Raw genomic sequence first — 144,179 nt, forward strand, 5'->3', positions numbered from 1 at the left:
AAAAATACGGCATAAATGAGTCGAAGGGCTGCCACTTCAGACGCGAAATTTCAGCCATACTTCCAAACCTATAATCCCTCATAATCACCTTTACAAAGCAAAGATTAAAAACGATTCTAGCGGCCGGCGCGCCCGCCGCTCGCCCCCGCGAATTGCCGCTTTTATATGCGAGACGGCGAAAAGTAAGATTAAATCATTATTTTTCTTAAGCTCCTCTCGTTTTTTCTCCGCTCTAGTGGAAGTTTTTTGCTTGGACTTTTGATGCGGACGATCAAAGACTTGTGTTCAAATTTACATAACATTCTTAAATAAATTGCGGGGTGGTTGGGGTGTGCCAATTGAGCGCGAATCGCCGTGCGCACGGCGCTCGCTGTACAAACTTATTAATGCGAATTCTCGGATTGACGCTTAATGTACTATTAATTTATTCCGTAGATTAGTCTAGTGCTAACGCATAATTTATCAACAGAAGTGTTTGTGTATGCTGTGAATATAAATTTACTTTAGTTCCGTCGGTATTTATAAGTTCTGTTAACGATTTCGGAACAAATATTCGTTTTGATTTGAAGTTCCTGACATGAAATCGCAGTAGTAGGAATGAAAATGTACCAAGAAAAGTTCAAGGGGGATTATATTTGTAGATACCAATTCAATTTGCGAAACCATGAATATTAAACCATATGGGAAAATCAATGAATTTCCAAGCAATCATTCAATCCACTTTGGAAGACACAAATATTTAAAAATATTCAGCGATTGAGAACTTAATATGTCTTCATAGCCCAACCCACTCAATATAAAGAAACATTTCAAGAAGTATGTGTAAAGATCAAATATAATAGACAAAACTAAGATTCTTCATTCGGAATCATTAAAAAAGGCCCACAGAGACACGTGGAAGTTGAAATACAACAGCAGATAAATACATTCTTGTTAATATTTAACAAATTAATATCGATACCTTAATTAAAATGTTAAAGTTAGTTCTACTGACGCTTCCGCGAATCACTTTGTGCTGACGTCGCTTGTTGTAATTAAGGAGTCTAATTAGCAAATTTTATGATTTCCATGTTTTTGACAGCATTGCTAAATACCTAAGACACGTTTGTATTATTTGGATAATTGTATTTGATTTTGTTTCACGTAGTGTCACGAATTCCATAGTTATTAACCGTAGGTTTTAATATTTGGTGGCTTAACATAAGTTTTTTAAAACTCTTGTTGCTTTAATGACTACTCATTAGAGGAATACCTAGGCGTGACGAGAAAAATTACCAAAATAAGTAAATAAATATAAAAAGTTTTGTAAATAACCGTCACACTGCTCTTTGGGGAGCGTACTTTGCTTGTAGGAAAAAGTTGTGCTATCTATATTCCTACAGTATTGCAAAATTATCTCGTTATTTCAAATAAGTACGTAATTAACATTATCTTGGAGCTGTTAGGTGATGATAACATAATTCTACATATTGCTAATCCGGATATTGTGAAGCCGAAAAACCTTTTGCAGGTGGTAAAATATATTTTATATCCGTCCGATAGAGACCGTACACAAGATATTAAAACCCGGCATAGTGGTTCTCGTAAGTGAGTCGCGTTCCGGGATTATTGCCCGGCCGGCCGGTTGGCCGGCATAATTGTGTCGACTGTCGAGGGGTAATCATCTCTCGTCAGTCTACATTATATTTGACCTCAGTCCACTTACCATCACGTGTAGTTAGGTTAGCTTGTCGGGTGTCTTTAAAAAAGCCAATTGAATCGCTTTTGCATTGCCAGTGACAATTTTATGAATTACTAAATCAATTAAATAAATATAACGTATGGAATTACATGTAGACACTCGTGTGTGCGTGCGAACGTATCCCCAACTTATCTTACTTAAGCCGAAGTGGGTATTTAGTTAAAGCTAAGCGGCAGCGCTTGTAGTTGTTTGTGTTCGTTGTTTGATTGTTTTAGGCGCAGGTAGCGTTGAGCCCGCATGAAATATGTGTCTACTTAGTGTTGGTAAGCCAAGTTTACATGGCCGCGGGCTTAAGTTTTACAACTTAGCGACGGCGCTACGTGTGTTCTACTTACTAATAGATTCAAGTTGCGCTGCGTTGAGAATTTTAAGATGATGTACATCGGTATTATAAAATAATAATAATAGCTCAGCAGTGGGGCAGTGTATTATATTGTCACACTGCTCCTCTACTACTGAGAGGGATTCGCCCTTAGTCCACCACGCTGGCCTAGTTCGGATTGGCAGACTTCACACGCCTTCCAAATTCCTATAGAGAACTTCTTGGGTAGGTATGCAGGTTTCCTTACGACGTTTTAATATTGGTATTAGATTAATATTGTTATTTTCTCTATGCTTTTATAACTCTCTAATATTGTACATTCGTAAAGCAATTTTTTGCTTGAAGTCAATCCCTGGTGTTTAATTACGCACAAATCTTATTTATAACTCTCTTGACCTTGGATTCAAACGCGGCACCTCTGTTGACATCCATCGCTATCAAGAAACCAAAGAGGCGACGTTCACGTCCTTTAAGGGACAATTTAGCCTGGATAAGTTATGCAAGGCATCGCTGGGTCGGTAGAACTTTGATCTCTTTGATACCAGTACCACCGGCGTCATTAATGTAATTAATGTAGTTTTATAACCGACGACAACTTATCCATAATCAGGTGCTTCTTTCCGTTATTGTTTCTAATTAAAGGCATCAAAGTAAGCGCGGAAAGGATCGGCGTCGAGTTTCGGTGCCGCTAAATAGTTGACAAAGGTCCACATGTATTATTTACAACAAGAAGGGATTGGAGTTTGTTACCTTAACAATATATAATACCTTAAAATAAAATATGTCAAGCCGCCGAATTTACATCTGCCAAAGATATCCATTGCTTCTGTTTTTATAAAAATATTATAAAGACATTAGGCCAATTAGAATCGCTAAACTCATGCCGCCAGTATTGATTTACCGCGCGCCGTTGAAATAATAAAACGCCGATGTCGCGCCGCATAAAACTTGGTCCCCATATTAGTCCCTGCTGTGTTTTAATTTATGAAGTTACGTACCACGTCGATTGGCAATAAGTAAACACTGTAGCAAAGTCGGAGTGTTTTAACTTAATTTTTGTACTTCCAGCAGGGTTAATTGAGAGAGGCGCGCGGGGATGTCGTCACAAAAGAACCACTTAAACGAACAACGGCACTCGACGGCTCAAAATAAACTTATCTGTCGGGCAAGGGTTAAAATGTGGAAGTAGCCAGGTATCGCGCTGATTCAATAACGCCTACGTTAATGTTAAATTTAGATGTGGTACGCTTTGTTTCAATTGAGCTGAGCGGTTAGTCTTCGTTGAAATTGGCGATAACCTCAAAATTATTAGGATGGAATTCTTGTTCGTAGTGGAACTGCTGGCATATTTAATAAATAAATGTACGGAAACCATTTGCCGGCATCAACTCGAATAAGTGCTTGTTCAAACGTACGTAGGATTTTGTTCAAACATGCAGGTGTATGGTTGGTTTTAGTTAAGCGCTTTTTGGTTAAACGTTAATTCGTATCATTTTAATGATTCGTTAGTTAATTTGCAAATGTGTTTTATTTAGACGCTGTGCTACTTCCTTGCGCAAAATATATTTTAATTTCATAAATTAATTGATTAGTTTCTACTACACACACACAAACACACATTGACGCCTTTTATCCCCGAAGGGGTAGGTAGAGACGTAACTACTACATCCAATTTCCGCAGAATATATTCCGTCCCAAGATGTGATAGGGGGTGAGCCTATCGCCATATCGTGCACAAATTCTAGATTCCGCGCTGATATTAAGTAGAAAATCCTAATATCACTTTACCCGGACCCAGATATCGAACCCGAGACGTCAGCACTGCAGCCGTACTGTAATATAACTACGCCACCGAGTCGAGGAAGCTTCTATTTTCATTGAAATCAATATTTTGCGGCTTTATTATAATGACGTTTATATAGTATATATTTACGCTTAAAATTATCAATTTACCCATAAATTATAGGAATTAACTTAATAATGGGTACACAACACCTATATCTATTATTTCGCTTTACCTCGGCTCTAGTCCCGTCTCACTTTCTAGTTTCTCCAACAAAGCTTGTCGTCCGAAGTGTATCGACATTTATCGACAGATAGCACGACACTATTGTCGGTGGTCGATATTGTAGTCGCGCTGTGGATTGGCACTGGCGATATTCGACCTTTCACATCTCTATTGATGTGGGGTTGATATGTTAGATATATAAATATTTTAGAGTTTCTTTTGGATTGATTTTAAACTGAATTGGCTGTATAATACATTTAATTTTGAATCTATACTATTATATAAAGCTGAAGAGTTTGTTTGTTTGTTTGTTTGTTTGTTTGTACGCGCTAATCTCAGGAACTACCGGTCCAAACTGAAAAATTCTTTTTACGTTGGATAGCCCTTTGTTCGTGGAGTGCTATAGGCTATATATCATCACGCTATGGCCAATAGGAGCGGAGCAGTAATGGCTAATCTCAGGAACTACCGGTTCAAACTGGAAAATTCTTTTTGTGTTGGATAGCTCTTTATTCGTGTAGTGCTATAGGCTATATATCATCACGCTATGACCAATAGCAGCGGAGCAGTAATGGCTAATCTCAGGAACTACCGGTTCAAACTGAAAAATTATTTTTGTGTTGGATAGCTCTTTATTCGTGTAGTGCTATAGGCTATATATCATCATGCTATGACCAATAGGAGCGGAGCAGTAATGGCTAATCTCAGGAACTACCGGTTCAAACTGAAAAATTCTTTTTGTGTTGGATAGCTCTTTATTCGTGTAGTGCTATAGGCTATATATCATCACGCTATGACCAATAGGAGCGGAGCAGTAATGGCTAATCTCAGGAACTACCGGTTCAAACTGAAAAATTATTTTTGTGTTGGATAGCTCTTTCTTCGTGGAGTGCTATGAGCTATATATCATCACGCTATGACCAAAAGGAGCGAAGCAGTAATGATACATGTTGCAAAAACGGGGAAATTTTATTAGTTTTGAGAGCTTCCGTTGCGTGCGCTGCGTAAACAGTTAAAGTTATGCAACAATGATGTATGACGGGATTGTTCCTCTTAAAAAGTTCTACAAAAATATATTATAAAACAAAGTCCCAAGATGAAATTTGGTATGGAGACAATTTGAGACCCTGGGAAGAACATAGGCTCCCGGGAAAATATATAGCGTGACTTTTATAACGGAACACTTTAGCCAGAAAAACTTTGTAACGTGGGCGGAGCCGCGGGCAAAAGCTAGTTAGATCTAAAAGTCTATTTGGTGCACAAATGTAAATATTAGTAATATTATTTTTAACAATGGACCTACTCTTGAAATAAGCATAATTTTAATTCTAAGACACATTGACGTACTTATAAGAATATAATCTATAGAAACAGACACGAACGTCCGTATAAATTATTGGTTCAAAATGTGAACTAAAATGGCAGCCAAAACGTCACTGTTATAACCGAGAAATAATTTTACTTATTTGACTAATATTTTTTATTCACATCCAGGTTTTAACTTAGACTCGAGTTCTTATATTAAGAGCGCCACTCCGTACATAACTACTCACTGACAATGTTGAAATCATACTAAAGTCAGGTGTACGGATTACAGTACAGTTGAGTCGGACACAATGAGTGTACGGATCGCCAGATCTAGTATGTAGTACATATATATCGTTGCTAAATCATTAGTCTAGAGTCTATTATTAACTAACACATAAAAATTCTGGTACAAACCACATGTAAACTTATAGTAAAATACTCTTTATTTATAAGAGCAATAAAGTTAATATTCAAATTCGATTTTCATTAAGCAAATACAATAAAGAGCAATGAATATATGCTATTATGTACGTGAACCATATTTATTTAAATAGTCTAACCGTTAGCTGCCAAATATTAGGATGACGTAAAAGGCGATCCAACTGTAAATGTTGATGAAATTGTAACACAATGAGCTATACAATGGCACTGTGTGCCGACAGACTTTATTAGTAAACTAGGCTTCGCTCGCGGCTTCGTCCGTGTAAAATAAATTGTATTTAGTTTATATAAGCGACTTTATCTAAATAATAATTAAATATTCTCATGTACCTTGACTTATCATACGTACAACTATGTTCGCCTACGTGATGAATAAAGCATTTTATTTATTTATTTTTTTGTATTTAGTCTTTCCCGTTACAAAAGGCATTACAACACTGTCGAGATTCATAGCTATCTGTATGATGCCAGCGCCATCTATTTTAAAAAAGAAATAAAAAAACTTTTTTATCTATGGGAGCCAATTACCGAAACACAAAGTGGCCTATGTATTAATTTACGATATGCTCTATCCCTGTACCAAATTTCACCGAAATCCATTTAGTAGTTGCTGCGTTTACTTTTAACAAACATTTTTACAAACTCTTACATTTATAATATTAGTAAAATTATTAATATACTATTAGTAGCATTATTTACGTAGATGAAGAAATTAGAGATATTTTTGATGATTAAAAATTAAAAAAGATGGAGGCAGCTTAGGACAGATTGTGACAAAGGTAAAAAAAAATGTTGGATAATTAAAATAAGTTAATATTTTCCTCTCATACACAATTAATTATCCTAGTATTTCTGCATACTCTTGATTATATTTACATTATACAAAACCTGTTTAAATTGAAAAAAAAAAAAATGTTTGTAGGAATTGTTCCATAATTTTGGCCTTTCCTTCATAGTTTGATTTAAGTACTGGTTTAATTAAAATTAGTTAAATGAAATTTTTACAATAACTATAAAAAAAACACAAATTTCAACCCCGGCTCACCAGTTTCCTCTGCACACACGTCTGTCAAAAACCCCAATAAAGTTCGTTACGTAATAGTAACTAGGTCCATGAAGCGATTTCTTATGATCCTTATGTTTCGCATAACCAAGGTTTTGATAATTTTTGGAAGCAGGTGTGGCAAAAACGCAATTTTCTGGCGGCACCTACCACAGCTTATATAACCGTACGGCATTCGTTTTTATAGTACCAATTACTTCTTTATTGAGTTAAAATAATGCAAAGAAAACGTCAAAGGTGACGATCTCCATTGTATGTACTTGATTTACAGTTGGCGAATAAATTGATGCTGCATTTAGACTATCGGCGAAAAATTTGGCGAATAATTCGTGTACGAATATAAAGCTATAAATTAGGGTAACAATTATACCCGAATAAGCTGTTTTCATACTCGTGTTCGTGACTATTCGTGTATATTCGGTAAGTGTCAACAGGGGTAAGAATTGGATTATCGCAAAAATGTTATTAAATTAGAAGGCAGTTAGACTATATTGTGAGTGTTAATTATTGATACAAGAACGAGTTGTATCATGTAAATGCTACTGGAAACAATTTATTTTAGCTACTTCACAATATAGTATTTCATATACTTTTTTGTCAGTAATATTTTCTGCATCTTGGCGTATGAAAACACAGAAATAACTCCAAGTCAATCAAAACTCATAAACGAATTGTTACCGAATACAATAAAAGAGATGAATGTATGTGAAAAACTTGTCATATCTGGGCTTCATTAGGTTTTTTGGCGATGTTGAATTAACATAATAAATCTGCGCCACCATCAATCAACCGAGCCAGATGACTTCTTTCAAAAGGCTTCTTAAGCCCTCACTTTCATCTGGACTTTTCGTCTTGCGGCCACAATGATAATTATATTCAAATAGTCTTGAAAATTATGACTGGACTTTGAAATTGTATGTTTAATAACATTAAGTACCTACTTATAAAATTAATGTATTTTCGTATTACGTATCCAAGTATAGTTTTGAGTAAAGATTTCTAATGCTTCATTTACGTATTTAAAAATATTGATCAATTGTGACGATTTAATTAGAAATAAGAAAATTATCATTCCCAGCCGAAAACATTAAGGGATATAGCTATTTTTATACCGGACATCGGAACCAAATTCGTGCTCTAAATCTTATTGGCAATTGGTTATTACCAACGACTTATTAGTCATTGTCTTATTGGATATATTTGTATGACAAGAAGTCACAGCGTTCTTAGATATTTAACCAAATATATTTAGAGAAAATATGCTAATATGTGCATGAAATATATGAAGTATTTACCTTGGTGTTTTGCTATTTTACGGTTGATTTAATAACCATCGTATGAGTGCAAAATTTTTATACGACGATCTTCCCAATGTCCGCTCTACATAATCTTTTGCCTAGTAAAGCTAAATAAAACGTTAGTAAAGTCGGTATAAAATTCATGCCATTTTCATTCAAGTACAAACGTCACTGGTATACGAAATAGATACCATTTTAGCGGGTTGCCTTAAAATTTTCCATTTGGAATGGTAGCGGCCGCTCATTTATGTAGTTTTAATTCCGCCATTCCTTAGCTCGGAGCCGGGATCTTATTTCATTAGCCGGCCGCGAGCTGAGTGCGCCAGCCATTTAGCTCGCAAGCTACACAGCCATAACGGCTTCTCGCTCAGAAACGACACCAAAGCGTTTTGTTAAAAAAAAATTATCTTGCTAGTACGGCCTTTTTTTATTCGGATACAGGAAAGTAACCTTACACCTGATGGTAAGTGGAGTGGGGTTCAATGGAATATCGACTGACAAGAGATGTTTACAGTCGATACAATTATGCCGGCCTGTTGGAACCAGATATACACAGGCTGATCACGGAAAGTGATATACTTACGTGGCCCGCTGAGGCGGGTTTAAGCTTGTATACGGTAGTCGCTATCTGGGAGGATATAAAATATGTCCTACCACCAGCAATCGGCTTCGGCCTTGATTAATGCGAGAATCTTTGCAGATTTTTGTGAGGAATCTTACACGATTACCGAACTACCGAATCAGTTTTTATCATCTTTATAATATTTTTATTGTTAAATCAAAATGTCTTAATTTGTTATGTTACTAGTTGGAGTCTTATGGGATGTAGAGAGGGTTCAAATAATGTTATTGTGCTATAAGATTATATTATATCTTACTTGGATTATATTGAACGAAGTACGTAGAAAAAAGCGGCGATAGCCTAGTTGGGTGTGGAACGGACTGCTGAGACGAATGTCCGCAGGTTCAAATCCCAAGGGCATACACCTCTGACTTTTCTAAAAAAAACATGTGTGTATTCTTTGTGAATTTATCGTTCGCTTTAACGGTGAAGGAAAACATCGTGAGGAAACCTGCACATCTGAGAAGTTCTCTATAGGAATTTCGAAGGTGAGTGAAGTCTACCAATCCGCACTAGGCCAGCGTGGTGGACTTAAGGCCTAATCCCTCTCAAAAGTAGAGGAGGCCCGTGCTCAGCAGTGGGCAAGTATTATAATACAGGGCTGATATTATTATTGTTATTATTATGTAGAACCTCCACCAAAATTTTATCTAATACTAAATCAACCAATATGTTATTTTTATGTTCTAGGTACTTCAACCGTATTATCTATAACTTAAAGTATAAATTAAAATGTATTTACAAAACGGTCTTCAAAACCGCTTCCGCTTTACTAAATGCGAACCCTTATATCACTTGTGCTTCTGTAAATACGAAGGAATTGTGCAGCTCATGGCAGACACTTGATCTGTTTATGTTTAAGTTGCCTTCTGTGTTGCTTCTTATAATTAAAACTAGCGAAATACGTTGCGAGAAATAATTGGAACAATAATTTAATATTTTAATAAACAATTCTTTTCTATTAGTGTAAAAAACAAAAACATAATATAAATCGTGTTTTTTGAAAAAAAAAATGAATTAATGTGCAAAAAACAATATCAATTTATTAAATTTACATAACTTTTTTTACTATTCTATAAGTTTTTCTCTGACATAGGCCTCGCGAAATTCCTTAGTATAAGAGTTGTCACCCAGCTTATGGAAGTCTAAAGAGGTAGATTGGTCAATGATCAAAACTCCGTAGTTAGGTTTTTCTTACAAAATCTTTACTTATGAACAATATTTGCTGGTATTATTATAATAATAATATCAGCCCTGTATAAAACACTGTCCCACGGCTGGGCCTCCTCTACTACTGAGAGAGATCAAGCCTTATTCCACCACGCTGGCCTAGTGCGTATTGGTAGATATCAAACACTGAAAAATCTTGTGGAGAACTTCTCAGGTATGTGGGTTTCTTACGATGTTTTTCTTCACCGTGAATGCAAGCGATAAGTCATAAAGAATACATACATAATTTCAGAACAATCAGGGGTGTGTGTACTTGGGTTTTGAACCTGCGAACATTCGTCTCGGCAGTCCGTTCCACGCCCAAATAGGCTATCACTGCTTATACATGTAGTATTATTGTATGATAATAACATCATAATCTTATAAAGGCTTTTTAATTTTTAAGCATGGCTGTCTTTTATTCAATTATCTATCTAATCAATTTATGTTTCATAATCCGTGCTATTCAAGAAACGCGGGTATTTTTACAAAGGTTTAGAAGCTGCAATGCGAGGCTTAAGAAGCCATTGTGACGGCAATCCCACTTCATACCCTGATTGATGGTATTTTTAATTAGATTTTTTAATGTCAATCCTCATCTACTTTATTCACAGTACGATTCTTTATTATGTGAAGGTGCTATGAATGATGGTTTTTAATGGTAATTTTGTAAATGTTTTTGGAAATATGAAAAATGAACTTGCATCGAATTACTTTTCAATACATTTTCGCGATGAACCAAGGAAAATTATTGTAATATTTTTAATAGTTGGACAGAACCTGAAATACGGGAGTATTCTTTTATTAAGAACGACTTTAAGTAGACTTTATAAGATTCGAATTATTACAGTACGAAAAGCAAAATATCGTATGATTAACACTTTCAATAACTGGTCACAGGAATAATAAAATAGCGCAGCACGCTTATTAAAATACGAATTAAAAAGTGTCCATTAATGACTCCGGAGCCAACAACTCAAGGAAGCACTCACAAAATTTACGATTGTAAATAGGACGTTCCGTTTGTTTACTTATGACCGAGTAATTCGCTGAATCCGTATAATTACCGGCATTAAGATGATTCCCTTTCCGTACAAAACGAAGCGCCCTAAGTAATGTTAAAACATTCAAATGTCCGCGGCCGCGACGCCTTGGTACAAACTTGCGGTTATAAATTCTCAAACTGCCACCGAGATTACAATTGTGCGAAGTAAATAGATTGTTTGAGAGTTATTCTAGCATTAAATATTCTTTAATATGGTTGAAAAACACATGTTTAAATTTGAAAAAAAAAGACCTGTAGTTGATAGTAATAATTTGTTGTTAGTTAAGACGTTATGGCTTAAACCTGTTAATTTAATGTCTTGTGGGTTTCCAGGTCGTTATTGTCAGTTAAGTATAAAAAAGGGCTCGTCCGGGATTTGAACCCGGGACCTCTCACACCCAAAGCGAGAATCATACCACTAGACCAACGAGCCATGTGGAATTAATTCTAAATACTACCACGACATTAGCCCTACAACTCTATAAACACTTGCACAAACATTAATAGTGCATTAAAAACTAGCTAGTACTAGAAAATAGTTATAGCAGTCAACCGGCTCGTTGGTCTAGTGGTATGATTCTCGCTTTGGGTGTGAGAGGTCCCGGGTTCAAATCCCGGACGAGCCCTCTTTTGTATCCGTCATGGGTACAAACTTGCAGAAGCTCAAATTGCGATAGTGCATATTTCGCAAGAATATGTGTCTTTGAATGATATTTTTATATTTTTCATGACCTAACAGATCTTAAACTCTTGAAGGACAAACGAAGCTTAGGTTTTTCTAAGAAAATTACCAGTTTTTAATTTAAATGCGAAAACCTTCGCAATAGCCACAAACGCTTCTTCAAAATAAATGTCAAAACACTCATACCAGTAAATAAAATTTAAATTACACGTGTAATACACACAACACAAATATTTTCTATTTGCAATACATTTCTCCTAATACACTTTATTACGCCTCATTCGTCGTATCTCACATACGAATTGCGTTTAAACGAAACTTTATTATTTTCCAAAGCGGAACGGCGCGGGCCGCAGATGTTGAGGCTCGTATAATTTCAAGATACGATGTTATGAACCGATACTCTTGAAATAAGAAATACACCGTGTTTTACTTACTTGCAGAGAGATGGGTAGCACGCGACAGACCGATTCGCATTTATACCTCACGACTTTGTAATTAAAATAGAATATTAATTCTTGAGTGTTTAAAATAAAACATAAAGGTGTAACGTTAACACGAAATAACTATAAGATGTATATTTTATGATGTATTGGAATTTGGTCGGCATTTTAAATGTATAAGACTGTGATCTGTGGAAGTAAAGATAATTAGAATAATTTTGGAGATTTAACGATCATGGTCGCATTCGCACACAATACTTTTCCTTGATGTGAACTGCTACCTTTAGAACCTTATGGTGCACGCTGCAAGGAAACATAGACAACTTTAAACTGGAAACAAATCATTAAAGATATGCTGCTTAGTTTTCTTTAAACTAAACACCAAGTGATCTTCATCCAAGACATGACGATTGCATAATTTGATAAAATTTTTATGATACAGTAATTATGTATGCATGAATATTATACATTGAAATAAAACTATTTTGCGGAGAAAACTATAATATAAAATCTGCAAAATAGTTTTATTTCAATACAGTAATTATGAACATATACGATTATTTTTGTCTGTACTAAAATCGTATCGGAAGGTATAAGTTATCGCCATACCAGGTATTTTTATTCATAAAGGAATTGAATTACTTTGGCTCCGTTTAGGTGCAAGCGCTGGTACGACGTAATATTTAGATTGCTTGGATAATTCTACCAATAACATATTTTATCAATAATTACATTTCTAAACAATTTTTTTATTTAATTTTATTAAGGATACCTGGAAAATACGTTAGCAGTCAAAGACATTAAGCAATATAGTTACTTATAGACTGGACATTAGGATCATATTTGTTATTCAAAAGTTATTACCAATTGGTAAAAAGTCGCTGTCTTATTTGAAATGTCCGTGTGACAAAATGTTACAGCGTCCTTGATATTGATACAAAAATAACATATTTACAGAAAATATGCTAATATATATATTAAAAACAAATCACGATATGGAAACAATATGAAGTATTCTAAATTTTGTGTTTTGTTATTTCACGCTAGATTGAATAACCATCACATGAGCGCAATTTTTTTGTATGACAATCTTTATAATATCCACTCTATATAATCTAAGAATTCTTTGTTAGCAGTCAACTCTACCACACACTTGTATGGTTTCAGGACAAATCTTTAAACTATTCTTAATTATAAAAGGTTTAAGAATATTCTCCACTTGATATTTTACAGTGACTTGTCTTTCCTCCTAGTCAACAGTGACGAAGTATACAAATTACCCCAATCTTGCGGGCGTCCATTTTTGGAAAATTCATGTAAAATCTAATCACCATTAAACGATTTTAAGACAACATTTATATATATTCATCATCATCATCATCATTATCAATTGCAGGATGTCCAATGGTGAACACAGGCCTCTCCAAAAGATTTCCAGATCGCCCTATTGAAAGTGGCCCGCATGCTGCGACCTCGTGCGACTGTTATGACTTATGAGGTCATTTATCTACTTCGTGAGTGGACGTCAGACGCTGCGCTATATGCGTATTAGTACCTATAAATAGTGTCGGGTTCCTTTTCGAAAAATTTCACCTTTTACCTCTGCTAGTCTACCTAAAATCCTTAAACGATAGGAGTGTACAATTAGGCAGTCCGCTAGCGCGTGAGCTTACGAAAATAGTAAAATCTTGCGATAAAAACAGGGCTCGTCCGGGATTTGAACCCGGGACCTCTCACACCCAAAGCGAGAATCATACCACTAGACCAACGAGCCGATGTCTGATATGTATGTTGCCGTGAAATAACTAACCAACAATTATAAATGTTATTTTATGATACTTAAAACATTATAGTTTAATACTTTCAACTTAGAACAATAAAATAGTAAGTAATATCAACTGGCTCGTTGGTCTAGTGGTATGATTCTCGCTTTGGGTGCGAGAGGTCCCGGGTTCAAATCCCGGACGAGCTCTTTATTTTGCTCATGAACAGCATAAAATATTCTAATTTGTTCTGTTAAAGAATTCTTCGTATAAAGAAAAATCAGCTATGTTACTGCACAGTTTGAGTTCATAATCGTGGGATTATGTCAAGTATACTCAAGATAGCAGATTAATCTACTTATTGTGACGTCACTCCCGCCCAATATTTGGATATGGACAAGATGACACTAATAATATAATATCTAAAAAAACTGCTTAAAATATATCTAAAAATAACTTCCTCCGACTGCCGACTGCCCCGTTGGCATAGTTGTATCACGATACAACTGCAGTGCTAAGGTCTCAGGTTTGATCTCTAAGTAGGGTAAAGTTATGTTGGGTTTTTCTACTCAGTATCACCTGGGAGTCTAGAATTGTTACCCTGGTGATAGTATCGCTATCGACATTATGGGATGGAATATGTATGGCGGAAAGTGGGTGTACCAGTTGAGCTTCTGTCTACCCTTTCGAGCATAAAAGGCATAAGTGTGAGTATATCTAAAAATAGTAACTCCAAAATATATTTGAAACCTATTACTTATTTAGCAACGTTTTCGAAAAGTAGCTCATATATTTTGTTCTAAATAGCTGACTGCAGAATTAAAAACAAATTATCCACCCTAATATTCCGAGTCGGTAAATCTGGATGGCATTAGTTCTCCACCGTTGAGTGACGCAATGTGTCTAATAATTATAGTCGACATAAGTATATTGTTTAGGCTCAATTAGTTGAAGAAAACTTATTAACTTGGACATCACATCCGATAAAACAAACAGTAAAAAACTGTTAATCTTCCTAAATCTTATTTAAGTTGCGTGCATTCTTGATTTTTTACACGTATTGCAGATTGAATTGGTTTATAGTTTTTACGTCAAGCTTGACTGACGTCAATTCCTCTACAGATCCAACAAATCTCATAACTTTTTGCACCCCAGTAGCTTTTGCCTGCGGGTTTACCTGCGGGTACTTTAACGTTTAATGAATTCCATTGTGCTTTATAATCCTATATTAATTGTCTTGTTTATTTTAGTAGAAAAAAATGTGATTAAGAAAGTACTTTAGACTATCGTTTTTGAACACATCGGGACCATTGTAAGACGCTGGCTTGAATCTATACCGGAATACATAAGAGCCAAAGGTTTCACTAAGGAGAATATGAAGGTCAAGCGAATAGAAGCAGGATAGTATACGCTGGTTCTAGGTCAGGATGCTAAGTATTTTCGGTTATATTATTATCGGTTCTGGAGTGGAGACCATAAACTGGCAAGCGCGTCGTCGGACGTCCCACGAGGTGGACAGATGATCTCATAAAAGTCGCAAGAGGTCGTTGAATGCGGGCCGCTTCCAATAGGTCGATCAGGAAATCTTTGGGGGGGTTCTTGTTGAGCAGTGGACATCCTGCGGCTGATGATGATGATGATGATCGGTCCATTGGCCAGGATAAAATAAATAGAAAGAAGAAAAAAGTTCCATAGATCACCCCACTAAACACGAACACACGAATACCAAGAAATGAATTAAAATAAAGATATCGTTTAATAAACTCAAAGACGTCTCGTAGAGATGGGGCATCGATTGATCGAAGAGGAGCCCTCAAAGGAAATAATCTGTACCTAGGGTGTATTAAATATAAATATCGTCGTTAGCAAATCATTAGCCGGTACATTTTCTTCACAAGGATCGCTCCGTTTGCCATCAATTGAGCGGACGGGAGTGATAAGGGAGCGCTGTTTGACGAACTGTGCTAGGGAATACGTTTTTATTCGTTTTATTATGGTTTTATTTTAGTATTAATTTATTAAGCCATGTGTGGTTTCTTATGTTTAACCGAATGATAACTATCAAAATAAAACAATTATTCGAATTTAATCGCGGTTTTTATGATTGTCTCCCCATGTTTCGAAGATTTTGAAAGCTATCAAGGTCGAAAATAGTTTTATTTCCATGTGTAATTATTTGAAAATAACGTGTTTTTATTATAATTGCCAGGATTGCTACCAGTATCATAACAGTCCGGTCATACTTTACACAAAGTTATCATTAACGCGATTCTACCACTCAAGTGTAATATTGAATATTAATCAGAATTGTGTGTTGAAAAATACATGCATAGTAATTGTGAAAAAAGAAATGAAATTAAACATTTTAGAGTTCTATAAAAGTTCACGACGATCAAGTTGCCGCAGGGTTGCTCCTACATTATCTTATGTGAAACCTAATTTCAATTAAAATTAATGTATAAAAGAATTCTGTTTTACTTTTATAAAAAAATAAACAATAATAAATTTGTTTTTTTTTGTCACTGTTTTGTCCCGGTTTGAAGGACGTTATAACTACTGGACAAAGAAATTCATAGAAACATTAAGACAGTTGTTTTTAATATTTCAAAGATTTTTCTACTTAAGGTAATATCAATATCGAACCCAGTATAAATGATACAGGTTGACATCCCTAACAATTTGCTCATTTTATCTGCAAGTAGCGAGGCAGTAATATCGCGATTAATATCGTGAGATACTCAGGGGCTCGCAAATTATTTGGCTTCATTAGGTCAAAGTAAATTATATTAAAATAGTCAATATTTAACATTATTGAAACAGTTTTATGTGCTTGACAGTAAAATGAAAGCAATGCACCGAAATAAAGTGGTAAAGTTTGTATATTGCGCTCTCGAACATAAAAAAAAGAAGTTAAAACATACAAATTTTTGAATTTTATCACAATTTCTTTTTATTTTAATTTTCTCCCGAAGTTTCGAAGACTGCAATGTAGGTACATATTGTAACTTTAACTTTTCAGACGATCAACATCTCGGACCGCCCCGTATCCACGAAGACTGCTGTCAATAAAACGCCGCGTAGATAAATAAAATACAAAAAATCTCAAAAATCCGAAAACAAACGATGTCTAAAATTCGAAACATAAGAAATCATAATTACAATGTCTTCAAGGTTACTTAATCTGAACACAAATGGATTGACTTGATGGTAGAAAATGTGGTAGGCTTCTTACCATAGCAACCTGGACAGTCTATAATAGGCTTCTTAATCGTGTTACATGTAGCAAAAGAGGGCTCGTCCGGGATTTGAACCCGGGACCTCTCACACCCAAAGCGAGAATCATACCACTAGACCAACGAGCCATTTGACTGCTACATCTATTTTCTAGTACTAACTAGTTTTTAATGCACTATTAATGTTTACACAAGTGTTTATAGAGTTGTAGAGCTAATATGTTAGTATTTAGGGTTAAAACCACATGGCTCGTTGGTCTAGTGGTATGATTCTCGCTTTGGGTGTGAGAGGTCCCGGGTTCAAATCCCGGACGAGCCCTCTTTTATAATTATTAGATACAAGTAGCCTTATAAGTTTCACATAGTTTTATATACTATGAATCTCATCGCAGCATTTATATCATCGGGTCAGTTAATGTAGGCATTCTTTTTGTATGAGTTAGCCTTACTTACGAACTAACACTAAATGTACTATTATTTTAGACTTCTAATTACCTACATATTATTTCAATTATGTTCCACATATAGTATTGGCGATTAGTAAAAAATCTTAAAACGAAGTCGTCACTTCTTTATTTATGTAATTAGTAACTATTTCTTTTTCCACAGTTAAGAAACATCACAGCACCCGATGGCAAAAGGAGTGGGGTCCAGATAGTATGTTGATTTAAGAGTTTGCAAGGGTAACCCTGTGGTGAATGTATTCATCATTAAGGTAGATAAAACTTGGTTTTGCTCCATATCTATAGATATAAAAATGAATCCCTATTTCCCTTGGTCACGCCATCACGCGTGAACGGCTGGACCGATTTCACAATATTTTTGGTGTTGTATTTGGTATTGTCAGGAGATGGATCTTATGAAAGAAAAAATTAAGGAAGTTGAGCGGAACGTTAGAAAATTTAAGAAAAGTTAATTTCAGCGATTGACAGAATGCGCGCTGCAAATTTATATTTAAGACGGGACAACGTCTGTCGGGTCAACTAGTTTATTTATATTTACGCTTCGCCAATGATGTACTGTTGATTTCGGAATTTCTACCAGTCAATATGACAGGTTATATTTATTATCTTACACTAAGTCCGCCTGTGACCATGAAGGATGAAGTCTTCAAAACGTCGGGAGAAACTCATAATGTAAACCTCGATAAAATCCTCAAAAATATTTTTATTTCTAGAATATATTTATTTCTTCGAACCTATTATAAGAGAGAAATTATTTTTGTTTCTAATAACTAATTCCGTGTAGATGTAATATTGTGTTATATTCGCATTACTAGTTATTTGTTTAAGGGTGGGGAGAGAAGGGTCAACAATAACAGAACGACCGCTGGACAAATAGCAAGTCACATATCGATATAGAGTTAAAGCCGCGTAGATATGACAAATATGTGATAAAATATAGTTGCTGAATAAATTTTACTTACTTATTTTAATATTAATTACTATTTATTGTAATTCTAATTTTAATTTGAATGGCAGTGTGTGAAGATCCTTGGATGTTTGTTAGTATACTTTGTAAAATTTAAAATGAGTTCTGTGACAGCTGTCATTGAAATTGCGCTTGTTAAATTTAAATTTTCAATGTACGCGAAAATATATCATATTTTACTGGTGTACTGACCGATCATACTTTATTATTATATCATTACAAAATAAATTGAATGGAAATAAATATTTTAATCGAATAAAAATTGGATTCTCTGTAATATTATTAAGTATTGTTAATTAATAACACAAATATATTTATAATCGATTGAAATTATAATTATAATCGAAACTCATTATCTATTTTAAACATGCTACCAACTTCAGGCACGTTCTTTTTAGCTGCCACAGTGCTCATCCTAAATTTTACAAATTATAGCAAACGTTGAACTAATTTGGGTGAAATTTTTCACACAGATAGGCTATATCCTAATTTGCGAGACTACTTTTTAACCTGGAAAAGTATACAGGGAGTTTTATTTTGAACACGGTCATGGTAAGTGATTATCAACGTCTATTGGCAAAAACCAGACCATCCATTGAATACCTCAAACAACTGCTCGAATTGCTGGCGGGTTCCCAACACGGAAATTATAAAGAAAATACGAATCGGGAATGAGGGAAGGATTTATTGGGCCTTGTATAATTATACGAACCGTACGAAATACAGCAGCAAGACTATTAATTTTGAAAGAGTGGTATCAATTCTGTAGCTCACTTTATCAGTTACCATATTTTTTTACAGATTATGTTTAATTAAATTTTTGATAACTAACATAGCAAATTAAATAAATTGAACAAAAAACATAATAAACTAAATAAAAAATGTCCTGTCTGAATATTTATTGTACAAAATCTTACCTGTAAAGGCAGGTATTCACGCGGGGCGAATTTACCGGAATCCAGCGATGATCCGGCGCATTCAGCCTCCGCTATTGCGTTCCTACGCACAATAATACTTGTAAATTAAAACCTTATTCATTTACATATACGGTAACAAATGGAATGATGTTGTTTTGGTATATACGATGTTTTATTATTAAATTACGCCATAGTTGCCTCGATAAGATTGATCGAGTGGGGTAAGGCGACCAGATAATCTTGGCTAGAGATAAAAAATCGGTGACTTGTCAAATTCGTCGCATTCTAAGCGGAGTTTTTGGATTGAACGTCGATCTTCGTGATTGGTTTCGGTCGTTCCATTTTATGAGGTTAAAAATTGTTCTTTACAATGCCGTACGGTCTAATCGAAACTACTTTCTGGAACTGTTCGGTACTTTCTAAACATTAGTGCTTTTTATTTTTATATTTACGTCACATTGCAGAGTCCCGCGAGGTATCTTACCGAATGAGAACCGTTTATATTTTTATTTCCTATTTGTAGAATTAGCTTTTAAATATGTTTGTTATTGTACTATGTTCAGCAGTGGAAATCCTGCGGCTGATTTGTTGATGATTATTGTACCAAGAAAAGAAAAAAAATCTGGTATAGGTAAAATCTATGGCAAGCGAGATTCTGCAACACTATCGATTTTGTAACCATAGACTTAGCAATCATGTTAGTCCCCTTTGCTAAGTTGAGAAGATAGTTTTTGGGTTTCATTAATCGCCTCTAATATTTATTTATTTTAATAGCACAGTTACAGAACACAAATCAATGCATACACAACTAGAGTGATAGAAATAGGTGTAACTTTGCATCCTTACTACAACTAGGTAGTCTAAAGGTCAATAGAACCCGATTCCTGTCGGCTTCCTCTTCGTAATTTATGTAAAATATAATTATTATTAGAACGATTGCAGTCCGCATTTTTGCATATTATAAGTCCGCGTATGTTGTGTCAGGTTCTCCTTTGGAAGATTTTACCTTTCGCCGCAACTAGGCATAGCAATTGTTAGAAGAAAAATTTATTAGAGAAATATGATCTTGAAATAATTTTAGCCATTGATTTCATTTCCATAACGTGGGGTTGTGTAGGTATATAATCTGAACTTCTATCAAGAGAATATTTTCGCGCAAAATTTTATGTGGTCGTGTTTTGTCGTTAGCCTTCCTTGAGTCTAAAGAAAACTGGCTTTTAGATACAATTTAACATTCAATTCTAATGTTACCGGATCTCTATTAAAATACAGTAAAGTAGTGACAGATAGAATTTAATAAAAAAAAATGTTGTAGCATAAGCCAATGTATCTTTATTATCGTCATATGATACTTAAACTCTAAAATGAAATCAGTAATAACCACAATGAAGGTATAGTAGACTTAGTTGTTTTTTATATTTTAATTTCCTCTCGGCGTTTCGAAGACTTTGCTGCCTTCATGGTCACGGGGCGGACCCGTGACAACCACAATAAAATTCGAAAAGTATTTTAATATCGACGTCTAACAAATCGCGTAAACATAAATCATTACGTAATAAACATACCACAATAAAACATATTTATGAGGTTTATATTTTATGGTATAGGTGCAAACGAGCTTACACTTCACCTGATGGTGATCACCGCCGGCCATGAACATCTCCAATACCAGGAGATATACAGACGCGTTGCCAGCCTTTTAGGTGTAATTTAACACTTAATTCCAGTATAGTGCCGGATCTCTACTGAACGTATTCAAATACAGTTTCATCAAAGATACAGTGACAGACAGAATCCAAACAAATTGCCTTATCAACAAATAAGGAGCAACACAATGGGTCCCGTATTGGTTTTTTACGTTCAGACGTGACTCTGTTACACAGATAATATATTTTATGAGCTAATAAAAATTGTATTTCACACACTTGTGCACGGATCAGGACTTGGGCCAGGTAAGAAAGTCAAAACTTGTGTGACATTTCATTAATTATAATCCCAAAATCTGTTTATTTTTTCACATAACATTTTACTTTTATTCGCAGCGGGTTGCAATAACTTGGGCGATATTTTGTTGTGGAAATTTGAACTTTATTGTTATGTTGATTTGTTCGAATATTGTACGAACGGATATGTTGATGGATTCCGTTTTGTATTGTAAAACTGAGATAGAAATCCATTTTTTTGTATGACTTTTTGTGTGACTTAAGGATTATTGATGATTATGCGATTATTTGAAGTTAAGCGTAGAGTTGTAGCGTCGGCCGCCGCATCTTAATTGCTATTTAGTTTAGTTTTTAATTGGGTTAATAATGACATCTATATCTAAGTAAAATATTTTGACAGACATGGCAATTTTATTCGTAAACAGTTTTAAAGTTTTTTTTACACCTCACGACAAATTGACGCCACTGCATCCGATGGTAAGTAGAATAGAGTCCAATAGAATGTCGACTGACGATAGATGATTACCTCTCGACAGTCGACACAATTATGCAGGCACATTGATAAAAATAATACAATTTATCCTTTCTTCTCTTAAAAATTCCTCAATTCTAGATTAAGATTATAATTGTAATGGTCATCCGTGGATATTGACTATGACTATGACGAATCTTTGCAAAGAAACAGTCCATATTCTCGATTCTCATACAGGCCTCTTTTCATACCAAAAGTAAATTTTAAGAAGCAAAATGTTAAACTTTTCCTTTCCCAAAAAGGCGAAACCTGGTTGGGCGTGGAACGGACTGCCAAGACGAATGTCCGCAGGTTCAAATCCCAAGGGCACACACCTCTGACTTTTCTAAAATCATGTGTGTATTCTTTGTGAATTTATCGTTTGCTATAACGGAGAAGGAAAACATCGTGAGGTAACCTGCACATCTGAGAAGTTCTCTATAGGAATTTCGAAGGTGTGTGAAGTCTACCAACCCGCATTAAGTCAGCGTGGTGGACTAACGCCTAATCCCTCAGTAGTAGAGGAGGCTCGTGCTCAGCAGTGGGCAAGTATATAGTACAGGGCTGATATTATTATTATTATTTCCCAAAAAGCCCTTTTACACAGACATAGTCGGGAGAAATATCTAATTCATACGATCTCGTCACAAATCGATGATCGACCCATTGAACGTCCTTCAAGTAATTTACATGTTGCTAAGTTTAATCTAGTCGACGTGATAAATTCTCAGGTAGGTGGGAGGATTCCACCCACCGCCCATTAGCCGCGCACCTAGCCGTATAAATTAAGATTTAAAGCGCCAGTTGGTTTTATGTAACGCTATTTTTGTATTTAATTATTTTGCTTTGTTAAGTTGAATGGGGAGTGATGTAATGTGGACGAGAGAGGAAGAAGGAAATATAATTAAATTAATTTAAGCTCATGTGATATCGAAGCGATTAACATTATAATTAGAGAACATGAATGTAATGATGAGAAAGAAAAAAAGGTATGATTTTTTTTATTACCGGGTTGGGAATCAAACCAAGAACACCAGTATTTACAAGCCAGTACGATACTACTAGATGTCTGCCCATAGGGAGTTGTTTTTAACATCAGTTGAGTGACTTATTCGTCTCGACGCTTAATGGTATTAAAACGCTTTTGGATGTCACCTCATGCAATAATCATGTAAACAAGTTGTAAAGGAAATGCATACTTATTGCATATTGAATATAATAAACCTATCATCGCACTAGGTAGTTGTCATCCGGGTTGTAATGGTCATCTTCCACTTACTCATTTCTTTGAGAAATGTCACTGGCATTTAACTTTGCCAATTACTTGATGTTTTCCAATGCAAACCCAGTACAAATATTTGTATTATTACTAATAGATGCTCATACATTTGCGTTCACATTTTCAAGGTCACAGGCTACATTGTACGTTTGTAGAGCAGTTATAGAGTTCATAATCGCGTAACATTTGTGTCTCATAATAAATGCGTGATTGTTTTCCGCAGGCGCCTAATAAAGTCGTCAGCCAGTTTCCATCTTCGGAATTCAGTGTAATTTAACAAATAATCGTGTCTAGAAATTATTTAAATTTCATTGACGAGTGTGAAATTGGAATTTTGTGGTCAGTGTGTATGCAGCGGTCGATGGAACGACAATAATGCGTTTTGATAGAGATGGTATGAGGAAAATTCGAGACGGTGTTTACCTATGAACCGTTTGAATGAGTTTTAAACTATTGTGATTTCCAAGCATAATGAAATTGTTGGCACAAAGCTTTATACAATACCAAGAGGGTAATGTCGAGTAACCCACTTTGTATACAGCTAAATTTACTCGTAATTGAATTAAATTATCACAGAGATTGCTTTTAGACTTGTATTATATTGATATATTTTATTTAACAAAAATACATTGATAGGCTCGCTCCCTATCACATCATGGGACGGAATACGCATGGCGAAACGTGGCCGCACTAGTTGCGCCTCTGCCTACCCCTTTGAGGATAAAATGTGTGTGTAAAATTGCCATATATTTATATTTCCCTTCATAACGTACACGTGGCTATAAATTGATAGCATAATAAGTTCTATTATCACATCTAAAAACTTATAAAACGAATCAAATTAAATAAACAATTTTAATAGATAAACCGAATTATCCTTATCAACCACAAATAGGTCGAACCAAAGCTACAACCAGCCGAAAGCACGGACAATAGCGTGACGTCACCTGCCTTACCGCTTATCTATGACAAGCGGATGAGCGTGCACCGTCTCGGATAGATAACGGGACAATGAGCGGAGTGAGCTGTGGGCCGCATCGACCGGTGGGCGTGGCCGAACCCCGCCCCAGACAGAGAGCGCCTAATCTACGGATAACGGATCAATGTAAACCTTGGGGGACGATTGGGGAACGTTCACGCCTAGCGAACGCCATTGGTATCTCGGATATAGGCGGATTAGGATATGTTCTATCTTATGTAAGGTTCTGCGCAAACTCTTAAGCTTATGTGCTGAGGAAGTTTCTTCGGGCTTTAGGTAAGTGTCTCAAGGTTATTATATTGCATGTTTTGAGGGATATAGTAACTATAAATTTACACTGGAACATAATTGTTACCGCTGTGAAGAATGACGTCATATATTTAAAGTTGTTTTATTACCTGAAACGTATCTTTCCCACGCTCGATGTGTGAATGTATAAGAAACGTGAATGAATCCGTGTTCTTTAACAAGCTGTATTGTAAATTTGAATTTAGTTAATTGAGTTGGAGTTTACTAGGAATTATATTATGCGGTAGTCTATTTTGCTAGTACAGTTTACTTTTTAGTTAGTAAATCTAATATTTAAAATATACAATAGACTATAACGAATAAGATAAATATAGCTTAAAACTAATCATAAGTGATAATACGTCTGGCCTATTTCAACGTCTTTATTATAATCATTGTTAACAAGTTATTGACTTATACGTGGGCTGTTAAATGTGAGGATATGGGTTCAATTCTATTGTTTTTGTATTGACTTTTAGGCTTGAAAACGTCGATTCTTAGTAATAGGATTTCTCAAGATGTTTGACCTCGTAAAGAGACTATTCCTAGTGAGCCCAAATCTTAAAGACCTCCAATTAAACAGTAGTAAGAATTAGTAAAGGACTATGTTTTAAGTTCTATTATGTAGGCGACTAAGGTCATTTTATTATTTTGGGAAGTGATTTTTTTTCTGTCCGTACCGACATCCGCTGTAGCCGACGCTTTGTTCTGAAACTTGTTAGTTTACGAATTATAACGTTTCGTTCCACTATAAATATCTGAAGCGGTGGAAAGTGCCAAGTACTTGCGCATACAAACTTCTTTTAAACACTCCTTACACCATGGAAAAGCACTTATCGTGTGTTACCAATAGCTAATAATATTTAACCATATGTAAGGTTTGCAGAGACCTTTACCACCACAGTACATAAATATCCTAATGATTTTGAAATTGAACTAATTTTCGGATTTTATCGTGGTTTTTTGTATTTTATTTTTCTCATTTTAAAATCCTCCCCTGTGACCATGAAGGCTGCAAAGTCTTCGAAACGTCGGGAGAAAAATAAAATACAAAAAACCGCGATAGAATCCGAAAATTAGTTTAATTTCAATGTCTAACATTCGCGTAAACATAAGAAATCATTATACTAATGATTTATTAAGTAAGTCGGGTTTTGGAATTGACAAATAATTTTTATAGATGATTGTATAGTATAGTAGTATTTAATTTGTTTGGTTTTAATCTTACTATTTTGTAAAGTTTAAGTAATTTTGACAATACAGGATATTTAGTTATGCCATGCGATGCCAACTGGGTTATTTGTTCGGTTTTATCCGTAGTCTTCTAATCAGTAAAGGAGATGTTTGTGTCATGAAGGTCATATTTTAATATTATGTATGATAAAATATTGATAGTTAATTTCATATTATTTGATATGACTATTGCTTTTTAAGTGTAACCTGGCAAGATAAACATATTCGGAAACAAGACAATACTTGGAATAGTAACTATTCAAAATGTTAACCTATTCTCCCCAATATTAACATACATATCTATATATAAGTGGCAAAGTATCCATATTTGATTCTTGCCGACTTCCCTTTCGTAATTTCTGTTTAATATATTTTTTATTAGAACGATTGCAGACTGCATTTATGCATATTAGTAAGTACTTAGCTATAATATGTTGTATTTGGTTCTCTTTCGCAAAGTTTATACTTATAAGACAAATAACATAAGGTGTTCAATAGTTTATGACAAAGATTCATTACTATATTTCAGAGCCTTTTTTTGTAGTAAAATTTTCGAGTAAAATACTGTATTCTAGTGATTAACATCGATCATTTTCAAGCCTTCAATGTCATGAGAAATTCTTCCTATTACAGACCTAACGTCATCGATTGTACTTAAAAATATTACTGCTTAAGCCGAATTATATTAAAGAGCAGTAATCCAGCTTCAATATAGTTAAAATAATTCCACTCTCAACCAAATTACCGTGAAGAAGTTAAAAAGTTTTCTAAATAGGAATCTTAGCAAAAATTTACTCTTACGTAAGTATGAAATGCTTGGGCAAATGTAATTTTAGGGGTTAAAACTAAGGTGTGGTATACCCCACGCGTGTAATCATAAAATAAATATTATCTAATTTTATCTGACAGATTCAGTGCGATGTGCCAACAATAAATGTCATAAAATCGTTCCATTAAACATACGAGATTTAATTGAACGTCATACAGTCAATATCACGCCACTGAGATTAGGGTGACTTTGATAACAGATAAACATGTTTGTTTGATATTTGTTTTAAATTGTTTCTCTTAATTCTTACGGATTAAATTAATGGTTTGTTTCAAATAAATATTAATAAGAAGTTATTATAATTTTACACCCTAATGCCACTCCTACTATAATATAATAATAATATAAGCACTGTATTATATACTTGCCCACTGCTGAGCACGGGCCTCCTCTACTACTGAGAGGGATACTATATATATACACTCCTACTATTCTAAGAGAATTTGTCGCAGCAGCAACATCACACTTTCACTCAGAAATACACTCACGTATACGACATATTCACACTAAACTACAAAATGACATAAAAATCAGAAAAGTCAAACCGAGATATTTGATGCGAACATTCATGGATTTTTCACATAATGTTAGCAAAGGTAAAGACGAGTATGTGCTTTCATTTATTAACGCAATGTCAAAATGACCCTGTATAATTGTCGTCTCGTCATTCAATGCAACAAAAAAAAAAACATAAAGATATCTTAACTTAAGTTATTATCTAAATAATAAATTTAAATTGTGTCATGAACATGAGATGGGTTTCATTAAATAGTAGTTGTGGTAGGAAAAAACGAATCTTTACTACGATAAATGTAAACACATGCTACTATTAACTAAAACCTATTGAAGAAATGTAATGAAATAACACATTTATATTATAGTAATTCATTAAATTGCTAGAATGCCAGCGACGCATTTGTTACTGAAATTGCAACACAAGAAATACATAAATCTAAGGACATTAATTTTAATGTTCCACTGTACACATGATAATGAAATCGTGCGATTAATATTATCACCGTGTGCGCGGAACCTTAACAATATTATCTATACTTTTTGTCATCTATACGTCAGATACAACAACTTTGGAAATTTCATGTTATTTTTAACACACGAATTCAAGAAGGACCATTTAAGGTCAAACATAAAACATCAGATCTATTAGCCGTAAACACCAAACCCTATACGTCTAATATCAAATCTGTAGGCATAAGACTTCTAAACGACAAACTTATCTCGCTTCCCTAGAATAATAACTACAAACCTTATTGCCTAAACAATAGATGTAAATTTTCGGTATTTATAAATTATCGATGTGTTCAAATAAGGTGGCACGTTGTAACTGGAAACTAGAACCTGCTAAAAAGATAAAACACTTCGACACATGTGTTGATTGAGTACGGGTTATTGTCGTTTGTACAGATAGATATGTGGTGTGTGCGTTTACAATTTGAATGGCATTTCGAGACATCGGAATGTGTGACATTGGTAGGTTAAAAAAAAAGCTATTGAAGAAATATCCTCCAATATAACTGGGCCCTTATTCTGTATGACAGTGTTAACGCGTAACGCGGCCGTGTCATGTTATCTTCGAGAAATGTGCGTGGAATGGTATTCTGTAAGCCAAATTTCTATAGTCCTAAACATGATGTGTTGTGTTACGTGCTTGTTACACACTGTCAAAATAACGTGCGGGATAGAGAATAAGGGTCCTGCGGATTGGATTAGATTTATACCGAAAGAAAATTAAAATTAGAACAATTTAAAACAAAAGAACATTAAACTTACCGACAACAATAAAGCCGCCATCTTACTAAATCGTATTAAGGTTATCCTCACAAACAAATTCAACATCTTAAAAATGTTAATCAGCTTATTTCGATTACAATTAACGTAATAATAAATCAGATCTATAACAATTTGCGGGACGGTGCTTAGCAGCGGTATTTAAACTCGGCACCATTGTTTTATCCACTGAAGGCACAAAGAACACCGGTCGATACAAAACATCCTCCAAACGCTACCTACATTGCCCTACTTTATTCCGATATTGTGTTCCATTCAACAGCCTTCGTATTTAACGGTGCTTCTTGTATGCCATTATGTACAGATTATCTGATAAGGAAAAATGTTTATTCCTTTTTAATGTTACATGTCTCGACTTTTACGTCACTGGAACGATTCGTGAAGTTATTTGAAAATAGAACACACTTTTTAAAAGATTTGTGGTTTGATTTCATTAGAGATATTATTGGAGCTAATCTTTGTATTTTATAACGTTATTTCTAGGGGATGCACAGAAACGACGTGGAAATAAGGCGGTAATTTTAAATAATAATACTTACTCATAGACACATTGACGTCAAAATATAACAAGGAACGAGATAAGAAAAATAAAAGAGCTTGAACGAAGCCTCAGATCAAAGTTAGGAAAAATGGAAGCTCGGAAGACTTCAAAGTTTAATTCTATGCAGGTCGGAGTAACCGACGCTGAGGGCTTAGTGTCAAACGGAAAAGAAAGGATTTTACTAATTATTTTCACTCAGATTACTTTGTCTTTCTTGCGATTTATAATTAATTTGGAATTAAACGGCATACCAAGTGCTATATATACATTCTCATATTACATAGTTAAAAATCTTGAATACTCACGATACCATATCCAGTATTTATAAAATTTAAACAATGTAAATTGCTTTTGAAATAAATAATCTAATTTAAATAAACGATAAATCTAGTCCACGGGGCATTTTCACGAAATTATACAGACGTTTTGAATGCTTCGGAAATTAAGAAAAATTAACCTTCCGCAAGGTAATAATGTTTAAACGGCCACGTACAAAATTATGGCAAGCCGTGACAATTTTTTCTACATCCCGGTGGAGCGCGGAGCCCGTCTGATTTATATAATGAATAAAAATGCTTCCTAGGACCGTCCGCCATTTTGCACTGATGATGCAATTAGCCAATTTGATGGCTTTTACAAATTGTGAAATTATTATAATTATCGAATAATTTAACGTCATTCTGGTTATCGTGTATCACTAATTTATTATTTTAATTGATGGTATTATTTATAAGGATCAATACCATAAACATGTCTTAAAGAATGTATTTTATTTAATTCACAAGCAATGTAGAGCTAAATTATTGCCGCTTAAATACTCTCAAGTATTAAAAAAAGCCCATTAATCACTAGACAAGAACATAAACTATGATTGCATAAAGAATCGCCCGCTATTCATCTGTTCTTACGCTATTGGACAACAAACAGCGGCTCTATTATCCAATCCAAACCCGCTCGGTTCATTAGTAGTATCAGTAGGACATTAGACATCACAGCATCGATTAACTCAGCACAGAGGAAAACAAAACGGCGCATTCAAACGAGAACGCGAACGCATTTCAATAACGGCCAATCTAATCGAGATAACACCCTCAACACAACAAATTAACCGTCGCACCGTAGCAATCTGTGAATTACAAGTGTAAATAATCCAGAGGACGCCCAACCACCACCGTGGGCCGGGCTTGGCTAAAAAAAAGAAACTCGTTAAAATAGCGGCTTAAAAAAGAAAAGCGCTGAAACGGGAAGGCTCGGGTGGTATCGGTTTTTCTCGACGCGGGCGGTTCGCTGGGCGGGGCCCGAGCGGCAGTAGCGCGCCGCCGGCCGGCCAGAACGCACGTGTTGTCGACTCCTCGTCCGTCACTCCCGTACCGTGCACATGTTGAGTGAATTTTCGGCATGTTGATGTAGTCGTGATTTGTATCAAGATGGACTTTCAGAGTGCTATGGAGACGTTCGCTGAGGCATGGGCAGCGGCCAACACCGTCAAGTCGGAGGCGCCGAGTGATCTTTCGCAGGTTAGTAATTTTTTTGGCGGATATTTTCGCGATAATGTTATTTATATTTTTTGCTCTATAGACTTTATCAACTTTTGATTACGTTAGCTTATCACACGTGACATAAAATATACAATTATATGTTAAAACAAATATATAACTTGAAGTAAATTAACAAAAAATTAATTAACCGCCCCGCACAGTACCAGTTAGCGCTTTACCACCTTTCTTTCTGAGAATAAGTCCTTGCCGAATAAATCACAGTTTAATCATTTTTTTGTGAAGACCGTGTATAGGTGTATAATTTCACAATGTCATAATGATGTGGTCAAAATATTCTCGTTTAAAATATGTCGCGGCTTTGGCCGTGGTGTATAAAATTAACTATATTTATTTTAATATAATATTATTCACATAAAAGGGTGGTCAATGTTGAAAAATCACACCGAATATGGATTAAAAAAATTGTGTTTTCTGTATAATTAAATTGCATATTAAAAGAGTGACTCCATATTGTTGTTTGGGTCCCAGACGTGACGTGACGTATGGAGACAAAACAAACTTTTATTAGTATTCCTAGTGGATGTGACTAAACAATAAGCGGTCATCCAGATAATATCGATTTGCATTAAGAATAAAGTCGCATCGTAAAACGTTTTTAACAATAGATACCTGCCGATCTTTTCAGCAAAGTCATAGCGCCGACATCATATTTCGAATATTATATTTTTTATGCACTGTATTTATTGTACTACCTGTTTTATATTTATAGGGATTGACTCGTAAAAGTATGAAACAGTTTTTATTATTTTATTGTTTCTAAATTGGTTAGAAAAGGTTTTAAAAATTGATTGTACTTTCCAGATCTAGTGTTCAGTTTTAAAGATATTTTTTGGATAAGTCGGTATATAATGACGTTATTGTTTTAACTATTGTTCAGTTAGTATAGTTTCATTAATGGATATGTTGATTATTATTGTATTTGTTATAACAATCTTTACTGAAACCTATTTTTGTTTCTGTATTAGTTTAAATCATATAAACAGGGATAAGTTTCTAATAATAAGATTTTTTTAATATAATTATGTCAATTTTGATAGTATTTTTTATTATAAATTTACTTTATTTCGGTAGCTGTTTTGTTTTAATATTTGTTTTTTGACACGTTTAATTTTTTTTTTAAAAACGGTTTTTCACTAGTTATTCTTATTAAATAGTAACACACGTCTATTCAGCTTGTTTCCGTAACATTCTGAGATATCTATACCTAGATATTATTATGAGTAATTGTAATATTTAATGTAACAGAAGACTAACCGTAGACTTTATGAGATATTAAAATGTTAACGAATTATTGATATATGCAACTAAATAAATTTAAAAAGAGATACCAACTTCGTTGTTGTATTTTAAGGCACTCATTGAAATCGGTTAATAAGTTTCATCAGACTTTAACGAAGTAGATAATATGACACGTTTTAACCTATAAGAAGCACCTTTGTGGCATCCTAATAACAAAGTTCAGTTTCTGTTCATATCTGACACAATAATGATTACAATTTCACATAAGAATGAATAACAAAACTGTTATTGATTAAACAACTTACTATATTTTAGAAAGGGCATGATTTAAGTTATTTTAATAATTTAAGGAATTAACAAAATAATCCACAATTGTATATTTTTCTATAGTTATCATGTAGGTACTTATTATGCATTCAATTTGTTAGAATTAAACGAATGGTAACGATAACAATTAATAAAATTTAAATTTTTGAATAAAACAAGATTAGAGTTTGAATTTGAATTTGGAATTAGACTACGATTAGGGTAACATCAGGTCCGTAAGTTAAAATCCGGATGTATTATTACTTACAGGAAAGTATACACGTAGAGCTTCCTAGATAGGTATATTATAAAACAGTGTTATTATAGTTCATAAGTTTGGATGTAAAGATTAATCTCTGAAATAACGGATTTAGGTTTTTTTAAAAGGCAACTTTATCTCTGAATATTAAACTCTACTTTTCATCTCCAAGTGGACTCTTAGCAGGCAAGGTTGAGGGTGAGATATAGTTTGCTGTTAAGGTTTTACGTGGTTTTACCGTGTTATTAATTTCGTGGCCATAATTGACACTATTCTTTTAAAAATATTTTTTTTGTACTATGAAGTCTGTTGGTTTGACTGTGGACTTAATATTTGCGATTTGCTACCGACATGTCCTAAAATATCAATACATTGTGGTCACAGATCATCTCCGGAACGGTTATTTAAATCCCTAAACTGAATATCATTATGATAATGTAGAAATTGCTAACACTAATGAATCCGCCATGTTGTTTATCATTTAGTCACGTAATTACTAGGAAACATTAGATTTTTACACAAGACCGCATCGTTAGCTGTTATTATCGTCAAACATCTTATTATCTAGTATTATTCGATTGTTAACGTGTAATGAAGTACAAAACCCAAACTATTTGGACCAGTTTCGTTGCGGTTTAGTTTATGCGAAATTAATTGTATCATCTGATAATAATTAAGTTGGTATACGACTGGTATTACGTAATATAAGCTCACGCTTGTATCTGATGGGGAGGCAGCGACGGAACTAGTGTACTTTCAAATAAATCATGTCCGTTTCGCGATATAGGACGCGAGTATATTGTACCTAGTCTTGCCATAAATATTGTAATAAAGAAAAAAGAAAATTGTTAACTGCAAATAACATTTATTACTTTTACAGTGTGTCAGTTTAATACATAAATATAAAACAATTAAAAATATAAAAAGCTTATTCGAAGTGGTCTCCATTGGCTGCAATACAGTCCTTTAAACGATGAGGCCAGTTATCAATAGAAGCACGCACTCTTTCCATGGGAAAATTCTTCACCGCCAATCGTATAGATTGTTTTAGGGACTCCAAATTATCATGGCGTTTAGAGCAAGCTGTACTCTCTAAAACTGACCACAAATCATAATCCAGCGGATTAAGATCGGGACTAGACGACGGCCAGTCTTCAGCTCTGATGAAGTCCGAAACGTTCGATTCCAACCAAGACTGCGTGGACCGAGCTTTATGACCCGGCGCCGAGTCTTGCTGGAAGGACCATACTTGGTTATTGAACATGGTGATGTTAAGGGGCTTAACTACCTTCTCAAGAATGGTATCTTGATACACTTGTGCCGATGTTTTGATACCTTTTTCACAAAAATATGGCTCAGTCACTCCTTCATAGCTAACACCCCACCAAACCATCACTGAAGTCGGATAATGTCCACGTTGCACTCTGTCGACTAATTGGGAAGCTTCCTTAGAGCTTTGAGCATAAATACGGTCATTTTGTTTGTTAAAATGTTGCTCAATTGTAAAAATTTTCTCATCCGTAAACAAAATTTTTCTGTGACCTCCCTTTGCGTACCGCTTCAGTAGTTGTTTCGATTTTACCACCCTATTCTTCTTTAAATTATCAGTTAAGAAATGGCCAGTGCGTCTCTTATAGGCTGCAAGTCCTAAGTCATCTTTTAAAATACGCGACATGGTTCTAGGTGCTATCTTCATTTCCCGAGATAAAATCTTTTGCTTTCGGACAGGATTTCTTCGAATTCTTTCCCTTACTGCTTTGACCACCTTTTTCGTACGAACACTACGTGGACGGCCAGATCTTTTTCTGTCACAAACAGAGGAGGTCTCATTGTACCTATTAATAGCCCGGTACACAAACATTTTACTAATACCAAGTGTATGGAGAGTTTTAAAAATTGCATTTGGCTCCATACCTACTTTGTGTAATGCTATCACAGCGATTCGGTTCTCTTTATCACCCCACACCATTTTAATATCGCAAAATATTTTACAATGTATTGGCGCCAAAATGAGAAAACACAATGAACAATCGTATAAAAATGACAGATTCGAAATTCAAATGTAATATTTTTTTATAATTAAGTGTAACAGTATTTATGGCCAGACTAAGTATACCTAATCATAAATTTTAATACAGTTACTAAAGGGTTGAAATATTCAAATTTAGAATGCATGAATTGACAGTTGAATTCGCAGTTCGCTGCAATCAAGCCAATGAGGTTATATATATATAATATTTTTGGACGTTTATTTTATCTCTCATCTTATAAATAGGTATGCAATTTCTTTTTTCTCTACTTTATCTTCGTGTACTACTGTTGTAGTTGTCGTCATGTATTACTTTTGTAGAGACCGTGTGGTCACTGTAACTTTGAGGAAGTATAAAAATCACTGATAACATATTTGTTATGTCATATTAAAAATAAAACGGTTGATAACCTTTGTTGGGGGTCTAATGACTTAATCGTTTTTCAAGTGTTGTTCCTACTCCCGTCTTACTGTGTTCAATAAACATTATAGTATATAAAGTTTTTCAAGGATAAGATATTTTTTATTAATCCGATTTATGGATAAAAGTAAACTATTTTATTCTACTATAATTCAAAACATTATTTAAAACATATAAAACGGATATAAGGATGTAACAGTAAAAAACAGATATATTAATAACCACGTTAATTTCCCACATTTATAAAAAATATATCAAAAGGTTTGATTAAAATAAATATAAAAGTATCAACAGAACGGCGGCCACGCAACGCGCACTCATTAAACCGTGTCTTTAATCGATCAAATGTAACTGGAATTCGACTTTTACCGATTATAACGATAGCGGTGTTTATAAATAATCGTCCGCCGAGCTAATCCATTATCGCGGATTATTGTACGTGCCGATAACTCGCTATTACCTACGTATTGTTGCTATCGCTTATTATGAACTCGCGATAATGGTTCTGATTGATTTTTCAAATGAATTTTTGAATTTGATTCTATTTGAGCTGTAATACATGTCTGAAAAATATTGAACAACGTGTCGTTTGTTACGAAAAACGATTGGTAAATATCTGTATCGAGATTGTTAGATACAATTGTTTCCGAGTTACGCTTTTTGTCTTGTAATCGACGTAATCGTTTGATCCAATGTTTGATCAAGGGTTTGGTCGAGTGAAAGTGCAGTTAAGTTTCAAAATCCAATACCTATCTAGATATGGTTAAACAAAAGTTCATGTTTGCTAATGGCGTTATTAAATGGACGCGCCGTCTCAGCGCGATATTAAATATATCATAACCAGTCGAGAATGATTAAACGCGCTTACGTTTTCTTTATCTTGTTAAGTCACTGTGGACATATTGTTTGTTATGACACTGGTATCCATTTAAGCTGTAGACGCAAACCGATTTCGTACACCGTTAGTGATTGTCGGTGATGACTTAGGCGTTTCGAAACCGAAATAAAAAAGGCTATAAGCACAATTACGTCTCTAGATGGGTACATAGAAAGTGGGCGCGTGCCACCGTGCCCACAAAAACTCTGAGAGGTTTTAGTAGATAAATAATCCGTGCAATTAGACACGTACGTCGTGTCAGGTGAAATATTCCGTGGTTCAATTTGCCTTCGGCTCGTACACAATACTTAGATATAAACCTAATTACGGCGTCGTACTCTTTTTGGTGCCTATTACCAAACGGTCACCGATACACTTTGATTACGTTTCATGGGAGGTTTGTTCGGAAAATTGTATGTAATAATTTCGTTTGTCGAGTGCCATAATTCTTTGTAAGGTCGTTTGAGTGTTCGTTGTTGATAAATTGCATGAAATTAATTTTACATGACGGTCTTGAGCCGGCCCTCTTGGTCAGCAGTAGAGTGTTGATTAGATATTTTTTTTCTCCGAGTCATAAAATGTTTGTGTGTTGGCGGTTGACGGCGGTTACTGGCGGTGTCCGGGTGCGGTGCGGTGTGGCGCCGGTGGCGGTGGCGGCACGCGCTGCGCTCGCGCCGCTCGCCGTGCCGCGCGCCGGTAATAGGCTCCATCTTGCGGATAAAGCGGCGACACCGTTACCTTTCTCAAATCACGTACACTATTGTAATATCCAATCGCTCAGAAATGAGATTGCGGCTAACAAGTTATTTACATTGACGTTTTAATATCGACACCGTCTGAAAAAACTATTTAAAAAGGTAATTACAATGTGGTGTCCGTAATAGCCACCGTACGCGCCGGCACGCCGCGGCCTTTGTGACGCAGCTAAGCTCCGAGATTAATTTTGGCGGTACAATGAACCAGTTTACAGTCAATAATGCATGTCTTAATAAGTATCTGTTGCGATATTTGTTTGTCAATTCTAAAGTTTCGAAAGCGATCTCGCTGCGTTCGGCTCCCGGCGTCGCGCGATACTATCTTTATTACGGTTTGGTTTTTTGGGAAAAAAATGATTAATACAAGGGATCGGTGCGGACGGATAAGTAGTCGAGATTGACGGAATGACGCGGGGTCTGTGACCGGGTGAGGCCTGCGGGCGTGCGCGGAGCCGCGGTGCCGCGAAAAGCCGAGAAGCCACATTGCGCGGCCACAGCCAAAAACTAACCATAAATTACTGGCTACTTGCTGGGCCGCTGCACCGCCGACGACACGCGCGGTGCTTTTTTACCGCGCACCGATCCTGTTACAACGTAAACTTCTCACGGACGTAAGATCATTATAAGAATATCTTTAAAAATTGCTTCGAGTAATGACGTTGAAAAATTATCAACCGGCGGGTATGGATTTCATGGAACTTTTGGGTACCTTGTCGTCTTAATCGCTCTGAACTGTGAATGAGTCTGTACTATCTCTAAGTAAATTGCACGAAAGTTATTATTACAGTTATTGGGAAAAATAAAACGTAAGATTGCAGAGTAATATGCTCACGAATATGGAATTTCGGTAGCCGAAGGCCTTACAGGGTCGAATTACGGATCGACAAAATTAATGGTTTAATTATTTTGTAATTGCTCGAAATTACTTCCAGCTCAATTACTGGTTCGGTACAGTCGTATTTATTATCTTCTAGAAGTTGGTGACACACTTTACTCAGGCAATCGAATAGCTCAAAATAAACTAAACGACCAAGTGTGCATCCTATTTTACTATGCCACTATTACGTGACTTCTAACGTCCAAGAACACACAAAATATCAGAAGAATACTCTTATAAGTTTGTTTGTGAGTAAACGACTATGTCGACAACTGAAACAATAAAAAAAATACAGTGCACAAGAATCAGGCTCAATGATATTTAGTTGCTTTTATTTCAGTAAATGATTTCTGCACAGATTTGTCATAAAACGCTATGTTTTAAAGTAGGTACACAATATTACAAGAATCTTTTTCCTGTTAGCTACCGAAACAGTTTAGAAAGTTCTCAAATCTAAGCCACAAATATTTGCTGTGTACATAAATTATGTGTTTAGAAAAAGATTACCCATATTATTTTACTTTACAGTCATGTATGTATACGTGATCTTGTAGGCTGTTACTGCAAATTTTATTTTGCTTCTATTGTTCGTTTTTATTCAAATATTATTCAATATATTACGTTTTGTCTGCGCCTGGTTGATAAGTTGCGTCTATTAATTAGGGAGAACGTAGCCGTCATATTAGTGTACAATTCTAAATAGGCCCAATAGTTCTAGAGATTAGCACGTTTAGACAAAATAAACAAACTCTCCAGCTTTATATAATAGTATAAAAGTATAAACAATGTAGAGTATGAACCTGCCGTCGCATCCAAGTACGTCCCAGTTTTATCTCGAAAAATAAACCAAAGAATGCGTGCAAGTCGTTGTAACCTCTGAAAATATGTTGACGTGAGAGGATCCTCAACGCCGGGGGCGGTCATGATATCGACTTTATTTAATAATAATGCGCAAGTAGCCGTGTTAATGCACGCTCGGGGATCTCTCCAAACGATTCCATGGTTTGACAAGAAATAATCATCGGTAATCGGCAGACGTTTCCATAATATAAAAATAAAATAGCAACGTTCTTTAAACATATTTATGATATTCATACATCAGACAAAGTGTAGCAGCCTTTCTCCAAGGGAAGGCGACGTTCATTCTAGCGATTACGTGCTTTTTTTGCCCCCCCTCATTATGCAGATTCTGGCGAAAAAGGAATAAATTTAATAACACGCGTTCGTGCGCATGCGTTATCGAACGCACTTGTTTCTGATAATCTGCGCTCGCGCCGCGCCGCGCAATTACAGTCTGCCAGGCGACTGCGCTCGCGCACCAAAACTACATTTTTAATTCATTTCATAACTATGAGATGCCGATATCGAAACACCCATTATAATACCTAAGTATCCGTTACTTAATCCATAGAAAATGAAAGTGTCTCGCTGTTGATTATTTTGCTTACTCTAATTGAAATGACACGGTGCATTTCAGCGATAATGATTTCTATTTAGTATGTTGCGTGATTTACAAATATTTTAAACTAAACAATGTTGACACGAGTTTGTTCGCCATTATTTGAGATAAAAGGTTTTTGATTAAACTTGTTTCGATTGATTAGAAAGTCGGCGGTAGAAAACAAAGTTGGTTTTTTAGATGGATTCCGTAACCATCGCCGATGTATGAGTGTTAAGCTTTTAGTGTTAATTTGGCTAAGTCGTGTTAGAGAATGCATGGTTGTCTCCAGGTTGGTGGTATTGTAATAAGGATAATCTGTTTACGCGAGGAGTGCAATTAATAATGTATGGTCGGAGCTTGTTCGCTCTAAGTAAATTCTACTAAAGATTATTGCGAGCGGGTGAGGGTTAGAGGCTTTAACTCACGATAAGGATCATGTTTCTTAAGTTTGGAAACTTTCGGGCCGAAATTGTATTTGTCTAGAAAGTTCATTTGATAACAACGCGCTCTATATTTTAAAAATATTACAAATTTCAATACTACTACGAAATCAATGACTTTAATGTTCTTCGCTGTATTACTAAATGTTTTATTTTGAAAACAAAACCCAATATTTTTTTATGTCTCATAATTATTGCGCAAATTAAACAACTTATCATTCCATCAATACAGACGCTTGCACAAATGTTATAAAGCTATAAATGACTCTTAATACCACTGTATCCGCCAATTCAATGCATTTTGACTTCGTACGGTCTGTTCATACGTGATGATGGCACATCAAGGCACTTAAAAGAATTGGGAGCATGCAAAGACGCGGGACGAGACGGCGGGGTGTCGGTGGCGGATCAAGTCGAAAAACAGCCAAAAACTGGCCCCCGCGCCTTAGCCTTGAATGGTTTAGCCCTCTGGACACGAGCAAATAGCTGACGTGGCCCGCGGGCGGCCGCGGCTTGCATACACAATGCACCAGCAGTCGGACAGCGGTCGCGTGGAGTCGCAATGTTCATAACAATTTCAAGATACTAGCATGATTTCCATAAAATATTTTGATGTAAGTTTAGCGCCAGTTTGCAAGTATTCCTGTGTTCTGATTTGAAATATATTGTAGCCATTTAAATGTTGCAAGACTTAATAATTCAAGTGTCATCGCGCATGCACTGTTTTATACTTTAAAGTTCTGATAGTGATGTTACCCTTCGTACGCATGCGTGTGGTTTACTATCAGACATGCGATCTATTTGCCTCCATGTGCAGTCGTAAAAACAAAAAAATGTAGTGATAGATTTGTTATCAATGTTAAAACAGGAGAATGGCGTGTAGCAAATCTGCAATGCATGAAACATCAAGAAAGTGACTATAAGATCAATGGTACTATAGACGTAACGTATTAAGGCCATTGTCGTAATAAATACGTGGAAACATGGTAAGTGATAAAAAGAGGCAATGGTAATGAAATTGACAAATACTTATGTCGTGTAAAAGTTTGCAAGAAAATATATTATGTAGGTATGCATAAAACGCGTCACTAACTCCAACTGTATAATAAAAGGGTAGACCCTCATTTCGTACATGCTAGAATAAACACAGTTGTTATTTAATCACAGGTATGATTGTACCATTCAACTGTTTATTCTAATCAAATTTTACATTTAAATAATGCTGTGTGTCAATAGGCGTTATTTTGTTTTAATCGAAAGCAGCTTTAAAATATCTTTTCAAACAAATCTCAAACCAAATCATGTGGCGCGAGTCCACTCCACACACGTCAGTAGTCCTATCAGTAATGGAGTATTTCGTATTTGCTTCATTTTTTATTTTTTGCCGGTTCGATTACGCGAACGCGATCTCCTCATCATTCCCGGCGAAATTCGGGAGCGTCTCTGCCGTCCAGCCTCCAGTTATTAATTATTGATTGATGATAAAGTATGCGTAAATATTGCGCGTTCCCTGCCTTTATCAACCAAGATTTTCTTGCTTTGATTTGAGTTACTGTGGTAGTTCTCGTTATGCCCTGCAACTTTTTATTATCTGAACGCTTATTATTGATTAAAATGTTGATGATATCTGGCTACCGTATTGGAGTAAGTGATAAAGATTGCTTTCCTGTCTTATGAAATGATAATGTTCTTGAGAGTGTTCCGGGATATTATGTGCTAGTTTGTCCAGTTTTTTGGAGGTCAGGTGATATTGCCAATGAGATGTGTTCGGAATCATCTTGATTTTTGTATTGTATTGAACATTAAATTAATTATCAACAAAACATTCTTTGGAAAGATATGTAAAACCTGTTGGATTGCGGGCTGTCATTCACCAACGCATTACCGATTTGCCAAGTCATCTTATAGTTTCACATTCATAATGACAAGCAATCGCTAACTATATTTTTTTTTTTCAAAAATAAATATTGCAATATTATTAAGATTTTAACACAGTTTCCAGATAATGATCGATATAACCGGAACAAAGGACAGCGGCTCGTAATTATAATAGGTGGGCTCTCACACCGTCAGCTGTCGTCTGCGCCGGCGCAGTTGAAGAGCTCGCACAGCTCGTGTAGCCCTACTTTTAATCCACGCTAAGCGATCCGTGGAACGACTACGTTGACTTTCAAGTGAGGAACTTATTTGAGGCAGTTTCTCGCTAAGGGAGTTTCTTGCACCGCTCCTTCTACACAGCAATAACATCTTCCGAAGCGTTGTTAGATTCATGACGAATTAAAAGAGCTTTGGAAAGAGACAATGTGAATAAAGATCATTTAGATCTTCGACTTTGTGACATTAATCGAGTCAAAAGTTATAACTAATAGTAGATAAATAATATTAAACGCAGGTGAAGGTACCACGATTAGGTACGGTTTTGTTAAATCACATATTGGTATTTACCAACTTGAATAGGTATTTGGGTTTCCTACTTTTATGTTTTATCATAATTATTGAATTTATTTATTATATACTACTATTTTTATTCTCCCTCTTTCCAATACCCTGCAAGTTTAAGTGCTCGTTTTAACCAAGTCCACAGTCTCGGCGGTTGCACACAAACTGCGTGTATTGTGCTTAAAACAAAGGGTTCCGTAGTGCCACTCGAGCTTAATTTTTGAGTGCGAGTTAGTATTTGAATTGGTTTTAATCGTGGGATAAACAATGGGGAGGGTGCAGTGGTGCGCGGCGTCACGCCCAAGCCATGTGCGCGTTTTGTGTCCACTTTTAAATACTCGTTGCTTGGCTGTCCCTGGTCTGTTATTTGGAAGACTGTTTATTGCGGTTTGCTTGTTGCTGTTAATTAGTGGTCTATGTATTGCATAAATACGTTATAAAGTAAGCGTTGGTTGGGAGAGTCAGTCTGTCTAGCAGTGGCGAAAGGTCCATATAACCCGATTCCTGCCGGCTTCCCTTTTCTAATTATTTAAACTCGAATCAGAACGATTTGCAGACCGCATTCATGTATATTAGTACCTATGTGTATGTCGGCTTCCCTTTTGGAAAATTTCACCTTTCGCTACTGCTGTCTAGTGTACCCCTTTGTCTATCGCATCATCAAGAAAGCATTAGCTCTTTGTCTATTGAACAAGTTAGGCATTATTCTAATGTCATGGTCTAGTTTGATAGCTAAAGCTGTTGCTATTGGATATTGGGTTTTACCATGGGATGTCTTGGGGTGATTAAAGCAATGCAGTAGGTTTTGTGAATAATACTGGATGCCACTGCAACTTGTAACGGCTGGGTGTAATGTTTTCTTCTAGAACGAAGGTTGGCTGGACTTCTTCAGTTGTAAACAAAACTATTTTTGATGGATGCTGAAGGTCGTAGGTTAGTCTGTTGAAAAAAAAAATATAGTCGGATTCACCTATAGTAATTTCTTTACTACTTGAGTTGTTTCTTTAGTTACTTACCAATTGTAATTATATAAAAATAATAAAGAGTTATCCGTCTAACAATAACGAAACGTTTTTTTAACAGGAAACCAACGGTTTAAACGTACAAACAATTTAAATTAGATTATCGATTTTCTGTCACACAAAAAAACGTTGAATAACAAATGTCATGTAAATAGTATGTGAACGAGTTATCCCCAGTGTTGGGGTGAGTGATGCGAGACGCGTGGGCAATCGTTGCGATCGACGACTCCTGCGCAGGGAAGTGACGCCACTACGCATACACACACTCACACATTCACGTAATATGTTACGTACAACAATGTAGAGAGAATTTAGAGACAGTAAGTCACTTGTCCGTTTTATCACGGACGATTTAATTTATTGGAAAAATAAATATAAAATATGGAAATGCTTTCTAGATAATTATAACGGCACTTTACAAAAAGTGTTGTGAATTAAGTATTATCATACAATGAAGTTAAATTGACCCTTTAGAGATTATTTATTAAACTACCTTAATTAAGGATTGTGCATCTATATCTAAACCATTCATTATGCATCTTGAGACGATTAAACATCCAAACGTGTGCACAAACGTATTTATATGATTATTAAATAAAGAAGTACAATAACATAGAAAGTAAAAAGCAAACATTTTTTCTTACAGCTGCTTATGATTGATAGTATATTTGTACTTTGGCATTTCGCCGGGATGTTAGACGGACCGAAATAAGTACTTTAATAACAAAATCTTACGATTTCACATTTTTAAAGTGGTGTAAATAGTATATTCAATTTTCAACTCAAAGCAAAAGTCTGGAAATATTTTAGTTTATAATATTATAATTTTGGTATTAAAGTTTTAATATTTATAGAATAACTCTTTAATTGTTATAGTTAATAATTATGTAAACGTGCCATGATTAATGTAAGCTGTATTAAATATAATATTACTATACCTAGTGTGTTTATATTTTTATAGTTAACTTTGCATCTTGACATATTTACCTTATTAATCAATATATCGTAAAAATCGAAATGTATAAAATAGTTATTAAGACCTACGGCGCGTTTATGAATTTCATGAATAAAAATTTATGATACCGTTCTCCGCATATGGGCAACGCGCTGTTGTGTGGTTAATATTAGTAATCCATTGTCTATGCAAATAAATATTAATACGGCAGATACTTAGGTATGCAACTGCGTTTTCCTCACTTTTTATAGTATTTTTGCGGGAATGAAGGGGTTATTACGGCATCGTAAACTGTTAACTTTTTTTTAAAACTACTGCATGAGGTCATTCCTCGTTAAGCATTATCTATGTAGATAAGTTCTGGTGTGATAACATCTGCAATGAAAAGACATGCGTGCAAGTCAAAAATGTCAGTACAGTTGCGTATGCATTTTTACATCGTCACGCACTCTCACGCACAACATTTTTTTGTTTAATAATTGTTTTGGTAAAGGAAGTTGCGGATTCAAACGGAAAGTAAAAATGCTTTAAACACATGCGATGGTATTACAGCCTTTTTAATAACAATTTGTATATTTTTTCGACGCGTTTTTACTCCAAACGCGAAAGTGCGTAACGTTCACTGAGCACGAGCGATAAGTTTTCAAAAATGCTGTATCTACGCGTAAACGCAAAAAATATAATTACCGTGCATTGCGTTAGAAATTATATGCGTTTACTCACGCATCGAAATTAAGTAATTAATTCGCCGGCCCACACTATCCGCCGACGATCTGCGCGAAACACTCTCATCGAATGTACAACAATCAAAGCTCTGTGAAAACAGTAGCCGCACGATTATTATAATTTGTGGGTAGTTGGGAAACTCGTCACACTCCGCCCGACTTGTTTATCGATTTATCGGCGGATGCGTATCCGATTAACATCGCGTATGACCGTTAGGCGTAAGTTTTTCGCGAGAAAAAAAACGAGCACAATTATAATAATGAACGTCCTAGTATGGGATGGGTGGTTGTTCATGCAAATGTTTTTACTAATTAAGAGGGAAATATAATCTTTGTTGCTTTGCATAAGGAAGAAAAAATGTTGTTCTAGAGCAGGAGGGTTCCGACCATTGTCAATGGCATGTGTAATTAGAGGCACAGTCGACTGATCTACTCACGGTTGAAATGTTCATTGTTTATCGCACTGTTATCTATCGATGACTTTTTGTATCGATCAGTCTCGATTTAGATTACTCGCTTTTTATTACCATTGATTTAGGTCTCAGATATGATACATGGAACTATCGATATGATGGTGCAAAAAAGCAATAATATTAAAACAAAACGACAATATCGATAACTATTCTGACAGTAATGTGTAAATACAACATTGTTTCGTATCCATTGGTTAGTACTAATCGAGCTCTTATATCGTGAAAAATTATGCTAATAAATCGATTATACTTTAGCTTATCTATCGACAAATCGATACTTTACACTTTATCGACGTCTATAACGATCCCTAAGTATAGCCCCTAATCTAAATTGATGCATTTCTTCGGAACAATTCTTGGTCCGTTACGCATTATAAGTCCCTTGTTTGTGGAACTCTACGGCTTTTTAAAGCGGCTTAAATCATGAATAGAGGGTCGGGAAGCGAAGTAAAGGGTACTTACAGTATGTTGGTTATCGCGATTTTAATCTCGCTCGGCAAATTAGGATTAATTGAACTTTTTCCTTTTAATTCCGCGACTCTTTATATTCGTACGCAACGCTCGATGTCGCACAAGGGAACTGTATAGAGCCATTGATCCATGTATAAATATATTTAAAACTTACAGATTATAATAGACGTTTCGTCTTGAATAAAATACATACATAATATATAAAACGTAACAAAGGTTTCTATACTTCTATATCAAGTAGGTAGGTAGCTAAGATATCATGGATTTCAATGTTTTATTACGTTGATTAATGCACTTGAAACTCAAATTATCTAGCCTAGAAATAGTTAACCTTAATAAACAATTATACGGAAATCGCAATGACCAATTCAACTTGTAAAGGCGACAAGAAGATAAACTATATCACCGTCGTATAAATCTACCACTAAACGTTATCCTTGCGAATGATTTGCTATTAATGAAGTAGATCCACTTAAAAAGCAATAACCATTAGATAAGATAACCGCGACTATTAGCGTTTATTTTGCTACTGGTTTAGTCGTCAATCGTAGTTAATTTGACAAATAATTTAGTGTCATAATTGTGACATTCTCTACTTTTTGATGTGTTGAAATAATTAAGTGCTCATTATTTAATAATATAAAATATAGTTTTATGACGCTATAAAATTGTTTGGCATAAAAGGCTAACGAGCAGGCATTAACTTTTAATAGCTTTGGAATTAATATAGTTTATTTTTGCTAGGATTTTGATGTTATCGGGTATACGTGTTTTAAATGGTACAGTCCAGTTGTTTTGTTTTTATGAGTGGCACGGTCAACTAGATAAATCTATCTCACAGAAAACTGACGGGAAGCTAAAGCTTTGCTGTTGCATGTGTACGCTTCGAGATATTACTAATGGCAAAAAACCTTATTTTTAGTCCCTTTTCCATTTATTTTCTATGTATTTTCCAGATTGGCAATGTATATACTTCAATTTTCTTACGTGGGCATATTGATATATTATTTTAGAATTTAATATAATAATACACAATGTTTAGTGCAAGTTCTATAACTGAGCGATTAATATTTATCGATGTTTAAAATATCATTTTTATCCGCTCTATACAATTCCACGCGGAGTGCGTCGGAATTAAGGGGTGAGGGGTGTTCAGGTATCTCTAACCCGATGGCGGTTAGGGGCTCTCAGGTGTGACGCGGCGGAAGCCCACTATCATTAACCCACCCACATGTACGCACCCTCACAAAAACATGTATGTGGGTGTGTGCGTTGCGAAGGGACGGATTATGCATTGAGTTTTTTTTTATTTGTTATTGTTTATGCCAGTTTGAATTGATAGGAACTTGTTTAAGATATCTTAAAATTGCTATAGTAAAGTACAGGTAAAGATATGTACATATATTTTGTTCTCAATTGAGTATGTTTAAATGACGGAATGATGACGAAATCCGTTTAACTTTTGATAGGTATATGTTGTTTAAGTAGGGAAAATTAAAAACGTCTTGTAAAACTTCATAGTGATAGACTAACTGAACGCAAAATATGGGAACTAAGTAACATATGAATGTTTGTAACATATGAACGAAGAACATGAGTTTTGTATGACGGAAACATTAAAGGTAGAGTTTCCGGTAAATTGTATTCAACCAAAGATGGTGCATTTTTTTTTGTTTTAGAATACCTACGTACCTTCTGACAACATATTTCATTGCTGCCATTTTACTACAACCAACAATTTGCCATAAAACACGTAACATCCAATTAATTAACTTCATAATACGTAATGACGTGAGACGTAGTATGCGTGGTGAAGCTAATCCCTCCCTGTTCACAATCCGTGGATCCGGGGACAAGGGACACACGCCGGTACCCACCGCGTGACGAACGGACGGACATTGCCAACTTTTTGTGTTACATGTGAGGGTATTTTGATTGTATGAGCTGAATGAATAATTTTTATAGTTTTAACATCACTCTTGGGTCTTGTGGTTACATGATGTTTTGCAATTATTTGTAACGTCTTTTTTTAACGATTTCCATTGACATGATTTTATATATTTTTGAAAAATTATGCTAGTATTTAGTATTGAAGTATGGAAACTAAATAAGTGTAATCACATACTCACACCTATGATCCTCGAAGGGGTAGGCAGATGCGTAAATGGTGCATCTATTTTCCGTCCCATAATGTGATAGAGGGCGAGCCTATCGCCATATCGGGCGCAAATTCTAGACTTGGTCAATATCAGTCAGGCTGATACTATAGCAAGAAGATGAATGAGGGTTTCCATTGTTCCATTGTTAGCACCACAGGTATAGTTGTGCTATGTTTCTTTATATATTTTGTTTTTCTCTATTTTTATTGAACATGTACTATAATTGTTTCAATAATAAAATCTTTCTTTCTATAACTTTAAAATGTACTTTACGTAGTCTGTTACAATGTTAATTTCACAAGGTGTTCACAATTAAGCATATCTTAGCAACATCGTAATTATGTATTCCCAACAAGTTTTCACTAGCACAAATTGCTCATTATTTACGTTGATACGGTTTTTTAAAATAATAATTATCGAAACGCGTTTAAGTACCCTTAATACTTTCCGAACAGATAAGATCTGGAAGTAATTGTGACCTTAATTTTACCCTTTTTCGTATTTTAATTTGTACTTAGATTTCTGTGTAGCCAATTCTAGAATATGTGATGTCAAACCAAATAATTATTAATCAAAATGTTTATAATGAAATTAACTGGTTTAAATGAACTTTATCATAGAAAACTTAACAGATTTAAATTCTGCATTTGTAATCATTTCGTTTATGTTTTATTGGATTACTAGTTGTTGCGCGTGGTTTCGTCTGAATAAAATTTCTCGGATTAAAACTTTGGAGAATTCGTTTATTTTAATTTTAATGTAGGTAGTTTATTTCATTATATTACCCTTGAAGTATTTATGTACAAAAAATCATGTGGTCCTGTTCAATGAAAAGACAGAGCAAAAACAATCTTAATATTTATAACTCAATACTCATGGTGCTATAATTCTGTTACTGCGAGAAAAGACAAGCTAAAACAATCTTAAGAATTAACTCAATACTTATTACAGTAATTTAAAAAAAATACGACCCTTCGGCTACCGTAATTAAAATGTTTTATATACAAATAACTTTACAAATAATTGAGATTGTATAGTATACAAATACTTGTTAATAATATGCGTGGGCGAAGCTTAATGATATTAGAATAAAAATCCATTTTATTATGTATGGATTTACTGTTGTACATAATCATGCGATTTCTAAATGTTAAGCGGGATATTAAAGTCTTTTTCAAGTGGATTTTATTTGTATAAATAAATTATAATGATGTATTAGGATAATAAATTTGTTTATTTATATTAATATGGACTAAGTCGTTTCAATATTTTATATATCAATCTATGTGGATATATGATCTAAAACTTATTTTTAAATTGATCAGTAGTTTAAGGGATTGTAGTGTTGTGCTTAGCTCTACTTATTGGCTGAGCTCAAAAACTATGAAGACACATTTACTGTATACCTTTAATTATTTTGTTATGTAATCTATTCTGTGATTTATTCTAAATTTCAAAAATGCAATGTATGTAGAGAAAATGAGCATAAGTCATTTTACAAAATCTCATTAAAAGTAACTCGAATTACCCACAATGTTACTTAATATTAATTTTCTACTTCATTAACTGCAATAACATATTAAATATTGTAAACCAACATGTACTTTATTCACAGCAATAAACATATAATCCTACAACGGGGACGCCCTAATCCTTTTAATTGGCGACTGGTTATTAAGTCGTTTCTGTCGCATCCACACCTCAAGCACGCTGACATCAGCACTCGGGATTCTCTATAGCATAAGTGGCTATATTTAGAATCTGTGCGACTGATTAATGGACGTTTTAGTGGCTAGTATGTCGCTTATGCGGGGTTTGGGCATATTGGGAGCAGCTACGCTAAGATATGTTGGCATTAGATAACCTTCTATTGTCATTAGAGCATATCTGGACGGCATTCAGTTTACTATTGCAGTGCATTCACTGTCTAGCACTCGACTATGCAATATTATTTTTAGTATATTAGAAACTCGAAATTAGTTTGTTGAAAATCAGTAGCACGACCCATTGCACTACGTATATTATATTTTATCCTAAAAACACATTGAAATTTTGGCAACCTTCCTTTTGAATTAATAACAAACTGGTGCATGCCGGTTGCTCACATTATATTTTATACAAAAAATTAATTTGGGTGTTTATCGTATACGAAAATTAATGTATATAAAATACAGTGCTCATCCTCAACTGTTTTAATTAAAAAAAAATGCAAATACGATACAATGTTCCGTTATTCGTTTGAGTGATATATAAAAAGTAGTTTTTTCACTGTTTGTTTAGGGAATGTGCGATATGTTTGGTTTCAATTGCGTCCGCAATCTATCAGTCTTTAGTGTTGTTCATTGCAGGGTAACAATGAAATTAAAGAAATTTCATACAAGACATCCTCTTAACTTCGTCGTTGAACTCCTAAAAGAAATGTACTCATTTCATACAAGATCTAACTTCATCAAAAACGTGACATTCATTTCCTTCCAAATAAAACATAAATAGCTCATAGATTTTTTATGGTGATATTGAACAATAGGCATAAATTTTATACAACTTCTAAGAATCTTCATTGGAAATACAAATAAATTTAACACGTCGGATCCACATAACAAAAAGTTAAAAGGTCGTTTTACCGAAGATAATTTTGTACAAACTAATGCAGAACCTATTGACAATATTTGTATAAGGTTTTTTATCGCTATCGCTCCGAGCCGCTCTGTACGCACGAATTTTAAATCATCTCCAGTCAACAATTGACACCGTAACCCCAAGCTTTAGGACAATCTTTCATCACAACGTTTAATTTAGATTGGCAAGGGAAGACCTGACCGCATCCGACTAATGAAGGAAATAAATCATGGCATTGAAATCATGTTCGGTTTATGTAATGTGAAAAACACGCACATACACGAAGTCTGTAACAAGAAACTCACAATTGACAATAATAAATGATTATTGTTGTTTTATAATATCAATTAAATGAATGTATAAATTAAAATATAATATTTCTTGTTTTTGCATTAAAGACAAATAATTAATATCAGAAATATGGTTTTATTACTTATTAGTAGCAGATGGATGGTGATATAATTATAACTTTATTATCAATTCTTTGCATCCAACTCGATTTGACTACAGCTTTTTGTTATCATTTCTAATATGCATAATAACGATTGCGAGACGTATGGATGAATAAACAGATGTTAATATATATTTTTATTTTATTATTATGCAAAACAAATGTTGGAGGTGGTCAAGTGACGAGTGAAAGGAGTTTAAAATATTTATTCTATTTCCGATGTATGTAGTTCTTAACATTTTTTTATAAAATACCTCAATGGTGGTAGAAGCAAGCCGTTTATTTGATGGTGAACGTTTTCCTCCCCAAATAGTAACAGCATTCAGAACTTTTAATTATATTGCCTGCGTGGCACTGTTGTTTTGTCAGTGTAAGTAATGCGATATTAAATCTTATAGTTCCCGGTAATTATTTTATTCTAAAATTATTATTTAATACTATTAACATGATATAAATAAAGTTTAATAACGTACATGTATAAAAGTATATCTTAGGCGTATTTCACGTAGACTGAAACCACAAACCATATTACTATACTGGGTTGTTTTAGGAATCGTATGTAGGCAATTAATTTAAAGTAAAAAATATGATATTGTTTACAATTAATATTACTTAAATATCATTTTTTGTATATCATTAAACTTTAAAATAACTTTCAGAAAACAGATCCACAAACACACGTAAAAATAAAATCGATCTAAATATTGTTAAAAAATTTGACTAAGAAAATATAACCAATAACTTCGCTTTTTTATAAATCGCTAATCGCTACACCTACGCATTTAATAGCGTTCGCTTATCCCTTGTTCCAAACATTATTAGGTGCAATTACTATGCACAACACGGGCGTCATGCTAAACATGTTACATACGACTTTAGTTGATACTTTATGATCAATTTTTACAGTAATTGGAACATTCAGATATTTTAATTTCACTCTTTTCTATGTACATTTTGTGACTTAATTTGTGAAGATAAGAAGTTGGTGTTTATTACTTCCATATAAACAGATACTATCATTTTGTGATTCAATAGAAACGGTTTGTGAAAGTGTCGATGAAATCTTAGCTTCATGATATTAATAGTTTTATTTTCCGTAATACTAAGTGTTCATACCGATCATTATCTTTATAATTAAATCATTATGACAGGTTTACGATCGTGTATTCTAATGGTAACCGAATGATTTCCACGGACATATCCAGTTAGCTGTATCATTCCGTCCATCACCATTCGTATTAGTTCAGAGAAATCATAATCTAGCACACTCTTTACCAATCAAACAAGCATGTGAAGTAACCGTTGTATGCCGTTCATCTTGCCTGACACACATAGGAATTGCAGCGAGAGTGTACGTCTGGGAAAGGTCTCGCCGCCATAAAACACACCAACACCTGCCTACAAATACCCACATTTCACCAACAAAGCCAACAGTTTGATCTCAATGCGTTCGTAATCAATATTCGACGGGTGATTCGCGGCGTATGTCAGTTTCTTTAAAACTATAATCATAATGCGCGAGCATTTGTTTATTAATTAAACGTATTCAAATTTATTCGTAACGAATTGTTATTATGTTATTTATGTGAACTATTCGAATGGATGAAAGCGTTCTATTTGTTGTGAATCGTCATGATATGCACATTTGCGTTTATATGTAATATGTGATTATGCATGTGTGGAAAGACTGGAGTACTCGCATTAGAATTAGAGATTCCATGTTATTGAATTTAAATTAATTTAAAACTTAAATAATAATAGCGTTGTTTATATTAAAAATTCTCCTTAGCTAGTTGTAGCAATCTATCTCCTTTTAATCAATAGAATGCCTGTAGTAGTAACTATGTCCTTCCATGCCAATTTTATGGAATAAGTAACAAGTAATGAAGTTCATTTATATGTTATAAAGGCTAAATGTAATGAAACCGTATTTAAAAAAATACAAACTGTGGTCTTATCGCTATCGATATGGACTTCCAGACCATAAAAGAACCTATAAAACTCACACAACTACCAATATTTAAGCTATAAATTATCCATACGGTTTTAAAGTGTAAATTATAATGCACTAATATTCTCATCAGTCCAAATTAGCTCAAAAGCAAACACTAACTGCCATTCAAAAGTCAACCTTCGAGTCTTCGAATATCAAAACGGAGACATGTCTATTTGCGGGTTAGTTGAAACAATAGATTACCCATACGGTTTTAAAGTGTAACATTTTTTACGGTTTTAAAGTTGAGCATTTATTATAATGCACTAATATTGTCATCAGTCCAAATCGACTCAAAAGCAAACACTAACCGCCATTCAAAAGTCAACCTTCGAGTCTTCGAATATCAAAGCGGACACATGTCTATTTGCGGGTTAGTTGAAACAATAGATTACTGGGCATCGTTCGACGTTCGGCAATCGGACAGTTATCGCACGCGGCGGAAGCGATAGTGGTAATAGTGGTCACTATCGTGCGGATAGATTCGGCCATTATCAGCCCTGCATGGGAAATTTACGCTGAACTTATGTTTGGTTGGATCCGTTTGTTGCGTCTTTAAATGCGCAATAAACACCATTTTAGTATATTCTATACGTTTGTAATGCTATAGTTGGTTTTTTCAATGTATATAATTTGATGATTTTTATTAATTTTGATGATTGTGGATTGTATTGTTTAAAAAGGGTTATTGACATAACTGTGGAGTTATATTAATAACTTATTAAATCGTATTTGAATAATTTTGAGTGAAAAAGGACTTTACTGGTTTTATAAAAATATTGAAAGAGCATGCGATCAAGAAAATCGGGTTTATGAAATAGATTTTGAATTACAGTCTATTTGTTTTTCGACCGTTTGATTTTTTCCAACAAAGCTGTAGGGTGATTGTTTGTCATTTTTATTATAATTTTATAATTTGGTTATGATAAATACTTATTTTATAACGTCTACAAATTAACTACATCGAAATCTGGAAACTATTTTTTATGAACCAAATTATCAACATGGAAAACATAATTTATCATCAATACTGTATCGGCCTTCCATATTTCGTTGTAAACAACTCCACATACACATTATATTCCCAATCATATCCACATAAATCCAAACATAGTGGACAAACGAGGGAAGCGTCGTATCGAGCTTGTATCAAAGCTCATAGCTAAAGTTCAACGCACAAAGTGCATAATCGTAATAATCGGCCGGAGCCAAATGTCATCGACCTATTTATCTCATCCGCCATCCCTTTTACAATTACAAACAACAAATGAGTAAGAGCCATGCAACGATATGCGTTCGATACCGATGCACTCATATAAAATCCTGTGTGAACGAACTCTAATCTGTGTTTTGTGGCAGCTTCCAGACGAGATGTAATGCGTGAGGCATTGATAGCGGCGATCGGGTGCATAGAACTTCATCCGAATAGTTGCTATGCTGTGAATGAGCTTATACTAACTTAAGGATTTTTATGAAGGTGCTAAACTGTTTGAAGACCTGTATTTGTGCAATAAAGTCACTTTGAAATACAAAGTTATTATTTATATATGTTTACTTTAAATTCTTGCAATCTCAATTTATATTTCACTCTTCATAATGTTTAAATCGGTGAATTACACGCGACTACATGTTTAAAAGCTAGTATTTTTTACAAGGACTTTGAAAGGATATGAGTAATTCCCAACATTTTTATAATTAGCATTCAACGATATTACAAATTCGAAACGTCGCAAATGTCTTAGTACTTTCTATCCTTCAATTAATTTAAAACAAGCCGTAAATCCACTTAAATAAAGCCTTTCGGCATCAAAAATAAGACAACTGTTAACCACGGCGGCACCGATTCGTGACGGCTCATTTACAAAATCTCGACTTTTCAAGGCTCATCAGTCAGGTAGCTTACGAACCTGGACACTTAAAGATCATCCCATTTTGTAACAATGCACTTTCCGACTTAACTGACGTAATAGTATAAACAATAGACGATCTGTCCAATTGTCAAGACAGGTACGCTACTTCACTTAAAGAAACTTAATTGCCTTAACGCTTCCAATTGTCCAGTTTAAATTTTATTGCGACGTAAAAAATATTATTTACAGTAAGCATTGTTTGGTACTAGGAAAGCGGCGGGAGCACCTTTGGAGATTTAGTTTGTATTATAGAAAAGGGTGTTTGTGTTTCTATATTTTATAAATGCACTGTATTAAATACTTTTTAGTGCAAAACCAAATTTAATATTGCTGTTAATTAAATCATGTCTGAAGGCCATGTCAAATAAAATGTCTAAATTAGAAGCAGTTTTAATTGAACTATTACTTGCCTAAATAAAATAGAAAACCTATTACCAACTGACCTTTTTTATTTCAGCGCGGTAGTAATTAGTTTAGGTATTCAAGTCATTGGAAGGGCAGACTGCCGACGGGCGCGCCATATCAAAGCGCATTCAATCCGTATGCACTTTACTTAGAAACTGAACTGTCGAATAATAAGTGCATTGTGTGACCGTATACGTAACGCGGGATTAGTGATGGGAATACTTAACGTCGATGATTTGCACATCGACTTGCCATGTCTCGTTTGTTAGAACTTTGTATTTGTTTGGCCTCCCGGTCTGAATGGCACACATAAAAATTTAATGGCTTTGAATACAATACGTTTTTTGGACACGTCAGCTTCTTTGTCTTTGGAAAGCGTTATTACCACGATATTTTTAAGGATAGTTGCTTTCTATAAGGTTTTGGAATCGAAGCGATAAGATTGCTTCCGATCTATGACTGTTTCTTTTACTAGCATTCGTTTGAAATTAAATATATATTTGTGAAAAAGCAACATTCGGCGATCAGTGCGCATGACCGCGCGGCTCTACTATAGTGTAAATTGGTGAAGTGATCTCATTCGGCACCTTAATCTATCCAATAACGGTGTATCAGATGGCCATTATCGAAGGTCCTGATCGAGGTCAACGGCTCTATATGAGCGTATCGGTACATCGACAGCGGCGGCAGGGCGCGCGCCACGCACTTCCGACGCGACGGATTTGCCGGAATCGGCGCGGGCGCATCAAAAGCGCTGCAAAATTCGGACGGAGGCGCGCGCGTGAATCAATTTGAATATTTTTTTCGATGCCGACATGAGAACGGGCACCGCTCGCCGCCCGCCAACGGCGTCGGTGCTCGGTGCGCTCGTCATAGCGATCAACTTAAACAAGAATTTCCACGCAAAACACACAGAATTTTTATAGCACATAATCTCAGTATGTAGACGCTTTATAAGACCAACCGTGCCTTTTTTCCCCCATATTACATGCTCAAGTGAAATTCAGATGTTTCTTGGCGAAATTAAAGCACATATTTATTAATAACGTGCATTTCATACGGCCTGTGCTTAAAAAGCTACAATTTAATTACGAAAAAATGTCGCTTAATTATTTTCTTTCGTTCAGATTCAGTGTATCCGAAATTCGGACGAGTCTGCAGCCCACACGGACTTTCTTACTACCTACATCTCACGTTTTTGAGTAGCCGTAATATTTAAATTGCCGACATAGCTCCTGCGGGCATACCGTGCATGGGAATGTGCGCCGGCGATCGTCAAAACTCGCTTTAACTGAATGCGTGGTGCATTGTCAAAACGTCTGAGATCTAACTCTCTTTCCTTGTCTGGCGGGCGGATTGCACGCGCTGAGGACAAAGAGACGATGATTGAAAGTGTGGCTACTTTTACTGGACGCTTGTTACGTTAGTAAACGCATCCCGCCTAAAATTTTGCATGGATGCGTCGCGCATGCGAAAATGTAGTCTGCGGTCGAGAAGAGCTCGCCGGCGCGGAGTGGTGCGGAGTGGTGGCGCGGCGCGGCTGGCGCGGTGGAGCGGCGTCGCAGGCGCACGTACGCAATATTACCTCCCGATGCATATTAATCGAGGAGGAAGTTTTGTCAACAATATCTAATGTCCTCCGCGAACTGTAAGCGGTCTCATTGATAGCTTTTTTGTTGTTTCCAAAGTTCGCACAAAGCACCTCCTGTGTGAGACGGCGCCATATTCAATACTGCAATATTGCATAATGCATGACACATTACACAAAATATGAAAACAATTGCGTTGATTGTTCACAGTCCCGCGATATCTCTATTCGCCCGCAAGTGGTTTAACTGGGTTATTCCATTTAAATCGTTCGCTACTTGAGTATTAATTAGCGATAATCATGACGGCAAATAATCTTCGTTTCGATTACTGACAGTTTTATTATTCGAGTGTCCATATCTGGAGTGTTTTATATCGTTTCCTCGATAAACGGTACAAAAAATTCTATGAACTATATCGTTGACTCGACAAGTAGGTAAATGTATGGAGTTATCAATGTTCAATAAATAACGTGGTCAAATGAAATCAATTCATTAAAGCGCGCTCGCGTGGAGTTTGTACGAGCTCTTTTATTTTATCACCGGCCCAGGAAATAAAAATGTACGTGTAATTCCGTTTGTGTTGTTATTATTGTAAGTGAATGTAATCATTATAATGACAATTTCAATTTACTGCCCGGGAGTTGTCTGATGTGGAAAAATAATCTTATCGAACGCTGCGTCCAATAAATGCTCACAGGAATCCTTTAATATCTTCATGCTTGTCAAAATCGTTTTAAAAATCAAATATAATACATTCATAATAAATCACCGGAGATATACGTAGGTACTTATTTAGATAATGCTAATCCGTATTGGTTTTATTATCATTTGTTCAATCGATCGATTGCTTGGTACGGAATGGCGACACTGAAATAAATAGAACATGTGTAATCCAAGGGCGATCAGAAAAGGAAGTATAATAAACATAATCATAGCTGCAAATATGTCGATCCTGAAACGGAACTTTTTCTTCGTAGCCATACTGATAAAACAAATCTAATATTAATTAATTTATAGATTAAATCAACTATCTAAAAATCTTACTAAAATCTAATCTTTAAATCCAAATATTGGGAACGAGTTTTGTTGTTTGTTAGAAGTCAACACAGTAATTGCTAAACGTGATATGTGATGTAGGGGTAGACTATCTCTCAGATTAACAGGCTACTTTCATCCTAGAAAAGTAATTTCATATGCCGACGTGAACAAATAAGACATCTATAATTTATATAAACATAAAACATTTAAATCATCACACCTCTGCGTGTCATTAGAACAAATATTCGAGTATAATATCCAGATAGCGCACGCTTCGGATTATCCACGAGGCCTGATACGGTTTCCGTATCTTGGGGAGCAGATAGTGCCTGACTACGTGCATTATCGCCCTGAGCCTCGGATTAGCTTGATTACTGCACAGATTTATTGTTTTATCGCGTTTTATTGTCGGTTTTACGCTTTGTACAGAGATATCGTGCGATTGTCAGAACTGTTTTTGATGTGACGTCAGATAATTTGATGGTTATTTGTTTGTTAAACTTATATAATTGTAGACTGTATAGTTTAGTTTTAGGATTAAACATTTTCATAGTAGAAATGAGATTGCCTATTGCTTAAGGACATGTACAAAACTAATCACAAGGATCTTCATCCTTGTGATTAGTTTTGTGTGGTTAAAGGCAACGTCACTAAGCCATCGCTTTACTCCACACCTAAATACTTATACGAAAGCAACACGTGAAAAGCATTATACAAAACATCCACTCAGATATGAGTGGGCTGATTGAATTGATAAACTGAACGACAGTAATACGTGACGCACTTCCATTGCCATAACTACACTAGTAAATCACGGTTAAACATAAAGAACATCTAATTTGCCACCAATATCTGTAACGGTAAACTCAAACCAAATCACAAGTTTGGACGTGAAGCAATAACAAAACCTCTGTGAGATCGCCGGCTGATTGCTCACACGTTAGCGAAAGCCGAACAAATTAAGTTAACACTTGGCGTAGAGACCATTTGTTAACAATTTATGCCGGACAATATGCCCTCCTGTGTTTATCCCGTCCAAAAATAGTGCAAATGACACTAATTATGCGTATCTTGCGCACCAGTGCTAATGGATTGCTCATACCGCGTTCAATTCTGTATTCTGAACTCTGTTCGGTTGGCTTCTTAGTAGTTGTTAGTTGTGTTTACGAGTCGAATGTTGGTAAGTCTATTAGTGAAGTCTTTTTTGGTTGAACACGGATAAGTAATTATAAGTAGATTAAATTTGGGTGTGTTCTTATGACATGGTGATATGTTTAAAATGTTCGAAATTCAAACGATAAAAAAAATTGGGTAAACGTAGCTTTTATGAACTAACGCACAAGCGCATGCCTTTACGCTGTTTATCTTCCTAATTATTGCGCGGTTTTACATAGAAGCGTCTTAGCTTTATGTGGCGTAATGTTTGAATTCGGCAGTACAGATCATTACCCTACATTGTAGTATAACCTCTTTTAATCGATAGTAAAATTAACCTACTCTTATGCGTTGCTAATAACTTACATTGATGCTAAAATTACCTTTTATAGACACCATTTTTTAAAGTTTTGTATCGGACGCATATAACCTCTTTTATGATCGTTATATGTTCGAAATTTTATTTGATTGAGACAGACGATCACACAAAATTAATTTCCATATAATTGGGAACTCACCCTCGATTTCGCTCGCATTGTGGATATTGACGACCGATATTATTATATTATCCATTTTCTTAATTATCATAATTTTCATGCGCTTTTGCTTGTTTTCTGCTACAAAAATACGTCCATAAAGTGATTATTTTATTACATGATAAAGTAAAGTTAATCCGTGTACGTTTCTTGGACAAAGCGATTAGCCTAGATTAAACACTGCACAAACTTGATTATCTATACTAAAATCAGATTACCGCACTGGTATCTGGTGTAAAGAATAAATCTAGTAATCAATACTGACGCCATTCAGTGTTTACGTAAAGCATTTATGACAGCGGCTTAGAATGGAAAAATTATATAGGCGTGTACAAGTGTTCCAAATAATTTAATGCTACTATTATAAATTATTCAAAGAAATACCCAATATTTAGTTTAATAATTGATTGAATATTGTAGCGAAGATTTAATAACTCAATATGCAATTCATGTTCTGTCAACGCTACTCAAAATAGGCAGAGGTAATTTAAATCTTTTTGCAGAAAATTGTATTGTGGACTTTAATGGAATTTTTAGGAAAGGCACTTTCGGCTTAAAAACGATCGAGCTGGATTTTATTCTTGGAAAAAAACGGGCAAGCGAGTTATAACAGTTTTTTGGGGAGTACAACTTCAGTATAGAGACATCTTGTGGCACATGTCTAAACCACTTTTTGTCGCCGGGCAAGCGCGGTGTGCCGGCTGCTTTACCGGTTTATCAAAATAAGATGAGGCGACAATATCATGTAAAAGATTCACTGGAATATATTTATTTTGGATATTAAGCGCTAAACTGCCTGATTATTGTTGTTGCAGTTGAGTAAATTCGAATTAATTTTCAAATTTAATTTATAGTATTACTTATTTATATATTATGGTGCACAGATAGAAATATAGTAGTCTTGAATTGATTTTTAACGGTTGTAGGATACGACATATAGGTTATTAATAATTGGATGTGTAGACATTTAAAATTTTAGAATATGACTAAGTATATAATATTAAAATTAATTGTGCAATATAATATGATTGATAGGTTGTATTCAGCTATATTTACAAATAGTTAAAATTTATACGTAAGTTTTTGATAAGTGTGGATCAGTTTTTTTTATAAACGAGCGCGGCAAAGTGATCTCACTGCATCCGAGGGTAAGTGGAAAGAGATCCGAGTGACCACAGATGAATACCCCTCGCCAGTCGATATAATTTTGCCGGCTAATTTGACTAGAACGTAGAGTAAGAAGTTGGTTTTAACACACGTTTCACCATTTTATTTGTGTGACAAGCAGAAGAGCTACTAGGCCCACATAGCGGAGCTTACAGGTTCGTCTTATAATGTGATGAGAATATCGTTTCTTGGGGTGCTTTCTTCGCTGCTGGAGATCAGTTCGCAACTATCATAGAATTCTTATTCCATATTAGAAGACATAATTTATATAGAATGTTAAGAATATCTGGGAATCTTTGGGGGAGGCACATGTTCAGCAGTGGATATCCTGTAGCTGATGATGATGATGTTGCTGATGATGATTATAAGACATATCGTCTTCTCTATCACCATCGAAATCATTGTAAAGTTACACGTATTGAACGAATGCTGTAGATACGATTTCGCGTATATTTTACGACGAGCAACAAGTCTCGTGTCTTTCTCTTCTTGAGGATCCAATTTCGGCCAGATCATGCTATGTTTGCTCCGGTTATATTAAAATTCTATTAAAGCAATCATGATCCAATCCAATACGCTTTTTGAATTGTAAAAGTTCATTGTGATTCGCTGCACTTAATATATACTTAAATAATATGGAAGGTAATAGCTGATAATTTTAATTTCTATTAAACATTTTGTATTTGTTTCACGTATTTTAATATAAAATTAATTAACGGAAGCCTATGGAATACTTACTCCGTCTATGGCGTCGTTCATCCATTATTTGTAATGCGTGAGCGTGATTAACTACAATGTAATGCTTTGTTACCTATCTTATATGCTACTTATGTTAACTATAGATAAGTATGGAGTAGTACTTATATATCAGCTTTATATTATGTATAAAGAGTCTTATTGGGGACCTTTAAATTTTTTTTTCTCGGTTTGAGACTATCGTTCTATCGCGGTTTATGTAACATTGTTTCAATTTTCTAATTCTTCTAGTTCCATGATTAAGACTTAAGACCATTATTACTGCTGTATAGTATTCCATGACTACTGCAATAAATAAACTTATAGGTATTATTTCCTTGTTTTTATAAGGAAGTTAGTTTGACCGAAGAGGGCCCTGTGCATAACAAAGCCAACCCTCCATTACCGTTCTTTTGGTGTTTTAACGCAAAAATATTCTACGATTTTTTAGTACTTTTATAATTATTAATCATAATATATTATGATATAGAGATATTTTGCCACTTGCAATTGATCAGCGGCGATAGCCTAGTTGGGTGTGAAAACATCGTGAGGAAACCTGCACATCTAAGAAGTTCTCTATAGGAATTTCGAAGGAGTGTGAAGTCTACCAATCCGCACTAGGCCAGCGTGGTGGACTAAGGCCTAATCCTTCTCAGTAGTAGAGGAGGCCCGTGCTCAGCAGTGGGCAAGTATATAATACAGGGCTGATATTATTTATATTATAATTGAATCAATGATTTTTCTTTATATTTCTCCGTGAAATAATTTTATTAAGATTTTAAAATTAAATGGCCCATCAATGGTACCGTTACCTTAATTATAAATTTTCTTTTCTCATTCATCAATATAAATAAACATAATTTGTGCCTTATGTCTAGTGTGTTAACGTCCACACTGATAAATAATAACAATGTATGACAAACACAGACTTCCAAACCAATATTTGTTTTAAAATTAGAATGTGGGAATCGTATTAATCAATTAAATAGTAATGGCCCAAGGTAAATAACACATGATGAACGAAATAATAGATATTGTACGCTGACGTTCACTTTGTTATTAAATATTGGTTTCGTACGACAGTAGGTACAGTAGGGTTTGTTTACTTGCTTATCAATCATTTGCTCTGTTTATGAACTCGCTTTTAGCAATGTGAACTGTATTCCCTGAACTTTGGAGTCAGTTTTTAATGACCATATCAAATTTCATTTCATGTTTTATTATTTATAGTAATGTATATTTATAATAATGAACACGCTAATTTATTGAGGTATTGCTCTGGTTATGCAAATTCTTTTATTGATTGGGACTTACATTAGCCTAGGGTTTTTGTTAGGCACTTTGATCTAGAGAAAGCGTGAGAAAAGTGTGTTTTAAAATTCAAGTTATAATTCCTGCTGATTTCGTTGTGATATTATTGCGATTGCGGATATAAAAATAATAAAAAAACAAAATCCACGTAGAAGTCGCTGACACGTATATTTAGACAAAAGAACAAACGAACATCTGCTATTTATTACTCAGATTTTCATAGGTGTGAATGCAACTTTATCCCAAAACAAACTTAGGATAAGGGCACACGTTCCTTCCTCGCATGGATTAGTCTATAAATCCGGCTCCCGGTGCGGTAGTCAGTGTAAACATGGCCTAAAGTGCCGCTCTTCGAAGCCGCAGGCACAAAAAGTAGCTAGAATAAGTCTTTTATTTAATGTTATACTTATACTTTTTTAAATAATTAAATTGAATATTATTAAATAAAATTGATTTAATCTTGCCAAAACAACGATTGCAGTTAGATTAAACATCGGATTTATAAAATTGTATTTGATATAATAAATCCTTTTTGAAGGTTAAAATAATTCAAGACCAAACGGAACATAGATAAATGGATTTAAAAATTAACCTATTTTATCATTTTCAACTATTTGTACTACAAATAATCACAAATCAAATGGATAATAACTATTTTTATCACTCACTCGCAATCAATGTACATGTATTTCCGGCATAAATTAGCAACCAACATGTTATTTTATTTTTAAGCAATTATATTTAAAAATATGTTGGTATCGGCTGCAAAGTGTTTTAATAGCTAAATAGTTTAATTAGCAATAATATTCGTTTTAATTTCGTAAATTTCACTTTCTGAGTGCCTACCTTTAATTCCATGTAACGATAAATATGTCATCGCATCTAAAAACCGCAGAAAAATTAACTAATTAAAATGAAAACAGTTTAAAAATTACCATACGCAGAAAATCGGTATTATACAATTTTAATTAATTTGTTTTTATTAATTTTAGTCAATTTCTTATGAATGCATTTTGTCTAGTCTGAAACTACCCAATAGATGATTTTAGCTTAATATATTACAATTAATACGTAATGCTATATTGATAAAGGGGATCGTGACGAAAATTACACAACATTGAAACGATAATATATTTATTGCGCGTATTAAACTATCGATAATGAATCGTATGTCAATGTTTAGGGAAAAACTCGACGAAAATCTTATTTGTTATTTGAAGATAATTCATAATATCTTCTTGTTACTGGTTTTGTCTGACAGTAAATATGATATTGATTACCGTGTAAGGAGCAATTGTTACTACCAAGTAAAGATATTGTAACTTTGACTTTGCGGATGAAAAAATCCGAAAAATAGTTTAATTTTAATGTCTAACATTCGCGTGAATATAAGAAATCATTAGGCATATATTTTTAGAATTAACATAATTTCCTGTATTAAACTCAGTAGGTTTTTTTGAAATGGTCTTTTGAAATGTAGGAATGATCATTCAGCAAGTCACTCATTTAAAAGGAAAGCAAAACAAACATATATCTCATCTCTATCAATGCAGGGGAAGCAGAGGTGCAATCATTGCAACCACTTCTTAATATATTTTGTCCCATAATTTGATTGAGGGGGATCATATCACCATATCGGGCACAAATTCTTGACTCCGAGCTGAGACCTTAGGGTTTGCGATTGCTCATAAACTATAATCGGTGTTTTTCAGCGTTGATGACATGTCCTTCTTCAAAGGAGATTTAACTTTTATGGCTATACCCAGAGGGTATTCGACGTCTGTAGGTAATAGTAACTACTTAAGTACTATCAGGAGGACCGTCAGCTTGTCTGCCATCGGAGGCAATAAAAACAGTAAATATAAAAAAATAATCACAAGACTCCATTGATGACACTGACCTATCGTTATCTTGAGGCAATTTCACATCCTAATATCTCAATGTGATGACGCAACATGAAAATAAAGTGATTCCATTGTATATACCAGTGGTGAAAGTTGAAAATATTCAAAAGGTAACACGAAAAAAATGGCGGCTAATTTAATAGAAAACAATAACTAAGATACGTAACTAAGAGGGTAGCCAGTAGCAGTTGGTTTGTATTTACGCTTTGTCACTGCTATACGATGAATTAAAGTTTTCACAATGATTTCAATGTACAGGTTATCGACTAATCATCCAAAATGTGCCGACCAACAAACAGCGGGTCACGGGTCGCGCCCGTTCCAACAACGATATTGGTTTAATATTATAGATAAAGTGCGTAAAAAGTAAAATCGGCAACGAAATAAATCTCAATTTGTTAGTGACACATGCGAGCGGTGAGTGAACAGTGTTTTTGTTATGATTTTGTTATAATATGACGAGCCAATCTTGTTAATCGGTCTGTGACAGTCATGGAATAGTCTCCTTTAAAAACGGCATGTAACTTTCTTTAAAAACATATGTTTTAAATATAGAACTACTTAGAGATATCCGTGGTAGAGATTTTAAGCATCCTCTCTTAACTTTCATCAGAATTAATAAGAGATTGTAATAAAGGAGTTAGAAACTACAGTCGGCCTGTGGTCTACATAAAATTGACAACTTGAGTGCTAAGTAGAATTTATTTAGAATCATAATTTGAAAACTACGCAATTTTTATATATTTTATTCTAGAAATTAATATCAATTAAATTACTTTGGTTATTTAATACATCGTTCGGTTATCGTGTCCGTGTGTAGTAGCATTTGTAATATTCCTCAACGTTTTATCAGTTATTGCGCGTGTTTTAAACACATAATATTTTGCTTAAACCATTGGAATCAGCTTTAACCTTAAGTTAAACTGTAACAGCAAAAAAACTTGTTTGTTATTAATTTGTCAGTTAGGTATTAATGTTATCTTTTGGTTATGATATGACGAGCTGCTACAATAACTTAAAATGATCTTTAAAAATATTTTGATAAGTTTTTCAATCGTATTGGTTCGTCTTTTGATAATACTACTTGTTGTTGTTTTGTCCAAGTATTACGTATCTTCTGTAGCTGTTTAATCCTATTGCAACAATTAGTTTCTGTACCTAATCGTAATCCATAAATCCACAAACGAAAATATTTATTTTTTAGGTTTAAATTAGGGTTTCAGATATTTATGTTGGTTTAACATTATATTATATTATATTCACTTATATGTAAGTATGGATTGTTTGAACGTGTTGGCTACAAGCTTTGATGTAAAGTTTGGTTGAAAACTCCTACGAGCTGACGCAAACTAAGTTAATTTACATTACGTATTTGCTAACCACATAAAACTAATCATGTTAAAAAGCAGATGTCAATATCGACTATAAAAATTCAATTCCCCATCACTATTTCATGCCTCGATTCCCTAAATCACGTGACTAAAGCCATAACACGTATCACGTTGCCATTTACAACATTAAAATACTGTTAAACAATAAACAATTATTAAATACATCCAAATTAGAATAAAGTTTTTCAAATTACTGTAGGATGCATACACGACAACGTTGTTTGAACAATGACACTTCAAGAATTAAAAGATAAGCTCACATGGTATGCAAATAGAAGACGTTCCTAAATGCTATCTCGTACAAATAAGTGGGGCATAAATTAATCAGAGCTCAGCGCGATAGACAACACAAGTAATGCCATGGCAAATGTTACTATCGGGTGTTTCACGCTGTTTGTGTGCACGCACTGCCTCCGTATTCAACTTGAGGTTGTGAAAATTTCATATGTTTATAAAATTTATACTAGTTTATGGAATTAAAAGACGCGCATTTAAATATACAATATTTGTATTTGTATTTATTGAATTTATGACGTTATTTTGAAAATTGATGTTAATTTAATATTACACAAGTTCTGGAAATAATATAATCCTTTATTGAGCACCAGTAATTAAAATATAGTATTGTGGTACAACTTCCTGAACTAGGTTCTAATATTTATATGTCATGAGGCAGTTCTTTTCTTATATTTAAATATTGTAACAATAGTAAGCAGTGAACAGTTAGTTCATTATATTTAACAATATCCAAAATCTAGTTAGGGCGCTATAAGTTTAAGATGGACATAAATATTACATTTTTTTTCGTTATTAATGATTTACTTGATGCCTAAGGAGTATAAGCAAAGCTAAGAAAACGAATTGTAAAGTATAACACCATACAAAATATAACGAAAAAGAACCTGCAAAGTGAGAGACAATCTTGTGACCGCGTATTCCGTTTCCCGATCGTTCATAATTTTGTAAACAGTCCCCACAATAACATACTTTGAAAATTACTCTCTACATAATGCAATTCATAAGATTCCCTTTAGAGTTAGACAGCGCGACGCGGCTAGCAATACAGTTCTGCTACTCTTTGGATACGGAACCCTAAAAATACTTAGCAATGATCCACAAAATCATGCAGATGTAGGTGACACTGTAATTATACAAATAGAGACAAATCTACTGGGATATCAATGAATAAGTAGCTGTCAAGAGTTGAGCTTATTTATCTAGATAATTGTTACATACTTTATTTGTTTGCAGATCTTGTAATTCACGTGGTGAGGAGTATTAAGGTGTTGTGGCGTATTTTAAATGAAACTCTATTAGTCGCGTTTGTTAATAAATAATATGTAGAGTCACCTTTCTTGTTATCACATTTTTGAGTGATTTCTTATAAATATTCTTGCGATCTATAAGTTTCTGAAAGCTTTTCGGGATTTATTATTAAGGTAGTGTGATCGAAGATAGCCCGGTTCTCAAGGCTTACTATACATGTCTTTGTTTTTTTTTGTCTTATAATGAAAAAACATGAGATTTTTTTATTAATTGTTTTGTTATAAAATTTTATAACATGTGATTAGTTCAATATAATCAAAGGTTTTATTTATATTTTTTCATGAAACAATTTATGAAGATTTTAAGTTTAAGTGGCCATCAGTGGTACCTTTACCTTACAAGTTACTCACTTTGTTATCCAATAAAACTACGCTGCAGCCAGTCACGTGAATTAAATAAATGTTTATATTATTAGTGGAATCAATCGAGTTATTGACATAATCTGGGATGCAAGCTGATAGTTTTATTTATTCGGTCAAAATTCATTCATATGTTCTAATTCCCACATTCGATATTATTTATCATAGGAAGTTTGTATTATACGGTAAATAATAATCTCGATAACAGAATGAAGTAGCGTAGTATACTTTGTAGCAGAGACTGTGAAGTACTTTTCCTGTGGTTTCTGGGTTTCTGTATTTATTCGCTAGAAGAATATTGATGGGATTCAGAATATCCACTAGGCAATATAAGCGGCGATAGCCTTAAGAGTGAAACGGATTGTAGAGACTAATGTACGCAGGTTCAAAACTTAAGAGCAGACCTTTAATTTTTCTATAATTACACGTGTCTCTTATGAATTATCACCTACTTTATCGGTAAAGGATAGTGAGAAACATACAATGTGAGAAGTTCTCTAAAGGAATTTTGAAGGTTTGTGAAGTCGATCAATTCGCACTACGCCAACGTGGTGGACTCAGGCCTAATCCCTCTCAGTAGTAGAGGAGGCCCGAGTTCAGGAGTTGGACAGTATATAATAATACTGCTCTGATATTATATGTATTATATTTATGCTAAACAATGGATGCGATGTCACATAATTTATATATCTGGTATTCATTATAAACAAGAGAAAAGTTGCTATAAAAAAAGAGAAAATCAATCATTGACCAAAATTTTGTTAAATATGTTTTAACTAGTAATCCACAGTACATTCCCTAGGCAACAGTAATGATGTACAATTAATCTTTTACAACTCTTAGATACTAAGAATGTCTTTATACTAATTATAGTGATTAGACTATCGGTCGTGAGAAAATAAACAGAGATTTTGGATTAATGTATTGACGCAGCGATAACTTGCTGTATAAATCAATATTAACTAAGCATAGTACATAATAAAGACTGATAAGTTTAGTTTAATAGTTTTAATGTTAATTTGGAACGCAAAAAATATATATTTATATATAAATATAGGTGCGCGCGCACTGCGTTATTTAATTCGTTTGATACTTTCTTAGCTGTTGTTCGTGGCTCCGGTCGCTTGAAAGTCTCTTCTATGTAGAGTAGAGTCTGAGAGGGAGCCATGATACTCTTTAATTCATAAATTGCGTGTATGTAAACAATTATGCTTTTCATATCAATATCGATATTTAAATTATAGAAAATTTCCTTTATGTATGACTAGCTTTTGCTCCCAGCTTCGCTCGCGTGAAGGAGTTTTCCGGGATATTTTTTTCCGACTTACTTGATATCGTTGTATTAAGAGCAAATTACACAAAATTACTATAAATTGTAATCTATATGTTATTCTGATGTATAATCAATATTACTTTAAAGTTTCATCCAAATCCGTTCAGTAGTTTTTTCATGAAAGAGGAACAAACATATATACATCCATACATCCATTCTCACAAACTTTCGCATTTATAATATCAGTAGGATGTGTACAATCAAAATTATCTCAGGTATTACACGTATAAATTAACAAAAGAAAACGTGTATATTGAACGCTTTGCCTCATCATAAGTGTTTGGGGTTTAAGTTAATTGTTTACGTATTGTATTTGGGACGTAATTTAAATATGGGAGTAAGACGCCTCAGTAAACAAAATACCCGAATAACGAGATATTCTATAGTAAAATTCGAAAATGAATTTTGTTTTTGTTCAAAACTTTCTTTCACGCAGTTCAGACACTGTTATGTAACTGTTACTATACTTTGGTTTCACATCACGCGTACCGCATCGTTCCAGACACCTTTTATTTTACGAGTTGCCTTGGTACGCATTAAGCATATTCCCTTACGTAACTTGACTGCTATAGAATGTATCTTTCTCATTATCTATATATTGCTGAAGTTGTTTATAGGTAGGGTAAAAAATTAGTAGGTATTATGAAATTTATTGCCCTAATATATTATCAAGAATCACAGCTTCCTGTAACTAGGAATTAAATTACCCATTTTGAATAGATTCGAAGTAATGACCACATATATAAACACGTTAGATAAACCACCATATTTAATACATTTGTGCTGTTTAAACACTAGAATTAACTGCATAAAACCTTTGTTGAGTGAAAGCCGTCCTGAAAAAGCGAAGTTCCAAGTGCAAAGTACACGAATCACCACAAATAAATTGTGAAGTTCGGCGAACATATCCATTGTAATTGTACGCGGTAGCAGTGATTGCGGCAAGAGTTAACACATAATACATTACAGTTTGTGTCACAACACAATCAGGCTGCGCGGAGGACGAATCAGGCGCCGAGGAGCGTAATCTAGGTTAACAGGGGTCAAACGGCATCACAAATTCCAATACGATATTAGACGTATCTGTGGCGCGAATCAACGATTCTACGGACGGAGGCACGGACGCACGGACGCGCCGACGCACAGCACGGCCCTCGCTCCCCGAACATGCTAGTAACCGCTAACTAAAGCAGATCACACGATAATGACCCCATGCGATTTGCAATTGTTTTCATTCCTTTCACAGCTTTACAACAATGTTGAAACTCGAATTGATGACGCGATTTTTCTTTGGATCACCTTTTGCACTGAATCATAATAAGCTCCGCCAGTTACACATTATTAACCTTATTAAAACACTATCATATCGTCGGCAGATTCGCCGTTACGTGGTCAAATCGTCGTTCTGTAACAATATTCAATGAACATAATCAGTGCGGCGCATGAACGCTTTGTATCGACTGACGCAATGGACCAAGTGTCCAATTTGAATCTCGATTCGTCTTAAGTGGTTCGACTTTTCTTAGATTAGGTACATGACGATGTTCCATTTAAATATTAACATGTAATTTAGAGAATAAGATAGTATAGCTGATATTGAATGATCTTTCTTTACTAATTAGAACTGCTCTCGTGAAAATAGGGACATAACACCCAACGCCACAGATTAATAAATGCTCTGTCATTCAGCGATTTTTAATTTGATGTTCTAAAGGCCTGTTTCACAATATGTAAACCGAATAAATATAAGAGTCACGCTCTCATGCTCCCAAATAAATGGTAATAAAGACTATTTACATCAGCTGCTTAATCAATAGCTATCGAATAAAATTTACTTGAAACGTGAAACAGGACATAAGCCTTCTCCATGGTGATAGTATTTAAGACTAGTCATATAACCTACAATGAAGCAAGTGACACGTCTCGACTAAAAAAGTTGATCAATTTGTTTTGTAAGGTAATAGAGTTTCGGAGTTACATTGTATTAGAAATTGGCCAAGATGACAATCATAAACGGACATCTTATTTGAATGGTACCATGTCGAAGATTCTCTTCTAGTGGCGGTGATTTTAAGAGATCTCACTTTTATTATTTCTTTACCAGCAAAGTAATCTATAATACCTATTTTAGACGTTTGCAAAGGTTATTTGGTAAGATCACGCTCGGATCCTTCTTTACTGATCCTCTGTCGTACTGTCTCCGCAGTGGTTGCTAGGTTTGCAACATTGTCACATTTACGCAGCGTGATTTGCTGATTATTAGCACTAATAATTTTTCATATAAGACTATTTCATTGAGCGATGTGTGGATTGTAAAAATTGCCACTTTGTTCTATGACTATGTTATTAGCGAGGTGGTAAAAATAGAGACGATTTGCTATTTTAAGTATTTCAGTTCATATTATAGGTGTTAATGTACTATATACGACCAAATATGTAATCTATATCAATTCATGACGTAGAAAATTAATGTATTGGAAACGTTGGTTTTTGGGACTATTTTTAACTATGTACGTACTATTTCGAACGGTAAAACAAAAGCATCTAAATTGGTAAGTAAAGTGTTGATTTTCACGCAGTTCAAGTTGACCTTCGGTGTGAGTTTCTTCATGCTTTTCCTTATTGTCTATTTGTAATTACAGCCGCATGATGAAGGAAGTAAATTCATAATTTATTATTATCGTTAGAATTTCTTCGCTTTGAGCAATAAAAACCTATTTGTAACTAAAATATTTTGTGAAATTCTAAGTAACTAACAGTCCACAAAAGAACTCTTTACTTCACATTATACAAATAAATATTTTAAACATCGCTTTCCGCCCCCGGTCTGACAAACAATGCAGCACATTGTTTAGAGGAAACGCGCCGGAGACAATCGCAAAAATGATCCCTAAATGGCATAATATAATTTCATACATGAAAAAAGTACAGTTATATAATATAATGTAAATCATCGGGCCACTATTTCGTTCGGTTAGTTTCACATTGGACGCACGTCTGCCACTGAGGACTGCGCGCCATGCATACCCAACTGCATGCATGTATTGATGCATGCTTGTACAAACGCGAAATGTAGAATTCATTATCATCGTACCTTAATCGTAACTATGGGCTTTCGTCTAGACACATTGCCATAAACAAAGTGATTAGCTGATAATGGTATTGAAATTATCCTTACCGTTAGCCGCTGGACCTACGTGGCCAACATACTCAGTCTTTCGGCGCAGATTCCTTTCATTTTGATTTGCATTCATCAAGCTTATGTTCTAGACATTAATGATTTATCGTCGGCGTCCTTATGGGGCTGATAATGTACTATTTTGATTGGTCTATTAAGGTTTAGTGCTATATAGGCATTCGTTTTAGTTACATTTCATTAGTGCTCATCCGATGTTCGCACGAGTGGCTCAAGTTTATTACAACCGTTCTCGTGTAAGTGTTAAGGTTTTACACGTGTCTTATCTGGATATCTGATTCTGAGGATTTTATGTTGTAACTTGTTGAAACAGCTTTATAAAATTTATGTAAATTTACTTGATTAAGGGGTTTTGTTGAGTTGCTAAATGGAATAACGTAAAATAGCAAATATTATAAAGAACTTATTCAGTCATTTTATTTAACCTCTCCTGTTTCAGACGTTATCAGCCGAGCTACGTAGAAGTAAGACACCTCCGCGGCGGTCTCCTGAGGAGCGTGCGGTACCGCGCCCTCCTTCAGCACCGGTACATCACGAGAGGAACCCTCACACACCACACCTATCTCCTAAGAAGGAAGCCTTCAATAACCTTCTCAATAAAGGAATATCGGGTAAGTCGACAGTTGAAAATTTATAGTTACGTTTTCTTTTTAAAATTAGGAATAACATGTGTTTCTTTTTTAAATGATTATTGACTAGGAAAAAGATAAAAATAAGTTATTTCACTTATATCAAATAATTTATATTTAGCTTTTTAATTTCCTTAAAATTAAAATAATAAATAGGATTTTAAAAAATTTAAATTATGCGTAGGTACGCACATACATACATACATAGGTATGTAGCTTGAGTAGTCATAGTAGGAGTATCGAAGTCTAGACCCGGCGTCAGAGCGCGTGTCATTTTTCTATAGAAATAAAATATGATTACGCTAATAGACTACAAGGTAGGCGCAGCAGCGTCGCTACAACGCGCAATAGATAAGACCTTCGATAGAATAACTTACTTTTCGGCTGGTTTTATTTTTCTACGAAACTCTCTTCAGTCGACTCCGTATCGACTGTTCTTCAAATTTGCGGCCTGTCATCTCTTTAATGTGTTTTAATAATAACCTACGTGGTTATAGGTTATTTTTACTTAGTTTCAAATGTTTTTTTTTTGTTTTTTAATCTCCGTCGGAAAAAGAGGGGTTTTATAAGTTTAAGTTGTGTATTTATATGTCTGTAATATCAAAGTTCCCAAACGAATGTTCCGATTTTGATGCGGCCTTAGTGCTTCCCAACAATTCTCAGTAATTTGTTGAATATAAATATACATATATATTTTATATTGCGCGCAATATAATAAATATTAATAACGTTATTCTAATAGCATTCGTTTCTAAATATTTGTATTTTTGTAATATTAATTTGCATAATTATTCGTAACCAGTGTCGATGTTGGATTAGCCGCATGAATAACATTATTTAACAATATTTTGACAGATAATCAATATATTTTTTATAATGCTACAAACGGGTAATCCTTCTATAACATCTTACAATATATTATGTTGATTGAACATTATATTATAAATTGATCTCATATTATTCAACATTACAAAACTGGATATTATGCTATTCTCAGTATTTTATCAAATGTAACAATCTTCTATTTATTATAGGATAAATTTATGGTGTACAAAAATTAACCCCAAATTAAATACTAATTTAGGCTTCTGATTGAACCATTAAGCCAGTTACAAACTAAGAACTAAGCAAGTTAGTTTAGCTTAGCTTGCATAGCTGACATATTTTTCAAACTGGTGTACATACAAATTATTTAAGCGTTATTCGTCGCGAAAAAAAACATTTAAACTAAGCTATGTGTAATTTTCTTAGCTATGCAAGCTAAGCGTAATTGACTTAGCTTAGCTTTTCTCTTGCAACCAGCACTCGTATAAAGCTCTAAGGAATTAAATCAAATGCGCTTAACATCACCTTTTAATATAATCGGATCGACGGATCTATATGTTTCAAACTTTGACGATTACAAAATCATCGAATCGATTCGTAAATAAACTCGATTAAAGAGACCAATAGCGCGACAAATAGTCGCAAGTCATAAGCCGGAGACACACGCGCGACCGCCTGGTTACAACTTACAACCGGCACAGATTTATTCCGAGGCACGCGCACTCCCCTCGGCGTCTTTGTCTAAGCCCCGGAGCTCATCTGCGCGTTAATCTAATGCCATAATTGATTTAAACATTTCACACGAATCGTTAAAGCCAACATTTTTAACATCGATAATAAAACTATTAATTAACTCATAAATATTTATTACAGTTTGTTTGGACATGTGTTTACGACGTATTTATGATAATGCCGATATCAGGCTTAATTGTACTTAAAAGAATCGGCACGGAAATATACGCGAGTTTTAAATCGGCGATCATTAAGCAACTGTATTTGTTTGTTCGTATTGCTATCTAAACATCGTGGAGTAATCCAGTGCTTTGTGTACTTCAATGTTAACGAAACGGTCCCCTAAATCCAAGCAGCTAATTTCACGACCAGTTTGCCGCGGCGCAGCGCATGAAATCCAAAATGAGGCGAATCCATCGGCTTCCCATAGAGCACCGGTCTATAATACCCCGCCGTTTATTCCCTACCTAATAATTTTCCATTCATTCTCCTCTCTTTATGAATCATAATCTCTAAATCTCTGATGGTTGTGCGTCTCGCTCTGGCCAATGGTTTGGATTTCAGTCTGTCTCGCTTTAGTTCTTTTACCCCTTAAATCTAATCCGGGACATCCCGTCTGGAGTAAGGCCCGTTCAAAGAACAAGCCATAGCACAAACGCAATAATTCCCACACATAATATAGGTAGTGCACTGAAGAAGTTATGAACTTTATAACTTATTGAGTTAGAGAGAGTACAGTACACTCTAAGTTTAAAAATCATCGAACACTTATGATGGTTTTCAACAAAAATCCAGGTTTTACTTTTCTGAAGTTTGATCATTTTGTAATCTAGTGGCAATGTAGAGAATGCGTAAGTATTTCTGACTGAAACTATAATGTTGCCCCTGCGAAGAATTGCCTTAGAGTAGTAATAGTGGCCTTAGAGCGTTTAAAATTTAAATTATTTTGTTTGACTACTTATATGTTGTTTTTTTCAAGAAGAGAAATATCTGCGTTCATTTAGTAACGCAATAGTAAAATGACCCTGTATAACTTAGCTGAAATACTGTACTCTTAATTGTTATAGAAACACTTATTTTAATTTCATTATTTTGAAAAACTGAATAGGTAATTTAGTATTAGATTTTGATGTAACATTGATTGATCTGCAATATAATTTGTGTATATAATTGCAAGGTTATTGTATCCAAAGGTCCGATTAATAAGTACATATCTAAAAACAACTCTAAAATACATTCAATTCAGTTTAAATTTCACAATCACATAAATATGTAAACGACTAACGGAAGATTAGTGATTACGTAAAATCGAACAGTAATGGATTACCGAGGTGCCGGTAAAGGCCGGTGTGTTTAATTCCTAATGCCTAATCGGCCGTTATAAATCATTATTAATTTGGAATCGTCTCGGCCGTCGATCCGTGCCGATTAACGATTGCACAATGCCCGCCGGATTACACTCCGTGTTCTAGATATATCTTTTTGTCAATACGTACCTGGGTAGCGTTGGCACAAAAATTTCGTTGGTTTGTTTTATTTTTTTTTGTGTTAAATGTATTTTTAAGCTACACGATCATAAAAAATGTGACTTCATTTGGTCATCATTTTGATTTGGTCATTAAGCTAAAATGATTATAAAAAATGTGACTTGTTTCGACTTTTAATTATTTTGATTTGATCACCAGCAAATTTCAAATTGATTAAAGTTGTTTATAATTTACCAATAATAATCCTATAGAACTGAAGGTGCTATTTATTTATTTCAACAGACTAATCTTGGAAAACAGTGTTCTTATTTTGAAAAAATATTTATATTAGGATGCATTGATTATACATATTATACATTATATACAGAGCAAATTTTTACACAGGCTACAACATACAGAAACTAGTGATAATCAAAAGTAGTTACTTAGTAAAATATTAAGACTTATACAACATTTTACATATCTATTATCTACAAGCCCGTAGATTTCATCATTGACCAGAATCCTGTCCGCATTCTGCCGGACACCGCGGGAAGATACAAACGGCATTTTAAATCCGTTTATGCCTACAGTACGGCGCGATTAAGCCGGTTTTATAAAGATAAGCCGATTAATATTTTTTATTGTATCGTATTATTTCTTTTATTTTGTGCGTAAGACATAACGTGTGTAGTTATGCACAGCTTTATTGCTAATATCAACGGTATATCCAAAAGATTCGAATGTAAATTATGTATAATATACATGTTTATGGCTTACGCGAGACTATCATCTGTTAAAAAACAATATTTGGACATAAAATCTTGCTCGCCACAATCTATTATCAGATTTTATATTTTATTTGTGGATTTTTTGTGGAATAATCTTTATTAGAGATTTGATTGTCGGATTAAGTTGAATGTCAGTTTTTTATTTAAGATAAGCATCTGTGATGCAATGTAGAACAACGATGTTTTAAATAACTATAACACTATTAAGATTATTAGCAGGTTACTAATAATATTAGCTTGTTGGGTTTTGTTCTAAAAATATAATATGGAGCTTTTTGTGAAAACTTATTTTATAAATATTTAATTTCATTCGATTTCATCAGTCTGGTGACAGTCTACATCATGGCGATGGGTTAAGTTCCAGGTTCAATCTTTGAATGTATAATATGTAATTGAAATAGTTTAGTCCTAAAATTTTAGTAAAAAGGATTTCGCAAGTACTAAGCCTGAATTTAAGCTCAATATTATTGTAGAATAATATACTTCTCACGCTCGCAGAAAATCTCCATTATCGATTTGTTTCATCACTATTAAAGAAAGTACACATCGAAAGGAACAGTCAAAGTCAGATGTAAAGTATAGCGTGATGAGTGTTGAGTGTCGAGAAGTGTAAGCTCCAGCGAATATTACTAGGGACGTAACACACGCGAGGGTAGCGCGGCTTTATCTCCGGGCGACACAAGGCTGATCCCGGCCGGATGATCCGGATGAGCGCCCGATCCCCGCGTTCTTGTGTGCGTGTGTACGTGTGGATATCGATTCAATAGTGATGGACTTTCGTTATTGTTCTGTGCAAATGAATGATTTTTAAATTTGGAACTCTTGATGTGTTCGAAAAAACGTGTTCCATTTTTAATTTATGTTTTTTTTTAACACATTCATTTAACCAGTATTAATAATGTTCATGCTTGGAAATGGTATTTGTAATATTGAACACTTATAAGTGCCTTGTGAAAATTATAGATAGTTAATCAGGATACCTGTCATCTTAGCTATAAGCGTTAGCTGACGAATTTATTGATTTGTTGCATACATAAGTGTTTGATAAATTGTTAATACAATAGCAGTGGTTAGGTACGAGCAAAATAAGAATAACATTGTTTAAGCCGGAAATTTTTACTGGATAAGGTTGGTCAAATTTATTATTGATTCATTTTATTTATTTGTGTAGATTTATGAACATACACAGGGGAACTGATCATTATTATCTCTGTATATTGTATTAACAACTAGGTATCTAATTGTTACAAATCCATTAAATTCAATTACCGCTATTTATTTTACGGGCCCAGCAAAATGACCCTGTGATGATAAGTGGAATGGGATCTAATAGAATGTCGACTGACGAGAGATGATTACCCCTCGGCAGTCGATAGAATTATGCCGGCCTGTTGGAACCGGATATACACAGGCAGATCCAAGAACGCGACACACTTACGTGGACCACTATGGTAGGTTTTAACACCTTGTGTACGGTGGTCGCTATCCGGACGGATATAAAATATATCCTACCACCAGTGAAATTATTATTGTGTCTTCTACCAATATGTATAACGCGCATTGTCAACATTGGTTAACGACAGCAGCATATTTTCTACAATAATTCATCTAATTATACTTCAAAATCGTATCCGCAGTGTTTTCTACTGATCGTAAATAATATTGCTTTTATTAATATGCATAATAAATCAATATTGGCAATAACCAGGAGCTGTAATTATATCCGTGCATTGATTTATTCGTATCTTTATCTTCATATTGCAGTTTCTTTTCCTCTGTATTGCAATGAACATTACGTATCGCTCTTTCCTTAGATTTTTTATATTTTTTTTGTTTTAGCTACTAGTTGTTATCCGTGCATTTGGAGAGTTCTTTGTATAATATATCAAAATGTACCTCCTCTTTGTCCTCTTTTATATTAATTATTAAAAAAAAATCAAATTATCTTTTGCTCGCGTCTTTGCCATGTGAAGGAGACTTCCGGGATACATATCGAGTAACTGGATATGTATCGTTATATTGTGACCAAATTACACAAAATCACAATAAGTTGTAGCCTATATTTTATTCTGATGCATAACCAATATTACTGTAAAGTTTCATCCAAATCCGTCAAGCAGTGTTATCGTGAAAGAAGAACAAACATACATACATCCATCGTCACTAACTTCCGCATTTATAATATTAGTAGGATACATCAAACATCTCGACCCGCGATTCGAACCCGAAACCTGACCACGTTATTTCAAACCCGCGTAATACAAGTTCGCCATGGTCCATGTCCGTTCCAGCAGCGCAGTAACATTTCGCAGGTATCCAGATCTGCGGGCGTAATCCGGCTTAGGTCTGATCCACACGTGCGGCTGTACGGTGTATACGCTACATTAATATTGTCCTAGTCTTAGGTGCCTTTAGTTAAATGGAATTGTTTTTTGAGAGTCTGGACATTTTTGTGAATGTCTTGTTTTAATGAAAGATTTATTAGCAAAATATACGGTAACTAGTAATTATACTTTGGAGTGATGTGAGTTCAAAGTTATTGAATTATCCGCGTAATATTTATTCTGTGTAGGTCTCTCATATGTGAGTGTCCGCCTGGGTAGGTACCACGGCAATGTCTCTTTCTACCGCCAAGTAGCAGTGTGTAGTTACTGTTGTGGTTCAGTTTGAAGGACATTGTAGCCAGAGTAACCTCTGGGCATAATAAGATTTAACATCTCATGTCTCAGGATGGCGAGCGCAGCAACCAAACAATACTTTGGAATTCAAAGTGTTTGATAGTGCTTACTGTTTATGGGCGGTCGTATCGCTTACCATCAGGCGAGTGGTAAGCTCGTCTCGCCATTCAAAGCCATAAAAATAGGTAATACTGCGCAATTATCATTATGTTTATTATGAAATAAGTCTTGCCGGATCGAGCTAATTTCTATTTTAACCGACTTCAAAAAAAAGGAGGAGGTTAACAATTCGACGTGATTTTTTTTTCCTAATAGATCCATTAAACCTTCTTAAGATACTCCAGTCTGAATTATCCCGTTTCATGAAATCTATTTAAATTTGAGCAATGTCATAAGTTAAGAGAACACTGCCGAATACATCTAACTCGAAGCAAACACTTGGGTCTTGCTGAAATTTTTCCTCGGTGTACGGAACCTGCGGCTTTTCGTTACTCAGCCGGCCCATCGCCCACTGCGCCACCGGATGCTGTCAATTTGCCTTGTTTTTCAACATATATTTTAGTTACCCATGCAAATGAACTACCGCGTTGATCTGATCCATTGATATGTATGTCAACGTTTTATTAATCACATTCCTTCACCAACATAATCTTTTCATCTCCAACACATTTTATTGTTGTCATATTTAAAATCTATTCAAATACAATATAAATAGTTGGTCATTAATTATGCAAATGAACGATGAGCGAGCTTGCTGATAATCGGGGTGGGCATCTTCTCTTATACAGCTTTAATTAGATGATATTTCCATCGTTTATTATGTTCGTAAATTAAATTCACTATTAATCGACGCTCGCGCTTGTTTTTTTTACGATTTCTATGATATGGGTTGATGATAAGATTTATTTTAGATTTATAAATGCGGATATTCTAATTGTTACTGCTGCAATCGGTGACGATTTAAGTGAAACTTGACATTTTAAAACAGTTCTTTATAGCTATTTAGGTGAATTAAATCGGTATAAATTTGTTTTAAATGGACATATATTTTTTTATTTTTAAATTATCGTTGGAATATTGTGTCATCTAGAATCAGATAAGATAAAAACAAATTTAAATGTCGTCATAACTTAGTTGTTACTTGTAAGTACATTGTCATTGTTGCGATTTATTATCAGTAAGTATAATTTGTTCGTCATTATGATCGTGACTTTTATTAACATAATATTGTTCCCCTACTGTTAAACATTTATCTGTAGTACTGTAAGATTAATTCGCTTGAACTTCAAGCGAAGGAGTCTTATTAGTCCGCCTTACTAATAGACAAGCGACTTGCCTGTCTGTTCATTCTATCGTCTTATAAAACCTTAAGGAAACACTAGTCTTTTAAAATAATTAAAACAGGTTCTAAACCAAAAGCTAAGGACAGGTTTTGTTTCCTAAATAATTAACACTGTTAAAAAAAGCAGAATATTTTTTGTAACCGGCTCTCGTTTATTCAAAAATCGAACCTTGTTTTCATTAACCAATTTCTTTCTTAATAATTAAATCCAGTATTATTTTTAATACTTTAAAATAGTAAAATAAAAAGGAAAAATTCATCAGTCACACTTGAATCAATCCATTGGTTAATCATGAAGTTCATTATCAGTACATTAAAAACATAATATACAAACTAAATTAACAACGTAAACAAACCACATTATATAAATTACGTTATAAATCCTCAGGCAAGTTATTCAACGAAATCCGGATGAGAGTAATCCGGTCGGAGATGTATCCCGGCCGGTGGGCAGCCGCCGCCTAATCTCGGCTGATCCGGATCGAGAGCTGTACTTAGCCGTACGTACGTGTGTGTACCGCGCCTTAGTTCTACGTGTTGGAGCTCCTCAGCTTTGTTACGCGATGGTTTACGTTAATACTTGTGCAGTTTCCAGTCGGGTTTCGATTCGTGATTATTTTTATGTGTACATTTGTTAAAGAAAGAAGAAAGAAAGGAAGAAAATAAGTTATTGCGGTAACACTAAACATATATTATAAGTATTAACAATAGTAATGAATTAATGTTAGTAGTTTAATATGAGAACGTACGCGTATATTTATAGATCTTGTTCGGATTGCTGGTCTGCCTTGTAATGGCCAAGATACCCGATACAACATATAGGTACTAATATGTGTGAATGAGGTCTTCAAATCCTTCTAATGATAAGTATTTTCCACATATATTTTACATGTAGGGAAGTCGACAAAATCGAGTTATATGAACCGTTCGCTACTGCTGCTTTGCAATATTTTCAAATTCTATAGTTATTTTTACGGGAGACATCAAGTTTTTTTGTTAACAAAGGCTTATTATAGATATTTCTAAATATAACAAAATTTTATTTTCGTGCAATTCGGCAAGTTTTTGAAAGTGCTCGAAACATTCACTTCCTTAGTTGTTTCTTTCATGAAATAGTGTAGATCATGAAAAAGTGTAGGATTTTTTACATATAGAAGTAAATTATATGTCACCCATGTCAATGTGCGGTACGGCGAAGCTCTGACGATATGAATTTTCTAGTTAAGTAGATAGTAGGTCTCTTTAATGCAATTTTGCATCTCTATTTCTACTATATGGTGTGTAAACTGTAAATTCAATTAAATAGATTCTGTTTTTGTGTAAATTCCGATAGAAATAGATAAAAATTTAAAAAAGCCCAGTTCAACGACCCCCACATCAATCATTTTTTTCAAAATCTTCAATGGTTGGACATAGTTCCATTACTGTATTATAATAGTATAGTTTTGTATGATTTCAATGTTTTGCTGTGCCGTTGTACCGTGAGATTTAATTTACTTTGTAGGGGTATCAACGGCGAATATGGCAGCGATATATTTTTTAAACTTAACACAATATAAATTGATCCAAGTTTTATTGTAGAAACGGCCACTTTATTTACGGAGCCAATACAAATTCGAATGCACTACCGTTACATTTCTGTGCACTTCTATTAGTGTGAATGTCAAAAATAACACAAAACCGACGTCACCGTCTTTTTGTTCAACTTTGTCGTTTATTTCGAGTAGAAAACCATTTCAGTTGGTAAGAACTGAACGTGTTATTTATTTTTTACAGTGATTATCTTTATCATTCTCGGTGAATATTGACGTGGAATCGATTATCAACATTTTAAATTACGAACTTCTCAAATCAAGACTGGTGGTGCGGTGTGCGGGTAGCGAGGCCATGGGGGCTTCAATCAATCATCTCGAGATAATCTCGCGCTCATGTCCGAGGCATGCACTCGGCTTAACGCACACAAACAAGGCTCGTAAACACACGTCTTACAAATTAAAGACGTACGACGTACGAGTTTGTTGGTTCGTTTGATTCAAAGTTAGTATTTGTCTTACCTGTATAGTTTAGTGTTAGTATTGGTATAAGATTAAGTAATTAACGATATTATATCGATATCAAACTTCGTTGAACTCAATAATCCAAATTTTCTTGCCAGTATTTGCTATCCGGTTTCCAAAACGACTTGTCATGCTTGATTAAAATTGTTAAAAAAGCGTACTTTACTTTACATTCGGATAATACGGCTCATAATAGCTACTTTGTGATAAAAACTAACTCAACTAAATTGTATATCGTAATACAAATCACAAGTCTAATTTGGCCCAAAAGCCGCGACAACACGCACATTCGGCGCGACTTAATCCGGCGGCAACAACAGAGAGACGCAATCAGCTGAGCCACTGATCAATCGATAAAAAATCCGTGCCGGCCGGGCCGCGGACAAATAACCGTGGCCGATGCATGGTTACGGATCATCCGGACCATTTGTCAAGATTAGGCTTAAAGTGGAGGCGCGCGGATTGCCTTTTTACTGCGCTGCCGTGCCTAGTGAGCGGGCATCTTTATTATGTACTTTATATGTGTGTGTTTGTAATGTAAGCTGAGTTTAATCTGAAGTTCGATTGTTCTATATTTGAATTTAAATAACGAATATTGAAAAAGTAAAACCATATTGTTATAGTATTAACTGTTTTCATTATATTCAAAGAGTTGTAAGATTATATGTATAGGACATTGGGAAGATTGTCATACTAAAATTTTGCGCCCATGCGGCGCTTATTCAGTCAACCGTGAAATAGCAAAACACCAATATGAAATACTTCATATTTCTTTCCATATTATATGCACATGCTATTATTGTTTCTGTAAATAACATTTTTGTATTAATATGTAAGGACGCTGTGAGATCTTCTCACATAGACATTTCAAATAAGACGACGACTTATCACCAATTGGTAACAAGTTTTGCCGCCTAACGTCTTTCATTATATTATACAATCTCGTAAAACTTAAGATATAAATTACCATAGGCTTGAATTGTTTAGACGTTCATAAAAACCATAGAAGTGAACAAGACCTTGTTCCCTCGTCTCATCGGGACCCCGTCTGGTTGGGCTTAGGGACTGCGCGCCCTTAACAAAATCTTAATCCCTTCAAAGGGTTAGTAATATTATCTTATTACACTCGCAAGAAATAAACCTTTAATTCACGTCGCTTCCTTTAAAATTATGGCTGCCAGACAGTTTTACGGGCATGAAATTAATAATAAATTTAAGGGATATACGTATAAAGTGTTTGTAATTTACTTAGTTAGTTGATATTTATAATGAGAATAATGCAATTATTGAGGTGTTAATACAAATGTTTATTTTTCTCATATTACCTGATTGCACAATTAATTTGTGAAAATGGCAAATATAGCACTTTACATTCTAGATACAGATCTGACTGAAATTATTTGTTATTTTAAAAACACAAATAAAGGTTTTAGCAAATAAACGATACAAATTAATACTGGCCATATTTAGAAAAAAATAAACAATAATTCCCCTAGTTATTCAGTTCACTCATAAGAGGGATCAAGGCAGCTGTTCGCGTCTCTATACAGTTGGTAATCTGGTGACGTGCGACATAAACGTAAATTTAGCTTCAATCGCGTATTCAAAGCCCATTAATCGCGGATTCAGTGCGGACGCACCTTTAATGTATGCTCATGTTCCAGGGATGCGGTGTTAAAATATTTCTAGTTCCATATTTGAATTTCAAATTAAGTTTTTTTTTAAAATATGCCCTTTTTAGGTACTGCATGTTGTCTATGAGTACTTACTATTAAAAATGTAGAGTATAGAGCCAATGTAACACCTTTACGATACTTTTTTTGTAATCAACTACAAATATTTAACTTCCATTAGTAAATTACCCTCAATCTTTAGACAATCTATTTGGGAATAATGTAAATTTTAAGTATGTAAATTAATTAATATATTATTCCTTATTTCTATAATTCATTGAATATTAAATAATGTTTCTATATGCCCTCAAAACTAAATCTTCAATAATTCATAATTTAAAATCAATAAAAACGTCTACCCTAGGGTTGTGCGGTAACCCTGCAAGATAAATCCGAATCTACATGCACACATCGGACGACCGCTACCGGTGTATCTCCTGAGATCTGATAAGATTCAAATAAGGGATTAGAGAGGGACGCCGCGAGGATTTGCGCACATCGCCGGCGAGCCAGAGAGAGATAGACAATGGGATTATCTTCCGACGGACCGCGCCAAGTGTCGACGTATAACCTACCTTACATACATATGTGCACTCTAAAAGTATACGTTCGGATGGCGAATTAAATGCTATAATCTTTTCCCTTTAGAATATCATAACGGCCAGTATTAAAAATTTCCTAAACAAAGAAAAAAGTTTACAGAACGATTATAATAAATATAAGAAAAATTATTAAAATCGAGAAATTGAAACAATATCATTCGAATATATTGGTTTTAAAAGAACGAAATATTAAAAAAAAACAATTTGCGAAAATGTGTATTACAACACGCTCTCAGTCACACGTCAGCAGTTGGTAATCACTAGTGGCGGATATAATAGGATTTAATATTTTTAATAATGTACGCTGATACAAAACGAAATATTCGCGTGTTTTCCGAATGCGGGATTACGTTAAGGCCGGATAGGTGAATCCCGGAATCACGGATTGCCACATGCCTTTTTCGGGATTTTCTCACCCGTGTACTTTCTATGGCCACTTTTTTCATTACCGTCCGGCATATAGGTAACAAATCAGGTGTTTGAATAGTGTATTGTGTGAAAACTTCACTTTTATTACAAACTCTATTAAAAATTATTTTGGAGGTAACAGGCAGGTAGGTATAGATGTTTCTTAAAAAAAGAGTTCTTTTGATTTAAGAATGTTTTGAATGAAGTATAATATTATTCTGCCATAGTTGCCCTTTAAACGTAGTTTCGTATACTTAAAGTTATTATTTAAAAATACAACTTTCTTAAGCTGATCGCGATTCCGTTTCGTCGCTTAGTATAAACAAGTTTAAAATATGTCGCCAATTACGTATAACGTTCATTCAAGTTTTGCCAATTCCATTCATACACGTCTATATTTAACTGGTTTGGCCGCCATATTGCCGTTTTGAGGAAAAATTATGCAAATGATAAACACTATTGGACGTGTGATGTGTATTTATGAGATATTCTCGTTATAGATGAGGCTGTTAATTGTTATAGACTTGCTGTATACTATGGGAATTGTTTCCTTTAGGGAGTATATTAGTTTTTTTTTCTTATGAATGCCGATTGGATTGAGTCTATTTGCTGATAGTAGTCACGTCTGTATACTTACTCTAGCACCATACTTTAATACTATTAGTTATATGGGAACTGCGTTCATATATTATAAGTCTCGTAGGAACCGCTACATATACATAAAGACTTCATCTCCGAAAGGGTAGTCAGAAGTGCATCCAGAGCAATCACTTTTCGCTTATGTTCGTCCCGTGTGATAGGTGGCGAGCTTACGCCATATCGGACACAAATTTCAGACTCTGGACTGATATTAAGCAGAAATATTCCTATCCGACCCAAGGGTCGAACCCAAGACTTTAGCACTGTAGTCGTGCCGTAGTATAACTACGCCACCGAGGCACTGATTGCCTAAACTCATAAGCATCTATTTCAAATATGTTTTAGGTTCGTTTATTTCCCTTCGGATTTAAAGGAGCTAGTATTTTTTTTATTGGTCCATTGTTGAAATGAAATTTACATTATTTAGATTCCGTCAATATTAACTCTACCACCAGTTCGGAAAGCTGTTCTCATCAAAGAAAAACGGGAAAGACATTCTAGTATTGCTCTTTTCAAAATAATTTTAAGGCATACACAGTACATGATACAGAGAAAAAAATAGAATTGTTTTTTTTTATATTGTTTTTTTTGGAGCAGTTCAGTTGTATTTAATAGACAGCAGGGTCCTAATGTTAGTTTGGACTAGGGAAGCAGTAGTGCCAAGAATAAGCTTTGAATTCGACCCTTATAAAAACAAGGAATTCATGTTGCTTTACTAAAAGTTAAAATAGTCATTGGTTCTTTAAGCGTAGGTACAGCTGCGGAATTAATTACTTTAATACATTTTTTTAATGTTATGTGAGCTTTATCCTCAGTATTGTATAGCTTGGTGTTGTGAATTTGTCCTTTAAATCACCACACTAAGCTACTATAATGTGTTATCGGTTGCATTTTTACAAAGTAGCGTTAAATAAGTCGTAAAAAGTACAAAAATCGATCACTCCAATACGTTTCATTCATTTTTTCCGTTTCGCCGAAGTAATCCGCCGGCTTATCTTTAGCTTGCAGTAGAAAGCTACCGGATCAGCGTATGTGTTGTAAAATGTACCGTAATGTTAAAGTTTTAAGGGTTGTTTTTGATTTAACATACGATGGGAGTACAATAAGAAGTAGTCAATGAACCTTGTAGGGCAAAACCACGACCTACGGCAGGGTTCGAGGGTTGTCTTCAAATCTTTGCTTAGCTGTTCGTTGTTTCTTTTAATTATTTTAGAACGAATTTAGAAAATTTGTATTAGTATAGTCAATGCGTATCGCACAAATGTTTTTGCAATTGATATTTAGTTGATTGAGTTTGAGACTTTTTGTGACAGGCAAAAGATTGAATGCATTGTCATCATAAATTTTCGGCGTTTGTTATTGATTCATGATGTTAAATTGTAGGTCAATAAATGAAACTAGATACTCGCCTTAATTTCTGTTAACATTGTGCTAAAAATCATCTATTAATAAGGAATATTTTTACCAAAAATTTTATCCCAATTTTTTTTATCTTTTTCGTAATTTTGTGCTAATATGGCACCCGCGTGCGTGTGTTTATAACTGAAAGTGTGATTATGCCGTCGCGACGAATTCCTATAAGTATCTAATAAATATGATAAATTATATGAATTCTGAAAAATATCTGATAGATAATATGATCTTAAAGTAGTAGTAAAGTCATTGTGACGGGTAAAATTATAATTACTTTTGAATGTTCTTCGAAAATTACACTTTTTTATTTTACATCTAGAGTTCTAGTAACTTACTGTAAAATATAATTTTCAAGAAGATAATAATGGATTTTCATTTAGTAACGCAAAGTCAAAATAACCCTGTATAAAATATTTTCGTTGGGCTCCAGTAATTTGCAATTAAACGCAACAAGGGTTTAATTGTACCTAACTTTTAGGTTAAGACATACATAAAATCATTATGTAAAACCGTGGTATTGCTCCGGTGGAACCTATCATATTCGTGTACATTTAACCAAACATAGAGCAGCTCTATCACGCCTACACATTGAATATAGAAACACCGCCCTACACTCATATTATCGATTTGCATTACAGTTTATTCAAGTCTTCTCCATATACTTGTCCAAACACACTCGAATGTGCTTTAGATTTTTTTATGCGATAGGATTAGTGTAATTAGTATGCATGAGGTCTTCTTACGGGTGTTTGCACCACAAAGGATCCGTAGTTGGGGAGACCTTAACTAGATTATCGGTTAAGCTCAAATAAAATTTCACAAATCCGTTGGAAACTAACGAATTAAAACCTTTTTTGTCATTAGTTTGATTTTTTTTTATGCAGCCGGTTGTGTTCGAAATTCAAGTTTTATATTGACAAAGGTTTTATTGTTACCTAAGTTTTGTCGGTTTTATGCACTTGTTGAGTATTTATTGCATGCTATTGTAGTTAAGAGTAATTCTAATTATATTTATAATATCCAACCGCATAAAGTTGTTATTAGGGTAAAATGTTGTAATATTACGTTCTTTAATTTGTGAAAACCTGCTAATATACGAAGTGTCAGTTGGTATTGGAAATAAGAAACGGTGACCACGTTTTCGCAATTTTAATTTATTATAACTAACTTAAACATATTCAGTCTTACTTATAAAAATTTCGTAAAGCTATGTTTAGCTAACATTCGCGTAAACATAAGAAATCATTATATAATATTGCGTCTGAAGTTAAACCGCAACTAAACAAGATAAGTGGACGAAAATATTTTAGGCTCCATTTTAATAACATCGAAAACTGTCTGTCGTACATGCGCGTCCGGTCGCAGCTCGTTATGTAGGATATAAATATTTTATTTGGGGATAAAGCCGGGACCCACGAATAATCCCGCGTGGACGAGTACAAAAAGAGATAAGCCCCTAGTACGATTAAGTGTTGAGTTTTGTGCGATATACGTGTTGTTTAAATGTTTTTTTATCGCGTAACTAGAGAGTATGAGTATTCACCGGTTTGAGTGAGATTAGAAGGTCATGTTCTGGCCGCTGTTTTTTTGCTTTTAGTATCATTTTAAGTGAATGGAATGAGAATTGATTGTAATGGTTAATCTCAGTTATTAGATTAATATTATCTATTAAGATATCTGTTTATCAGTTTGACTGTATACTAGTAAAGGACCGCAGAAGGAATCAACTACACTCAATTGTGTGCAAGATTGCATAGAGATGCACTGACTCACCTTAATCCAAACGCAAAAAAATATTATAGAACTTTCTTCATATGAACTATTGTATGCTACACATTTTAAATCTTACGTCTATATAGCAAAGGCTGATTTTGCAAATTATAGGTATCTCAAGTTAACACATTTTTCAATAACTCCGTGTATTGCTCATAAGTTTGTTTGTCAAATTTTGCGTGAAAACTGATATAAATTTTGAGTGTGCCGATATATTTGTATACATGACCTATGCGCGTGACTCGTATAATTATAAAACCGAGTACCGATATGAGATACTATTCTTAAATAAATATTAAAATTTCCCTTTTATTATTTCTTAATAGGCCCTATTCCGTCTACGAAGGCATAAACGTCTTTTTAGAATTACGGGTGTACTAATTGAGAGACTATATATATGTAGGTATATGCATGATAACCATATAGGTAGAAAGGGATTTTTGGACTCCTTCACCTAAATAGCTACCGAAGCTATTCTTTGGGTATTTTATTGAGTATAATCTGTAGAAAATGTTTGCCAGCTGAAGTGATAATGTTTCGGGCGATAAGCTCGCTTTCTAACACTTCTTCTTTAAGTGCCTCTTCATTGTTGAAGGTGTGCCGTCAGCTTCTCGTATTTCTCTTTATCATTGGCCAGGCGGAACAGGTGTTCAACGGAGGTGATGCCGGTCTACCCCTGGATCAACCACGATTTTTTCCTTCGACCAGCGCGTCTCTTCTCTACCTTGCCCTTAGGGCAGTTCTAACACTTAAGGCAATAAAATGGTCGATGAATCAAAGATGTACTAGTTTCGCAACTTACCACTTTGGAAAAGGATTATACAGTATACTTATACGCAATCATTCAAGCGGTTTATTTCCGAAGGGGTAGGCAGAAGCGCAACTACTGCACTTATTTTCCGCCATCTGCAGTCTCATGATGTGAAAGACGACGAGCCTATCGTCACCTCGGGCACAAATCCAAGCTGATATTAAGAAGAAAAAACCAATATCACTGCCCGAAACGAAGATCGGACTCCAGACCACAGTACTACAGTCGTTCCGTAACACAACTACGCCACCAAGGCAGTACACAGTGCAGTTAAAAAAATTAAAAATTAAACTAAAACATGTCATTATCTTAAGTTAATATAGTGTGTAATATGCGCAATATTCGAAACTGATCATACAATTTCATCATACAACTAAACTTATCTAAATCGTACTCTTACTTGTAGCACACGTAAATGATGTAATATATTTAAACAAAATTTCGTAATATTTTTGTCAATTGCTATATAATGTGATCATATTGTTTTATTTCGAATATTTTAATCGCTCACGGATAATTATTGAATAAATAAAATGATTATATAGTTGTACAATTGTATTGATGGACGGTGTAGACATTCTGTGCCGGTCAAACTTAGGGTAATGCAAAAGCTTATGTATTTATTAATAGATTTATTTGATACGTTGTTGATAAAAAATATTTTATTTTATGCTCTTGTGAGACTATACATGAGCTTTAAAATAAATAAAAAAAAATCCTTATTATTTTTATGCCCGAGTCGTTTATAATTGTTGAATTTATTTAGTATACAACAAATACTCAATATAAGAATCTAACACACACACGCAGACGATATTTTTTAACAGTATTAATAATTCGAAGTACTATAAAATTGCGGTTTCTCTTGATCTATAAGCGGCACTTCTATTTATAAGCTGTATTATACTTTATAGTATATTTTTCTTGCCCTAATCATTCAAGCTTAAACATCCCACGAAAAAAACCTATTTTATCACGATATCAATACTAATCGGTATGTTTATATTGTTACTGATATTTCCCCTCAAAGGGAACTAATGATATATTAGAGTAATTACTCGTTACCTTTTCACCGGGAAAATGTTTGTTTTTGTTGACGCTTGCTTTGATGTAAGCACGACTTATCCAATATGCTTCATTGAGTCTGCGAGCTACATTATGTCAATAAGGTTTGATATTTATTTTATTTAAGTACATTACATATTGACGAGGAATATTTTTTATGGCTTAATTAATATGAATATTTTAATTAAGTGCCTTATTAAACATCATAATATGTACAACTAATCTAGTTTCCAGTTTCATTCTTAAGTAACTCAAAAATAATTGTAAACCAATATAAACTGTATCAGCAAACCTCATTCCATACATCAGAGGAATAAAAACATCCAATCCACTTGGAAACTGAGCAGCTCATTACCCAAATCGATTGTTAGCGATAATGAAACGATACGATGCATTCGCGGTTACGTGCTCTACTATATGGAGTCCAGAGTCGAGTGCGCCACCGTCATCCGCTCCACCCGTACCCCTGTTAAGCCAGATTTCAATAGACTATAATCTCGCCCTAATGAATCTCCAATCCGGATTACCGAGGGGCCCGTATAATAGCTGCACGAGGCCCATTGCAAACGAGCGGGATTAGTTTAAAAAAACTTTGATTAGCCGAGTGCGACGTTTGAGTACCGGTTTACTCATCCGTTATTAACCTTATTGTTTCTTTGATGTTTAATAACGAGTTCGCGAATGGCCACGTCGCTATTGAGACTGAAATATTAGCCAATGTATAACCGTATAGTGACTGTAGTCCGGCATTTGTCATTATACATCAAGGAAACACGTCTTAATTCAGAGATCTAGTTCCATCCAATAACAATTAAAGGGCGCACGACACTGGGCTAATCCCATTGGCGGGCATTAGAACGGCTTTGTGCGGACAGATCGCGCTCGCACGCTAAAATTACCTAGCAATTGGTAGCCGCGCCGAATTGCCTGCGGGCTCAGTCTAAATCGGCTGCAGACACTTTTATTGCCCCGGCAAAATCCCGCTGACCCGAGCTCGAGCCGATCCCGGGCTCCGTTTTATCCCGGCCCCGCTTAATCCCGGATTTGACGTCGCTTAATCCGAACCCGTGTTGGATATCGCGTCGACACAGGCATCGGCCGCACTCTTGTTTCTATACTCGTCTATATTGATTTCGGCTTTCACGTCGCACCTTCATTCATCGAACACGCATAAAACGCGCAAACAAAGCGATAGCGGACCTTTCGGGGATTATTTGCGCGTGCCGACGCCGCTCGCCGCCCATAATAATAAATTAATGTATTTTTATGATGACGGAATAATTCAATCGAAATAAAAGTAATCCATAACTATCACTGTGACGTGGGATTACGCATCGTGAAATTCATCGCATTCGGATATTTCAGCTCAATGATATAAAATTGTATGCAAAAAAATGAGCAGATTAATTTGTGTTTTCATTGGGTGGTGCGTTATGCGAAAAATTGAGCGTCCGGAGAGCAAATGAAAATGATAGCCTCGTATTATTTTATTCTCGGTGGATTGTCGCTCGCAAAATGTACTACTTACTATTATGGCGCACGGCACTGCGTTGTTTGGAAACGGAAATGTATTTATTGCCAAATTTCGTATAATGTGCACTAATTTTGTTTGCTAATGTGGCGTAAGGTGTATTGCGCACTATTTGCATATCAAATCGTTAAACAAAAGATGAGGTACGTCCACACATGAATTAATTTGTGAGCCTGCGCTGGATTTCCTAAAATACATAATTATATTCCGCGTTTAGAAGTCAAAATTATATTTCATGGCAAAGTGAATAGTCGACTATTTCCCATTTTAATGAGGATTATAGTTTCTAGTGCATTTAGAGCACTTCGCGCGGTAAAATTAATTACTAAATCGAGTCTGTACGTTCTAAATACGATTCGTTTGAAAGCGTTCGCTCACACACAATTTCGGGTGGCGGGTAATCCAACTTCGTTTTGTACTTTTCGTTTGCGTGCTTCTGTTAATGCTTATTTGTATGTTGTACACTAAATGCTCGCGGTTTGCCATGTTTGTACTGTATATGAACATAGGTACAGCGATTTAAATGAAGACTAATTATGCTTATAACGATTAAGGTGTTATACTTATGTATGGTTTTGTAATATTGGTGATGGGTTTTAATAAGTATTCCCTTTATTTTGAAACTACTTCAAATTGGTTTAAACGCTGACCTTTCATTGTTGATTAAGCTGTAAACGTTAGTCTAAATAGAAACTTATTTTATGGTAGTTATCAAAATTAGACTTTACTCAATTTTATATAAAGTTTGTATACTTTTTACTCCCTTTTATATTATTTTTTTATATTAAATAAGTTACACACAATCAAACGATCATTATACCCAAATAACGTACTATCAATAGCATTAGCGGCTAGATTTTGCGTGCCAATCATGAATGGCGGCCAATATCACAACTAAACATTAGGACAATTTAGACGATAATACCGCTAAGTCCGCGCACACAGCCGCGGCATTACGCGCCACGTTAATTAGTCGGCCGGCGTGTACGCGGCCTAACAACGAGCTTTTAACTTTTCAAATGTCCCTCATTAAGTCGCTGCAATTAGTTTTTTTTTTTTATTTTAGTACTTATTGTCTTTGTAGTTAAATACTGATTGGATTAGCGTGTTTTGTAATAGATGGCTAGTAAAGTATATTTTTTTTCACAATTTTTTTTTAATTTTTTTTTTTTTTTTTTATATTAATAACACGTTAAGTTCATTACATATTTCCTTATGGAGTGGAAATATGTCACATGTCATTTCCGTTATATAAATGAAGAAATTTTAGATAATCTCTAAAACATATTTTTTATAAAAAAAATAACAAATTATTGTTAATTTAAATGAATAATATGAATTACCATCCTTTAGTTTGATGATACAATTCTAGCCCTTTATTGGTGGGTTGTTTGAGCGCTATTTCCATCACTGATTGAGAATAGTGCGGCATTAGCGACTCTGTTATTGCGTTAATACAGTTTTAGCCGTTTAATTATTTAAATGTGCCGATAGGGTATTAACGAAACCAATGGTAATCCACAATGAAATGCATTTTGCTAATATGTCGGCTTAATTTTCACGGTGTGTTAATAAAAACGTTAAATAAACATTTTTAGACGAAATATGATAATATAAAACCGCTTCTTACTGGTTTTATATGTTTTGGAACTGATATTGTTTTGTTTTAGATACGGCAGAAAAAAACAAATTTTAACTTTACGGTAATTTCATGATTGACTGGTTATTGTAGTTTAGAGAATTGGATGTGACTGACGTCTATCTGAATCTTGACTTATTTAAGTTGTTTTATATTGTTTTTATCATTGTTTTATATTCTGGATGATGTTATTCAAAATACCGAAGTTATTTCAATTCTTGCTCATGTAAGTGTACTTTAAGCAAATTTATTTCTTTGAATTTAAATTTTTCCCCAGAACGTGTGATAGTATTTTCAATTGTCTTTCTACAGAGTGTAAGTGTGAATAGTGTATGTAGTGGGTAGGCAGCGGTGTCTCGGCTAGCAAAGCTGCCCTAATCCGCGGCTCGATCCACCAGAGCCGCAAGACGCTTGTTGCTCCACAGTATGGCTTCCCGCGCAATCCTCAATATTATACGTAGGCAATATTATGAACAATTGTTTTCAATATATATTTTAATCTAGAAGTATAGCTCGGGATTTTTAAAGATAGACATTAATTTGGCTCTAAGTATGTATTTGGTCTACATTTTTTAAACAGATATGGATCGCACAATTTTTAATGTGAAATTTTTGTTTTATGCCAAAGTAGTGCTTAAGTTTTAGGAAGTAGTTTTAAGTAAGTTCGATTGTTTTATACAAATGAATTATTAGGCAGAGGTGAATTACTTGCGAAGGTAGCTAAAACAGAATTACTGCGGTAATATTAGTAGTGTATTTTGAGAATAAATGCGCATATTACAAACGTAACATACAAAATTGAATTCAAATTCGGGATAAATCAAAGTACTTATCAATAATTAATGTTTTAAAAGTATACGAATTTAAATAATGTAATTAAATTAATGACACAATTGTCTATAAGATAATATTTTGCCATCTAAGACTTAAAGGTTTTTTTTTCAGATTGTTTTATAATGTTCGAATATTCATGACTGAAATGATTTAACTGTCCTATATTTCGCCTGAAATACCCACATACACGTATCATTATTTACTTTCTTCATTTTTAATATTGTAAATATTTTTGATATAATATTTCTGACGATATTTTTACAATCTAAACCCGATTTGCTCACAATTTATCACAAGGCATAATATTTCAATCTTATTGATATTATTATGATAATGTTTAGCTAGTATCGTCAAACAGTGAATGATAAACATATTTTGTGAAGTGTTTAGATTAATTATTGTAATTATAGTAATGTCATAATAAGATATGTGGCGAATTGATAGACAGGTCCTATCTTATCTTGTTAACTCGTGGTCTGGTATATATTTCCAACGATGTTATTACAAACTAGCTACTATATACGGTTTTGTCCGCGTGAATAAGCCTTCCGAGATTAAGTCTCGCTTTATACTTTGCCTTGATAAAAAGTAGCATATAGTAATGGAGTAATGTAGCTTCCTACTAGTAAAAACATTTTCGAAATAGGTATAGTATTATAGTAGTTCCAGAGATTAACGAGTTCAAAGTCTTCAGCTTTATATTATTATAGATTTGTGAATTTTGTAATTAGGTATTAATTTTAATAACGACAAAAGACCCTGCGTTCTAGTTAACTGTAAGGTTTTTGTTTAGTCGCTGAATTCGCTCTTCAATTTAGATACAGTTAATATTATAATTAAAAACACTTCTTTATAAATTATTTTTACAAACTTACTTACTGTATAATGTTCTATATACCTACTAAGAAAATTGATTATACTATTTGTTGTAAAACACAGCAAGGCCTTACACGTCTAACTTTACACAGACAGGACGCAAACCTAGACGGTCGAAACAAGAAACAAGGTAGAGTCGAGTCCGGCCGGTCAGCTCCCTAAACCGCCGTAGGATTTAGTTAACCGTCGGACGCACATCGTTGCAGATTAATTATTTATGTACCAACCCCCGGAGGGAAGGTTTAGCCTCCCAGACGCTCTGAGATTCCTCTCCCATGCAAACTACTCGTCTTAACGCAAATTTGATGCGGCATCTTAAATATTTACGAATGTTGTCTATCGTCAAGATATTAAAGTCGCTTTTGGCCTGTCTGAATAATTTAGAGGTCCTTTGTGTCTATTGTCCGAGAGATCCGGGGCTTGCGATGACCACCTTGTCATGGCAAGCTTTGCTGTAAATCTACATTGCATCTTTGCCGCGTAATCGCTTGAGCTAGGCTCTGCAAGGTTTCCTGCTAAATTAATATCTGTAAATTTACATATCGACCCGCTAGAATTTAAAGGATAAGCTACGGCAGCGCGGTATTCTGCCGGATTGAAATTTGTTTTCATATATTTTTTTGTATTGTGTAAATGTTAAACTACATATTAAAATTTCCTGTATATTACATATTCATAAATACATATTAATTGAAACAAATTATCATAAAAAATATGTTTCACATAAAAAAATCTAAACATAGTCAACAAACCTAAACAAACGAAACATTATAGGTGTAACGTAAGTTTGTTCCCCGGCAATATCGAGTTATGCGTTCACGTTTTAATCCTTAAGGCGTAGCAAAGCAAGTAATGTGTGGAAACCTTCTTAACCTAACAGGATTATCGTGTGGAGGCAGGCATTTCACGGCCGGATCAGGCTTGCCATCGCACCACTCGCGGCTAAGGCACAGATTTTATTACACAAATGGGATTAATAATACACACACCAGGTTACGTTGTTTTCGTGTCGTGTGAAATACGCTTAACTTGAAGAAAACGTGGGGAGTGTTTAGACTTCCTTCGATAGATGGCGTTAGTTGTTTCATTGGGTGGTAAGTTCCGTGTATTGTCGTTTTGATTCAAGGGTTAAGAGTGCCTAAAGCGCTCACCCAAAGGTCCGGTGTGTTTGTATACGCCGGCCCTACCAGGCTAACAAGCGTAGTTAGGTTAGAAAAATAAAAAAAAGAAAGTGCTTTTGAAAATATTAATATTAATTTATTACCTTTGTATAAATTAATTAGCAGCAGACGATAGTTTACACGCGCCACGTTTACATTAATTAAGAATATATTTATACCGTTCAACATCAAACACGTATTCACACGACACGGATCTAAACAATGCGGTTACAAGATATTTTCACGGTGTCAATTAAAATGGCAGGCGAGGCGCCCTCAAAAAGCCCATTTGTTACTCGGAGACAATCATCGCTTCCGGCGGGAACTGACAAACGACACGATACGTCTAAACCTAGCTTTTGAACTTCTTTGACGTGGTGCTCGATAAGCGGAGACATTGCATTGTGCGATCCCAACAATGGCGTACGTTTTGCAAGTTTTCACCCGCTGGTAAGTGGGTAAATGTGTTAGCGATCGGGGATGGCACAATGCCATTCGTTCTTGCCGTTAGGCTTGTTAATTGGATCATGTGACGATTATGTGGTGTTAATTAAGATAATTTAGGCCAGATTTTCGATTGTTGTTTTTTTAGCGGCGGAATAATTTTGTTTGATAAGTTTTCTGTTGAATAGAATTAAATTTGAAAGGTGTTCCTGTAGTTTATTTGTGATGATTAAGATACCTAGTCTTAATTCATTTAATATTGAGTAATTGTAACACAATTTTAACAGGATCGCATAATGATTAAGAAGATATTTCATTTTAAAATCTTTAAATACGGCGAACATCAATAATTTACTAAAAAAATCTATCGCCGTAACCTTACTTAATTGAACCCATCAAGCAAATTTTATCGGTATCACATCAAACAAATTTCGAGGGCTTCGTTCGAATTTCGACGTGTATTATTTTATGTACAATGAGTAACAAACAATTAGGTCAGGGTAACGCGTGGGGATGAACCAAGCATCTTAATTAAAACCACGCGCCCTATGACAACTGGAACGCCTTCACAATTGTTATCTCACCGTATTGTGTAAGTTTACAGAAATGATCGTATTACAAGCTTCTATTTATAATAATATCAGCCCTGTATTATATATTGCCACTGCTAGGCATGGATCTCTTCTATTATTGAGAGGGATTAAGCCTTAGTCAACCACGCTGATTTAGTGCGGATTGTTAGACTTCACACACCCTCAAAATTCCTATAGAAACTGCTCAGGTATGCAGTTTTTCTCACGATGTTTTTCTTCACCGTTAAAACAAGTGATAATTCACAAAGAGTACACACATAACTTTGCAAAAATAATAACATCAGTCTTATATAAAATACAGCCACTACTGGGCTCGCGTCTCTTCTACTACTGAGAGGGATTAGGCGTTAGTTCACCATGCTGGCATAGTGCGGATTAGCAGACTACACATAACCTCAAAATTCTTATAGAGGACTTCTCAGGTATGCGGGCTTCCTCACGAAGTTTATCTTTATTACGTTATAGAATAATGATTATAACATGGTAATATTTCGTTTACCGATGTTAGTCTATTTGAGGTAGATTTTGTCTATCAAAAAAGTCACAATAATTTTATTTGAGTCAGAAAACGAATTTCAAAAAACAGCACCATTTAAAAAATAATTGTTAAATTAAAACAGATAAATTATTTAGTTTCATACGTTGCCAAACATCTGGACTTTTCACAAATAAAACAGTGAAACGCATTGTAAAGTTAAATCTGAGCATTAAAGTAGCGTATAATAAAGGCGGCGAGACTTAAGACCGGTAAGCTCGACTGCGGCTCAAAGACCTAGGAGTCGTGTTACCTCAGACAGTGGACGGCTAGTTGATACCTGCATGCGTGGCTTAACTCACCTACACACAAGTTTCTAGAGAACACAATGTAGCGTTAAGAACTTAGTGCATTGGTGTTATTAAACTTTCAACTGAAATGCAAGGATTAATGTATGACTGTGATGAAGTCACGTTACGTAAATTCACGCCTGCTTTTTGAAGGGGTGGGCAGTGGTGCTAGTGTACAAGTGGTAATAGAGCTTATCGCGATTATCGTGGTGCAATTTTCCAATTCATCAAATTTCAGTACCTGTGCACAAAATATATTTAATGTTATATTTTTAAGTAATAATACAATTAATAATGGTCAAGAATTTTGCCTGAAGGTTTAACCAAATAATTAATAAATATAGATTTTAATTTCATTTCATAAACAAGGTTATATTATATTCTTCCTAACACAAACATTGTGGTCATAGGTAAACATAACCTAAAAAACGACCGCTCAAAATGTAAGCCTAGCTACGTTCAAATCAGCCACATAGCATTTAGCACTAAACACTCTTCTCAAAAAGGTATTAAATTCATACTCAGTTGATCCATCTGTGTTTATATAATTAAATAACAGTACACGATGACACTCGGAGAGCTGTCTGGCTTTTATATGCGTTGTGGAGTATTAGAATCAGTCTGCAGCGGTCACGTGGAAGTTTGGGGGCTTGTAAGGGGATTACTAGGCCAGTTTAGGTGTTAGCTACATCCACCATCCGTCCATGCCACTACCGAATTAAACTTGAGATAAATGGATTTGGAATTGCATTTTCAGGTGTGTTTTGTTGAAGTTGTTTCTATATAATTTTAAATAAGATTTGATGTGTCTATATACTTTTTTGATGTAATGTAACGTTACTTAGCTCGTTAGATATGTATTTGAAGCTATTTACATTCGGAAAGCTATGTTAGTTTAGTTTAAATGTTTCATTCAAGAATAAGTGTAATTTTCTGTATCTTTGATTTTTTAATTATTTGATATAAAGTCAAAAGAGTGACGAAACAGTTATTAATAAGGAGATTGCACACTTCGTTGTTTCTCTTTTCATAATACGAATAATAGCTACATAGGTACATACTAAGAGATACATTGTATTCTGTCTATTTTGAATACAGTTAGAATGATGTTAAATATATTACGAATATCTTAAAATTTGCGGATATCGTTGCATAGTTAAACGTTTAAATTTATCAAATACCTACCAAATAATATGTTTTAAAGCGGGTTTGACGTCACAGTTAATAAAATATATCATGTCATTGCGATTATTACTATAATTGTGAATTATCTATAATATTTAAGTTTCTTAGTGCTATCAGGATCCCCCACATGAACTCAAATTCCGTCTTAAGTTGGCCCCATTTATTTTAAATATCGACAAATTATGATAGTGTAACCTTCGGAACAGATACCTAATTGGCTGTTTGGATGTGACCTTATAATTAATTGCTACTGAATGGAATGTTTTAATAAAAATTATTTAAATAAAGAAAAAATATTTTTTAACGTATTGGTTGGCGGAATGCGATACGCAATGTGATTGGTTGGTTTTATTTGTAAAATACGAATGACTAGTAAGTTTTTAATGCTGATAACCTATCAGTCGGTTTGCAAAATGTAATTAGTAATGACACCAAAAGAAATGACATAAAACCAAATTTAGCGCAACATAGAGATAAAATTATTGTATGAAGAATGTTAGCTCGATTCCTCTCACACCATATACTTAAATTTATACACAGTTATTTGTAAATAGTAACCAATGGCTCTCTATCAGAAGATCCTCTATTATTTTTTCCTAATGTTGCAAAATTAAAATAAAAAAATTCATATTGGTAAAAATTAGAAAAGACAATAATTCAACGTTCCTCCTGTATTTATCTCTTAGGATTATTAGAAATTTCCACTGAACAAGGCACGTGATATATATATATATATATATATATATATATATATATATATATATATATATATATATATATATATATATATATATATATATATATATATATAATTAAATTTACTCAAACTCTTAAAAACCACCATAATTACTGCTCAAATCACGCAGTCTCATTTTTAAATCTACAAACACAATAGAGGATAGCATGTCAGTGTATTTGCTAGGTTTCAGTTCAGCATCCGTCATGCCACGACTTAGCCAATCTAAACAGATCATCGCTCACGAATGAGCGTCGGGTAAACACGCAAATCCAATAGCGTCCGTCACTCGACGCGTTGTCTGGTTGTGGTTTTACTCTGGCTTCCTTAGTGGGGTTTTGGTAACAACTGACTTTATAACCAGCTCTACGTACTGTCCCACTGCTGGGCAGTCAGCTTCACCACACTAGAGCGGGTTGACATAATTCACATACATTCGAATTCTATAGAATTATTTGGTACTAGCTGACCCGACAGAGTTGTCCCGTCTTAACTATAAATTTGCAGCGCGCATTCTGTCAATCGCTGACAGTTATTTCAAACAATTGACAGTTATATAAAATTAATATTTTAGTTAATTTTTCTTAAATTTTCTAATTTTCCGCGCCATTTTTTGAATTTTTTCTTTCATAAGAACGTATTCCCGACAATAACAAACACAACAAAAAAAATTTGTGAAATCGGTCCAGCCGTTCACGCGTGATGGCGTGACCAAGGGAAATAGGGATTCATTTATATATATATATATATATATATATATATATATAGATAGATGTAGGTTTCCTCGTTTCCTTTACCTTGAAAACGAATAGGGTTCAAATAAAATTTGAATTTGATAATACACATAACTTGAAATTTCCCCCCGTATTACCTTGTCATTTGTCACTTCGAATACAAATAATCTACAATCGCACCACTAGCTCTCTGATAGAGGAGATCCAGTATATCTCTTGTTCATAAAAATATTTCATATTTCCTGTCCATTAGTCGAATGTGTGTTGGTCACAAACGGCCTTCCCGTGATGGGGTTTATCTGTAATTATAGCCATTGATCAAGTTTATCGCGTGTTGTTCGTCATGGGTTATATGCCTACTTACATGTAGATATTTAATGGTATTTGAGATAAAAATATTTAAAAATCCTGAGTATATGATATTATTAGTATATAATTGCGAATAGTGTAAAGCGTTATATTTGATATTTTTTTGTGTAATTTCTTAAGTAATGATTTCAAGTTTACGCAAATGTTAGACATTAAAATTAAAATATTTTTCGGATTTTATCGAGCTTCTTTTTATTTTGATTTTTAAAAAGTTCTATAATTATAAAATGTAGGTAGATATTGTAAAATTGACTTTGCGTATGACCAACACCTCAGTCACCCCGTTACCACGAAAGCAGCAAAGTTTTCGAAATGTCGGGAGAAAATAAGAAAAATAGTTTAATTTAATAATTTCTTAAGTCTTTTCAGTTTTCGGAACACCATTTAACTTATTTTATCGTTGTTAATGATGCATCGGTATGTATATTATCAATCAAATTTTACCTAAATAAAAATTCATCCCTTTTTACGCAAAACGTTTACATAAAGCTAAAAGGAGCACAATTAAGGTTGATTCCATTCTTACGTACGGCTTTGGATGAGAATTTTAGCAAAATACTTATGCTAACTCCGAGTTAAGTACACACGTCGCTCGCAGTTCATGTTAATGCTTGAAACTTCATAGAGCCTTGCTAGAAGTGTTCAGTTCGGATTTTCCATCTTAGTCTTGCCGTATAATAAGAATAACATAATAATTAATAATAATAAGTAAGTAGTAAAGTTTAAATAATATGTTTTAATTGTAGTAATAATTGGAGTATTTTATCTTTTGAATTTTTCTAAATTCTTTAAGAGTATCATTTTGAAATATGGAACGAATAAATTCTTGCAACGATTACAATTATCTGTAAATAAATTGTAATCGACAGAGCATTTACATATTTTTTACTAGTTGACCCGACAGACGTTGTGCCATCTTAACTATCAATTGCAGCGCACATTCTGTCAATCGCTGACAGTTATTTCAAACAATTGACAGTTATATAAAATTAATATTTTCGTTAAGTTTTCTTAAATTGACTAATTTTCTGCGCAATTTTTTGATTTTTTTCTTTCATACGAATCTTCTCCTGACAATAACAAACACAAAAAAAAGTTAAATCAGTCCAGCCGTTCACGCGTGATGGCGTGCCCAAGGGAAATAGGGATTCATTTTTAGATAAGTATTACAGTATTTTAAATAAATAGTACTTAATATCAGATGATTGTTCACCAATATCCTTACATAAAAACATTCAGGTAATTCATATCCATTGCTTCTACACTTCAGTTCGAATTAGGGTGTGTGCGTGAGAGCCGAAAGCAGCGAATTTGATTCCGAACATATCTGTTTAAGCCCCGACATCTAGTCTGACGGGAATTTGCCAAGTTCACGTCACAACTGTTTGAAGGATTTAAAATGTTTGGCGCATTGTTCACTTTGTGAAGGGGGTTGTATCTTGAATCGATACCATTTCGGTAGTGAAGTGCAATTATATATTTAGGAAATGTATATTAGAGAAGGAAAAACTTAAAAGAGTTTTATTATCGGTATCATATTTCGATATTGTAATGATATCCGTAAAATGGTTTCTAGGATCAATGTGATAGAACTAGGTACAGTTTTATTGTGAAATGTAGCATTTCAGATATTTGTAAGTGGTCAAACGTAATAAGCGCCAGGAATAAAGGAATCATCGCGAGGAAACTTGCATACATAAGATCTCTTTCTGAATTGATTGTACGTGAAGTTTGCCTATCCGCATTAGGCCAGCGTGGTGGATTAAAGTTTAGTCCTTCTGAGTAGTAGAGGAGGCCCGTGACCAGTGGGACAGAGATAATATATTATAAAGTAGGGATTTTTCAAAACAAATTATCGTCCTAATATCAAATCGACGAAAGAAAACAAAAGATAATGATAAATACTATTAAAAAAAATCTATTGAGAGATAGAAAATTAAAATATAAAGAAGTTTAACTCCTAACATCTTAGCAAATGTAAACTCTTCCCCTCGGATCGCCTTAGCTCCTGTCTGTCTGTCTAATTGCTGTTTTATGTATCCGCTAATGAACAATGTAACGCCAATTTACGGAACTAGTCCTTGTTATAAGATTAGCAATATAGTTTGCTAAGGAGTACTACTGGTAATTGCTGTCTTGTTTGTTGGTTCTATGGAATTTTTTAGCCCAGATTTGGTGCCATATCTTGCGCGTTAGCTATGTATATTATGTTTATTGTTGGTTTCCGATATAGGGGGTGGTATAATATTTGATAATTTCATTTTAGATTTTGGTGAAGAAAAGAATAATCACTAAAATATGCTAACTAATTATGAGGAGTTTCTTGAAGAAAAAAATATAATTGAAGTATGCTACCCAACTATAAGTAGCCCCGACTAAGTACCAAATATTATATGTACAGTCATCCATAAAAGTAGCTGAATTAATTTTAAAATTCAAAACGCTTATACACATGAATTTAGATCGATATATTCTTTTTTCCTAGTCTAAAATGAAATAAATCCTTCGAAGTTTATTTTAATAAAGAAAAAACATACAGCTTCAGTTCGTAGCCTAAAGTATTTAGTGAAAATTTACTATTTGTACAGAAACAATTAAATATCAGCACTTAACACATCTAACAGAGCAGTCAACATAAAGTTAATTGAACTGACATTAAAATAACCGCGAACAATATTTTTGGTTTCGTGAACAGCTATTTGCTAATTTGATTTAATTTTACGCCGGATTTGAGATAATATTGTTCCGTATGTACAGGTTCAGGACCGCATGAGGTTTCAAGTCATAAGAGATTCGAATTGGGGATTAAATATTTTTTTTTAATTATTGACACACGCACACACTTACTCACACACACAGGCACACACACACGCGCGCAATCTATTCCTGAAAGGGTATCTATAGGCGCAACTGATGCACTTGCTTTCCGCCGTTTGTATTCTGTCCCATAATGTGATAATGGGCAATATTCCAAACTGGGCTGATAATGACTAGAAAAACGATATAACTTTACCCGATCCGGAGATCGTACCTAAGACTTGTTGATTAATTATTCACCTTTGAAATATTTAATTCTAAGAGAAAAGAGATAAAACATTTTAAAATGTATGAATAACATTAACATTAAGGGGATCAATCTTTAATTTCAAATTCAATTGTATTTTAGATTCTTCAGCAGCTTAATTTCTGAAAATTTGTTTTAATTTGCCCACAGCCCAATGTAATTATTTATTAATTAAAATCTTAAATCTTTTTCTGTACTATTATTCGTTACAGTAATAAACTTATAGCTTTATAACTTTGATGTATCAAATATTTTTAAATTGCAAATTATAATAATTATAATCGTTGTTACTTTGTTTTTGTACCAAACACGTCTCATGGAAACGTCCTGGGTAATTTTCTTACTGAACCGCTTTCTCGAAACAGGAAGCGAGAATTTGCACTTTTTTTGAGATACTTTTTAATTTTTATAACTTGTTACGACCGACGAATGCTTACGACGAGACGAATTATCCATTAAGTCGAGTTCTCGATAATTTTGATAAAATATCAGGATAATATTTACAAGCACGCAGTGCTCTTTCCTTGTAAATAAATTATCAAGATTTGAATAAGACTAATACTTTGTACTAACATGAAATACTTATTGTCAACATTTCTTTTTCGAGAATGTATTGTCTCTAAATCGGTGTTGGTGTATTTAACTTTAGTTCCAAAAAAAACACGTTACATTGATAACCTCTTCCTTTTTTAAAGTTGGTTAAAACAGATAAACGTTTAAAAAAAAGGACTTTAACATGCTAATAATCACACAAGATGAAACATATTATTTCAAAATTATACAATGTTAATGCCAATTTATTTACTAGTACATATTCAGTAATAGCAGAATTCTCACTAAAGACAACAACGGAGTCTATCCCGTCCAAAATTAATTTTAAACCCCGCACAGTTTCATAACCGGAGGACTTAGCTGACCAAAGGACAGTCCCGTTGGGTGTTTCCTACTAAACCTCATAATCCATGTTCAAATCCATAAATTGTTAGGTGCTAGCCTAAACTACCTTCGACCCTCTTGCGAATAATGTAAACTATTGAAAATTACTTTGGATGCCTGGCTTAAAGAGTTAAATTGAATATGAAATGTGTTTTTCTGTTGTAATGTGACTGTTGTTTTGATACTTGTAGGTATCTATAAAAAATTTCAGTGTTTTGGTTCTATAATTATAACCAAATATTTTCTAGTAGGTACTAATTAAAAAAAAATTTTTAACCAGAAGTCAATTTTTTCCTTATCTATCTCTTTCATATCGATTCAAATTCTTATTCATAATAGCCTTTTCGTTTTCCTTGTTCCCATTTTCTCCCACTGCACTTTGTTTTAAGCAAGTCTACACATTGCTTCAAGCACGTTACGAAACTAATATTACAAACAATACAAACTTTTGTCAAATAAAGAAATAAAAATAAAACAATTTTTGCAACCACCGACGTATGTAACATCAATCCCTTGTAAGAGTAAGTTATAGTTAATAAAAATTATGTAACAAAAATCATGGAGGCGACGACTCCATCGTTTCTGTTCTAAATCTAACTATAAAGGTAACCCAGTCTAGCAAGGCTCACCTTACGCTGTTATTAAGGGATTATTGTGCCGAGAAATTTATGTCACTATATTTTACTATGTTTTGTACTCGAATTCGGAATTATGTAAATTCAATAACTATACAAAGAAGGGTTCAAAGAATCTATTGTTTTGGAATTTACAAAATCTGCGCCGACGTAATTCATATTAAATATTAAAATTAAACGTGTTTTAGATTTATTTCGTTTATTTTCAAAAGATTCGTGTTAAAACAATTTAAATACGTTAAATAGATATGAATAACAAATATTATTTTTGAAAAATGCATTAGATAATAAACCGAAACTGGACGAAAGGCTTCTTGCTAACAAAGGCCCAATGTAATTAAAATTCGCTTTGCTATTTAATGGAACGTATAAAGAACCATAAAAAAAATTCGCCAAGACGTCAAAAACTATTTAATATCTCGCTAAAGAAGCATTTGCACAAAGAAGCCGGTAAAAGCATCGGCCATCACAAAGCGGCCAGGACGCTTTTCCTTCGTGCAAGGATTAATTATTATTTTAAACATTTCACTCGGTTTTTTACCACGTCCGCGAGCAAGTCAAAGCATTGCTTTCTCGCTTGAAAAGTTGCTAAACAATTAAGACGCCTTCTTAACGACAGTATTTCGACATCTACAGACTAAGTAGCATGTTTTTACGAGAAGAGTTTTTCCATTAAGTTTTTTCCACGGCGGTGCGCGATGATTAATGCTTATTTCCTTTACTGTTATGGTATTGGTATTTCGTTTATTAGTAAATGACAGCTGCATTTTGCTTGAAGAATAAAAAAAAACTTTTTAATATTAAGTAAAACATTACCCTAATGCTATGAACAATAGATTTTGTGTAATTTGCTGTTCACAGAACTATTTTATTTTAAACATAATAAATAAAATCATGAAATAATTACGCTATTAATCAATACAATATCAATAATCACGTATAATATTAGATCTTTAATATCTATTTTAGACTAAATACTATTTATTTGTTGCAGGTAAAACCCTGCCCGTCCACTGCGTGGTTGAGGCAGTGGCGTCGCTCGAAGAAGGCACGTGGCGGCGACGCGCTGTAGTCGAGACTGACAGCTATGTCATCATTCCAGCAGCTACTGCCTTCCACGAGCTAGTGCCAGCTGCTATGATGAGGCTCGGATATCCACACGAATTAGCTGCGTCGGCTAAAGGTATTGAAACAATTCGAGTTTTCTCATTGCTCGAAACGTTAATGTATATTTCCGCGATATAAGTAGCCTATAGTACTCCAGGTTAACATTATTGTCGAATAATTAATAGAATCAGCAGTTTCAGAGATTTGGAGCGTTCAATGAAACTCTTCAGCTTTATATTATTAGTTACTAATTGTATAACATACTGTATGTGTCGTATCGACTTCAGTTTTTTCTTCTTCATTTAAAAGTCTGCAATGACTCAGGGTGTCAAAGTCTAAATTCCAATATATTATATATACACATTCCTTAAAAACAAGGTTAAGCCTTGATAAATTATTTTAGGGCAACCATAAAAAACAGTTTCTGGATCATTCATTAGCAATTATTGTTGCGGTATATATTTTGTTTTTCAAATGTTACGCAGGAAATTTGATAAACTAATTACGGTTATGGGAATTACAGAATGCAAGTTTACCTACAGGATAATCTTATTCCAAATAATATGTTTTTAGCGTCCGTTCCTTTCTCATTTAAATTGGAATTATTACTAATTAGATGTCGGGGAACGTAGCTAGTGCACGTAAATATAAACGGTTCAAATTATGAGAAAGTGTCACGCTTTCTGAATTAATAATGCACCTTAATGACCATCCTCATAACATAACGCCTTTGCAGGGGTAGGCAGTTAACACATCAAAATTCGCTAGCTATACTCTCATAAAATATTTAATATAAATACGTTTCAAAAAACTTAATAAACTAATTTGTTGCAGGTTCAGTAGTCATCAACAACTGGAAGCCATTGACCTTCGAGAGGATCTCTGACGGCCCTCTAGCTACGGTCGGCGAGGTGCTTGGAGAGTTGACCACAGTGGCAACCCTGAGGATCCAACTACTCAGGCCCCGGCCCACGCCCATGCAAGACATAAAGGACAAGCTTTTGAGGCTTCTACTGGTCCAGAGCAAGCCATTGTTAATCTCTACTGGATGTCCGTTAGACGAAGTGAGTATTTTACTTTTAAACTATTTACTTTTATGACGGCCTGGTATTGCGTGAACAGTAACGCGCTGACCTCAGCGTCTCGGGTTTGAATCCCGGGCCGGGTAAAGTATTGCATTTTTCTACTCAGTATCCCCGAGTCAGAAATGCGATCGGTATATTAGTGTATCGAAGACTGCTAACGTGTCCGATACATGACAATAGGTTCGCCCCTTAATAGATGAGAACTCACTTAAAGTTATACCTAATTGGTAACAATTGTGAAGCAATTTAATATACCCTTATTAAATCATTAAAAAATATAGCTGGCGACATGGGGGTGTGTTGCCACTCTACCTATCGCTGAAAAGAGAGAGGTTTGATGTTATGTATATATGTACAAGTATTTTTCGGCTGATGATGTTGAGTTGTTCCCTATAATTTCGTCTCCCAAAAATACAACCATTTCCAAAATCTTCCACATTTATAATATTCTAAGATTGTTTTTATCTGCCGTATAAGATAAGCCGTAATTTGTTTAAAAGAAAACGTAATGTAAGACAATGTTTGTTTTGTTACGCAAATATAGTTTGTAATGGGGTAATACCAGAGCGACATCAATCATCCTTAATTCTTTCTTTAATTTTTATATAAATAGTGATAAGGTATTATTTCCTTAAAACTTAGTCAGTATAAAGTCTTAGTTTAATGTTAATAACAATGGTTTTATCGTTTATATGAAACGTAAACTAGACTGCTTCGGTGGCGTAGTTTTACTGCATGCGTGGTACGACAGCGCTCTGAGGTCCTCGGTTGGAATCCCGGGTCGGGCAAAGTGATATTTGGGTTTTTCTGCTCAGTATCAGCCTGGAGTTTGGAATTTATACCCGATATGGCGATAGGCTCGCCCCCTATCACATCATGGAACGGAACACACTTGGCGAAAAGTGGGTGCCCTGGTCGCACCTCTGCATACTCCTTCGGGGATAAATGCGTGATGTTGTGTGTGTGTGTGTGTGTAAACTAGATTGAAAAAACATTATCAGCTACTAATTTCCCTTGCGTAAGAAAAGATGTACTTAACATTTTATTTTTTCTCTAAATATCCTACTCCTACGCAAGGGCTTTACTTTCGTTTTTAAAATTCAAAGTATACATTAAACATACAGTAAATTTCAGGGGTAGGCAGAGGTATTATCAAAACTAAAATTTCCTATGCTTATAAAACTCGCCAAACGGAGCGGTATCACCCGACAAACAAAGAAAAAGAAAGCAGAGTTCAGAAACCTCCAAATAGGCGATAACCAATTAGTTTAAAAAAACCGTCATTAATGTACAGAAATCGATCCGTTACATTTTATAATAGTCCAGAAAACATAATGCAACCAATCAATAATATAAAACCACGGAATAAAACTTGTAACATTCCGTGTTACACTACGCTGGTCTACAAAAGCGTCTGTCAAACCGAATTGCAGGGCATTAAAATGTTCCCAATTGGTCTCTGACAACACGATACGGTACACTGATCTAAACTGATGTTTACAATATTCCGTAATGTTCTTTAATACTTGATGGTTAAGGCTTAGTGCCTACTTTGTAAGACGCTATGCTACGCGAAGCTTTTGATTAGGTTAATTCCGCGGCATCTAGAAAATTTATAGGGTAGTTAAATCTGATATAGTAACATAAGTTGATGAGAAATATAACGTTATAGGAGAATGTAATACTTAATTTATTGGGAACTGTATTCTGATAGGATTTAGATGAGATATCTACTTAATTTTACGGGACTGTTGTGATATCGTATAATTTTAATATAGGTTGTATAACTTCATGTTATTCTCTTTGGAATTGGTCGTGGTATCATTTTCGTTCATTGTCAAACCAGTAAATGGTTGCACACAAGAGACTAAATTTTGCTGGTAGTAGATTATCTTTTATACCAGCCCGGATAGAGACCACCGGTGGTAGTATCGAAGCCCGCCACAGTAGCCCAAGTAAGCGTTCCGATATCACCCTGAGAATATCTGGTTCCAACAGGCCAGCATAATTGTGTCGACTGTCGAAGGGTAATCAGCTCTCGTCAGTCGACATTCTATCGGACCCTACTACACTTACCATCCGATGTGAGGTCGCTGTGGCGTGCCCGAAAAAAAACTACAGCTAAATGCTATCCAGTATTGATAGGAATACCAATTTGCTTTCTTTGACATATTAGTTACAAACGTCGTACAAGCAAAAAGTTTAGTTTACACTTTCTCCACCAAATCAAACCTTCAAAACCTCATAAATTTGCACGCATAACGTGTTTTAAATATGACCATTTGAACCCCGAATCCCTTCAATTATAGCACCACATAGCAATAAACAGGTAGGACAAAACATTTGCGGCGGGCAGACACAATGTTCCCACCGAACACTAAACCTTTACCCTTTATTATCGTGGAAACTCATTGTTTTCCATATTTTAAGCCGCCGTATTGGACGCACGCTCACAATTGTATAAATGCGTACTAAATGTATTGTTTGGAGTATTGATGATTTAATAATTGTATCCATCAAGCAGGGATTTCATTAACAGAAGGCGGTTTACGGTCTTTGTTTTTATATTGGATGTTAATTAATTATTTTGTATTTTATTGGATTTATGAATACGTAGTTATTTGTATCTGGTTTATAACGTATTGTTACTTTTGGCTTTGTTAAGGAGGTTGATAGTTATTTCCTATTCCAATATAGAGTTTACAAATATAGTGTTATTAAACGACTCCAAAGGAGAGAGGTCATTTTTTTTCTTTATTGAAGTTGGCAACTACTTTTCAGAATTAAATCAACGTTAAATTATGCAGCTTTATGTTAATTATGTTTTGATGCATCGTAAATACTTCATAATATTGTATTTATACAATAACTTATTCGTATGATCGAATATTATTTGATAAAAATTGGAAAAAAGAAATCATTAAAAAAAGGAACGTTTTAAAAAGTTAAGATGATGGAAATGAGATTGAGAAGTCCGCATCGCGCGAGATTACCAAACTGTCGGTTAAGTAGGAGAGCGTACAATTTGTAGGGTCGTAACAATTTGCTAGGTTACTTTATGCGACTTCGCTAATAGGGATCATCGCTTGAGGGAATTAAGGAAGCATTTGTTTTCATGTTGTGTTTGCTTTAATGGCTTGTTAAATTAAGATGCTGAATATGATAATGATTTCTTATGTTTACGCGAATGTTAGACATTAAAATTAAATTCTTTTTCGGATTTTATCGTGGTTTTTATATTTTAGTTTTCTCTCGACCTTTCGAAGACTTTTCAGCCTTCGTGGTCAAGGGAGGGGGGACTGTGGGGGATTGTAGTGCTGAATATGTATACTCAAATAGTCTGGTAGAGTTTATTAAAGTTTAATAGTAAAATGTTATTTTCTACTATAATATTCGCAGTTGTTCCGTTTTTTTTATGAATTAATTTTTCGGCAACGACTTGATTAACAAATTAATTTGCTTATTGATGATTTACGTTTTTATTCCGAATGTGCTTATTTCATAGGATGGCGTATATGTACTTATACGCGGAATTAAAGTGATATACCTACTCATACTTTAGTATTAAAAATAATCTTCCACAGCCAAACCAAAATTCTTTGTTGTTACACGTATTCACATAACTTTCTTATATTTTATTCCACAATTACATCATAATGTAAAATGTAAGGCAATTTTGCATCGTGCGTTATATGTTTACGTTAGGTTATAAAGATGTTTAAATCTCCATTACGCAAGATAGATACAGCAATTTGTCGACGCGATGAGCACCTGCCTCACACGAAAGATCTCCATACATAATAAATTTAATTGAATCTCAGACTCATCCGCGCCTCGCTCAGCCTTATTATATTTTCTAAATATCCGCCTTGTTGCGAACGGGTTAGGGCGGCGGCGGCGCGCGGCGCGCGGGTGCTGTGCCCTCGTCTTACCAACTTGAGCCTAGCGAAAGAGGGTTAAAAGGAGTTTTAGATGTACGAACGCTTTTGATCTTATTAATACCATAACATAATGCTTTATAATCTTATTAAATACGAGGTTAGCGCACGATGCGCGCCCTTCTCGAAGCTTAACCGCTTTGACGGAATCGTGATTTCAATTTAGTGTTTCGGTGACATAGTTATATTAGCTACTGTCGAACGTCGTGTCATTTCGGAGCGTGTCAAAAATGACTTAAACGATAACCGCCGCAAGTTACCGTTTGATTCGGTACAAATTGAAGTTTGAAGTTGGGACAAAGTTGTAACAAATGAAGCAAAGGAAGCGCCGGCCGACAAGATAATCAAACACCTCGAACAAAGTTGGCAGCTAAACGCCAGATGAACTCGGCTCTATATTATGGTAATTTATCTCACGCCAATTTGCGCCACTTCGATTTCGACTGTTGGCAAAGTTTTAAACTTCAACGTTTTATCGATCGTGTTTTTAGGAACTCATGAATGCAGGATAAAATTAAGACATAACCCTCTTCAAGACTTCATACTTATTTTCCAAATCCCTTTGAAGTTTCAAGGTTTCCCGTAACGAGACACGTACAATTTAATCACTATTTGAGTCGCTCAAGTGGCGTCTGTACACAACGAAAATAATATAAGATAACACTAAGCCTATTGTGTTCAAAGTTGTCCTCTTCGTACAAGGATAGCGAGCTATGTTCGCAATCACACACCGAATTACGTACTTACGCGGATTATAACTGACGTGAGTTATCACGCGCAGGCGCCAGCTATCGTAAATCTTCCACAGAGCTGAAACAGACAATATCTGAAAGCAAATATGGCCTCACTATTTAAAAATATAAAACAAAGAAGCGGATTAACGTATCACTCGGGCTCGGCGCTAATTCCGCTGACATGATTTATAGGCACAATCTCGATGTGTAATACTTACACTTAATTTAACATCTGATTTAGCAACAGTCGCAAAGCAAACGGGCTGACAAGTCGGTTGACGACGTAATCACTGGCATTGTTCTATGTAATCTAGCGATACGAGCAGATCTCACTTGCATAACTGTCAAGCTGAGTAAACTCACCGTCGGAGCTATAATCTGACAAGTTCTTTTATGATTGACTACTTGCTGCGCGATTAATACTTGTCTAAACATACACTCGCGTTATCTTTGAATAAATAGTTGTGAAATTCAAACAAAGCATTGGTATTATGTTGGAGTCACACGGTCAATTTGTTCCCCAAATATCGATGCCGAGCCGGCTAGCAGTTTCGGATGGTTTGTTTGATCGGCGCGGTGCAGCGGCAGGCAGCGCGGTAACCTTTTAGTAGATGCACTTAGGGCGCACCGTGCCGGCCGCCGACAACCGACCGCCGGCGCCTCGTTGAGGGCGCGATGGGTGGATGCTAATTGTTAAGACGCCCTTCCCGCTCATTGTTTTAGAGCAGAACATGATTGAAGTTTCGGCGGTGTGCGGAGTGATGTACACTAACCGCCGAGCAAACACTCCGCGCGTCAGAGCACCGCCGCGCATGACACATGCATTAACAACCGACCTAATATTTTCATAATCTAATGGCGATGTTCTGTGAAACAATGCTCGATGTTTATTCAAACAATTATCTACGTATCTGTTACTGGTTAGACTGACCTCTTTAAAATCGTCTAAAATTGTTTGCTGTTACATGTTTTTTGTTTCACTCTGAGCCGTTAGTGACGACTTAAACTTTAAAACCGCTTTCTTTTGTTGCAGGTCACGCTTGCTCAGATATGTCGAGGTCAAGATAGAAATCCTGGGCCGCATAACTTTCATGAGCCTTCGGAAGAGATGCGGAGGAAATTTGAGTCTTGGTGGAGCGCACAGGTGTCACCACGCCCTCCTCCTTTCAGTCCACGACGATATCCGTCTCCAGGGCCAAAGAATCGCTCCCCCACACTAAACACTATTCCTGATCACTTACATCCAGCTCTGCAGACAGTTCAGAGTCAATACCCTACTCAGAAAACCAGAATGCGAACAAGTTTCGATCCGGAATTAGAGTTGCCCAAGTTGCAGCGCTGGTTTTCCGAGAACCAACATCCGAGTAGACAACAGATACAACAATATGTACGCGAACTTAACAACCTGGAATCGAGGCGAGGACGTAAACCATTAGACGTCAACAACGTTGTCTATTGGTTCAAAAACGCTCGTGCTGCGCAGAAACGGGCTGAACTTCGTAATATTGGTGGCATGGGCTGCCACCTCGGCATGAATGGCTTCAATAGTAGAAGTCACAGTCCAACAAATGGCTCTTTACTGGCTGGGAGCGATCATTACGCGTCTCAAGACCAAAACTCAATGAAGAGTCCCATGCAACTCTCGGGGAGTCCCGGCAGATACCCGATGTCGGTTATGTCCGAAGATAATCTATCGAATGGAGGTTCAGATTTAGAAGATGACGGAGGAGATTTGAACCCTGATGATAGACCCGAGAGTCCAGATGCACCTCTATCCTTGATTACAACTAAAAAGAACAACAACGATCCGGAAGATTTAAAAAAAGAGTCACCGAAACCCCCAGACATAATAAAGGTAAAATTTGCTCAGTTTCGAAAACAATATTATTCGTATTATTTGCCATAATATAATAACGATATATCTACAATTTTTCTGACCTGTTATGTTTATTGTCACAGGTTCATGACATTAAGCAAGAGCCGAAAGATTTGAGCAAACAAGAGCAAGTTAATTCACCGCAGCGTTCGCCGGCGAAAAACAGTGACAGCTCACACAACAACTGCAATAACAACAATAATGAAGATGAAAACGGCATTGCTGACGAACACGAGGTTTCCGATGAAGATGTCGCTCAAGAGCGGCATTACCGACCTGCTTCACCACATCTCGACCGCCTACCGTTCCCCATGGTGCCCAACCATCCAATGTTTGGTCATGGTATTATGTACATGAGTCAATACATGACCGGCTTTCCAGGAGTAGGTCCCGTTCCCGGAGAAGGTGCTAGTGGTTTAAATTTGGCTTTGGCTGGCGCATCAGATGAACGTCGCAAGCGCAACCGGACATTTATTGATCCTGTCTCCGAAGTTCCCGTTCTCGAGCAGTGGTTTTCGATGAACACTCATCCGTCACATAACCTGATACTGAAATATACAGAGGAGTTAAACAGGATGCCGTACCGACAAAAGTTTCCTCGGCTGGAGTCGAAGAACGTGCAATTCTGGTTCAAGAACAGGAGGGCAAAGTGCAAGCGGCTCAAAATGTCGCTGTATGAGCCTTCATCGCCAAGTCATTACTCACACCCGGGGCATCCCCACGCCATCGCAGATCGCAAGCTGGTCTGAAGAACATACCACCAGTTATAAAGTTAATAAACGAAGTAACATCAACAGTGGAAGTGTGTTTGAATCGTAACACGAAAGACTGATCTTGAATCGTTTAATGGTGTGCAGTGCCATGTTAGTATTAAAATGACCGAACAGTCATTCAAGTTTAAACGTTTCGTATTATTCGTATGGACTTTATTAAACCTTGATAGATTTACTTCATAGTTTTGCTTAAGGTAGTCACTTCAATGCGACATAATAATCGTAATATTAACATTAAATTAGAATATTATCGTGATATACCGCAGCAACCACATCGTTTATTTGTACATAGTACACGTATAAATAAGTTGCTATCAAAAGGCCACGTCACAAACACTGTGAATGAATCTCAAATATTATTATAGCGCTTTGTATATGTATATAAGCAACTCATTCGGCTCTATTTATTGTATAATTGTAGTTTTACGAAATGTTATTAGAATGTAATTATTAAAGTTCCGCTTAAATTATAGTTTTAGGTTATGGCACCGTTAGTGTTGTATTAAAAGTTATTATAATGTATGATAATTGTATAATAATGATTACATTTAGAGATCATTTTAGTGATAGAATCGATATTATTATTCATGAGTAATAATTAAAATAATTCAATTTTAGATCGGTTGTCGATATTCGCTACCGCTATTACGCACATTCCTTGTTTTTTGTAGATATAAATTATGCTTCCTCAATCCAAAGATTGATTAAATTAATGCGCAATCCGATAGTTGGAAACATTTGGTTACATAAAGAAAAACATTTAATTAAACTATTGGTGATAGTTTTTTTTAACTAATTTGTATTAATACTCAGCTCCAAAGGCAATAATATATATTAGGTATGTACAATACATATTTTATTTGATTGCGTAGAAGGTTCTACCGGACATTATTTCACAGTATTTAAGCATTTAACGTGAGATTGTTCTCGCACTTTCGATTGTTAATTATATCTGTAACAGTTTGTTTTGTTGTTCCAATGTTGTGCTTGTTTTTGTGAAGCTGTGATGATATTTCCAAATATTGTAAATATTCTAATAATGTTATCAATAAGGGTTTTATTTTAAAAACAACGTCACTAGGCTCACACGAACAATGTTTGCATACTGCTTAGTTAATGAACATATTGGCTAAATGTTTATTCGATTCAATTATTATAAACGAAAATTTAATTGAATATAATATGAAAATTTATAATGCATATTATTTTTATCCCTTCCTTGTTAGGTTTTGATAAATATATATAAAATCAAATAATTTAGCCATCAGGAAACTATTTCATAATATCAAGACTACCGAATGCGGACTATCGAGGAATATAACTTCTGGTAGATTTTTTTCTTGTACGGTATACAGTCCACAATACTTACCTTATAAAATAAAATGTTTTATTCATCACGTAGGCAAATATAGTTACGCTTATGATAAATCAAGGTGCATGAGAATATTTAATTATTACTTAAATAAAGTCGCTTATTAGACATTATCGCTTATATAACTAAAGACATTTTATCATTACATTTTATATGATTTGACTTGATTTGACATTAAATAAATGAAAGACTAAGCATAGTACAGCAGTAATAAAATTACCTAATGGCTAATATACTTTTACATTTTTCTAAGTAGCGTCGTATGCTACAATCGTTGACGTCCAAATAATGAAATAATACACTAATAATTGTTGGAAGATTTAGGTACACCGGAACCCTCCTTTCTCAGCTCGCTAGCTTGCCGCTGAGCGTTGCAACTTTTATTTATATTGATTTTAAGGTTTTTCTGTTTGACCTTGGCAAATTTTTATAAGGCAAAAGCTCTTAGTTCTCTTTCAGTAAGAAGATTGTATAATATCACCATTGCAATGCAAATAATTTGTTTTTACGCGCACGCATTTTTCTTAATAATAAGAAATGAGCGTTAATTATTCGTATGTCGAACTTGAAGTCAAATGTGGCTCAAATATTGTCGTAAGCTGTGCTATAAATACTCATAAATATTAAAACTAATACAAATTTTTTTTCAAGACGGTATATGAGGGCACGGTGTAAAACAAACTATAATATTTTCAATTAATTAAAATTATTTGTATCCCAACTTAATTTAGTAAAATGGAAGAAGTTTTTTTGTTGCTTTGCACAATATAATAATCTAGATTTCAGAAGCTTATTGTAAAACAGTTTTGTACAATTTAGTAACGTAAAGTTGGTAAAGAATAGCAGATTGAAATGGATACTTATTTTCCTACTTTTAAGGGAATAGGACAAAAAGTACCAAAAATGTGATATGCTGAACACAAAATATGACATTATCTCAGTACTAACTAAATTGAATCAAGTACTTTTTTCAGTGATTTAAAGGAACTACGGATCTGTTTTAACACACTATCTAACAATATGGACATGGTACAAACAAAAATCTACTTACAATACCCGTCAAAACTAATATTTTATTGAAATTTAATAAACACGCAACAATAGTCCGTCAAACAATAGTATAACGTGTGTCAATAGTTATCTATTGGCACAGACGGCGGAAGCGTCCGGTAGGCGGGGACCTAAATCACCTGTCAAACTACAAGTCTTGGTGTAATCGCAGATATCTGCCGTGGACGTCTTTGTCGCCAGTTCGATCTTCGGTGAATGACCGGATCTGTTTCGGGGTTTCGGACTTTCTGGACGTCTGACAAACTTATATCTTAATAAGTTGGGGTTAGTTTGGAATGGTAAAGTATACAGACGAGATTACTAATTCTAGTAATTTTCTAATAGGCTATCGACAGCTATTTTCCAAGCGCAGTATAATATACAATCATGATAAATATATTAGTAAAACAAGATAGTATAAAAAAATATATGGTTTGAATTCATAGAGTAACAAAGAATTAAGAATAACTGAAATATAACATTTAAAATACATTTTTTTTATAAGTATTAATTTACCACTTGTTTGATGATTAAGGATAATGCTAGTAGGTTATTTATATATGACAATGATCTTAATATTTAGTTTAAAGGTTTTTGGAACAACTCATAAAACTTTAGTTACAATAAAATAAACCTTTAACTTGCGACTTCGAACATCGCCAAGATAGCAGAGTTACTTCGGAAGCTGATTGCCAACAATTAACTCCCAGGCGTCGGAACACTATAGTGATATAATAGTAGTATACAGAAGATACGATTACATGATTTGAAAAATAACTTGAAAATTTGTGCACGTATATATTCACCAGAGACATACCGTTATTGTTTTTTTTTTCATGGCTTTAGAATTCCATGTCGGCTCAAAAAGCCGGTGCGGGTAGGTACTATCAGAACCAATCTAAAACATGCCTATGAGGAACCGGTCTTAATAAATACTTAGATAACTTTTTAGAAGGATAAAAAAAGTAAACTAGAGATGTATCGACGATAGGATATACATTAACAGTTGTCAGTTACCGATAAAATATTTAACAGAAACTCTAAAGTATATTTAGTTAAACGACTTACAATTTATTACAGTACTTAAGTAGCAAAGATCAAGTTACATGCGTATGACACCTCTATACCATAAGGGTAGACAAAGACTAGATTACCACAACTCTATTTTGGCGCTCTTCTTATTTTCTTTCTCATCCATCCAGCCAGTTTGCAGTACTTTTGTTTTTTTTTTTACTAAGAATGTCAGATATCTGATAGCCGTACTGGTTCTTCCATCCACACGAGCCTTATACGTCTTCCTTGTCAGTCTCCCACTATCCATCCCTTCCAATCAACCAAACTTACCAAGCACGCCATATTCAATTTTAGTCACTACCTTATGTTTCATTGCACACATGTACATCATCATAGCACTCCGCACTCTATCACTCATGGTCAATGACCAACTTAATGGAAATAAATCAAGAATCAAATATAATTATCTTATGTAATTTTAAAGACGCCAATATACATCTTCGCATTCCTAAGTAGGTGCAAAGGGCTTCAGCTATAGAAACTTTCAAGTCGAATCGAGACGGCTTATTCCAATTAGAGAGATTTGATTTCAAGAAATTCTTTGATCGAGCGCCTTATCCACTCGTTAGCGTTGCTTTTGAGAGTCGTAATCATTGCGAGATTTATATAATTAGCAAATAATATTATATCAATAGCATGACATACAGATTGCAAAATTAAGACACAGCTGGGATTTATTTTTGTTTACATTATTTAAGTCACGTACGTTTTACGAGTGTCAATATTTATATTACTGTTTTGCTCTATCATTGTACGATAAGAGGATTAAGGAATAAAAATTGCTTTTGTATTTTTCAATACAACTGCCAGTGTAAACAAAAGTACTGTTTTTACGAATTCTAGAAACGAAGGGAATGAAAATATATAGAATTATAGTAGGTATAATTGGTAATAATCTTTGAGTGCAATATTTTGTATACAAATTATTGTTTATATCGTTTTCAAGCGCTATTGAGATATTAGATATTTGAATCTTGGAAATTTACCAGAAATAGTATAATTATAAAATAACTACGTATAATAAACAAGAAATGAACTTAGGTACATTTTATGACTGTCGAAAAAGTTCCTGTTGGTTAACACACAGCAAATACTCTCACGACCAATAAAGATAAATAATATCAGCCCTGTATCGTATACTGTCCCACTGCTGGGCAAAGGCCTCCTCTACTACTGAGAGGGATTAGGCCTTAGTCCACCACGCTGGCCTAGTACACACACCTTCGAAATTCCTATAGAGAACTTCTCCGATGTGCAGGTTTCCTCACGATGTTTTCATTCACCGTTAAAGTGAACGCGAAAAAAGCGCAAAGCGAACGTTTGTTTGAGGCCCGTGCTCAGCAGTGGGCAAGTATATAATACAGGGCTGATATTTTTATTATTATTATAAAACAAACGATAATTTACAGAGAATATACACGCCATTTTAGAAAATTCAAAGGTGTATGCCCTTGGGATTTGAACCTGCGGACAGGCAGTCCAATCTACACTTAGCTAGGCTATAGGCAATCGCCGCTTAACTAACGATATATATTATCCTCCCAATTTTTTTCTAGATAGATACTGCTCTTAAATCTGCCACTGTACCACAAATATTATCAATCGACCACCCTGTATTTATTAAATAATTATAATAAATAAATCCGAAATAGTTATAAGTATTATATAATATTAACGTGCGAAAGTTTGTAACACGTTTAATTAAAAACGCCTGCGTATTTTATAATAGTTTCGGGGAATGAAATTGCTCTTAATATTTCATAAGCATTTCCAAGTATTTTATATATAAATCAGGTATATAAATTAATTTTCATTCAAGGGATTTTATGTACTTGGATAGGAATTTGTTTTAATGTAGATAATATATTCTCAAAAAATATATAAAAAACGGATTGATCAAAAATGTAATAAATCAGTTAACATTTCGGCCTGCTCAATTTATTTTTAATTTCTTTTATTTCTATGTCGATTAACGTTGCTCTTTTTTAAGGAGTAAAAGTGCAAAAACTTCGCATTATAAAAAAATAAGTGAATGTATAAAATAATTCACAGCATTAAATTTTAATCTAAACAAACAGGCTGCCACGGCAGCGCATTTATGTTAGTTAACCGAGGATTATGATTTTTCTAATAAAACAATTTATTGTGAGCTACACTCCGCCGACTTCGCTTTCTTTTCAACGTATTTATTGTGACGACATACGATACTGATTTGAATAAGAAAATACTTATGGCTCGGGTCGGCTATAATGCTGAGTTTTATTAATTGTACTAACTTAGCGTTGATGTGTAGCTAAAATAAATAATCTAGGACCTGTTTAACAACTTATTAACTAAATGCTATTCGTCACATTAATGTATAAGCCGCCCAAATAAAAGTCATAATTTAATCTATGCTCCCAAATATGTAAATGGTAATAAAACGAGTACAACTGTCAAATTAACAAAAAAATATACATACCGCCTTCAAAATCCACTAAAAACCAAAACAATATTTACGATTATCTGGTTACCAATTTTGTAGTCGGTGACTAATTAAAATTGCCAGTTAAGCTAGATAAATACTTGAACAAATGTACGACAACCCAAACAAAGTCACGGACAATCTAGTATAACACAAAGAATCAGGAGTAAATACTTAAATTGGAAAAACTTCTTCCTTAAGTAATTTTGTGTTACAAGTGAATTAAAATTAATATCCCTCTGCTGGAAACAGCAGTACACATTTTTAAGATGATCAAAACTGAATCACATACATACATAATACAATAGTGAGTTGATGGATTATGAGAGAAATAACTTAGGATTGTAAAACTATCAATTGATTTATTGAGAACAGTAAAGACTAGACAACGACCAAAAAGAAGTATACAATTTCTTAATTTATAAGCGGCATACTGCCAGTACTAATATAGCTCACATTGGTTGTTATTGTTTGTTTTATACTCTTTATTACTATACAGTTTCAACATGAGTTAAGTTGCAATGGACATCCCTGCAATCGCCCCTGAACACGACAATAAAACTCTTAAGCCTCATTGCCTAGCGAGAAAGATTTACTCCAGTCTTAATACACTGTAATATCGTTGTCTGTGCCACGGTTTACTGTCGGTGCAGACGGACGGGAAAATACAAACAAAGTAAGCAAGAATCAATTAAAACAAAAATATTTTGTGTTTTGTAAATGCATGTTCTTTTTATTTTGTGCTATAAAATGTCGTCGAGTAATATTAAAATTAATTGATTCTCGGATAGAGAGAAAATGTCTGTTATCAAGTATACAGTGCCTCAAATAAAACAATATTAATGTTGCTCACCTTCCATCTGACTTATCATATTCCTATGTAGAGTCGACGAAAAATATCACGCATTCACATATTCACGCATTTAGAAATTACTATTTGGAAGCCTCCTTGGCATCAAACATAATATAATAATGGAAATCCCATCTAGAAATCGAACTCAAACCACTCAAATCCAGTACCACTAAACCGATGAAACAACCGATAAAAAACAACATTAGCAAAACAATTTGCAGCGGAACCGCTGCTAAGTAGCGTCGCAGTCTCATCGCCTATCTGCCATCCCGGCTTAGTCGTGATATAACAAGGAGGACAGTTAAGCCGAGGCTTAGGGTTTGTTAATTGACATCATATTTTTATGACTGGTTTATGGAATGAAAAATATTATATAGAAGCTTATTTTAAAGCTAATAGTTAACTTCCGTGCAGTAAATGCTTAAGTTGGAAAGATATCTTCCTTACGTCATTTCGTGTTTCAAATTAATTAGGAATAGTATCCCTGCTTGGAACACTAGTAAACGCATTTTTAAAATAAATATAACTGAATTAAAATCATAGTAAATTTTGCATAAAAATAAAAAGTCTTTGTATTGTATTTTATTTTATTCTTTAAGTATTTTTTTCTGATTCCCAAAAAAATACATTACGTAGTTTAATAAATAAACCATAAAATAATTTAAACAAATAATATCGCCACAATTCATTTTAACTTACATTAAAAGCAAAAATATGAAGTATCTACCCTCAAATGAAGATTTAGAGATGGCGCGGCGAAACGTAAATCTACTTTCTTTAATAACTACTCGGTTGTTATGAGTCGTAACTCACGTTGATCCTTACATTGACTTAAGAAGATGAACCACCCTCGGATATGTAGCTTTCATTTTCCCAACGACCTTTCTCTATAATAACTGCACGTTCATACTCGACAACTTCAGGGAACATTGTTTCTCGTTGCGAGAAAAAATAATTTGCAAATGAAGTTATGCAAGCATGTGGAAATGTGTTTTATTTGGTATGAGCATGAGATAAATTAATAAATAAATTGTCAGTTTCTAAAAAATAAGTAAATAGGTGAGAAGAAAAATTAAAATAATAAAATTATATTTCTAGTTTTCTTTAGAAATAGTTATAAGTAATATATCTTTTGGCAAAATTAAAAAAAGCATACAATAAGAGTTTGATTTTATTAGCAATAGCATTTTAATTATATTAAACTTATGTTTAATATAGATTTCGTTTCATTTTATAGCAAAATGTACATAATATAGTATAAAATAAAATATATTTTCAATTACCCTGTCGTCACTAGAGCGAATCCCGTAGTGCGTACGGGTCGCGTGGTTTTTTCGCTCAACCGCCGCTCGTCGCGGTCGGTGTAATCTCAAATCTCCCGCCGCCAATTTATTTTCATTAGCGATCATCCTCGGTTAATTTTATTCCCTACTTACCCCGGCGACGATCGGAGACTCCGGCAAAAAAAGTATGAAGGGGACTTCTTTTATTTTGCCTCGTAGGATACCGTTGCCACATTATAACTTTTAATTAGGTGCAATATTAATTTATTTACATTTCAGATAGATATTTTGAAAACCGTGAATATTGAATATGAAATAAAAATTCGCCTTCAACATCTTGATAATTAAATATTACAGAGGAACTGTAGTAAAAATAATGAAATACTATACGTGAAATGAAAAATACGGATAAATTCAGAGAATGTTTTTTTTATCATTGAGCACTTGTTTTACATGAGTTGACATAAGACATTTATGTTTTTAATTTTTAAATTATATTAGAACAAGAGGTTCGCAAAACAAGACAGAATAGTGCCCTTAAACATTAGCCGCCCACTCAAAATAATAATCAAGCAAGATACATTTTATTATTCTCTGGAATATAGTATGGAAAGACAATAATAATAATAATTGGTATAATAAACAAACAATTCAAACAGTTAAAAAACCCAAAAATTTCCATTAATCTCCGCTACCAGTTTTCCACATTTTCTCCTCCATACATCTCAACAATCCGGCTCACGTCGCATCCAGTATCTCGGAGTTGCTTAATTCATTTCCACGGGATAATATTATTTTTTTACTCCCCCGCTTTTTGTGATGAGCCGTGGCTTATTTTTTATTCATTGGGGTGGTTATTCATCTCTATTCTCGACCGTTCGTTCAGATCGACGTGTAATCACGTTGACAGTTGCTTCGAGCTCACCAAGTAAAATTAATGAATTTATTGTGTCTGATTCGCTTGGATGTCTTGATCTACGGATTGAGTGACTTGAAGGTAATGTGAAGTGACGTTTATTCTATTGTTACAAATAGGTTGAGAATTGAACTATGGTCAGATTTATTTTCTATTGTCAATATTAAAAGATTTTCTGTTATGCTTATTCATATTAATAATAAGTAACAGTGACGAAGAGTGAAATTGTTGAAAAGGTAACCCGAGGCAAAAAAATCCTTAGTTTACATATCGTAGCTAATTTAACAGAAAAACATTAACTAAGACAAACATAAAAGAACCTAAAAGAGAAGCCGGCAGGAATCGGGTTGTGTGAACGCTTCGCCACCGATAAGTAATAACTTATTGTAATTGAGCGGTCGACTGCGGATTAGGCAATGTACGCACTTACGTCTACGCAGCGCGTAACCGCTACGCGCTACGATGCTTGATATCGTATCAGGAATTACTACGTCAACTATTTTATTATCTGTTGGTTTAGTAAATTGGTTTCATTTTTCGCTATTGACAGCTTACTTGGAAAATTCCGAAACTATAATTTTATGTATATACAAAACACATATATAAAAAATCTAATTCATATCATAATGGCATCGTTTATTTATGCGAAATAATTAAAACCAAATAAAAAACCTATCTAAAAATAATCTATATACCGATATAAAAATATCGTTATCACAATTCTCTTCAAGCGAAAACAACGTATGAAATTAAAAGGGAGATTAATTACCAAGCATATGAATTTAAACATGCTAAACATATGAAGTACAAAGGGCTGCCCAAACCACGGGAACATTTTATTCCCGTCTAAATCTGTAGTCGAATTAATTTGTCGCGTCGTGCAAAATTAACGCATGAGTAACGTCGCGTAGCCTGACATCTCGGTAAATCGCACTTATGCATCTCACGAGCCCGGAACTATATAAAGTAGGATTACCAACTCTAGAACGAATTAGAAAATAATACAACAAATTAAAAGCGTGGAAACGATAATTATATTTGAAATAGGTAAGCAGTAAACACGTTTTATGTTTCTTGAAAATGTACCTAATGAAAAGCTTATTTGTGTATAATAAAAAAATCAAAAATAGCCATCACTTTAAAGCCGATATCATAAATTAAATAAAAAAGTGTTTTCTATTCAATTTCCCATCCATTTTTAGGATTTTTACGAGAAACATAAGGCTTGTTGTATCAACTCTATACAGATCCGCCTAATTTCCCTGGATGTTTACCGCGGTCTCAGGTGAAAAGATCCCACGCTCACCCACCGTCTGCATTGCTGGCTTAACTGTTTACTATTTCTACATATCACATTACAAAACAAACAATGCAAAGCATTATTAAAGATATTTATATTAACAAACGGAGTTACGACTTTCAATATATATCCTGAATTTTATGAAGCAATATTTAAACTAATCAATGTTTGTTGTTTTGTTCTTTATATTAAATACTAAAGACTGAAAGAAACAAGCAAGGGTTCAAATTTCAATCTATATTTGATATCTATACAATTATTATAAAGAGGAAAAGTTTGTAGGGCCTATCTCTGGAAGTACTGAACCGATTTTGAAAATTCTTTTACTATTAGGAAGCGACATTACTCTTGTGTTATAGGTTTCATCGTGGGAAAATATTTATTCCGGAAAACATTGCCAAGTGAATGGAGACGCGGATAATAGGTAGCACTTTATAAACCAGTGTTTAAAGTAATAATGTTTGTCACTTAACACGTTAAATAAAAGTTGTAAGAAACAAAACACAGAATAACTAAATCACCAAATCGATTTTTTTATAAGCTCATACCATAAAAATTTAAAGCCCTTCTATTCATACTCCAGCCACAGCGGCCCATCTTAACGGAGATCAGCCAGGTACGCAGGAGATATTATACTGCATAATTGTGTGCGCAATACACATGTGCACTCTTTATTCCTTGACTCTCATAGTCCGATGAGACGGCAATCCGATATGACCGGTGAGAGATCAGGCGCAGGACCAACGGCTTTACGTGCGTTTCGAAGTACAGTAGTGACATAAAAAAAAAAACATAAAAAATTATATGTACAGAAACTCTACGATAAACAAAATAAAATTCCACCAATCTAAACAACAAATACAAAGAAAACAATGAAATCCGCCACAATGTACATTTCCAAACAATAGCGTTTAATTTTTAATGGGTACTCATCAAAATTGTTTAATTACATCCCAAAGGGACAGCTAAGCGTTAAACGGGGAGCGACCTAATCAACCGTTTAAGGAATAGCGACGGTAACTCCAGTAGTAAAGAACGAATTTATAATTAAAGTTATTTCTGTAGTAAGTGGAGCGATACTTTTTAAAGCTAAAATTATCTATATCTTTTTTCTTTATTTTATTTATTAGAATTTCAAATTTAACAAATAAATATTCTTACAATTATTCAAGAAATCAACTAATATACAATATTATTATTAATTTAAAGTATGTCGTTGGCGGCTCTACAAGTATTAACTGTGTTAGAGCCAATTACGTCTATGCGAAAAAAATATGAATTTATGTCTAATATTGAGATTAATGAGTGCACGCACGTGTAGAAAGTTCCAATCGCTGTAAGCAAAGATAACCTAATAACCCTTACAAATAAATACTAATCTCTATAATTAATATTAACCTAAGAATCCCTATCTGTTTGACTCTAAAATTATTTATTTTAAAGATAAAAACGGCATTCCACTTTTCATAAACAATCTAAGAACTTATATAAGTAAAAATGATTTAATTCCTAAGATTCCTATTTCAAATTTTATGCTATAAGTAGCTTCGAATCTTTTGGGCTGAGTACGACAATACCTACCTATAAAGATTGCCCTCTTGATGGAACTGGGTTCAGGAAAATAGCTCTTAAAAAACACCATCTCTGCACAAAGTTTGACAGCCCGTCTATATGGACGAAGGTAAGTGCATCATGTATCTGGAAGGATTCTCAAAATTGTTGAGTTTTTAAATGCCTTAATTATTTAGGAGGTAATACGAAATGATGTTCGTAAAAAAAACTCTAATGATTGTATTTTAGAGCTCACTTTTAAATGTGTTTAATAAGAAATTTCCTCTGTTACAAAAATAGTAATAATGTTATATTAATAATGGTAAAATAATTATTTGAATATCTTGGAAAATGAAGTTATTTTAACATTAATGCTACGCTTCATTGATTTCTCAAATATAGAATACTCTTTAATTACACTACTTATTTTTTTTTAATTACAAACTTAAACTATTATCATTTTTATGGTTTGCATGATAATTTAAATTAATAGTCTTCTAAATATTTTTTGTATTTCGAAGCAATAAAACTAATACCATAATTATTAATTCATTCAATCTGGAATATTGCAATTGGAAAATATCCTCACTGCCATCACAGAATAATAATTATTTTTACGTCTTAATTATTTTTGTGTGAGTGTAAAAAGCGAGGGTGCAGTGTCCATTCAAACGTAACACTTTTGTTCCATTTTAACGTAATAATTTTTTTGTTAATTATTTTGTTTCGTTTCAAAGAGTACAACGATTTTTTAAATACTTTTCAGTTGTTATGTTCTATAGTGGTTTATATAACTCCGACATGTAAACTCTTTCACTGATCAATGACATTGTAAACACTATAATGCAATCTGTTGCGTTACAGGTCGATTTAATATGTTAATATTTTTTTAATTTTATGAGACTTGAATTTGTGTTTGCCAAAATAACTGATCACCTACACTCAATATTAGCACAAACATTTCCTCCAACTTCGACTTAACTTCATCATCATAAACGATTGTAACAAAGTATGTCGGAAACTGTAGGCATAAAGTATGGCGAGGTTAGGCGGAAATGTGCATCTGCTAACGCGCGGTTTATGTCCCAACAGTCAGATAAGATGCACAAATGTATTCCGATGCAATCTTTATATTTGACAGTAAACCTAAATGATTCAGCGCTCTAATTGAATATTTCGATGTCTTTAAACATTTGAATTTCGAATGGCGTATTTCTTTTTTTTTCATGACTCTATGCCTGTTTTTGACATTCGGTATGACTAGAAATTAAACATAAGCACAAAAAAAGCTTGGCCGTGTGTGTAATGTTGTTTTTATCAATTAAGGGTTGATTTTTCAATCATTGATAAAAAATATTTATGGGATATGGGATAAAATATAGAGCAAACTATTTTAAAATGACAGCTGTATGTAAGACGTTTTCAATATGCCTCAGTTTTAGAATCAGTCAGGTTAGGTACAATTTATTTATTAGATAAGTTTTATCTGATGATTAAACATTTTCCCTTAATAATTCATATTATATCACCTTTCAGCACTCCTTTTCCATATAAACTTTAATTTTCAAAATTTCATACACTCCCTTCATGTTTTCCGTAAATAGATTAGCATGCTAATTTTACATTTCAATAAATTTAAAGTTTATAATTTTAAACATATGCCCAAAATAATTATAAAGAACTAATTTAACTTTGACATTTAGTTCAAACAAGTATTTGAGGACATTGCAAAGTGCTACGTCTAACATAGAAAATTCAATAAAAAGCTAAAAGCCAATCTTATCTCGGCGAGAGGAAATTAAGAAACAGCGGCGGGCATCAGACTCTGGCTCTTTCCAGATCTGTCAACAGTTGGGACGCGCCGAACGTTATATCGATAGTCGAGTGACATAATTTTTTTTAATGTGTGAATAAGCTTATAATGATTATGTGATTGAGTCCGATGACGATTGTAATATTTTTAAAATTGTATACTTTTTTAGATAAATCTAATTATTATAGTAACCGTTTAACAAAAGGTACTAGATTACGAAATTTTACCTTATCATTAAAAAAAAAAGATAAGAAAGTGAAGTATTGCGGAAATATAAAATTATTAGAAAATATTTAACAAGGATATTATTTTCATCATTATTTGTAACATCTTCTAATTAAAAGCTGTTAATAACATTAGGAACTGAGAAATATGTAATTAGTTATCCAGTGTGATTTTTATTTAAAATCGTAATACATACACAACATTTTCTTTGACATTTTTCCGTAATAAGTTGGAACGTTTGAGTACGCTAACAACCTACTCTATACAAACGGGTTAGTTCAAAACCTTCTCAGTAGAGGAGGACCGTTTCAACACTACGATAGTATATAGGCTTTATAATTATTACATTAAATAAAACATCGACAACATTTATCAAACATCTACATCCCTAAACATTTTTAAAAGATAGAGTGTTGAATGCGACAGCACGACATCGGGTTTCGGCGTCGAACCGCTGAAATAATTCCATCGTGACACCCGCTCACCCGCTCTACCCGCTCTACCCGCTACCCGCCGGGAGAGCGGAAACGCAGCCTTATCTCGCGCTGAATACCCGCTTGTTCCATTTTTAAACAACTCACTTCTTTATTTGTTTACCCCGCCCCGCCCGCGCCCCGCACGCCCCTTCCGCTGCCATGTTACCACATGAATAGAGACGCCTACTTAATGGGACTTTCAGTTCCTAAGTCATCATGTTTTTAACAATATACAAAGATAAGTAAGGAAGGTCGGGCCGCGGATAATAAACAGAGAAATATACGTTTACTTCACGCGAAATTTGAAAGAAAATCTTGATGGCTCGTAAATATGAACGTGGTTGGGAGTTTTTTTGTTGTTTCGCCGGATATTGTGGCAAATTGAAAACAAAGTTGCGTTGCTTTGTTTATTTACTTTGTTCGTGTTATAAATAGTAAATGTTACTGTAAAGGGTAGGTTAACCTTTTAATGACATGTATACCTTCTTTATATTACCTTCAAATGATATTGAATGATTATAAAAAAGATAAAGCTTGATTCAAACTCATTGATCGAATAACGCATACAATCGCCACGATATACAATTGACTCTGGATCTAACTCTATATTTCCTTATAAACAAACAAAAACATAACCTTAAATTCCAAATCCAAAATCTCGAATATAAATCTGCTCAATAATTCATTTTATACGAATTATATTCGTCTTTTGGGTACAGTTTATCCGTTATCGCCAGCACAATGCATTACGGCCAGTAACAATATCATTACGGGGGCTATTCAACATTTTTATTATTGCGTTACTATTGTCTTATGGCGCGACGGTGCCCGATAACGCCGGGGACACACTGACGCAACGTTTGGACAACTCGGAGTTCGTTCAATAGAAAATACAAATGGCGAATATGACAAAATTTAAGGCTACATTGTGATAAGGGAGTAAATGTTCTGTTATTTATTAAATATTAGAATACAGGTGAAGAAAATAATTTATCTTTCAGAAAATAAATATGTTGCACATACTGTAACATTTTAAGTTTTACCTTAAAGATATAAAATTATGTAATCTTATTAAACCATATTCAGTATTAGAATGATATAAATATCTTATACTTGTTTAAAAAGGTACATTTAAAGATCTCGTCCATAGCTTTTTAAATATTATTTCACGTACTACGAGATTACGAGAAGGTTCTGTTTCCCGCCATTGGTAAAGGGTGAAATTTTCCGAAAGGGGCCCCGACAAAACATATACAAAGATACTAATATGCATGAATGCAGTCTGTAAATCGTTCTAAATATAATTTACATAATTAGCAAAGGGAAGCCAGCACGAATCGAGTTATGATACTGCGCCACTGCTTCCCGCCTAGCTGTCCGCTCTTCGCACCACTGAGTGTCGAGTAAAACTCGCAAACCGAGATACGTTGCAGATTTATGTGGGTAATGTTTGTTGTTTCACCTTCCCCGCGAATTATGCGCTGTCGAGAATTATGAATAAGCTCCGGCGTTAGGCGTGATTGGTGATAATGTATAGGCACTATCAGTACGAAGATCTACCTATGCTATACGCAGTGCCGGATTTATATTTTTTATGAGTGTAGGCTAGTTTATTTCCTCCGCCCCATGTAGGTAGGTGTATGTAATACATACATATTATGTATGTGTGTATGTAGAAATTCATATTATGTTCATATGTATGTGGGTGTCTGAAATACTTAATAATTTTGGCTTATTTACAAATCCAGGACTGTCTCTACGGAGATTTTCAATATTTATATGTGAGTATTTTTTTTTGTTTATCATAAGTATGTAGTTAAAAAGTTTAGAAGTGCCTATAATACTTGCCCACCTACTTATTATACAGCTCAGATGGAGCGAATACGAAGTGTTATGTTTAGGTGCGCCTTAGAGTCGCATTTTGTATAAAATTTATGGAGAAAGTTTTTTAAAATGACTGTAAAGATACTTGAACCTCTAATGTTTTCATAGAGGTTTTTTAACCTTAAAGGTAACACGATCGATGGGCATCAAAGTTTCTTTCAAAAAGTATCAAGTTATTGCATGATTCCCCAGTTTCTAACTGATTATTTTTTTCTTCAAAATCTGTGCAGGTCTTAATGTATCAAAAAAAGTTATACAGTCTCCTAAGACTTCTAGACTAAGATTTCTTGTAGCTACAGTGATTAAGGTGCCCCATCTCATAACCCACACTGTATATCTAAATATTTTCAGATCATTCGCCTCAGCTCCACACAAACAGAACCAGCATTACTAAAAAATTATAAGTATTTTCACTTACACAATCATCAAATCAAAAATAATATATAAAAATACCTTACAATCATGTCGATTGAAATATAAGTTGTACCAAAAGGATTAATTCGAAACATAACCTATCAACAATACACCTTCGAGACCGAGAGCTGGCCGATAAAACAATAACAAAACAAGCGCAACCAAAGCCCCGCCAATTTCCATTTATGCAAATACCGCAGCGCTCCCGTTAGATACCATTAATCATTATCTAAATTAATTTCGAACGTTTTACAAAATCTCCTCTTAGTTTCTTAAAGTCACAATAAAGAGGATCGTGGCGGCGACCATAACTCATCTTACCTAAGATTACTGATCTTTAATCCCCCTCCCGGGCTCACTTAAACTTAAGATTTACGACCGAGAAGTATTATGTTGCGCCCCCGCGATGTAACCACGCGATGTTGAAAAAACGCATGCGAACTTTTTATAATTGATATTTAATGTAAATATTGTGGATTTTGGAGTATACCATTTTCTTATTAGTTATAAAACATTACAGTCGGAGGAAAGTTGAGACTTGAAAATGGCTTTTCGAGCATTAGGAGTTGTCAACTTGAGGTGACAGGTAGGTCGCATACTAGCTTGCAAGACTAGAGGCTAGCGATTGGGTATTGAAAGACTTAAATCCGATAAAGCATTAATAATATTAAGCCCCCGCCCCCTCCTCCCCCACTCTAAAATGGCAATTAGCTAGCTAACACATTTTTAACAATATAACATAAATGTGACAGTTATCTATTTTTTTTTGTTACTGCAAGTAATGAATAAGAAGGAAGAATATTACGAAGCAATAATTATTGATAGCATTGATTTTAAATTTGGAATACTTAACGGTTTAATAATTAAAGAGGCTAATAAATGAAGTATTAACAGAAACTTTGCTTGATTAAAGTTTTAAATAATAATTTTTATCACTGAATAATTACAAAATTAATCCATGAAATATGTTTCAATGTTTTTTGGGTTTAATATCTATCCGTAAACCAAATAAAGACGCGCAGCCAAACTTGTTACGGAGTTAGCTGAAGGAATATTTATAGCTGTAACTTTATTTAATATTGGCAGAATACTCACTCCCTTATGCGAAAGTTATAAGCCACGCCACTTTTCTATGTCTTAGAGGCAAAAAGTTATATTTTTTACTATAAATTAATCATTTGTCGTTTCTGAGACAGGTTTAACGTAAATAAATTAATAAATTGTATTTTGTTATAAAGTTCAGATAGTTTAAAAGTTAATTGATTAAAAGTCTTTGTAAATAAATTATGCATTAACAATCTATATACATAAAAATTAATCCCTATTTCCCTTGGTCACGCCATCAGGCGTGAAAGGATGGACCGATTTCACTATTTTTTTTTGTTATGTTTATTATTGTCAGGCGAAGGTTCTTATGAAAGAAAAAATTCAAAAAATTGTGCGAAACATTAGAAAATTTAACTTAACAAAAGTATTATTTTTATATAACTGTCAATTGTTTGAAATAACTGTCAGCAATTGACAAAATGCGCGCTGCAAATTCACAGTTAAGACGGGACAACGTCAGTCGGGTCAGCTAGTATGTAATAATTCGGTCAAGGGACATTATGTTGCCAAAATTAGTATTCATATTATATTGATAGCCAAAAGTTTTAAGTCCCAAAAACATTTACAGGGGTTAAATTAAACAATTGTTGAGTCTTTCAAATTCATCAATCAGTCTGTATAAATTCTTTACAAAATAATTTACACACAATATCCATAAGATAAATGCAAAACTGCACATCAGTTGCAAAATTGCTTTAGCAACGAAGTTTCGGAACATTTGAACTTTCACACTGTAATTGAAAGATCGGAAATACCCAAGCAGGCACATATTTCAAAGGCGCTCTCCTTGCCCGGATAATATAAGAAGATAGAGGACAGGCTCGGATATAAAATATGGCGTCCTTTCATGAATCTTATTAAGATATCCTTCCAAAAACAGAGTGGGACAGAATATAATTGTAATATAATGTGTGCGAGCGAGACAAAAATATGATTCGATTTACGTATATTAAAATAATACGGAGCTGGTTAAAGAGGTGCGCCTGTGTTACTCGAGAATTTATCGCTTCTATGAATATGATTTTCTTTAAGAAGTGGATATAGTTCCCTTAAGAGGTATTTAGTGTCAAATGGACTTTATTTTCTTGGAAATTGTGGCGCTTTTGCGTAAATTCAAATGTAACAGATTATTCTGTTGAGAATGGGTTTAATTTGATACAGTAATGTTAAATAATATCAAAATAAAGTAGATGAAACAAATACGAATGACCCGTGTATAGTAATTGTTAATAAAGTTTTTTTTTGTATTTTATTCATTATCTACAAAAACTCTAAAATACAATATTAACCTATCAACCGCTAGTGACATAATTACTAATTATGGATATCAAATAATTACCTCAATGATTACCATCACAATGAACGTAAATAAGCCAGCAATAAGGTTTAATATTAATAACTTATCTCTCGCTCCGTTCGATATAAGAAAAGGTGTCTCATAACTCATAACTTTCTTTGAAAAGTGCACCACACGCGCCGTATCTCGGCTAACATGCAAAATAAGTTTCGGATACATCGGTTAGCGAATGATAATAAACTTCGACGAGCGACGCCATTTTGTTTTTCAAATTAAAGATTGTTGAAAGGTTTTATTAAGGTTATAGGTATAAAAAAATAATGAACTAAATTGAGGACTAATTTAGAAGTTATTCTGTATGTTATAAAAATTATAAAGATTTATTATCTACGAAATACATACGATATTTGGCAACGTGATTTTGTCTCCCAAAAATTTTATAGTCAAACTCTAAATCCTGGGACTTTCCTATAAAATAACTGAATAGGTATGAACTAAGCACTAAAAACCGAACCGAGAATAGGTCACAATAATACATTTTTAGTAACCATTTCAAAAAGAAATTGTGTCTCAAAATCTACCACCGTTTACTCATAATACTCAGCGTATAAATAAATACAAAAAGCCACAAAAAAAATAACTAAACAAACACGATCACATCAAAAACCACAGACAACGGAGCATTATCATTCAATTTCCTCGCGATGCGGAGGGGTCGATATGCAAAAATAGCCTAGTTTATCCCAACATAAATAACATTAGCGATAGCGCGTGTGAGAGTGTTTGTAATTACCTTATAAATAATAATTCAACGCGCCATAGATTACGGTTATGTTGTGATTCATGCGCCGCGGAATGTTAAGTTTTGTATGAACGTTAGACGGCGAAGAAAGGCTGGACTCAGTTTGTTTTTTAATGGATAACTATATATAGTATGTATATTTTGTTAATATAAATGAGTTTACATAAAACAGTTTAAGTAGGTTATTAATTATTTAATTATAAACCTCTATGCCTGATGTTCATGGATGGCGGTTCATTTTGCCCCCTATACATAAACATCGCTTAATACTTTATAGGATTTTTACAATCTACACAATGATTATAAATACAATACGTGTGATCCTAAACTCTGCCAAGATAACAACAAAGTTTTTATTGCCAGTTTCACAGGCGAAGTTTAAGTAAATGCACAAACAATATAAATATTCATTAATATTAGCGAAATATCGCATGAAACGGTCCAAGACGTAAGCCCGAAGGTGGCGTATGAAGCAAAATTTCTATACTTTATCCCCTTCGGCAATCAGAAGAGTGGAGATACGGCGAAATATGAGAGTCATTATTCAGTGGGCTCTTTGTCAACATCTGGCTGATAAATTTACATTAGCCGGGTTATATTAAGCATTTTCACCGCGTGAAGGTGTTATTATCTTCTCTACTGATGTGCGGATTGTATTTTTTTGAGGATATGTTATTAAGCATAATGATTTCTGATGTTTACGCGAATATTTGACATTAAAATTAAAATATTTTTCTGATTTTATCGCGGTTTTAATGTTATTAAGGAATTTCTAACATTCATTTCAAAACTCTTAATTTATGCGATACGTGCTAGGAGTAGGTAGGGATATAGATTATTTTATTGACTATAATTTGAACATATTGAAATTGTCATAAAACGCTATAGAATCAGGATCTATCTATTTTAATAAAGTTACATATTATGTGGAAGAATTAAAATTTACTGTCTACATAAAGATTGTAAATTTTATTTTGCTAAGTCGAAATGAAACTGACAATTTTAATGTGAAACATCAAGTTGTTGATGAAAAAAAATGACATGATACGATCTATCCTCAGGATCTGTCAGTAGTTCACTCGAGACAAATCGAAATTTTATCAATCTGTCTGAATCTGCGACATAAATATTAATAAAAACCTGCTCTTATTGTAATACAGTACAAAACACAAGCCTATTTTAATGAGTAAATGAGATTAAACATTCTGATAAACTTTATAACAAAGCCGTATATAAACAAAGCGCTTATTAATCACAATTTAACACTGGCAATAATTAAAAATCTCATAAGTGTTCGCCGCTGCAACTCACTTAATCGTTACACCGAATGATAGATGGGACACCCCGTACCACCTACATTGATAGAACTTTGTGTCATTAACACACAACCACCCCCGCACACAACGCTAGCTCGAAACGATGTTAATCTTACTTAACAAAGGTTCCAAGACGGCAACGTAGAAGTATTAGGAAGCGTTTACAAGGACGGCACGTAGCGTAATAAATAATATAGTAATCAGTGCTATTCCTTACATCCCGCCTCTTATTAGGCGAGAACCTACATTCAACATTCGCTAATGCCTTAGCTTACTGGCACATGTGGGACGGAAAGATTCCGCCGGAATTTATTGTACTTCGGCTTATGAATCATAAATAAGGAGGGGCTAATTAGAATTGCCTTACGAGCGTTGAATTTCTATATGGATTTACTGTAAATTAGTGGAACGTTTGCTGTTGGTACATTGTTTTGTATTATACAGTACGTCTTTTGGTTCTGATGTCTCATTTCGGAGATGGTATTTATGACGTTACCAACATTAGTGGTTTTTTCTTGAATTTAAGTTTGTTATTTCATATCAAATTAAGCCTGTATTCTTTAATGCTCGGAAGGTTCTATATTGAAACTAAACACGTTTTTTTATACAACTATTATTGCGTGATGAACTGCAGGAATTAGGACTTTAAAAACATGTCAGTAAAATGTCTTATTCTTTAAGAACGTATAAAACAAACAGCGCATAAAAATCTTTAATGCGCTTATTACTTATTAAAAAAGCAGGAATTAGTGCTTTAAAAACATGCCATATAAATCTGTTATTCTTTTAAGAACGCATAAAAACAGCGCTTTTAGCATAAAAATCTGTAAACGCCCCCGACAATGTCCTAAGATAATGGCAACATATTAATATCAGTTAAGCGTTAAAGCGCTCTTTTGCTTACACATCGACTGAAAACGGGCACACACTGTGCCGATAATGCGGACAAATTATGAAGTTTATAACAAGTTCGTGAAATAAATCTCCTACGCGGTTATCGGCGCGCGGCGTAGGCGCGGTGTGGGCGGGTATTGCCAGCTTTAAAATCTGCCTTAGTAGAAAACTGGGGTAATTTCCATGAAAAAGTCTAAATAAATACTTTAGACATTTTATTGTGTAAAACGTTTGAGGATGCAAATTATTATGGTGGAAAATATATTTGATAATAACTTTTTACACGTATTATTTCATTCCGATCCACACTAAGATATAATGATCTTGTATACTTAGTATTGGTAAATACCAAAAAAAAAAAAATCACAAAACTCATTCTGAAAAATATCTTCGAATCACAATCAGTCTCGATTTAAACCCACAGCCGCTCAATCAATAACAATCTCAATCAATATATCTTTTCGCCTAAAACCTCATTTTACGGTATTGTTATGTTTAATACACCGATCGGCAATATAAATGAACAACAGCAACCCCAGCGGCAGATGTATAAGTGGTAAGGTAAAGAATGGAAAGTAAAGTTGGTGCCATAAATTAATTGGCGACTAAGTAGAGAGTAAGACGCGTGCGGGATCCGGCCAAGTTTAGACTATTAATTTGGCTCTTAAACGACGCGCGCAGACAAATAAACGATGATGTGTGGCTAAACGATATTTATGGCTCCAAGTAAAGGATACGAAGTTTGTTTTAAATCTGTTTAGTTTAAAAATATAGATACATACATATACGTATATGAAGTGATGTTTAATTTTTTCAATAAAAAGTATTTATTTATGACTAATGTTTTGAAGTATTTAGTAATAATAAATTTGCTAAAATCTTTTTAGTAATTCAAGACATTCATAGTCTTATTTATAAAAAATTCGGAAAGCTATGTTTGCTTAAATCATAAATTTACTCGATCAGCTGCAAGTCAAAACTCGCCATCTTCCCTCTTAATAAGGTTTAAACTAGGAACCGGTGATGTTTTTGACAGCTATTTAAGCACTATCTAACCATCTCTTAACGCTAAAACAAGTTTATAAGTATGACTGTAGATCTCTGTATTATTTTTTTTTTCGCAAAAAAATATGTTTTTACTACGATAAAAAAACGTACACTAAATTCCTTTAATAAAATCACTCAAAACCTATCGTCACTGAGAAATAATTTATTCACAACCTATAATGAACCATTAATCTAAAAAAACATTAATAGTAAATTAAACTATAAATTTGGAAGCCTGATGCGTTACCAATCCCGAAGGATCGTCTCCAACCCATTAAGGCCTGATTGATTCAACAATAATGACAACCAAATAAACTTTTGGAACCAAAACGACTGCTTTCGTCAATTACACGCATTACTTAAGTGATACAATAAATAACACCCAACGATTTTGGTTCATAATTTAACGAAGCTTGTAGATTTATTTTATGTTCGTTATTTATTTATAGTATAATTTGAACTTTATTAATGAGCCACTAGATAATTAATGCCATGCGCAATTAAATTGATTGTTTGGTTAATTTAAGTGGTTGGATTAACTTCTGTTTATTCTGTTCATATTATGTCGCGTGACTGCAGAATAGTGCATAATTTTATTTCAAGATTAATACCTAAGCAATATTCTAATTGTGTCATAAAAAATGCTTTTAAATTAATTTGTTCACTTTAGATAAGAAATCAAAGTTACAATATTTACAAGGTATTTTGAAATGTGTACACTTGCATCTAGTTATTTTTAATAAACTGTGTCGATGTCATATTTGTATTGCGTACGTGGTACGATACTGTTTTGAGGTCTTGGGTTCGAATCCCGGGGTGGGAAAGTGATATTTGGTTTTTCCGCTAAGTATCAGCTCAGATAGGTTGGCCACCAATCACATCGTGGGATGAACCGCACTTGGCCAAAAATGGTTGGTGCTCTGGTTGTACCTCTGCCTACCCTGTCCGGTATCAAGGCCGGACATATGAATTTGTAAAGTAAGTATTAAATTTCTGCGCAGGAAACTTACTTATGGTATATGAAACTATTCCCCATAAAATTATAAAAAATAAAAAATGATACCATAGCGAAAGCTTTATTCGTATCCACAAGTTACCATGAAGAAATATTTTTCTTATTAAGATATTTATTTGTCACCGTTATTATAAATACCCCAGTGTTTACTTTTCTAAACAATTTTTTGGTGTTTATACTTTGTGTAATATAAATTATACAATTCAAGAGAAAAATTGTTTAATTTGACAAATTAGCATCGAATCTTCAACATAACCATGCTAAGAAATGCTACGCTTTTTTATTTATCTCTATAATTCTACTACTCTTAACAAAAGTACTCAAGTTATCCGCTATAGTGTACTTCGGATTTAGCACGTGCCAGTGGGCGGATCTAGCCGCGGCTCATCCCACACCTGTTGCTGATCCGGCTGATCCGCCCCCGCGGGATATGCGCGGATATAGCTGTGCGCGGATATACCCGTTATCCCACGCCACGCCCGACGCCCAGTTAGTTTAGGATTTCAGCGCTGCAAGAAAACTTTGAGACGCTTGATGTTTGAGTGAGAGTATATTTAACTAGTACTGGTAACAAAATAGATGTTTATATATTTTTTATGTACAATCAGACACAAAATTTCAAAACACATATCATTAACTTCAATCGAAATATTCTTTATTCGTCTGGAATAAGGTTCAACCTTTTAGTTTATTTTGGTAAAGAAAAATTACTGATCGAACACAAAAGTTTAAAGTCGATTTGTAATGTTGATGTTGTTCAGCTACTTTTGTGGCTGACTGTATATCTAAGGCAAAAACGAAAAATAAATATATAAAAGAAATTGCCAAACAAGAAGTATACAAAGCTTTCATGGAGTGATTAAAAATAACACTATAGAAACCTATTTATAATGTAGCCGAAGTTGATTCAGTATAGTTCAATACAAACTTTTTATATTAATGACTGAGTAAGTTTACTATTAACTTCTTTTTGGAACAATGGTGTATTTTGCTCAAAAAACGTCTAATATGGTATCAAATAACCATCTCAAATCTCCGTAATAGTACTACATTTACTTCTATGTTAATTATACCGTTAAATATTGATTTAAATCTAATCGTTACATTATCAGTAGGTACATTAACCAATTAAGCCTCTATTTATGTATCTAAATAACTAAACTCTAATAATACACAATAAAAAAATATCCGATATAAAATATACTTTATCAAAAAAGAAAACTATAGTAGTAGACACTTCTTCTTATGTACTTGCCTATTGTTTATGTATATCTAAAGTTATAATGTGTGAATTGCAGCCAAAATAAACTTTTTTATCTATCTACTTTATAGAAACAATTAAAATGATTTTAAACCAACCTTTCAAATGAACTTGCAATACATACAATCAAAACAAAATACCCAAGCCCCAGAACCTTACCTTTAAGACACGGCAGTCCGACGTCACATAAACTCCTAATTGGCACCGAATCAAATTACAAAACGGGGAATCGAACCCTCGATCTTGCACTTAGCTGTTACCGATCCTTTTAACGGTTTAGTAAAGACGGATCCCTTTGCGAGACGATATTTGGCAATTAAGGGATATTAGTGCTACGTTTAATAGTGACCCTTTCGTAGAATAAGATTTAGTGTCTAGATGATTTAATTTTACTTGGGTTGTAGTATTGTAAGCATTGACGTATATTCTATAGACACGAACGTCCATATAAAATATTTGTCCAATATCTGAACTAAAATTGCAACCAAAACCTCACTGTTTTAACTTATTGATTCACTTGAACAACAAATAATTTTACTTATTTGACTAATATAGTTTATTCACATACAGGTTTACACTTTGAGTCGCGCTTTTATATTATGAGCGCACTCCGTACACAACCACAAGCATCAATATTGACACAATGCTAAAATCAGTTTGAATGTATGACAGTTCAATTCAGTTAAAGCTAAATCTAGTACGTAGTACATATACATCGATGATTGTAAGTGTATAGTGATATAGCTGCCTCGGTGCCATGGATCTCGGGTTTGAATCCAGATCGGATAGTAGGTAAAGAGTTCTTCTCAATTCCAACTGAGGATTTAAAATTTGTGCCCGATATGACGATAGGTTCCATATCACATCATTACTAGTTGCGTCTCTGCCTACCCCTTGAGGGATAAGCGGGATAAGATTTTCCCGCCCTCACACCCACCAGTCCAACTCGTGTAAGCCAGGTTCAGCAGTGGCAAACAATTTATATCACCAAGTGTTTCAACACTTGATATTGCTTCAGCTCGGCGAGTCTCAGGTAACACTAATTCTCTTTATCCCGTAACGAAATTAATCAAATAGAAATAAAAGGAGGTGTTAGAAAAATCACAAACGGCGTGTGTATCAATAATTAAATCCAAAAAAATATTTTTCGAGTAGTAGATTTATTTATACCCAGATGATCCTAGGAAGGGCATAGGCTACTTTCTATCCCGGGAAAATATGTAGCGGAAAATCACGGAAAATTCATTTACACGAACTAGTAAATGTATAAGCCGAGCATCATTATCATATACAACTTGCGGTTGAACTGGAGTAGTTTTATGTACAGACAATTAGTAACCAAAAATTTCAGGTTGCTGTTGCGTTTGGTGATTTGTGGACGCTCAAAAACGCCATCGGTTTCCTAATCTCTATTCCTTTGCTTTAAAGTCGAAAACGCATCTACGATTCTTTTATGATGGTTTTTATTTCTTTATAGCTTATCAGATGAGGTGACCTAATAACTAATTTGTAGGTCTAAAATTTAAGTATATTTAAAAAAATAAAAATCAACTTAATTTAACTTCATACAAAACTTAAAATCATTTGAACTAAGTAGCTACGTTCCGATTAGAGTCTTCACTCCGTATATATACAAAGGATCACTGATATTGAACATAAGTTACTGGTCCGAGTGGTGACCCAAAATAGTTGGCAAGTTCGGTGGTCCGCCTGTGTGGACACAAGATGCTATGGCGCAGGCACTTTGCAGCCCGATAGTTCTAAATTAGCGAGGGCGGACTGTACCATAACGTTAACTGGTACTTAACTTCACGTTGAGTAAAAGGTTAGACAGCGTGTTAATAAATCATAATGAAGACATTGTGAGTATTATTTCCTAGTGGCTATTGTGTTGGAAATTATCTATTTCCAAAGCATTTTACAGGAAATAAATTCAAATTCTACGATACCACTAACTTACGATATACTAACTTCTAGTTATAATAAACACAACATAAGATATTATGTTTTCATTTTCATGTAATTATCACAAAATAACAACCATATTAAACAATGTAAGAATTAGGTACTACTTTACTAATTCAAAATGAAAGCTGATTAATACAGAGGGCATGAACTATAAACCCATTAAACAAAAGTTAAAAGGTTAGTGCAACTGGTCAACCTCTTTGGTCATCGTACACCAAGCGTCTTTAGAAGCATTACGGCGAAATGCACTAATGCCTTTCCGATGCCGTGGAAAACTGTTAAGGGGCTGGTTAGAGGCTTTCTAAGATACTGATATAATTAGTGCATTGTGCCTCTAACGTCCTACATAATACTGCAAAGTTAAATTTACGTATACCCTTTGCCATTGCCATTCAAATTTGATCTTAAGTAAAGCAGTAATAAGAGTCAGTGTGATAGATCTAAGATGGCAAAGGATTATTGGTTGAGACATAGACAAGTTTGCTTGAGTTACTGGCCACATGCGAGGGGTCATTATCATCCAGAAAGCTTTTGAATTTGGAACGTACGAGGCTCAATAATTGAATATGGAGGCAACGTCTTGTATTAGACCTTCTTGGTTTGACCGATGTTTGATGCTCTAAATGGCGCTATATGTGTACACGTTTAATGCTATTAATATGTATTAATAGAAAACTAATAAAGATGCATAGGTACTACTGACGATTAATGCAAAGATTTTTTTAATTATTTGGATTATTTGACATCACAATAAGGATGCTATCGATTTCTCGCACATATACACACGACGGCTTGACAATACTGGTTTTGTATTCCCTTTTTGAAATAATAATATAACTTGAAAAGCTTTCAGTAGATCGTAAGCAGGGTTTAAAAAAACCTTCAAAACTCAACGACAAACTAGTCAGAACTTTGAAAAGTTTGACAATTCTTAACGAACCACATTTTAGTGCCGATGCGGAAAGAATTTTTTCTTATAATTTAACACAACCTTGCTCACTGCCCTTAACAGAATG

The 144,179-nt window shown here is 34.3% G+C and overlaps 1 protein-coding gene and 6 non-coding genes across 7 annotated transcripts; 4 read left to right on the forward strand and 3 right to left on the reverse strand.

Annotated features, from left to right (window-relative positions):
- Nucleotides 1–11,418: 11,418 nt before the first annotated feature.
- Trnap-ugg lies at nucleotides 11,419–11,490 on the reverse strand. Its single transcript has one exon. It is a non-coding gene; the product is annotated as a tRNA-Pro (tRNA).
- Nucleotides 11,491–11,611: 121 nt separating this feature from the next.
- Nucleotides 11,612–11,683, forward strand: Trnap-ugg. Its single transcript has one exon. It is a non-coding gene; the product is annotated as a tRNA-Pro (tRNA).
- Nucleotides 11,684–13,884: 2,201 nt separating this feature from the next.
- Nucleotides 13,885–13,956, reverse strand: Trnap-ugg. Its single transcript has one exon. It is a non-coding gene; the product is annotated as a tRNA-Pro (tRNA).
- A 126-nt stretch (nucleotides 13,957–14,082) lies between these two features.
- Nucleotides 14,083–14,154, forward strand: Trnap-ugg. The gene has a single exon. It is a non-coding gene; the product is annotated as a tRNA-Pro (tRNA).
- A 3,081-nt stretch (nucleotides 14,155–17,235) lies between these two features.
- Trnap-ugg lies at nucleotides 17,236–17,307 on the reverse strand. The gene has a single exon. It is a non-coding gene; the product is annotated as a tRNA-Pro (tRNA).
- Nucleotides 17,308–17,425: 118 nt separating this feature from the next.
- Trnap-ugg lies at nucleotides 17,426–17,497 on the forward strand. Its single transcript has one exon. It is a non-coding gene; the product is annotated as a tRNA-Pro (tRNA).
- Nucleotides 17,498–30,224: 12,727 nt separating this feature from the next.
- On the forward strand, nucleotides 30,225–116,974 carry LOC115441678. The gene is made up of 6 exons (XM_030166554.2): nucleotides 30,225–30,452; nucleotides 72,243–72,414; nucleotides 107,263–107,451; nucleotides 108,210–108,439; nucleotides 114,166–114,987; nucleotides 115,092–116,974. Exons 1-6 carry the CDS (start codon nucleotides 30,363–30,365, stop codon nucleotides 115,755–115,757), a joined length of 2,169 nt encoding a protein of 722 aa, XP_030022414.2. The 5' UTR covers nucleotides 30,225–30,362; the 3' UTR covers nucleotides 115,758–116,974.
- Nucleotides 116,975–144,179: the final 27,205 nt, after the last annotated feature.

Source organism: Manduca sexta, chromosome 25, assembly GCF_014839805.1.
Source record: "Manduca sexta isolate Smith_Timp_Sample1 chromosome 25, JHU_Msex_v1.0, whole genome shotgun sequence".
In the NCBI taxonomy this organism is placed as follows: Eukaryota; Metazoa; Arthropoda; class Insecta; order Lepidoptera; family Sphingidae; genus Manduca; species Manduca sexta.

Bases quoted from the DNA above. Each gene is read 5' to 3' on its own strand.
- LOC115441678 (XM_030166554.2), top strand. From the start codon at position 30,363: ATGGACTTTCAGAGTGCTATGGAGACGTTCGCTGAGGCATGGGCAGCG. The intron at 30,453-72,242 runs GTTAGTAATTTT...CTCCTGTTTCAG, and splicing joins CGCCGAGTGATCTTTCGCAG to ACGTTATCAGCCGAGCTACG. The intron at 107,452-108,209 runs GTATTGAAACAA...AATTTGTTGCAG, and splicing joins ATTAGCTGCGTCGGCTAAAG to GTTCAGTAGTCATCAACAAC.